The 144,179-nt window shown below is 37.4% G+C and overlaps 2 protein-coding genes and 1 pseudogene across 11 annotated transcripts; 2 read left to right on the top strand and 1 right to left on the bottom strand.

Moving 5' to 3' along the window:
• The first annotated feature begins 9,472 nt into the window (after positions 1-9,472).
• Positions 9,473-25,683, top strand: PRRG4 (proline rich and Gla domain 4). Of its 3 annotated transcripts, none has more exons than XM_057750798.1 (6): positions 9,473-9,556; positions 10,239-10,362; positions 15,645-15,808; positions 17,212-17,260; positions 18,110-18,242; positions 22,036-25,683. In XM_057750798.1, exons 2-6 carry the CDS (start codon positions 10,260-10,262, stop codon positions 22,268-22,270), a joined length of 684 nt encoding a protein of 227 aa, XP_057606781.1. In that variant the 5' UTR covers positions 9,473-9,556; positions 10,239-10,259; the 3' UTR covers positions 22,271-25,683. The 3 variants fall into 3 exon arrangements, with proteins under 3 accessions (XP_057606781.1, XP_057606780.1, XP_057606779.1); XM_057750797.1 differs by having other exon boundaries at positions 9,493-9,600; XM_057750796.1 differs by lacking the exon at positions 9,473-9,556 and adding an exon at positions 9,611-9,762.
• A 16,691-nt stretch (positions 25,684-42,374) lies between these two features.
• Positions 42,375-120,177, top strand: QSER1 (glutamine and serine rich 1). Of its 8 annotated transcripts, XM_057750792.1 has the most exons (14): positions 43,700-44,146; positions 44,831-44,932; positions 74,640-74,752; positions 75,136-75,297; positions 78,304-81,999; positions 99,257-99,585; positions 100,370-100,486; positions 101,083-101,216; positions 102,781-102,995; positions 108,791-108,928; positions 111,191-111,288; positions 116,299-116,451; positions 117,672-117,767; positions 119,013-120,177. In XM_057750792.1, exons 4-14 carry the CDS (start codon positions 75,201-75,203, stop codon positions 119,151-119,153), a joined length of 5,214 nt encoding a protein of 1,737 aa, XP_057606775.1. In that variant the 5' UTR covers positions 43,700-44,146; positions 44,831-44,932; positions 74,640-74,752; positions 75,136-75,200; the 3' UTR covers positions 119,154-120,177. The 8 variants fall into 8 exon arrangements, with proteins under 8 accessions (XP_057606772.1, XP_057606775.1, XP_057606774.1 ...); XM_057750789.1 differs by lacking the exons at positions 43,700-44,146; positions 44,831-44,932 and adding an exon at positions 42,375-43,093; XM_057750791.1 differs by lacking the exons at positions 43,700-44,146; positions 44,831-44,932 and adding an exon at positions 50,494-56,108.
• Positions 64,577-69,931, bottom strand: LOC130860131 (60S ribosomal protein L18a-like; annotated as a pseudogene).
• Positions 120,178-144,179: the final 24,002 nt, after the last annotated feature.

Raw genomic sequence — 144,179 nt, 5'->3', positions numbered from 1 at the left:
AGTCAGCCCTCCCCAACCTCTCTGGCACCAGGGACAGGTTTTGTGGAAGACAATTTTTCCACAGATGGGGTGGGGATGGTTCAGGCGGTAATGTGAGTGATGGGGAGTGATGGGGAGTGGCAGGTGAAGAGTTGCTCACTTGCCCGATGCTCATCTTCTGCTGTGCGGCCCAGCTGCTAATAGGCCGCAGACCGGTCCCAGGCCCAGAGATTGGGGACCCCTGTGGAAAGTGAAAGAAGTTAGTCACAAAGGACAACTAAATGAAATATCCAGAGTAAGTGAATCCATAGAGACAGGAGTAGATTAGTTGTTGCCAGGAGTGAGGGTGAGGGGGGATGGAGAGTGATTGATTAAGGGGTATGAGGCTTCTTTTTTGAGTGATGAAAATGTTCTAGAATTAGGCAGCGGTGATGGTTGCACAATATTGTGAATATATTAAAACCCACTGACTTGTGCATTTTAACATGGTTAAAATGATGAATTTTATGTTGGGCGAATATTATCTCAATTTTTAAAAATGTTATTTATGTTACTATTCATCTTTGTATCCCCTAGAGTGCCTAAAGAGACGTCATTAAGGAAGTGTGGTTTTTTTAAGGGAAAGATATTTAATATGACCTCAAATGCCAAGGTGAAATGATTTGAGCAACTTCTATAAATTTCACTGATCACAATTTGCATGCAGAACAAATCATAAATGAAAAGTAATTTATTTATCTGTAGAAATTCCAAGAATCGACTAGGCCCAACTAAAACAAAACAGTTCCAACAAGCTTGGGATTACACATGGCTAAAATGCAATCCAGCAAAAAATATTAACAGGAAACTCAAAAAAGAAGATCTGTAAATATCCACTGAGTATGTTAAAAAAATAAAAAATAAAAACCAAACAACTAATTGAAAGAAAAAAAATTTTAAACCATTTTTAAATCTTTTTTAAAAACATTAATACCTACTGTTGACAAGGGGAAATGATGATCTTTCTCGTCATTTCCCACTACATGTAGGTGGGCATATCCATTTATAAGATTTCTGTAGGTTAATTTGACAATATGTATACTACATACATATATTTATGGCTAGAAAAAGGTCTAAGAATGATGTCCTTCAAGTGGTACACCTGGAGGTGAAATGAGGCAACTTTCTCCCTTGTCCTTATCCCCTAAATTTTTCTACAATAAACATAAATACTGCTTTTGTAATGGAAAATAATAAAAGTATTTCTCAAATTTTTGAAAAGTAATGGAGGCAGGAGAAACCAGTTCACTTTGTTGAAGTTACCTTGTTAATTTTTTTAAACTTTTATGAATAAACTAGAACTTTATTGAGCTTGTTAGTGGTATACCTAGAGCATGATAAATAGGTAAAATGCAGAAATAACTGAGGAGACATTAGATCTACACTTAGATAGATGACCCATGAGATATTATCTTTACAAAGCAGCAATACAAAAGTGCAATAGTTAGGCCGATGAATATGGACAAGGCAATAATCTCTCATGATATTTAAGAGCAGAATCTCTACATTAATTGAAGTGAATTGCTAAATCGCCTTCTAAAATGGTTATTTCGGTAATGAACAGAAAATACCTTTTCACCACACCCTTCTCAGTATTGAATGTAACTAACAAAAAAAGGAATCTCATTTTACTTTTACCTCTTCAATTATTAGTGGAACTGATAGTATTTATTTATTGGTTAGTCACATTTCTTCTTTTATGAGTTGTCTGTTCACGTGTCATATCTGATTTTTTAAAGATTTTCTTAAAGTCTTTATTGAATTTGTTACAATATTACTTCTGTTTTATGTTTTTTGTTTGTTTGTGGGGTTTTTTGGCCGGGAGGCATGTGGGATCTTAGCTCCCCGACCAGAGATTGAACCTACACCCCATGCATTGGAAGACAAAGTCTTAACCACTGGACCGCTGGGAAAGTCCTGTCATCTCTGTTTTTAAGTGATCTTTTTTCTTGTTGATTTGTTACAGTACTTTGAAGGGTAAAGATCTTAACTCCTTGTCTGTCATGTATGTTTGAAGTATTTTTCCCAGTTTGTCACTTGCCTTTTAACTTTGATGGTGTCTTATAATGTCTCAAAATGTTTAATTTTTATGAGGTCAAATATATCAATCTTTTCCTTTATCATTTTTCCTTTGCTTTTATTATTAGAGAGTTCTTCACTCTAGGAGAAGATATTCTCCACCTGTATTTTCTTCCAAGTCTTTTATGGGGTCATTTTTTTTTTTCATTTTATTCTTAAAGCCATCTGGAGTTTATTTTGGAATAAGATGTGAGAGAGACAACTCTTAAAAACACATTTTTAAAACATTACGCATTCTAACAAGAGTCTGTGCAAAGAAAATATTTGCAATATTAAATGTGTCCAAGGAGTCATCACTTAACATAAAAAAATGTCCTATGACATAAGCATTTAAACAATTCTTCAGAGTTCACTGAAAAAGGATTGGGCTGTGTGGAAACTTACTTTAACAGTTTTCTTTTGGAGCAGTTGTCTTTTTACTAATTAACTTCTGTATTATTTGGATGTTTTACAAAGGGTACGTATTGCTTTGCCATTAAATAAACGGAAATTTATTTTTTAAAAAAGAAAGAAAAAGTACGCACTTCATAGCATGAGAGGTTGATGCCACATAGCAGAGACAGAGCTTGAATTTCATGTTTTCGTGACTAAAAGAAAACAAAAGAAACTCTTCATGATTCACAGGGCGTGAATCATAAACGAAATTACTGAATGATTAAGTAGAATTCTAATGACAATGAGGTGAAGTGGAAATCTTATTGGGAAGAAACCAGAAATCCTAGTTTCAATGCTCCCCCTGATTCACTTGCTAAATTTCCTTAGATAAATTTCTTAAAATACCTGCACCTGTTTGTCAGTGCATGAAACAAAGGTCTTAGTTATCAGAAAAGATGGGCTTATGAGTTAACATGTTAAAGTATTTAAAAGCATCTTGAACTAAATATCTTCATGAACTTGGTCAGCAATTCCAGTCATCAGCAACTCAGGAAACCTAAAATGTTTCCTTATTTAATGTTTCCTCTTGAAGGCTCAGCTGTTATTTCAGGGTGCATGACTTCTCAAAGGCTCACTGAAGGTAGAGAAATATCAGAGGTGAATATTTGGGGCATAACAGATATTTCACGTTACTGCTAACGAAACTGAAATAGTATTTTAAGAAATCTAACCTTCCTTTCAGTTTTTGCTGCTTCTCTTTTAACATATTTCAGCTTTTCAAGATGCTAATCACAGAGATGTCCACAAAAGCTCACAGAAAGACACATGCTCCAGAAATTTACACTTACGAACATTCATGCAAATATGTATATAATAACATTGATGTGGGTAACCACATGCTTGCACATAAGCATATCCTCAGGTTTATCTTTTGCACATTAATGAAAAGAACTAATAAAACCAGATAATGAGCCAATCAGTAAGATTACTGACGATTAAGAACTTCTGAATCCACAACTGGTGAACTCTTTTCTGCTTAACGTTATCCAGGCCCTCAGAGAAACCAGTGAAAAGGAGAATTTATTTATTAATTCATTCAACATATATTAATTGAGCATCTGCCAAACTATTAGGTTGAACCACCTGAAGTTGCTGATAGTCAAGCATTTTTTTTTACTCACAACAGTGGCAATTTCATGTAGTTCAACCTAAGAAAATTACAGAAATTCCTTAGAAAGGGAAAGAGGATAGAGTTGAAAGTCATGAGAAAAAACAAAATTTTCCAAAATAACAACTTAGAAGAAATAAGAGGGAATGAAAGGGAAAAGAAAAAAATAGAATCGGGAGGTGGGAAAAAGGGAACATACAAACAAAAATAGAATGATAAAAACATATGGCCATGAAAACTAATAAATTACTTTAGAATTTTTAAAAGTGAAGTATAATTGACATACATTATATTAGTTTCAGGTATACAACATAATAATTCAATATTTGTATATACTATTGTGAAATGATTACCATGATAAGTCTAGTTAATATCCATTGCCATACATATTTACAAAAAAAATTTTTTTTCTTATGATGAGGACTTTTAAGACCTACTCAGCAACTTTCAAATATGCAATACAGTATTATTAACTATAGTCTCCACGCTGTACATTACATCCCCATGACTTATTTATTTTAGAACTGGAAGTTTGCACCTTTTGACCCCCTTCACCCATTTCACCAACTCCCCATCCCCTACCTCTGGCAACCACCAATCTGTTCTCTGTATCTATGAGCCTGAGTTTCTGTTTGTTCATTAGTTTGTCTGTTTGTTGAAAAACTAATAAATTCTTAATAATTTAATTCATCCGCTATATATTGAGTGTCCAACACTATATAGATAGTCTCATGGTAGGCACAACGTGTACCTCAAAAGAAAGAGAAAACATTACTCTCCTTAGAGAATAAAGACAGACCAATGTGTCCCATATTTTTAAATTCTAAATTCTGTGGATAAAAGAGAAAATGAAAAAAATATTGAAGCAATTGGAAAGCTAAAACAGGGCAAATGGTGGTAGAAATACAAAAAAAAAAAAGATATAAATTCAATGCAGAGCCAAGAAGACAGCAAAGTTGGAAAGAAATAAAATAGGAGTCTTGATAATAGGAAAAAGATTGGGTAGCAATGTCACCTGATAATACAAGAATGAAAAGCATAAATCAAGTTATCAGAGAGGCCAATGAAAGTAAATTTTAAAGGGTTTTACTATCTCTTTTGCCATGGAGAAAATTATATTAACTTCCCATTTTGTACAATTAAGAGTGAACAAATAATAAATTAGATAATTCGTGTATGTAGATAAATTCCAAATATATTTTGATATAATGATTTCCTTCTAAATAACAAATTATATAAAAGGAAATAGTCCAAGACTATCCAGACAGGAAAGAATAAATTAGCAAATTACTTAAATAGAGCCCTCTTTACACTTTTATGGTTAAGAATGGTCAGTGACCCGTAAAAAATTTTTTTTAATTGGAGTATAATTGCTCAACAATGTTGTGTTAGTTTCTGCCACACAGGGAAGTAACTCAGCCATATGCATACAAGCATCCCTTCCCTCTGGGACCTCCCTCCCCACCCCCATCCCACCCAATGAGGCCATCACAGAGCACCAAGCTGAGCTCCCTGTGCTTTACAGCAGGTTTACACATTGACCCATAAAATTTTAGCATAGGAAGGAGTCTTAGAGGTCATTCAGACCAAACCCTCACTGTCTCAAAAGAGGCAGAGAGAGTGATGAGAAGTGATTTGTTCAAAGCTAGAGAGAAGCAGACTTAGGTCTGGAACTTCTTCCTTCTTTCATTCACTTAGCAGTCAGGAAATCCTGCTGTGTGCCCGACAAGGTACAAAAACTGGTGAACACTGTTCCTGGCTTTCAGGTTGCTGTCAGAGTGTTGAGGGTGGGTAAAGGAGACCCATAAACTCTACTAAAGCCATTAGTGTGCATCAGTAAAATAAACAGTGCTTAAAACCCCACATTTTATATGTCAAAACTCGGTCACTGGGAACTCTCATTTTGAGAGCTGGGTGGTACATAAAATAACAAAGGAGGATCCGTCCCCAAAGAAGGACACACAGGATCCTAGGCTGTAGATTTCCTAACTGGTCTTCCATATAATGTGTGTTTTTAATCAGTACCAGCAACATCAACACTTCGTTACTATCCTTCTTTGTTGCAGAATAAATGAATGATTCTTAAACACTGTCAGTTGTGTAGCTAAAAGTACATGATCTGTCTAAACTCTCTTTTCAGACATTATGCATGGAAGTATGGTTTTGCAATTGATGCCAAATAAACTTGTGTATGAAGAAAAATCTGTTTACTTAGAACATTATGATTACCTGAATATAGGTCTACAAAAAAGAGGCCAAAAAATTGTGCGGCAATCAGACGGTAAGATTATGATGATAAAATGAGTCTGATGAGTGAGAGAATTAATTATAGCTGTAAAAATGCCAAGGTCTGAACAAAGAGTGAGAGTTTTGTGACCAACTATGACACAAGTGCTTGTCACAGGCCCCAGAGGGCAGCTCAGAACCACATTGATTCAAGTTCCTCTGTGCCATGTAAGGACTCTAAGGATTACTACTTTTTTAACGTGACATGTATCAGTAGTTCCTGTTACTAATCACAGCATGACATAAAATCAGGTGACCAGGAAACCAGATAACCTCTCACACTGTTCTTTATTTTATTTAATTTTGTTATTAACAAGCAACTCAAATGTTGAGTTAAATGTGAGCTCTAGTCAAAAGTTCCTTTAGAGGGCTTTAAGCAAATGTTTAAAATATAACCCCTCTGCCTATTTGTTGAATCTGAAAATACTGCATGCAGATATATAATCAGCCTTGAACAGGAGGAGTCTTTCATTTTCCATCTAGTGATTTTACTGGGATGAATTAAAACAGCAAACAACCAACGCTGAAATGTCAAAGCTAAAATGTCACAGAAACGTAAGTTCAGTAAAGTAGCATCTTCTGTTCCGGGTAGTCTAATGACTCAGTTATCACTGTGTCTTTAAGGATGTGGATGTGACCTTAACATTGCTGAGCTTTGAGCTTCGTGGCTGCAATCTTAACATTTCCTGTCACAGTCTTTGAGTCAATCCTCATGCCCACACAATAGAGTGAGTTTCCATTTCATTCTTGAGTGCACCCAGGTAAGTGGGTGGGTCTGTGCTCAAACTCAGAGATGCATTATCACATTAATCCAAGTCCATTAATCTCATTGCTCTGATTTTTTTTATTTCTTTTGAAATTAAATAATTCTTTATCTCCTGCCCTCCACTGCTTGGTAATAACTCAAAAAAAGCACTGGAAAGAGTCAAGAGCTGGGCTGCTACTTGAACAATGACTCTTCAAGATCCCTTACTTCTTCATGCTCAGTATCCTTCTTTGTAAAATGAGAATGATTATATCTGGCCCAGTTCCACAGACGGCCAGAACAAAAGCACTTAAAATGTTTTGGGAGAAAAGCATAAGAATACTGTCACTTTAAATTTATTTATTTATTTATTTGTTTGTTTATTTATTTATTTATTTATTTTATTTTTACTGACTGTGTTGGGTCTTCAGTGCTGCACACAGGCTTTCTCTAGTTGCTGAGAGCGGTGGTGCGCGGGCTCCTCATTGCGGTGCTTTCTCTCGTTGCAGAGCACAGGCTCTAGGGTCATGGGCCTCAGGAGTTGTGGCACATCGGCTCAATGGTTGTGGCTCACAGGCTCCAGAGTGCAGGCTCAATAGCTGTGGCGCATGGGCTTAGTTGCTCCGCAGTATGTGGTATCTTCCTGGGGCAGAATTTGAACCCGTGTGCCCTACATTGGCAGGCAGATTCTTAACCACTGCACCACCTAGGAAGTCCTACTGTCACTTTAGAAAAAGCAAATGGTACAAAATAAGAAAATGAATAGAGCAAATAAATAACAGAAGATATCTACAATCTTGAACAGTGTTGTTACTGACTAGTCTGTTTTCTCTCTTCGCTACCTAATCTCAAAATATCTTGCAGCTCCATAGTGGCTGAAGTGTGTGTACATACTGCCAAATGCTACAATACTCTTTGGGATCCAATATGACAGGGAAACATGCAGGGATGTAATTCACCACTGAGAAACAGACTTTCATTTCTGTATCTGTCTCCCCTCTCAAACTATAAACTCTGATATTTGATGTGAACACAAAGCCTCATTTGTTTTTGCCCAAATATCCCGATATGTGGGTGGACGAATTCGACCAAGGAATGTCATCAAAGTTCGTACCTGCTTATTCCACAGCATGAGGCATCTGACTGTTTGCCTCTCCAAATACAGTGTAAAGCACTTTTTCTACCGAAAGTAAATTGCTTCCATTCCCCCCCCAAAATGTATTGAGCACGAACAACATAAAAGAACTCTGCCAGGTTCTATGGAGGATAAAGATGAGTAAGTCAGTTCTTTCCCTTGATGAGAACTGTGCAGGGTCCACATTCTTCTATACAGATCTTAGATTAAATTCTCTTCCAAAACAGAAACTGTGGTGTTTCTCTCTCTCTATCCTCAGGGCTAAATGAATGAATAGAAGAAAGTGTGTTCTAATGGACATATTTCCTGTTGTAGGATGTCAACCACAAGAAATCACTTCTAGCCTCTTCACAGTGTGATCTCTCAATTGCTTAAGAACAATAAAAGGACTGAAGAGAGATCTATCATAGAAACAGTTTAAAGAACAAGGTGGACAAATAGAAATTGAGGAGCATGAGACTGGGAGAAGGAAAAAGAAAACGCACTGTCTAGAAGGAATCAGTGAAAACAAAATTTCTGCAGAAAACTTAGGAAGAATTCAGTTGATTCTAAATATTTAGAATAAAGTAGGCAATAGCCTTTGTGGAGGAAAAAAAAAGAATTTGGTGGAAATTGAATTAAAGATTAGAAAGGGGAAAAAATGTTTCTTCTGGCTTCTAGGAAGTGCCAGGCCAGTTTGGCCAAAGCATGGAACCTTAAATAATGCTCTGAAGAGCTGTTAGGCGTGTTGTTTGCACAAGGAAGTATGTGAACATCACTTGGCACAGGTGCTCTGTCCACCTGTTCATTACTTGAGGCAGCAATTCTGACTTTTTGATCTCAGGACCTCTTTACACTCTTCAACATTACCCAGAACCCCAAAGAGCTTTCACTTATGTGAATGATATCTAATGGTATTTGTCACGTTACCTGTTAAACTGAGAAATTTTCAAAATATTATTGCGAATCAAGACAACAAAGTGTACTTACTTTTTGCTGTGGTCCTCCATAGGCTCAAAGAAAAGCTCAAGATTTCAGATGACTATTTATTTGAAAAAAAAAAAAAAAAGAGGTTATAGCTCTCCTGCCAGGCATGACTAAAGAGAGAATAAAAGTACAGAAAGCACTAAGAACAAGCAAATTTTATTAATCTCTCTGAATCTCTATAAAAATGGACATATTGATACTTAAACCTACTACCACGGAAAATACTGGAAAACACAACACACATGCAGGCATTCCGTTAGCTGAGTGATGACATCATAACATGTCAAATGGCCCTTGGAAATTTCTGCTTTACATTCATGAGAGAAGGATAGTGAGAAAGGCAAATCATGTCTTTGTACCATACAGGAAATCGTTTGGACCTCGGAGACCCCTTGAAGGGATCTTGGAGATGACCCAGACCTGGGGGACCAAGATTTGAGAACCAGTGCAATCGATTAATGTTTAAAGTCACTTCCCATTTCATATTACTTCTCTGATGACTATTTGGTTCCCCTTCACGGACCACCCTTTGAGACCTGAGATCTCCAGATAGAGCCCCCAGCCTAGTGGAACCCAAAGCGAAAAGCCCCGGACGGAACACGCTGCCCTGAGCCGCCGGAGGACGCGGGGTCTAGAAGCCAGTCCCAAAGCCGCCGGCCGCGCTCCGAGGCGGAGCCAGAACCGGCTGCGGGCGGCCCGGCGCGCCCAGGGCTCGGGGCAGGAGCGGCGGCGATAGCGAGGCGCGGCTCCCCGGAGACGCCTGCCAACTGCCCGCCTGCCGCAGGTGGGCCGGGCCCCGGGAGGAGGAGCGCGGCCAGGTGCTCCCAGGTAGCTGCTTCCTCCCTTTCCCACCGCTCCGCTCGGTGGGCTCCGGGGATCCAGGCGGCACCCGCGCCGCGCGCCCCGCGTCCTGCCAGGGCGCCCCTCCGCGGCCTCCAGGCGCTTCCTCGGCGCGAGCTTGGGGGCCACCCCGGCCCTGCGGAGAGCAAGGCGAGGATCCGGGGGGCGCCGAGACGGAGGGGGTGGCGGCCGCAGGGACGACCCCAGCACCGGGCTCCGGCCCGGAAGCTGCTGGAACATGCGCCCCGAGCTGCAGGGCCGGGGTCCGGCGGCTCGGCCCCGGCGGGGAACGGGTGACTCGGAGGGGGCCACCTCGGCGGAGCGAGCCCGATTCCAACGCCAAGGAGAGGGTCGCCGCAGCAACAGGTCCCCACCTGGCCGCGGGCAGAGTCCCGAGGGCGGGGGAGGGGGTAGAGTGGGGAGGCGGCATTTGTCCCCGGGCGCTCTCCGGCCCCTTTCCGGGGGCGGGTCGGACCCTGGAGACCGAAACCGGGCGCGGGGCGCAGTCGCGCGGTGGCTTGGAGCACAATAGGTCGGTGACTCAGTTCCCGCAGGGACTCAAAGGCTGAGCCAGGGGCTTTTTTGACGTGTTTTTGTTGGTTAATTGCTTATTTTGTTTGTTTCAGTTTGTTGCCAGTTGCCGGACTATGTGTACGCTCTTGGTGGTACTCAGCCAACTGCTCACAGCCACTTTCGCGTTTCCTCATTGCACAAGAAGTCCAGAGGAGTCTAGGCATGCGGGAGAAGAAGGTAAGCCTGGCTTCAGGTTCCAAGGAAACCTTCCTGGAAACCCGAGCCGGTATTGCAGAGCTCGAACGAGAGAGTGTAATCTTTGAAATTACATGCTCCCGTCAATCACAGAAGCACTAAGATGTCCTTTAATTTGTGGTTTATTTGGTAATGTTGTGGTTTGTTATGTTAAGTGCAACTTATACATATTTATTTCTGTGAGTTACTTTTGGTAAATATGTATTTAAAACCAGGTTGGTGGTTAACTGAATGGAAAACCTATTTCAACTTCTGAAAATCAGTGAGTGCCGTTTTTCTCGATGAGGCTATATGTTAATTATAATGTTCTTCCTAGAAAGACGGACAGGGAGTCCAGGATCTAGTGCGGATTTGTTAGGAGACTCTGGGCAAGTTACTTAACCCCTTTCAGCTTGTAAAATGATGTGGGGTGGGGAGTGAAATGATCTCTGAGGTCCTTTTTTTTTTTTTTTAACTTTTAAATGCCTGGTTATCTGGGTAAAGTCAGATGGTGTGAGGAGATTAGGTTTGGGGCTCGCTAACCTAAAATTCCACACCTTGTGGGCTCCAAGTCATAAACGGACGATTCCTGCCCACATTTTGAAAGCCTAACCCAGAAAAAACAAAAAACAAAAAAACAAAAACAGAAAAGAAAAAAAAATTGGCTTTCATTTCTCTCTGCCTAGTCATTGTGCTTCCCTACCCAGTGCCAGTGCTTTGAATCTACCTCCCCACACATTCCTGTCCCTTATTCATTCTGATCAGATCGTATTCTCATTTTCTTTTGGGAAGGATCTGTTACACTAATACTCCTGGATGACTTATTAATGATTAACACAGCTTAGTGTCTCAGACCTTCTAGGAGGATGTGTGTGTGTGTGTGTGTGTGTGTGTGTGTGTGTGTGTGTGTGTGTGTGTGTAAGATAGCGCAGTATCTTAACCTGAAGGAATCAAACACTGATGGCAGAATTCTAGGCAATTGGTTATGCTACTTAGTGGGATGGAGGAGATTTGGAAGGAAATCCTCCTTGGTGCCTCCCAAGTTGCACCATATATGTTAGTCCACTCATATCTAAGCTTAATGGTCTGTACTCAGCAGGGCCAGGTGCTGATCTCCAGAATACTTGTGAGTATATTCATTCATTCACATGATACAGGCATAAAAGACACTCTCAAGGACATCACAAACTATGGAAGGAATTTAGAGATCGTACTTGAGTGCAGAAGGCTGGAGATAGCTGTGGGAAATGTAAATGTAGAATCCTATATATCTTAAAAGACCATTTGTTCAGTTAATAACTACTTTATTAACACATACTATGTGTCAGGCCCTATGCTAGGCCCTGGAGATATAGAAATGAAAGTCTGTAATCCCTGCCTGGGAGGATTGCTTCATCCGATGGGGGAGGCAGGGTTTAAACTGATAATCTCCATAAACTTTTTGACAGAAGTAGAAACAAAGAGTTCAAGAGTGAGTTAGCGGTAAGTCTGTCTCAGGAGACTTGTATGGCACAGAAGCCAGTACTCTCTGTCTGCAAATGAGATATAGTAAATGGAGATATGAAAAATAATTAGGAAAAAAAAGGACCTTCAGCAACATTCTGATAAAGCCCAAAGGTGGGACTGAAATGACCCCAAAGGAAATTATTTAGAAAGCGTGGGGAAGACAGAAGAGGAGGAGAATAGAATATCTCGGTTGGTGGGTTTAAACTAGAGGAATGCACAGACAACCTCTTAGGATGATCCAAGACAGGAGGAAATAGAGATGGGAAGAGGATCTGAGGGAGCAGATACAAAAGTGCAAAGGCCAGGGCATCTTCCAGCAAGGGCCAGAGGGAACATAGGAACTCTCGCTGGAAGTTCAGGATGCTCCGAGGGCAAGGAAGTTTGCCTCTTTCAATTAAAAGCAAATCCAAAAAAAAAAAAAAAAAAAAGCAAATCCAGGGCTACTTAGAACCCAAATAACAAAGAACAGTATTTCTCCTAAGATCGCAAGGGAGGCAGGAAGAAGTTTGATAAGACACTGAAGGTCTATGGTCAACCACGGACTGAAACAGAACTTTCACACTCAGTGAAGACTTTCATTGGCATCAATATCATTTCAGGAACAATAAAAATGTTTATGACTCACTTTTTTATTTTCCTTTTAAGTTGAAGGCCCCATTTGGAGGGCAGGGTATTTTATATCTCAGATAACTGACTTGAATAGGAGACCGACAAGGAGAAATTTGGCACTGCTTTTCTAGTCAATAAAATGTAAAGATCTAGGCATATCTGAGAAGTAGCAATACAGAGGCAGATTTCTAATTCTCCATTCTGAAATTAGATTTCATGTTGTAAGTACAGTATAGCTAAGTGAGGCAGGCTGAGAGTTACTTCATCACTGGTTTAGTAATTTAAACCTGTGCCAAGCTGAGTAATGGACTATACCTCTGAATTACTTCAATTAGTAGAATTTAGGTCCAAGAGTTCCTTCCCGCTACAGGAAAGTCAAGTTCATTCATTTATTTTTGTAAGTAATTTTTTGGGCATCTCTCTGTGTCTCCATCTCTGCTTTTGTGGAACTTCCCTTCTAGCTAGGGGAACAGAGTGGTAACATGTAAGTAAGTAAAGCATATAGAACACCAGATGGTAATAAGTACTATGAAGAAAAACAAAGTATAGTAAAAGATGGGGATTGCCAGAGGTGGGTGAGTGGGGATGGGGTTCAAGGTAACCTTGAACAAAATCCTGCAGGAAACGAGAGAGCAGAGTGAAAGAAGAAAGTTCTATTCAGAGGAAACAGCAAGTTCAAAGGCAGGACAGAACCAGGCACATTGGAAAACAGTGTAGCTGTAGGGGACAAGGAGACCCCTTAGAGGCCCATTGCAAGAATCCCAATGAGAGATGATAGAGACTTGGAAAATTTTTCATTCTGTCTCCATTAGGTGGTAGCATAAAATCTATAAGAAGGCAAAGAAGAAGAAAAAAAATATTTTATCACACTGGACCACCTTTTAGAATATTTCTCAAAACAACAATTACCAGTGATCCCATTCTAGCTCCCTCCTTGGTTCAAACAGCTCATATATGTTATTTCTAACATAGATGTGAATACACTAGAATAGCACTGACCAATAGAATTAGATATGAACCACATAAATAATTTGAAATTTTCTAGTAGCGACATTTTAAAAAGTAAAAAGAAATAGGTGAAATTGATTTTCATAATTATTTAATTTAACCCAATATATCTAAAATATTTAACCCAATATTTCCAAATATAAGCAATAGAAAACATTGAGACATTTCACATCTTTTTAAACCATGTCTTTGAAGTTTCTTGTGCATTTTATTTTATTTTTAATATTTGGTTATTCATTTATTTATTTTATTTTTGGCTATGTTGGGTCTTCATTGCTGTGCACAGGCTTTCTCTAGTTGTGGCAAGCAGGGGCTACTCCTCATTGCGGTGCACGAGCTTCTCATTGAGGTGGCTTCTCTTGTTGCAGAGCAAGGGCTCTAGGTGCGCGGGCTTCAGTAGTTGCAGCACATGGGCTCAGTAGTTGTGGCTCACGGGCTCTACAGCACAGGCTCAGTAGTTGTGGCTCACAGCTTAGCTGCTCCATGGCATGTGGGATCTTCCCAGACCAGGGTACGAACCCATGTGCCCTGCATTGGCAGGCAGATTCTTAACCACTGTGCCACGAGGGAAGTCCCTTTGTGTGTTTTATACTTACAGCACATCTCAGTTCAGACTAGCCACATTTCAAGTGCTCAGTAGCCATATGTGGCTAGTGACTACTGTAGTGGACAAAACAGCTCTGTTAAGATTCAGAACTGCTTGGAAAACTGATTGATTAGTAGGGAAAATATCTCGGCCAAGGAGTGGCTATTCTCAAAGGCTACGTCTTCCAGGCCATGCACTGTCAGTCTTGATCCGTCTTTCAGTTGCCCACTTTAATATGTTCTTCCTTTAATAACGCTTAGCAGTTAGAAATACCAACACTTTTACATTCCTGTAAACATTTGGGGTAGTTCTCAGAGAGTTTCTGAATTCCAGTCTCAGCAATATGATTTGGAGCAAGATCACTTCAGCTTTGTTTGTGTGAGACCAGAAGTTTGAAATTTTCAGGTTTTGAAAATACTGCCTTGGTAGGATATTTTGGTTTCGTGTCAACCTGTACTTAGCTATCATGTTTACCATTTACCTTCCCAGGACATGTAGATGGAGTCTTATAAAGCTTTGTAGACACATGTTTAGGGGCTGGGTGGAAGGAGCTACTCCTTTGGGAGGGTTTTAATTAAGCATATAATTAACATGATTTTATTAACTTAGAAGTTTAAAATTCTTTAGTATAAACTTGATAGAATCGTTTTAATATAAATGTGTTCATTTATAATTTTAAAACATAAAGAGATCTTAGTGATTATTTAGCTCAAATTCCAATTTTACAAATGAGGAAATGGCAACCCAGAGATATAAGTGACTTATCCCAGGATATACAGCTGATAGTTAAGTCAAATCAAAAAGAACCGCAGTCTTCTGACTCTTAGTCCAATACTCTGTCCGTTACACAAGACTAATTTTTCTCAGTCAAGATAATAGGAAACCAGTGCTTTAGAAATAGAATCGTCTGGGACTTCCCTGGTGGCACAGTGGTTAAGAATCCACCTGCCAATGCAAGGGACACAGGTTCGAGCCCAGGTCGGGGAAGATCCCACATGCCACGGAGCAGTTAAGCCTGTGCACCGCAACTACTGAGTCTGTGCTCTAGAGCTCAGAAGCCACAACTACTGAGCCAACGTGCCACAACTACTGAAGCCCGCGCCTAGAGCCCATGCTCTACAGCAAGAGAAGCCAACACAATGAAAAGCCCGCGCACCACAATGAAGAGTAGCTCCCAACTCACCGCAACTGGAGAAAGCTGGCATGCAGCAACAAAGACCCAATGCAGCCAAAAGTAAAAAAAAAAAAAAAAAAACTTAGAATAGTCTGGCCTGTCATTTATTAGAAAAATAACTGTCTAGAGGGAAAAGTGATACTCAAATAATTTTCACTTATGCTGATAATTTTGTACATAATGTACTCAAGTGCGTTCTGGAATTTTGTTAATATCTGTACTTCACATTAGCAGGAATTATTTTTACTGATGATATTTCTTTTTGTCAGATTTTAAAACCACACAAGAAAGTTTGGCATAATTTAACCACATCAAAAGAACTATATGCTTTTCCCGTAATTACAACAAGAATTTTCTGCCTTATTTTTATCAATGTTTGAAATCTTTCTATTTCTTTGTTAGTCTTTACATCAAAAGAAGAAGCAAACTTGTTCATACGTAGACACCTGCTATATAATAGATTTGATTTGGAGCTCTTCACTCCCGGTGACCTAGAAAGAGAATGCAGAGAAGAACTTTGTAATTATGAGGAAGCCAGAGAGATTTTTGTGGATGAAGACAAAACGGTAATTTGGTTGATTATGTTAATTGGCTAGACATTTATTAAATTGTACTTAAGGAAGTGGCACTTTCAGTTATTAGAGATTATATGCTTTAAATAAAATTAGGATTATACACCTGTTATCTCTTTCTACTTTCTTAAAATGCTAATTAACCCATTTAGACTTAGGTGTATACTCAACTGGGCTTATAGTAATTAGCAGCTTATCAATTATGTTGTGATTTTGTGTGTTTAGCATTATGATATTCAAAGACAATCATGAAGCAGAGTGAATTAAACTTCAGGATATTATTTGAGTTAGTTCTCTGACTCGGGCTTCAATTATTCAAGACTCAGAGGAATTTTTCCTATCAGGACCTACCTTTTTTGATTACTATATTTATATTGCGAGTACTTATTGACAATCTGTGTGCCAAGTGCTCTCCTCAAGACTGAGGATAAGATATATCGTTTATTATATTTTATGCATTCAGGCATTTATTGCTTGGCAATAAACTTTTAGAAGTTCTCCCTTAAAATATAATTAAATCCTATTTGTTAATCCTGAAAAGGTAGAAAACAAACAGCCAGCACTGTCCCTGTTATAATCTGGCATATTCTTTAAGAACGTCAAGTGACCCAGATTCTTTACTTTCATAAATTAAATAACCGCAGTTCCTTTTCCCCTTTCTCAAGAATCCCATTTTACTCTTTGGTCAATAAGAACCTCTCCTAGGTATCCTTCAAATGCTGGTGTTATTGAAACTTAGTTCTTTTTTCTTCCAAAATTGTGCCCAGCCTTCCATTCCCTGCTATTATCTGCTGCACTTATTAGAGAAGGGAAACAAAGTCTATTCTACCTTGAAGTGGAACCTGTTGAAATTCTGTTCTATTTTTCACAAACCCATTTTCTAATTGTATCACAGTTTTTTAAAATCGGCTTCCATTCTCTCAAGTAACACTGAACTTAGTCTCAGAGATGTCTTTCCAAACCAATAAATACCTTTCAATAAAATCTCCTAGCAAATTGAGGGCTCACCTAGTGTAGAAAAAAATCAGACTCCTTTTCAAACATGATAAGGAGTCCCCTGCTTCAACTTCCACCTGTGCTACGTTCATTGACTCTCTGCTGCTACAGTTTCCCCGATGCCCGAGTGAGAGCTCTGGGCAGGTGAAGGGAGATTATCAGGGTACAGCGGCAGAGAGCTGGCAGTGGCAGTAATCCTCTGACCAATTCCAGAGTTGGAAGAAACAGTGGTGGGTTGGCAGTGCTTTAATTAGAGTGAGTCAAGGTCTCCAGCATGAATGCACTGGTATCCTACCTGTGGCACATGACAAGCATTTACCACCCCTAGTCTAGGTCATTGAGACCAAATGAAATGACATTAAAGAAATTAAATAAACTTGGAAATTTTACCTTTCTCTTAGATGGCATTTTGGCAAGAATATTCAATTAAAGGACCAGTCACAAAAGCGGGTAAGGCAAGAATGGATCAATTTTAATGTTTTTTCCCGCCCTCTGTCATGATACATTTTTAGTTTCATTGTTTGAGTTTGGTTGTTGCACAACATACATACCTTGTAAATCCAAGGAAGAGTTCTCAGTTATACACGGGGCTATCTAAGATGGAGAAGGCCACATTCCTCTGTTTACACACTGAAAATCAAGTCTGGTGAGATACTAGGGAAATGAGATAATAGGCTTAATGCTGTTTTAAACAGCTCAGCTAAGTCAAGACTTGCAAAGAATAAAAGTAGGACTCAGTTTCAAATAGTAAGCTATTTTAATTTTTTTTTTAATTTTACCATTGCAAGTGAATACCGATGCTACTAGGTAAAATAAGATTGTTAGATAGAATTAAGTAACTTCTAGAGAGGGGAGATCCTTTATTTTATCTGCATTGACCATCTCTGGCTGCTTTTCAGTGAGGTTTATTTTGTTTTATGTCATGTTTGCCAGCTATTTTTTCATTCCCTCTAGGTAGGGCCCCAGCTATAGGGAGATTATGTTACATAGCTACACTGAAGTTGCTTAGTGCGTTTAATTGAGGAGTTAATACCAAAATGTGTATAGTTGCACAAAGAATATGTTTATTCCACTTAGTCTTGACTTTTATCATTTAATATGACATTTAAAATAAATGAAGCCATAACTAGAGCTTTTAGGAAGTATATCTGAATTTTTTCTGGTCATGTCTGTAGCACAGACTCTTAAAAGTAATCAGTAAGAATTATTAGATGCTTGAACCCAGTGTTAAATTTTTTGAAATCATAGGTGGTGCTTTTCAGTTGTTCTAATTATGTTATTTTAATGATTTCTCTTAAGAGACTAACAGAGAGAAAATCGATGTTATGGGCCTTCTGACTGGATTAATTGCTGCTGGAGTATTTTTGGTTATTTTTGGATTACTTGGTTACTATCTTTGTATCACTAAGTGTAACAGGCAACGACATCTAGGGTAAGTACCAAGTAAAAATATTTAATTCGCCATTATACATTCTATACTGTTATTTTTAAATGGCTAAAAAAAAATGGGTGCCTATTTTTTAAAGTACACTTTTGATTTTTGAATAATTTTAGATATACAGGAAAGTTACAACGATAGCACAGAGAGTTCCCATATATCCTTCACCCAGTTCCCTCATTGTTAGCATCTTATGTTACCACAGTACATTTGCAAAACTAAACAAACCAACATGGGTACGTTACTATTAACTGACTTCCAGCACATTAGTAAAGCTACCTAAAGCTTCATAAAGGCCATAACTGTTTGCATAATAGAATCTCAACATCCTTATTGAATAAAGTTATTATCTTCTCTATTACCTTATCTGTAAGTATAGATGAGAAAGTATAAAACTAACCTTATTCAAGAAAAGCACCACATGCGAAACAGGCTGTCAAAATTAATGCTTATACATCCCTATTTACACTTTCAAATTCTCTGTCAAAGCTCATGATTGTGACCAGGTGATAAAAACATTATGGAAATAGATAGTTGCCATGGTTGTACAACATTGTGAATAGAATTAATACCATTGAATTGTACACTTGAAAATGGTTATAACGACAGATTTTGTTATATGTATTTTACCATAATAAAATGTTTTCTTTATGGTTAAGGTAAGAGTTTAGGGCAACAGACATGGAATTAGGAGAAATCCATTGGAGGATAAAAGCTGAAGCCATGAGAGTAGGCAAGTTCTCGGAGTGTGATGAAAGGACAGAAGGCAAGGGATGGAGTCTTAAAGGATGCCTGCAGTAAGGGTGCAGAGGAGGACATGCCAGCAAAGGGGGCAGAGGACAGGGGCAAAGTAAAGTGTAATTCTGTCCCCTGGAATAGAATGGAATAGCTGGAATTCCTGAACTCCCTGAGGCATTAATGTGATCATGGGCAGGGACTGAGGAGATTGTCTGAGACTTCTGTCAATCCTGTAATTTTGAAAAGTCAGAGAAAGTAAGGAAAATTTTGTGCAGTTTTTCTTAAGCCACTATATTTTAGACGGAGAGGTTTCTATTAATTTCCCTTACTTAACGGACAGGAAATGAGCAAGTTTTTCCCATTTTCTAGGGCTTTTGACTAAGATTTTATTCCATATGTCTTTCTCCACAAGCTGCAGGATACCTGGAAACTCACAGGTTAAGGAAAAATTTGGAAAATTTGTCTTTAAAGACTCTCCTTGCCTTTTATCTTTCCTTCTTTTCCACCCCATTTATAATATTTTCCTCAAAACGTCCCTGTATGCCCTCACGTTTAATAATTTCCGTCAAAGTCTGTGAGCACAACCATTGTTCAGTGTCCTCATGCCCGACGTTGTCTTCTCTCTTCTTTCCGGTTTTTCTTCATTTTTTTCTGCTTTTCTGCACCACTACACCTTCTTTCCTTATGCCTTTTTTCTCTAAAACCATCTAGCTTTTTTCCTGCATGAGATTAGAAGCAGAATTCAGACACAGGGAATAAAGGGTACCATTATTATGCATATTTTCCTATATGTTATTATAAAATTTTTAAAACCTGGTTATCTCTTATTTTAAAAGTAAGATCAGTTATACTTAATGTTAGTACACTATAATGCTATACTGTTTACAGGTCATTTTTACATCTACTGTCTCACTTTGATTCTCACAGAAACCCTTTATAGGGGACATTTCAACTAGGTTAACCAGACATTCATTTGTGTTAAGATTAACTTTTAAATACTTACTAAAGCGCCTTTCATCAGTTGTCCCAAGAAATTCTTCCAGCAGAGTTACACATTCTCTTTCTACATTTTGCAAGTCTGGAAGTGGGGGAAGGGTGAGGAATATTTGCAAAAAAAAAGAGTAAAAAATAAGATCATTGTTAGAATAGTTTGTCTCATTCTTCTGTAAAAACATGCCAAGAAATGGGAAACAAGATCTTTTCATTTCTTAGTCTCTATGTTTTATGGAGGAAAATAGGCATAATATAATGTCAGCTTATTTGAGATGTTCCTGGTGCATACTTTCTGATTTCAGTCATGTAAGATATGTAAGAAATCACTGTGGATAGTGTCTTTAATATAATTATACTGTTCATATAACTTAAGTTTTGAAGGTCATCATGGAAAAATTTATTTGTTCAAATAAAACATGTCTCTCTTGTTTCCTATAAGCAAACAAGTAGAACTTTTCGTCACAAGCTAATGAATGTGGCAAGTGACAAGCCTACCATGAATACATTCCAGATTTCTGACAGAGGAGGAATTGTGTTGAGTCCTCTAAATAAACTTCTGAGGCTCTCAGTCACCTCTCAACTACTGAAGGGCTGATTATCCAGTTCCTAGATTTACACAGATCTTTTTCTTTTCTCCTCCCTGCAATTTTCCTCCCTCCTTCCCTCCAATTTCAGATCTCATTATAACCTCCAAAGGAAAAGGTATTGTAAGGGGCGAATTGATTGATTTAGTTTGCAAAAGTTTGCAGTATTTTGGGTCTACTAAACTGTCTCTTATTGGGAAGAAAACTGTAAACATTGACCAGAGGTTGGGGATTACCTATATATTTTAATTATCTTATTAGTCATAACTGTAGGAGGTTAATTTATGCATAGATGCTTCATAGACAGCCAACTTCACAGTCTAAACAGATCAATTTACTAACGTTTAAATTACAATTTGTAATTCACATGTGAGAAGGGAAAGTGTAGTTTCGAAACACCAGACTGTGTTGCATTTCAGTTTTCATTGGCTGGTGTAGGTGACAGAGTTTTGTGAAAACGGTGGGACTTGAATGAAGTCCCTTTTTTTTTTTAATTAAGAAAAAACTTTTTTTTTTTTGTAATTGTTGGACTTAGATTAATGGAGATCAGTGAGGAAAAGACAATAATCTGAGAAAGGGGATAATACCAGTGAAAGCACAGAGATAGAACAGAGAACTCATTGCACATACAGAGGAGAGTAAAGAGGCAGAAAGCTACTAAAATAAAGTGAGGCCAGAATAAGGCAGGCTTTGAAAAGGAGGCACAGGAGTTAGAACTTGATTTAATAGAAAGTAGGCTGCAGGTTAGATTTTTGCAGAGAAGAGCGACGTGATGGGAATCCTGTTTAGGAGGGATGGACCAAGCACAGAGGAGAGAGACAGGTGTCTGCTGTTGTGATTATCTCTGTGGTGTCAATTTCCTAGGCTTGGAGTTGTGCTGCCTTTCAACAAAGCCTGGATTTGGTTTCACACCATACTTTGAACAAATTTTAATTCAGGAGCAGGAGAAAACGAGAATTCATGTGTTTTGAGTCCTTGTTACAGAGTTCCAGACACTGCTTAGATGCTTTACTTAAGACATCTTTCTCAATCCACACAAAACATCTCTGTTGAGGTAGCTATTATTATCCCCATTTTATAGAGGAGGAAAGCCGAGTTAGGTTACCACATAGCTATGAAATGACAGGATTCTGTTTCATATTTATGACTGACTTCAAAGTTCTTGATCTCTCCATTACACCAAGACTCTTTCAGAGTTTATAGGTAAAATAAAGCTGTTGTTATATTATAAGTCAGGTTCAGGGAGTTCCCTGGTGGTCTAGTGGTTCGGATTCAGTGCTTTCACTGCCGTAGCCCGGGTTCTATCCCTGGGGAACTGAGATCCCACAAAGCCCACAGCATGGCCAAAAAAATTTAAAAAATAAAAAAATAAATCGGGTTCAACTTTTATCAAAATAGTTGGATTTTTTCAATGTTGCCATCTTAACCTAAAAATGCTGCCTTTCCTAGACCTCAATGCTGTCTCTGTTTAGTTCTTCAGCCAGCTACATAAGAAGGGACAGACATACTCCCTCCATCATTTTCAGAAGACCTGAGGAGGCTGCCTTGTCTCCATTGCCACCTTCAGTGGAGGACTCAGGATTACCTTCTTATGAACAGGCAGTGGCACTGACCAGAAAACAAAGCGTTTCGCCGCCACCACCGTATCCTGGGCCAGCAAAAGGGTTTAGGGTATTTAAAAAGTCTATGTCACTCCCATCTCACTAAGCCCACCTTGTCTTGGTGATACAGGACATTCACATTATTTAAGTGGTTTGTTTTCCCTGAACCAAAAAGGACTTGTCAATTCAGCCCTTTATGACAAACTGCAGAGAGTAAAGGAGGAATAAGCATGTGTACTATGTCATTGGAGTTCTGTCAGCATCTGGGACCTGAACTTGATCATTATCAGCTGGATAAGGAACTTTGTATCCTTGCAATTAAGAAGACAGCACTTTTTGGTTCATTTTAATGATTCAGAAAATCTGTTACAGATGTCACAGCTAGAACTGGTGAACTATCTATATCCTTTGTACAGAAAAAGATTGTAGATTTCTTATATTGAATACTAAAAGAGTAAGAACTTTTAATTGTTAGATTATCCCAAGTCATAATATTTGAACTTACTCTTTTTTTAGGATTTCTTTTTGGTTGGAAATACTTCACAGAATTTGACATTTAAATGTAAATTGGTGACCTTAATATAATCACTTGGTTTTTTATTTTAAATTATTGCATAACATTCACCATATTTTGCACATTTTAATTGTGAACTCTTTCTATCAGTCATGTTTTATTATAGGGAGTGGGGTTAATAGTTTTCTTTAAAAAAAGAAACACTTGCTAGGGAGTTAGTTCTTCAGAGGGAACAGGGTTGCAATGGCAAGGATTTGCAAGGCTTGTTATACCACCAAATAAATATATAGGCCTCAAATCTAGGAGTGACTAGAACTTAAGTTGCATGTATTACTGATGAATAGACACACCCATTTTCGTTGCTAAGTTATCTGTATCTGACTATATATAAGTATTAATCTGAAAAATTTGTTGAAATTTATAAATAATAATTTGAGAACCAAGAAGAAGTAACTTACTTTTCTGCTATCAAAATGATATTGATTAAAGTTACCAGCAACCCCTTGTGTCTCTTAATGTCTGGACACAGAACACCACAGGTAATCATTTTGACTTATATTTTGTATCTTCTTTTAATTGTATATATGACCAATCTCCCCCTAAGAACATCTTAGCGTATAAGCTATAAACTTCTGGAATGAATGTGTGTGCACAGATTTATTTGAGTGGGTGTGGTGTATGTAGATGTGAATTTGTTTCCTTTTTGCAGGAACTCAAAAAATAACATACATTTATAAAATTGTATTTTGTTTTATAATTTTTACAGAGGTGAGATTAAAACTCACAGGCACTTGATAATTCCTTCCAACTTAAATGTTTAGAAAGTATAAATCATATCATACTGTGTGCGCGTAAGTCTTTCTTTTAAGACAGCATGGTCTTAATGCAGATAAAAGAAAACTCTTAATCATTACAGACTGCTAAAGACTTTACCTTTTATATTTTTAGCGTCTCTTTGGTTGCTTCTTGCAAAGAAATCATCTGGCAGCACTTATATATATTTAGATATAATTAGGAAAAATGGTCTTTTTAAAGCCACCTACATTGCCTATAAAAATTTTGCCCTTAGTCATATCTTGGCTTTATATAAGCAGTTTTCCTCATGTAACGTTGCACTTTGCCCTTATTTTAATCCTCTTTAAAAGGTCAGAGGCAAACTCTACTTTACTCACTTTAGCAATCACGCTAAGGCATAGAAGGATAACTTGCCCAAAATCTAACATGTTGGAAGAGCTAGGTTTAGAATGAGTGAGCACACTTATCTAGGCCTGTCTCATACCAATAGAATTATACTGTCTCAAGTTATAAAATTACAAAATAGAGAGAATTCTAAGTCTGCATGAAAAATGTATAAACATTTGTCATATGTACATAAATGTATAGAGAGATATATAGTACATATCTGTTAGCACACGTGTTTCCTAGGATGAATAAAAACATAAGATATATCTTTTATTGAATCACAATTTGAGATATTCCATGAACTTGTTTACTCTCTTTGACTCACAAGAATCTAACTGCAAATCTAGCCTCAGAGCCTGTGACAACCCCTGTTGCCCCAGCAGCGGCCTAAATTTGTCATATGTCATCATTTCGTGCAGGGGTCCCCAACCCTAACCCTAACCCTAACCGATGTCTGTCTGTGGCCTGTTAGGAGCTGGCCCTCACAGCAGGAGCTGAGAGGCGGGCCAGCGAGCGAAGCTGCATCTGCAGCTCCCCATCACTCGCGTTACTGCCTGAACCATCTTCCCTCCATGTTCATAGAAAAATTGTCTTCCACGACACCGATGCCTGGTGCCAAAAAGATTGGGGATTGCTGATTTAATGTAAAACTGTTTCTCTAACTTGAATAAATCTAGAATTCATCATTAAAATTACAAAATAACTGGTATTTGCAGAGCGTCCAATGTTGAGTTCATAATACGTTAAATATAAAAAAGAAAATGTGATAGAACCATAATCAACAAATACTTATGAAAATTAAAAGGAAGATCTCAAAATTGTTGACATATATTGTCTCATTCACCCTTTTCTATTCCTGTTGTACTTTTGGTGGTGGGTTTTTGGTTTCATTAATTTGTTTCATTTGTGCTTCTTCCCTGGGTAACTGATTAGAGTTAATCATTAAATCTATTTTGACACAAAGCTTTATAGTTAATTAGATCAGTTTTCCCCTCTATTACAATCAGGAAGTGAATGTAATATGGGTATGAAAGGGGAATAAGACTAGAAAAAGACAAATATACATTTTTAGGGTTATGCCTTCAGTAGGATAGATAATTACACAGAATAATCTCTTTTCAAGATGAAAAAAATCAAACAGAACACAAACTATGACTGTATCAAAGTTTTGCATCTGTTAATATTGTGTCCTTTGAGTGAATACACAGAGTTCAGTGAAAATTCTCAGAACAATTAAAAACTAGAGCACCAGTATCCTCTGTGTCTGATTTCCCATTTGCCTGTAAAATTCTTATCATTATTTCCTATCTTTCAGATAAGTTATGTGTGTGTGCACTTTTCCTATATGTGCAAGAGAATTTTTTAATGAGAAAAAGTTTGTTAGTGCTGTTTGAAAGTTTAATTTCATATTATTTTTATTCTAACTGTGAAATAAATTTGTATTAGTTACTAGTTTGATTTGAAATATTGCGTGTGGCATTTATACTACTAGAAGATTGGCTAGAATTTCTGTAATTTTTTTAAAAACTAGATTCTTTTGTAGATCCTGCCTGTGTGGCATTTTGGAACATGTATGACATATATTGATACCTTCAGTCTTCTGTATTGTGTGTTTTTTCGAACATTTTTTTGTTGTTTAAAAATGTTTCCCTGACAGTTCAAGAGTTTAAGGCAATTCAGTAGAAATTTATCAGCATTTTCATTACCTAGAAAAAACAATCTATTTTTTAATGCATATTTTTCCTACAGCCTTGATTATATTTTGGTTTTAATGGATTTCCTATTACAGACACTTTTTATACATGTGAATAAACTTTATGCTAAATAAATATTTGTTGCTCGTTTCAATTAAACATTCTTCCTCATATAATGGCATATAATTATATGAATTAAATGTGAACAACATATTGCATGTTTTCAAAACAATGTTTATAGCATGGTATTGCTGTCTGTATTTTTCCCCCAGTTGTGCTAGCTTTCTGTTTAAATAGTTTAGTCTCAGTTGTGCAAGTGCTATTTTCCTTAACACAGTTTTAATATTTAATATGTTGTTTGAGGCAAATTTATATTACTCCTTAAAACGGAATTTACTTCTGTGACCTATATCTGTACATAAATTAAAAATCAAAAGAAGGGACTTCCTTGGCAGTCCAGTGGTTGAGACTCCATGCTTCCAATGCAGGGGGTGTGGGTTCGATCTCTGGTTAGGGAACTAAGATCCCACATGCTGCATGGCACAGCCAAAAAAAAAGAAAAAGAAAATCAAAAGAAAATATAGTAATGTTATACTAAATTATAGGAGTAAAGTACCTTCAACTTAAGAGAAACACAGTAAGTAATACTATGTATCATACACATAAACTCTATTATTAAATATTATTTCATGTTCAAAATTTAGACCACCTTAAATTCTTTTTTCCAATTGGATCACTCCTTAAAATTACTTTAATCAAGAGAATGAGAAGACAAGCTAGTGACTAGGAGAAAACAATTGCAAGAGACATGTCTGAGAAAGGACTATTATCCAAATTATACAAAGAACTCTAAAAATTCGACAATAAGACAAGGAACAGGGACTTCCCTGGTGGTCCAGTGGGTGGAACTCTGCGCTCCCAATGCAGGGGACCCGGGTTTGATTTCTGGTTGGGGAACTGGATCCCGTATGCATGCCACAACTAAGAGCCTGCATGTAGCACAACTAAAAAAGATCCCACATGCTGCAACAAAGATCCGTTGTGCCTCAACTAGGACCTGGTGCAGCCAAAAATAAATAAGTATATAAATAAATAAATAAATATTAAAAAGAAAGAAAAAAGTGAACAACTGATTTAAAAAATGGGCAAATGGGCTTCCTAGGTGGCGCAGTGGTTAAGAATCCGCCTGCCAATGCAGAGGTCACGGGTTTGATCCCAGCTCCAGGAAGATCCCACATGCCGCGGAGCAACTAAGCCCGTGTGCCCAAAAAAAAAAAAAAAAAAAAAAAAAAATGGGCAAAAGAGGATTCCCTGGTGGTCCAGTGGTTAGGACTCTGACCTTCCACTACAGGGGGCATGGGTTCCATCCCTGGTTGGGGAACTGAGATCCCATATGCCCATTGGCGCGGCCCACAGTCAAAACCAAAGGAGCAAAAGACTTGAACAGATACCTCACCAAAAAAAGATATTTCAGGACTTCGCTGGTGGCACAATGGTTGAGAATCTACCTGCGCCTAGAACCTGTGCTCCGCAACAAGAGATGCCTTCACACCGCAAGGAAGAGTAGCCCCTGCTCACCGCAACTAGAGGAAGCCCGCGCACACCAACGAAGACCCAACACAGCCAATTAATTAATTAATTTTAAAAAAATTTAGGTGACAAGTAAGCATATGAAAACATGTCCAACAGCATGTCATTACAGAATTGCAAAACAAAACAACAAAAAGATACACACCTATTAAAATGACCAAAATCCAGAACACTGACAACATTAAATATTGGTGAGGATGTGGAGCAAAATGAATTCTCATTTATTGCTGGTTGGAATGCAAAATGGTACAGCCACTTTGGAAGACAGTTTGGCAGTTTCTTATAAAACCAAACATACTTTTCCCATTTGATCCAGCAATCATGCTTCCTGGTATTTACCCAAATGGTTTGAAAACTTATGTCCACACAGAAACCTGCATATGGATTTTTACAACAGCCTTACTTAGAATTGCCAGAACTTGAAAGCAATCAAGTTATCCTTCAGTAGGCGAACAGATAAACTGTCGTACACTCAGATAAAGGAATATTATTCAGCTCTAAAAAGAAATGTGCTATCAAGCCATGAAAAGACATAATGGAAATGAATATTACTAAGCAAAAAAAGCCAGTCTCAAAGGCTACAAACTGTATAATTCCAACACATGGCATTCTGAAAATGCCCAAACTATGGAGATATAAAAAGATCAGTGGTTGTCAGGGATTGGGCAAGGGGGTGGGTGTGGAGGATGAATAGGTGGAGAACAGAGGATTTTTAGGGCAGTGAAACTACTCTGTATGATACTATAATGGTGGGTACATGTCGTTGTACATCTGTCTAAACCCATAGAATGTACAACATGAAGAGGGAACCATAATGGACTACGGAATCTAGGTGATATGGTGTGTCAATGTATGTTCATCAGTTATAAAGGATGTACCACTATGATGTGGGCTATTAATAGTGGGTGAGATTGTTCATGTGTGGGGATGGGGTGTACGTGAACTCTCTATACTTCCTATTCAATTTTGCTCTGAACTGCTCTAAAAAGTAGTTTATTAATTTAAAAAACACTTTAAAAAACTGTTTATTTTTTGGCTGCGTTGGGTGTTAGTTGCTGCACGTGGGCTTTCTCTAGTTGCGCAGAGTAGAGGCTATTATTCCTTGTGGTTCACAGGCTTCTCATTGTGATGGCTGTTCCTGTGGAGGAGCACAGACTCTCAGCATGTGGGCTTCAGTAGTTGTAGCACACAGGCTCAGTAGATGCAGCTTGTGAGCTCTAGAGCATAGGCTCAGTAGTTGTGATGCACGGGCTTAGTTGCTCCTTGCCATGTGGGATCTTCCCGGACAGGGCCTTGAACCCGTGTACCCTGCATTGGTAGGTGGATTCTTAACCACTGCACCACCAGGGAAGTCCCCCCCCCCCCCCAAATACTTTTAAGTTTTCTTAGGGCCAAATGAAAGTTTTTTTTTTTTAATACTTCCTTATACTCTGTTGAAGAGTAGGGAAAAAGAGTGAATTGTTTCAGTTATGATTGTTATGTAACATTTAACTAGGTGAAGTCTATAAGTAAAATTTCAAGGCATTCAAAAATATATCCTAGATTTTGATTGTTGTGACAAGATAGTGAAACACAGACACAAACTGTAAAAAACTGGGTGGAATAGCCACATTTCACCTAAAGATAGAACCTGTCCTAACAACAACTTAGTAAATATGCTTAAGAAGGAGAACTTTGAAGGCTAAAACCATAGAGATTTGGAAGGTGAGGGTGATTAGAAATGCCCTTACAAAGTTAATGCAGGATCGACAAGTCCATTGCTGATGCAGCGTATTTTTCTCACCCAAGAACCAGAAGAAATGATGTCAGGGTCACTGGTAAATAGATTAGGAGGCAGAGTCTAAAAGACTATGTAAGTCTGAACTCTAGTTGAAAGTCACAAAAACTTAATTCAAACTGGGCTACAAAACTGGAAAGTCTGCGATTGGAACAGTCCTCAGGGACTTAACATCTCAAGTTCTAAAATCTGCTTCTTTATGTTAACACTGTCCTGCTGCCCACAGGCTTTCTCCATTTTCAGGGCAGGGCACAGCCAGAGGCTTACATCATATCTGCTCAGTGACTGCAGAGAAGCAATTTTCTCTCATCCAAATCCCACAGGTTACCGTCAAGGTTCTAATTGGCCAAGCTTGGGTCACAGGACCTTAACCGGGCCTATCAGTGGGCAGGCCTGGTTCCTGTGCTCACCCTGTATCCAGAAGATAGAATACCATGATTGGAAGTTGGAGAGAGTTCCCTAAAAGAAGATGATGTTGTTACTAAGTCAGGGGCAAACGGGTATTGGGCAGAAAAACTAGCAGCTCTGTACTTCAGACATCAAGAATCATCCCAAAACAGGCAAGATCAATCAGAATCTCTTGCCACAAACCAGACAAGGTGGGGCAGGGGTTAAACAATCCAGAACCAAGAGGATGGTCAGAAAGAAGGCGATTAGACAGTAGACCTAACCTCATTTACATTTCAAATCAATTAACATTTGTTGAGCACTGTAGTAGTTTTCTTTCGCTTCATAACAAATTACCACAAATCTAACGGCTTCAGACAAACATACATTTATTATCCCGCAGTTTCTATGAGTCAAGAGTTCAGGCACCACCTAGCAAGTCCTCTTCTCAGGGTCTGACAAAGCTGCACTCAAGGTGTTGGCCAGGTTGTGTTCTCATCTACAGGCTGTATCGTGGAGGAGTCCACTTTCAGGCTCACTTGGGTTGTTGGCAGAATTCATCTCCTTGTATCTGTAGAATTGAAGGCCTTTATGGGCTGGAGGCTAGAGGCCAACCTTAGCTCCAGAAGCCACTTGCAGTTCCTAGAAGCCACCTGCAGTTCCCAGCCACGTGGGATTCCTTAACACCGCCGCGTATTTCATAAAGCTAGCAGAGAGATCTCTAGAGTGCGTCTGCTAGCAAAATAAAGCCTTATATAACATAACATAATCACAAGAGAGGCATCCTATTATCTTTGCTATATTCTGTTGGTTAGAACAAAGTCAGTTTCCACCTGCACTCAAAGGAAGGAGATTCTACAGAGATGTTAATACCAGAGGTGAGAGATCACTGGGGATTGATCACCTTAGGGTCTGTCCACTATAAGCATCTATCATGTGCCAGTTCCTAGGCCAAATGCTTCCTCTACAGGATCTTTCATTTCTTCTGACCATGTCAAAAGTCTTTCAATTGTAAAATTTTATGTAAATGTGAGTTAACACCTAATAGTAGTATTGTTATTGCTTTTGAAAACTTTGTAATGTCTCATTATTTACCATTTTACTTTTATCTTGTTTATTTTCCAACAATTCCTAGCATTAAATAGCCTTAAACAGATTAAAGTACTTATATCAGAGATAATAATATTGAGAACGATTTGAGAAATTGGTCCTGTTCCTTAGCTGGCCAAGGCACACCCGAAGGAAAAGTAGTTGAAAAGAGTGGATCAAATCCCTCATCCTTGCACGCTCTAGAATGTTTTCTTTACTGTCACATTTGATGTATAATTTAGCTAAGTGTAGTGTTCTTGGTTAAAAAATCATTTTCCTTGGCATATGGTAGATATTGCTCTAACATCTTTTAGCATCTAATTGCTGTTAAGAATTCTAATAGTGATTCCATTTCTTGACGTGCTTATTTCCCTCTGCAAACTTTTTTTTCCCCTTAAACAATGGAAATTTATGTTCTTACAATTCTGCAAGCTAGAAGTCTGAGATTAAAGTGTCAGCAGGGTTGATTTCCTCTGAGGTCTCTCTAGCTAGCTTGTGGATTAGCCATCTTCTATTTTTACATGGTCTTCCCTCTGTTCGTCTATGTGCTAATCTCTTCTTGTAAGGATACCAGTCATATTGGATTAGGGCCCATCCTAAAGACTTCATTTTAACTTAATTACCTCTTTAAAGACTCTATTTGCAAAGTCAGTCACATCCTGAGATACTAAGGGTTAGGTCTTCGACATCTGAAATTTTAGGAGGACACAATTCAGCTCATAACACTGGTCTCCCTGTTTTTTTTCTTGTCTGCTGAGGTCTAGTTTTCATCCTCTGGAAATTTTCAAATTTTCTTATCCCTGGTGATCTCAAATTCACAATTCTAGGCCTTGAATTCATGGCATCCAATGTTTCCAATGTGAAGATCTGTGCCCCCAGTTCTAGAAAATTTTCTTTGTATAATTTTTTGCTACATTCTTCTCCTTTCTTTTCTCCACTTTTTGTGTGATTCCTAATGGTTGAATATTGGACTTTCTGCATGGATCCACTATTTTTCATTTCTTTCTCCAGCTAGTCTTTCTGCATAAGTTCTTTAACTTTTAACGCTATTAAATTAAAAAATTTGATTGTCACGTTTTTAATTTCCAAGAGCACTTTTGTATTCTCTGATTTTTTTTTTACACTTATAACAACTTCATTTGTGTATAATTTACATGCCCTGAAATGGAGCCATCTTCACCGAGCAGTTTCACATGTTTTAACAAATATAGACACCCAGACAGCAATCATCTCAACTGCAGAAGGTTCTTGGCTGCCCCTTTACTGTCAATTCCTTGATTCTCCAGCCTCAGGCTACCACCAACCTACTTTCTGTCACTATGGATTAAGATTGCCTATACTGAAATTTTATATACTGAATCAAATCACATGACATGTATTCTTTAGTGTCTGGTTTCTTTTACTCAGCAGGATATTGTTGCATATACCAGTATTTTATTCCTACTTATTGTTGAATAGGATTTCATCATATTGGTATGTCACAATTTGTTTATTTACCCGTTGATAAGTATTTGTGAATAAAGCTACTATGAACATTCATCCACAAGTCTTTGTGTGGACATAGTCCCACACAAGAGTTTCAGTTCTTTGGGGTAAATACCCTGGAGTAGTACTGTTGGTAATAGGTAGGTGTACGTTTAACTTTACAAGAAACTAGCAAGTTGTTTTTCAAAGTGGTTGAACCATTTCACATTCCCAATAGGAATGTATGAAGAAGGTTCTGGTGGCTCCACATCCTTGACAACATTGGCTGTTACCAGTCTTTTAATTTTATCCACTTTGGTGGGTATGTAGTGGTATCCCATTGTGGTTTTAATTTGCATTTTCCTGATGACCGATGATATTGAGTATCTTTAAAAAATTTTTTTTGTATCTTTTCATATGCGTATTAGCCATTCTTGTATCTTCTCTTCATCAAGTTTTCATTCAAATCTGTGGCCATTTTTAAATTTGTTTGTTTCTCCTCTTACTTTTGAGTTACAAGTGTTCTTTGTATAGCCTTCATAGAAGTCCGTTGTCAGATACGTGTTTGGCAAATATCTTCTCCTGGTCATAGCTTGTCTTTTCATTTTCTTAGCAGTGTCTTTCAAAAAGCAGAAGTTTTAAATTTTGATGGCGTCTAATTTATCTGCTTTTCTTTTATGTTCATTATTTTGTGTGTCCTGTTAAGAAATCATTGTCTGTCCCAAGATTGTATTTCCCTCTATTTTCTTCTAGACATTTTACAGTTTCATCTTTTACATGTATGTCTAATTTTTGTGTATATATGAAGTTAGTATATTGAGATTCACTTTCCTCCATTCAATTATGCAATTGTTTCAGCAAGATTTATTTAAAAGGCTGTCCTTTCCCCACCTAATTATCTGAATTATCTTGGAATCTTTGTTGAAAATCAGTTAGTGATATACCTGGGGCACTCTGCTGTGGTTCATTCATCTCTGCCTATCCTTATGCCAATACCGTACTGTTTTGCTCACTGTAGCTTTGTAGTAAGTCTTAAAAAGAAGTAGTATAAGTCCTCCAACTTTATTCTTTCCCCAAATTATTTTGGCTATTCAAAGCACTTTGCATTTCCATGTATATTTTAGAATTAGCTTGTCAACTTCTAAATCAAAATACTTCTGGGAATTTAGAATTGCATTAAATTTATAGAAAAATTTGAGGAGAATCACCCTCAACAATTGAGTCCTCCAATCAATAATATGTTTTTCAAGATATTGAAAATATCTCAGCAATGTTCATAGATTTCAGTATACAAAGGTTGCATGTATTTTGTTAAATTCATCCTTAAGCAGTATTTGTCTTTTTATGCTATTCAAAGTGCTATTTTTAAAATTTAATTTTCCAGGACTTCCCTAGTGGTGCAGTAGTTAAGACTCCATGCTCCCAATGCAGAGGGCCTGGATTTGATCCCTGGTCAGGGAACTAGATCCCACGTGCATGCTACAACTAAGAGCTCGCATGCTGCAACTGAGGAGCCCACCTGCTGCAACTAAGACCCGGTGCAACCAAATAAATAAATAAATAAAATATATATTAAAAAAAACATTTAAAAATTAATAAAATTTAATTTTCCAACTCAGGTATATACTCAACAGAATTAGAAACATCTGTTCACATAAAAACTTGTATACACATATTTATAGCAGCCTTATTCATAACAGCCAAAAAGTGGACACACCCAAATGTCTATCAACCTATGAATGAATACACAAAATGTGGTATATCCATGTAATGGATTATTATTCAGCTATAAAAAGGAAAGAAGTACTGATAAATGCTGCTGCATGGGTGAACCTTGAGAACATGATGCTAAGTGAAAGAAGTCAGACACAAAAGACCACAAATACTGTATTATTCCATTGATATGAAAAGTCCAGAATAGGCAAATCCATAAAGACTGAAAGTTAATGGTCGTCACAGGCTAGGGGGAGGAGGGAATGAGAAGTGTTTCCTAGTAGATGCGAGGTCTCTTCCTAGTAGATACGAGTAGATATAAATGTTCTAGAATTAGATAGTGGCAATAGTTGTACAATCTTAGGAATATACTAAAAGCCACTGAATTGAATACTTTGAAATTATGAATTTGTGAATCATATTTTAATTTTCAGAAATTGTATTTTCCAATTGTTTATTGTTACTATATAGAAATACAATTGTTTTTTACTTATTGACCTTGTATTCTGTGATCTTGCTAAATTCAATTATTAGTTCTACTTTTTTTTAATAGATTCCTTAGGATTTTCTATGACATAATCATGGCATTCAAAAATAGAGTTTTTTGTGTTTTTTTTTTTCTTTCTGTTTTTGTCACCTTATTGCACTGGCTGAACCTCCAGTATGATGTTGAGAAAAATAGTTTGTTTGAGAGTTTGAAAGCAAATGTAGTAAATGTTAGTATTTATGAAATGTTAATGAATGATATAGGGTATTCTCTGTACTATTTTTTAATCTACTTCATGTCAAAATAAAAAGTTTAAAAAAATGGAAAACTATGTGCCAAGCACTGTTCTAAGCATATATTGTTATTTAATCCTCTCAATACCTCTATGAGGCAGGTATTATTACTAAGCAATAATTTTACAGGCAGGTATTTTGCATAAGAGGAGACTGAGGCCCAGAAAGGTTAAGTAGCCTACCCAAGTTCACACAGTAAGCAGCAGAAGTGGTATTTGAGTGAATGCAGCCTGGTTCCAGAGTCTCTTAAGCATTTTGCTCTTCTGTCTATTCTGTCTCTCCAAAGAGCATATCTTTAGTCTTGATTTGGGGGTGGGGGTGGGGGAAGGCATATAAGCTTTTCTTTGTAAGGACTACAGTTTTTTGTTTTTTTTAAAGATCCCAGCCCACTTGTTTCACCCTTGTATCAATAACTTCTTTGGGATTGTCCCAGTTCTGACTTCTTGAACATGTTTTCAAGATGTAGCTTCTAGTACTTTCAGCAACATTCCTTCACTCTGCCTCGTCCCCTTAGCCAATCTATAGCTGATAGGAGAAGACTCAATAACTAAGACTTGAGGACAGCTACTTATAAAAAGACATACATACAAATTTAAAATACAACACTAAAATTAAGTAGTTATATCAAGCAATAGTATGACATGTTTCCCCCAAAGCAGAATGATTTGGGTGCAGGTAGTTTATTGGGAGACAGCAAGAATGACAGAGAAGGGAGAAACGCAGGACAGGAGGACAAACCAAAGGGCATATTATCAAAGTTGCTGTTGTTGGCAACAGGGGCTCCCTTCTATAAGGACCACTCTCTGAGAAGGATGAAAAATCCCTCCCATAACAGCCCACCTAGACGTTGGGAGGCTGGAGTATTTACCACTGACATCCATTCTCCATTGATTGAGGGTTTCTCCTGATGGAGAAATGCAAACTCCCCTGCATTCTGGGGAGCTCCAGTGATGCCCAAGAAAGCAGAATGCAGAAAGATGCACGGCAGGGTCTTGGGGTAGGCTGCGCATGCGAACTGTCAGCACTGTCTCAGAGGTGAGCCAGGGGATGTGATGTGGGCACCAGAGGAGTCTGCCACAGCATGTCATGACCAATGTTTCTCCTATGTTTTTAAAGTTGTGAGCAAGCAGCCATGTTACATAAGCCATGTTAACTGAGTATGCATAAATGTAATGAAACTAGTATAATTAACAGTCTGTACTCACTTTCAAAAATGTTCTCTATGAGTGCATTTGTGTGTGTGTGTGTGTGTGTGTGTGTGTATGCAACTCTGTAAAGAGACAATTTTGGTTTCTCCCTTAAACACAGAAACCACTTGTGGAAGCAAGAGAAACTTGAAGACATGTTGGGCAAGAGACTGTAAGTTTCCCCAGAATTTGCAGAAAATTGTTAGAGGATTTCAGACTTCCACATGATATCTGGATCTTAAGTAACAGAGAAATCCCATATGACAAAACTGAATCTGATGCCAGGTTCTGATATGCTTTGCAGTTAACATACATATACTAACATTAACACGCACGATTATTAGGTGAAGTCCAGAGCTCTCCCAACAAGCTTCCTTTACCACCTCCATATATCTAGGGCTTTGGGATACTGGGAAAAGAGAAGTAACAAGAGAAGGGAGAGGATATAAACCAGCTATGCAGGAAGATTTCTGCTCAGGCAGAGGGTGCTTTAGTGCCGTACTCCTGGACCGTAGATGAGAGAAACTGGAGGCTTGAGAACACATGCTCCACCACCTTTGGTTCGAGGTTCAATCTTCAAACAGCAAAACCTCTGAAGACATTTGCCTCAAGTTGTGTTTGCAAACAACCAGGACAACAGGTGTATAATAGGACCGTCCTAAGTAGTGTAATGGTTTTTTTTTTTCTTGTTGTTGTTATTGGTGGTGGTGGTGGTGGTGGTGGTGGTGTGTATGTGTATAAACCTATGAAGGGACTGTACTTCTAATGTTGATACACCCATATTCAATCCAGGCTGAAGATGTGGAATGGGGTTGGACTTTAGGAAGGGCAAGGGAATGTTTTCCACGGCTTTGATCATTTACTCCCTGTTTAAGAGATTCTCATGGCTCCTTATTGTGAGGAAGTATACTAAAAGAATTAAATGTTTGGATATTGGGCCAAATATGGGACTATTTGAGTATCAAAATAAATAAATATGGTAACGGACTATTATCTTGTGTTCAAGGACTCCCAAGACCACCCTGGCATTCAATGATTTGCTACAAGAACTCACAAGGCAGGCAAGTTGTTATACTGATGGTTACAATTTGTTACAACAAAAGGATACAGATTAAAATCAGTAAAGGAAAAAGGTGCAGAGTGCAGAGTCTAAGGGAGACCAGGTGCAGCTTGAAGTTATCTCCTAGTGGAGTTCTGTGGACATTCATCACATGAAGTGTTGCCAACCAGGGAAGCTGACTTGAGCCTTGGTATCCAGGGTGTTTGTTTGTTTGGAGGTTGATCACATAGGCATGGCTGACTCCCTAGCGGCTGACCTTAATTCTCTAACCCCTCCAGAGGTCAAGCTGATACTGTATGGTCCAAAGCCTCCACCATAAATCACACTGTTAGCATAGTTATCTAGTGTGATCCAAGGCCTCAGGGAAACAAAACCACTTTTAAAAGGCAGGATATGCCGAGTGCTTAGATGTTATGGCCCTGGAGCCTGGCAAGGGCCAAACCTTTCTTTGGCATATACAGGGTTTGGACAAGCTGAACCTGCTAAGTTAATTCTGTACTGCACAAATCCATTGAATAAAAAAGAATTCATGAATCTATACTGAAATAAATAAACAGATAGGTAAATAGGAGATAAAGTTCCTTCTTGTAGAACAATAACTAATGATTATAGAAGAAAGGATGGAGTAAGAAAAATTATAATTTGGTAACCATAGTAATAATTGCTTTAATCAAGAATCATCAGCGGATGCTGTAGTGAGCTGATTGGTGGTTCCCCAAAAGATGTGTCCATCTCCTAATCCACAGAACATGTGAAGACCTTATTTGGACAAAGGGTCTTTGCAGATGTCATTAAGTTAAGGATCTTGAGATGAGATCATCGTGGATTACCCAGGGAGGCTCTAAATCCTAGGACAAGTGTTGTTATAAAGGACAGACAAGAAAGATATACAGAGGAGAGGGCAGTGTGAAGATAGAGACACGAACTTCCTAGGTGGCGCAGTGGTGAAGAATCCACCTGCCAATGCAGGGGACACGGGTTCGAGCCCTGCCCTGGGAAGATTCCACCTGCCATGGCGCAACTAAGCCCGTGTGCCACAACTATTGAGCCTGTGCTCTAGAGCCCATGAGCCACAACTACTGGGCCCATGTGCCACAATTATTGAAGCCCATGTGCCTAGAGCCCGTGCTCCACAACAAGAGAAACCACTACAATGAGGAGCCTGCGCACCACAATGAAGAGTAGCCCCCACTCGCAGCAACTAGAGAAAGCCTGTGTGCAGCAACGAAGACCCAACACAGCCAATAAATAAATAAAATAAATTAATTAAAAAAAAAAAGATAGAGGCAGAAACTGGAGTGAGGTAGCCAATCCAAGGACTGCCACCAAAAGCTGAAAGAGGCAAGGAAAATTCTCCCCTGGAGCCTCCAGAGGGAGCACACAGCCCTGCCAACATCTTAATTTCAGGCTTCTGTCCTCCAAGAATTGTGAGACAATAAATTTCTATGGTTTTAAGCCACCCAGTTTGTGATAGTTTGTTGCAGCAGCCACAGGAAACTAATACAGATACTAAAACCAGTGGTGAAGGAATGGTGCTTCAGGAGTTTACAGTCTTAAAGTACCCATAAAATATCCATTAATTATATAAGAAAATATAGCAACTCTTTAGTGGAGATACCTGGCAGTAGCATTTTAACCAAGCCTATTGGGTTCTGGAGTCAAACATAGCTGCTTTGAAGCTACACTTGCACTATCACCATTTTGTATTAGTTTACATGATTTGAGCAGTTAATGTCATTAAGCCTCAATTTCCTAAAAAATGGAAATAATAGTGACCAACAGCCACACTGTAAGGATATTTTGAAAATTAAACCATGCAAAGCCCAAAGCACAGGACCTAGCACATATGTATTCAATACATATTGGTTATTCTCCCCTCCACACACCTCCCAGCAAAAGCAGCTGTACTCTATCGCAGGGAAGCTATAGAGGAGCAGGGCAAGTGAGGGTATCTTCAGGAACTCCCATCGCTGAGCAGAACTGCCAGGTCTTAGATCTGTCTGGAAGGCAGGAGAGGATCAGAATCATCCCTACTTTGGTTCATCCTGCAGGCCAGAGGCCCAGGCCCTCGCTACTTGGAACCAAGGTAGGAAAGCCTTTCCTGTTTTCCCCAGGGTCTCCAGCAGAGTGTCCACATTGTGATCAGAGTTGACGCAGACCTTCTTGTTGGCAGGTCAGTGTCAAACCAAACTCCTCCCAGTTCATTGAGACCCCAAGTGACCGCATTAGAGCAGCCTTCACAGGTCAAGTCCACGGAGGACTCGTGCTTCGACATGACTGTGGAAGTGATGGCAGTGGCATGGGTGACGCCTCCTCTGCTCTCCATATTGGTTATTCTGATGAGAATAGCTGTCGTCTACAGAATGAGGTTTAAATTTCCTGTAATCTATTTAGGGAGATAAAATATATCACTCAATGATAGATTTCATGATTAGAGCAAACCCCTGTCTTTCCAGCTCATACTTAAACTGTGCTTTATCCCCAGACCTCTGGGTCTCTAATCATTCAACCTGGCTTCTTCCAGACCCCTACCAGCTAAGCCTGTCACCAGAGTTCAAATTCATCCATAACCATAGCTCAGACCACGTCCTCTATATACAAAATTGTTGATCAAGTACCTCCTTGAAGTTCTGCTCCTTGGGAGGAATGTGACTCATCACTGTCTTCCAGTGACACCTGTGGCTACCAAAGAAGCAGGCTTAAGTGCAACTCTTCTGACTCCATTGCTGTCTCCCTGGAGGGTATGATAGGCAACAGAGAGAGCAGCCAAAGATGACTGATATGCTCAAGGCTCAGAGAAAATGATAGTGGGACTTATTTCTGATGTTTCAATTTAATTTCTGATGTGGACTTAAGAGACTGAAATTAGTTCTCCCCTGGCAAAGACAGGGCTTATAGTTCCCCTCCCAATGCCAGAAGAGAAAGGAAAAATGGAAAATTAAGACCCCCTCCCCTAATCAACCCGCTTCCCATAAAACTTGACCTTCTTGTATCTTTCTAATTAATGGTTGGTCTATTTGTAACACTGGAATATGTTGACTTACTGACTACATTTCTAATCAGTCAACGCTAAACTCTGCATTTCCCTGCAAGCTAATAAACAAGGCTGCCTCAGTGAAGATAGAGTTCCATTACTCCCTCCCCCAACTGATTGCCTCTCTCACCTTAAAACAAGCTAAACCCTGGGCTTCCGTTTCTTCAACAACAGAATGAGGGTGATGAACCACTCCAAGCTTCCCACCAGTTGAAACACTTAGTGCTTTTCTAACAGGATGGAAGGAAGGTTGGGAAATGTGGAACGAGCGTTCATGGACGTTTTCTAAGGCATCACTAACTTCCAGTCAATAAACTCAGAAGTCAGTGAAGGTGAGAATGGGGGAGGAGGAAAGACTTTTTTAAGTGTAGGATCTCAATTCATCTTGTGACCAAATTGCCTGTGTTTGTTTCTAGAAAGGTGTATGTAAATGATAAAACGGAATTTCTGAATGGGTATTTTAAAAATAGTATTTGTATTTATTCATTCAAGAAATATGTATTTAGAGCCTAATAAAATGTCAGGCGTAGCACTGAGTACTGAGGATACAAGGATGAATTAAACACAACTCCTGACTTTTAAGGAACTCATGATCTGTGAGGGAAAGGGGCAGATACACAACTGATTATAATGCAACAAGATGGTGTTAAATATAATAAGCACTATAGAGCAATTGAAAAGGAAGCAATTGATTTTGCCTTGGAAAGTTGGGGAAATGTCATGGAAGACATAACAGTTGACCTAGATCTTCAGTTCCACAGGCAAAGAATGGAATGAACATTTTTACTTAAAACAAGAACAGCACAGCTCATTGCAGACTAGATTAGACTTAAACAGCTTGGTTGGGGATTATTTGAAAGAGAACATGAAAAGTTTGCTGTGTTGGGAGTATATTTTCAGTAGGGAAGAAGACATTCTTCACATAATATCATCAATTTTACCAAAAAGATTTTATAATGTTATTTTGTAGACATGTAGTAACATTGGAAATATACTTGCATTGACTTAGGGTAAACTAAGGAAATTTCATTTAATGGGCAAAGGAACATCACATATGGTGACAGGGTAATATTATTTTTAAAATACTCACTAAAATTTTCCCTTAATATCTTTTCTCTGATTTATGTGACATAAACAAACTACATAACTGTGTGAGGGACTATAAAGGTTTTATTGCCACTTGTTTGGTATTGCCTACATAACTCATTCTTAGTACCAGTTGTGGGTATCAAACTAAGTGCCATAAAACATTTATAGCATGCCTCTCCACTTCCTACACTTTCCATACAGACAAAACTTTAGTGCTCACAAAAATACTTATAAACGAATAGTTAGTAGTGAAAAATATTTTTGTCTTATTTAGATTATAGATCTCCAGTTTGCAATAAGAAAAATAAATGTTGTACGGAAGTTCTGTTACTTCTCTGCAGGATCTCAGATTATCTGGCAAATTCCTTCCCCCAAGGAAAACCACTTTTCAAAGATACCCTCAGTAAATGCATACTGGGATTAACATAAAATTGGCAAAGTCACTTGTGTCCACACATTTGAATTCATTTGTAAATAACGACTACTCACTTCCTTGCTTCCCCACCCCGGGACCAGACTCCAAGCATCACAGGTGCCGAAAGACTTACAAAAAGGAATGAATAGGAACAAAAGGATGTAGGCGCCAGGAGGAAAACAGAATCTCCCAGAACAAAATTAATCTCAGAAGGAATAGCAGATCCAATACCAGGCATTGCCGAAGTTTAAACTGCTTTTTAAATGGTGATCAGAGATAATGTATCACATTTATTACTTCTACTATGCCTGTCTGATTTGCTTAACCTTTATGTCAGGCTTATCTTGAGGGATAGAGTTCTGTGCTAAGCACATAAATAGGTGTTAAACCTGTATCGATTTCTTTAAGGGTGGCGGTCAATAAACTTTACTGTTATTTTTAACTTTTACTTTATGCCTTAAGGACCAAATGATGATTTCTATGATCCCTAAGTTTCACGACTCGTGAGTTACTAGAAGAAACACAACTCTGACGTACACCCGAAGAACCGCAAATAATCTTTAATTTAGCCCCCCCCACCAAATAGCTTGGAGGTCCGACAGGAAGTGTTTGGGTAGAGTTCCAAGTCTCAAACAAAAAACTCCAACACAAAGTGTGCACAGAGAGTTTAAATTTATGGTCATTAAAGTCATCCTAATCAAGGAAGAGGCAGTATTTATCTTGGGATAGAAGATTCTGAAATCCAGAATGAGAAAATCCCCAAGGTGGGGGTGGGGACAGTTAATAAGAACCCCTGGGAAAGGTCCTTTCAGCGAGGATTGGAAAATAATACGTTTGAATTTGAATCTCTTTGAATAGAAATCTCCCCTAACAGCAGGAAAAGGGTCCTCCAGCCCAGCAAGCTTTGGGCAGGAAGGGAGTAAACCGAACTGTAAAACAGCCCGCTCAGCTGTTTCTGGTTTGGGACGAGGCGCAGAGAAAGGAATCGCGGTGTGGGAACTGAGTATTTGAGTCACTCAAAATAACTCGCAGGGTCAAGTAACGAACTCCAGGCAAAGCGCTGACAAGCCTCCCCCTGCGCAGCACCGTGCGCGGAGTTTCCGCTCAATTTCCCCTCCCTCGCGGAGGACGAACGGCGGGCGCGGCCCCGTCCCACGCGGGGCGAGGCGAGGCGAGCGCCCACAGCTCCCTTCGGCGCAGACGAGAGCGGGAAGTCCGCGGGCCCGTGCGCTGGGGCTGGCGGGCGCCCCTCCAGGTTCCTGGGGTCGGCTGGGCCGGACAGGCCTCAAGCCCTTCTCCGCGCCGGCTGGCCTTCCACAGGCGGCGGCGGCCGAGGCCTCGCGCGCCGCCCGCCTGGCCCGCGAGCCGCGAGCGCGGGGCGCCGAGGGGAGGCGGGGCGAGGCCGTCGGGCGGAGGGGGGCGGGAGGTGCATCCTGGGAAATCCAGCAACATGGGGCGCAGCGACCGCCGCCGCCGCCGCCGCCGCGAGTCCCGGCCGCCGATGCTGCCGCTTCCCTGACGCCCAGCTGGGGCCTCGCCGCGCTCCGCGGCCCGGGTTCCCCAAACGCAGACTGGCCGCCGCGCTCTCCTCCCGTCCGCCCGCCGGGGCCATGTGAGGGGGCAGCTCCCTCCGCCGCCGCCGCCGCCGCCTCCTCCTCCTCTTCCTCCCCCCGCCCCCTCCCTCCCCGGCCGCCCCCCTCTCTCCGGGCGCTGGAGGAGCCCCCACTGCTGCCCGCCCTCCCTCCGCAACCCCCATGATGGACAGGAACTACGCGACCTCCGGCTTCGCCGACCCGCCGCCGCCGCCGCCCGCGCCCCCCGCCGCCCCCGTCGCCCCCGCCGGCGCCGCCGCACAACCCCCCGCCCCCGCCTGGGCCTACGAACCCCGAGCCGCGGCCGCCGCCGCCTCCAGCAGCAGCTGCAGCAGCGGCAGCAGCCCCAGCCTCAAGGCCAGGTAGGGAGGGTGGGCGGCGGGGTCGCGGTGGGCCAGCGAAGGCCGGGGATGCGTTTGGGGCCTTCGCCCCGGTGCAGCACCGTCCAGGGGTCCGGGCCGGCGGGGAGCCCTGCGCTCGCCGCCTCGCCCTCGCCCCCGCCGGGAGAGGCGGCGGATGACTCCTGTGGGGTGGTCTCGGGGTGGGGGTGGGGGGGCGCCCAGGGCGGCATTCGCGGCTGGGGCTGGTCGGGGACCGTGGGTAAAAGGGAGGGGTGGGCGGGAGTCGTGGGTCCCCGTCACCTCCCGGGTCCTGGGCGCTCACATGGTGAAGTTTGGGTTCGTGGCTGAACTCGGTGATCGGGGAGGCTCGGGACTGGTTCCGGGGGGCCGAGGGGTGCGCCGAGGAGTCCGGGGCAGTGACATTCCATTGTACTGGAACCGACGGTGTGGTCTTCGGGGGCCCCGGCGGTGAGGGAGCGTGGGGGAGGAGGGAGAGGAAGAGGCGCGGAGCCGTGTCCCTGACATTGGGGGACCCGGGAGGGCTGTGCTGCGGGAGAATCCCAGGGGCGTGGGGCCTGGGGGGGAGGGGGGTGCGGTGGGGCGCGAACTCTGTGCCGGGGCCGGGTGACGTATGTTTGCAGCGGGGGCCAAGATTAAGCTATTTCTCTTTCACGCGTCCAAAGTTACTCTTGGGTGTCCTCCTCTTTCAACAACAGCAGGAAGTAAGGAATCTCTCTGTGCCTTGGGGTGACTAAGAGTTGGGGAGAAATTGGAGGTGAGGGGCGGTCAGTGAAGGCCGTAAAGGTTGAAGAACAGAAGCATGCTACTCCATCTCGGTTTCCGAAGCCCCGGTTCATTATGTAGCGCGGGGTTCAAGAGTTCATCTTTGCTCCAACATGACCAAGGGGATCTAAAATGTTGACTCTTACTAGATACTTAGGCTCGCGAGAAACGTGTAGTAGTGCCACACTGGGAAACGGTCTGTTTGAATGATAACTGGAAGGCGTGGTTTGGTTTGGACGATTCGGGAGCGGGGTGTTTTAAAGCCACCTCTGACGAACAATGCAGAATCTGGTAGGTGCAGCTTCTGATTACTAGGGCCAGGGAATCCTGGGTTGCTAATGACTTCATCCTCAGCTACCAACAGGAAGCTTCGTGGCTTTATGATCTCATCAGGTTTCTTTATTGTCACAACAGAAGTGAACTTTTTTTTTTTACTTTATATATTACAGTATTCTAGGTTATCTTTTTTGTTTTTATAAAAGTTTCACGTTCATGATTTGGAAAATATGTGCGAAGGGTAGCTGGTCTTTGTCTTAGATAGTACCTTGGGATGATTGTGAAAGAATGAGAAAAAATTCATTCAAGAAAAGGGAAATACGCTTTCTTAGAAAATTTTAGGTCCTTTGTTTAAAAGGGTTGGGGTTAAAAAAATAATAATGTGATGTGCCAATTTGGAGCTAAATAATTAAATGCTGATACCTTTCAGAAATAGTCATAACTTTGTATTATATACAGTTAAGACCTTTTAAGGAGTTTTATGAAAAATGTTTGGCACTTTTTTTTTTTGGTGGTAATTTGGCTATCAATTTTCAAATAGCTTTTGCATCACATACCATAATTTAGACATTAAAATTACTTTCTCTTCAGTGAACAACAGTGATAGGCATTTGTGCAGCATATTTTGTTTTAAATGACAAATGTTTTATTAGGTATATGAAACAAATGCTATCTAGTTATTTCTGTTATTTCTTTTAGCAGAATACTTCTGAGGCAAGAAACTAAAATCTACTTGTCATATTTTCCAAATGTTATTTATCAAAGTAACAAAGAATGACTTCCCAAACACATTTGAAAACAGTAAGTAGATTTATTTGGAACACATAATCTAAAAGGGATTTATTTTCTGTTTATTGGAAATTATTGATTCTTAAATGCTAAGCCCCTCCCCTCTTAAAATATATTTTTGGGGTGGAGTTAGCTAAATTATAGCATAGAAAATGCAGGCTCTCCCCCTCCCCCGCCAACTTGCTTTGTTAACATCTTGTGTTAGGATCAGGCCATCTGTACAGGGCTACACACACTTCTTAATTGTACCTCATTTTATTCCTCAAACTGTGTGATGTGCTCTCATTTCAGTTATATAAAAAATACTGAATGTGAAATATGCCCTGTAAGTCTTTAGGTATTCTGCATTTTCAGAAACCTATTCATATTCTTTTAACATTTAAATCGCTGTTTCATAAATCATGTATCAGTTGAATGTTTTTGTTCCCCCTTGTGGCAGTTTTTCTTGAAGGTGCAAATCAATATGAGTTGTGATGATGTAATGTGGATACTTATCCATGAGGAGTTAGCTTGTCTGTCACCTTGTTTCCAGTAACCTATTCAGAAGCTAACAGATGGTAATGATATTCAGTTGTTACTGACATGACCTATAACATTCCTACTTTATGTCTTTACTTGGTCCTGAAATGAAGCATTTTTATCAACTGATAGGAAACAGCATGGTAAACAATTTTTCATGAGTTCGAAATAACACTTTTTTGGCATAACAACGCTATAAGATATTAGGTATTTTCATTGTTTTAACAATTGAAAAATAAAGAACTGATGGGAAAACTCCAACATTTTATTGATACCTTAAATAAAGTATATAGGGAGATTTATGAATGTTTCTAAAATAGTGCTCGCTAGGTACATGGGGCATTCAAAGAGAAGACCTGGTCACATATTGATAAAACTCCATTTATTTGTGATCTCAGTTTCAGGGCCCAAATGGGCATATCTTTGCCTATCACCATGCGGTTGGAAATACTTCTTGTGGGGCTATTTTAGATACTATAAATACCTTTGCATGCTTTTGGAAACAAGATGATCATCAGGAAGCTACAGACCTGCGCCTTTTCTCTCCCTGACATTTATATCTTGTACAGAGCAGGAAGAGACAGGCTGTTTCATAAAGGTGATGATAGATGTTGTGTTTGTATTTGAGTATACACCAAAAAGTGACTAAATGGAAATATTTTGTTTTAAAATAGAATATTTGTTTTTTGCATTTTTGACTTGAAGCCAACTTTTTCTTGCCACCAGTTTTTAGAATTTCCTAATACATAAGTTCTTTCTGACTATAGTATGAATGTGTGGTAAGAGTGATAGGTACCCTTCCCAAAAAACAAAACAATGATTAGCTTCTCTAAAAATGGTCAGTGACTATATAAAGGACTTTTTGAGTAAGTTTTAAATCTAGGGTTTCCCTCAAGGCTTTTGGAACAAGACCTGTAAGATCACAGTTTATAAGGAGTAGAGACAATCATAAATTAGTGAAAGATTATTTTGAACAAATTTCTGTTCAGAAACTATTTTCCCATAGAAACAGTGTTGTAAGTAATAGTAGCTATCATTTACTTACAACTAATTTGTGCTAACTGCTGTTTTAAGCGATAAACATGCACACTAATTTATTTAATCCTCACAATAATCTTTTGAGGTAGGTATTATTTTTATCTTTTTTTTTAAGAATTGGAAACTGAGGCAGAGTGACATTAATAAACTTCAGCCACATAGCAGTAAGTAGTGGAGCTGGAATTTAAACCTGGGCATTGTGGATCTAGAGCCTACATGTTTCATTACTGTGCTGCACTACATCATGGTAAGATAGTCTGATGCTGTAATCTACCTATGTAATAGGTTAATGACCTTTTGTAGCTGGCCTGGAAACCTAACCATCATTAATATCCTTATTTCAGTGTTCTTTCTCACTGTTGTCCATTTTTTTCCTAATTGAAACGTGCTTCCTTTCACTTCCATAGCTCTGTACTTTCTGGTTTTCCTCCTTCCTTTCTGGCGCTGCTTTTTCCTGTTCTTCACTAGTTCTTACTCTTCTAATGTCCACATGTTGTTTCCTCGGGGCTTGGGATTGATAGGATTTCTTGTCCACTCTGGGCTTTCTCCTGAGGATATCACATGCATGCCCGTGACTTTAAGTACCATCTCTGGAGATGCCCATATAGGTATCTAAAAGCCCAGACCTCGGGACCGGGAGGGTGGGGGGGACTCGAGGGAGGGTGGGGGGGGAGTCAAGGGAGGGAGGGAATACGGGGATATGTGTATAAAAACAGATGATTGAACTTGGTGTACCCCCCAAAAAAATAATAAATAAATAAATAAAAGTTAAAAAAAAAGTTAAAAAAAAAAAAAGCCCAGACCTCTTCTGAGCACCTAATCACATATCCATCTACCTCTTTGAGCTTTTACTTGGGTAAAATCATTAGTGATGAACTCATACTTTCCCCATCCACCTCGCCTCTGCTTGTCTAGTGAACCTTTTCTCAGTAAGTCATGCCTCTGTCCACCTAGTTGCTCAGGCCAGAAACTGAGAGTTACGTGTTCTCAGTCACCAAGCCTTGCTTTTTTTTTTTTTTTTTTCCCCAAATCTCTTAAATATATCTTGAAATTATCCATTTTCTGTTTCTACTGCTCCACCCTGATCCAAGACACCAATATTTTTCACTTGGATAACTAAGTAATCTTAAACCTTTTCTTTCCTTCCTTCAATTCATTATTTATTTTTTATTTGTTTTTCTGTTGAAGTATAAGTTGATTTACAGTGTTGTGCCAATCTCTGCTGTACAACAGTGACTCAGTTTTACACATATATGTATTCTTTTTTTTAATATTCTTTTCTGTTATGGTTTATCCCATGAGATTGGATATAGTTCCCTGTGCTATATTGTAGGACCTTGTTGTTTATCCATTCTCAGCGTAATAGTTTGCATCTACCAACCCCACGTTCCCACTCCATCCCTCTCCCTCCCCTCCTTCACTTCTTTCTCTTCATAGCATTCAGAGTGATTTTTAAAAACACAAATCTGCCGGTTTGATCACGTTGCTCCTTTGCTTAAGACCTTTACATTGCTGCTCCTGCATCTTAAGACCAAGTTTCTAAAATCTGTAATGTGCTGTGTATGGCCCTGCATTTACTGGTCCATCTAAAATTCCTTGGATCATCCTTTATACCTTAAAACCCTCATACATACTATTACTTCCACCTAACTAATTCTCACCCTTTCCCTACCTCCCAACCTGTCTTTTTAAGATATTTCAGCGGTTTAGAAACCCTCTGCCTTCCAGCCTCTGCCCCCTGTTATTTTGTGCAATGGTATATGTTTACTGTGCTTCCACAAAATTCTCAGAAATATAATTACATACCTATATGCTGTTTATGTAATAAATACCTTCGTCTTTAGAATGGAAGTTCTTTGAGGGATACTATCTATTTAGCCTACTGCTGTTTACTGGTACTTACTCTAGTGCCTGGCACATAATTGGTGCTTAATACGTATTTATGACAAGAAAGCCAGAACTCTGCTTTAGTGTGGGAATTTGAAGCTCTTTTTTCCCTATGGCAGTCTCTAGTACCATTCCCCATCTTCCCCCTCTACCCCATAGTAGGGACCAGGATGAAGAAGGGTTTAGGGCATTTGAGATTGTCATTGGTTGGAAGTGTGGAGATGTGGACTGCTGTTTGCTTGTTACCTTTCCTTGCTCTGTTCTCTGGAACAATGTGAGTACTGAAATGTCTATAGCAAAACACAGTCCAGGATTTTTCTTTCATTCATTAAACAAATATTTGAGTGCCCACTACATGTGAGGCACTGTTGCCTTTATCAGGTATTATATTTCTTCCGTGAAAGCTTGAGAAATCAAATGGCAAACATTTGTTCACTCATTAAAATGTACTGAGCATCTCTGAGTTTCTGTTGCTAAATTCTACAGGGTGCTATAAAAAATGAAAGAGACACTGTCCTGCCTCTCAAAGAACTTGTGATCCAATGAATGGAGTGTAACCTGTGAAAACTGTGAATCACTATATTATACACCTGTAACTTACATAATATTGTACATTGGGACTTCCCTGGTGGCACAGTGGTTAAGAATCCACCTGCCAATGCAGGGGACATGGATTCGATCCCTGGTCCCGGAAGATTCCACATGCTGAGGAGCAACTAAGCCCGTGCGCCACAACTGCTGAGCCTGCACTCTAGAGCCTGCAAGCCACAACTACTGAAGCCTGCACGTCTAGAGCCCGTGCTCCACAACAAGAGAAGCCACCACAGTGAGAAGCCTGAGCACCACAATGAAGAGTAGCCCCCACTCACCATAACTAGAGAGAAAAGCTCGAGTGCAGCAACGAAGACCCAATGCAGCCAATAAATTAATTAATTAATTTTTAAAAATGTACATCAACTATACTTCAATTAAAACAAACAAAAAAACCGCTTGCAATCCAAAAGGGTGACAGGATGATATACTTGCTGCCTCTCTACTTGGCTTCTCAAAGTTGAAGTGCCCAGAACCTGGAGTTCCATCCTTTTTCTTCTCTTTCTACTCACGCTAAGTGAAGTTGCCATATATATCAAATGATTTTCAAATTTATACCTCTAGATTCATATCTAGCTGTCTCCCTGTCATCTCCATTTGGATGTTGAATAAATATTTCACACATAATATGTCCAAAACATGATTATCCTAACCCCCCGACTAGGTCTTCCCCACCTCAGTAAATAATAGCACCATTTACTTTGTAGCCCATGCCTGAGTGTGGCGCCACCTATGATTCATTTCTGTCCTCATATCCACCCCCTCAATAAATCCTGTTGTTTTGATCTCGATATATATAATTTCCCACATGGACAATTGCAGCTGCCTCCTTGTTTCTTGCTTTCCTTATTTCTACTGTAGCCTTTCTAGAGTTTATTAAACATGCAACAGCCAGAGTTCGCATTTCAAAATATAAATCAGGTACTGTTATTACCCTGCTTAAAACCTTCCCGTGTTACTCAGAGGAAAATAGGAAGTCCTTATCGTGGCCTACAAGGCCTTGGCTAATTCTCCAACCTCGTCGTCATTCCACTCCCACCACCATCCTTCAGCCACATGGGCCTTATTTCTCTTTGTGTCTTAGGAATTTTGCACTAGTTGTTCTTTTTATCTGAAGTTCCTTTACAGGTCTTTGCTTTGCTGCTGCTTCTGGATGCGTAGGTCTTCTCCCAGATGTTACCTCCTCAGAAAGGCCTATCTAGGGTAACTTCTCGTCACCGTATTATAGCACAGAATTTTATTTTCTTCATAGCATTATCACTCTCTGAAGTAATTCTATAATTTATATGTATCATTTATCACTACCCTTTCCTCATACCACTAACCACCACTAGTAGAATGCATGTTGCATGAGAAGAGGGAGCTGTCTTGTTCATATCTGTAAAAGGCAGTTTAGAGAAGTGGTTGATAGCATAAGCTCTCAAGTCAGAATTTGGGGGGGCGTTATATTTTAACTCCACCACTTGCAGTATTAAAACAGGTTTTTTGTTTTTTGGTTTTTTTTTTTAAAGAATTGTTTTATTTAATTAATTAATTAATTAATTTATTGCCTGCGTTGGGTCTTTGTTTCTGTGTGCAGGCTTTCTGTAGTTGTGGAGAGCGGGGCCTACTCTTCATTGCTGTGCGTGGGCTTCTTATGGCGGTGGCTTCTCTTGTTGGAGCCCAGGCTCTAGGCGCGTGGGCTCAGTAGTTGTGGTTTGTGGGCTCTAGAGCACAGGCTCAGTAGTTGTGGTGCATGGGCTTAGTTGCTCCGCAGGATGTGGAATCTTCCGGGACCAGGGATCGAACCCATGTCCCCTGCATTGGCAGGCGGATTCTTAACTACTGCGCCACCAGGGAAGCCCCTTAAACAAGTTTCTTAATTTCTCTGTGCCTCAAGTTCCCTGTGTGAAAGGAGGAAGCTCTTTTTATGAAATGAGAACATAGAAAAGTGTTTAGAATGATGTCTAATATGTAGAATAGTATATAGAATATTAGTGATATTGTCAGCACTTAGAACAGTGTCTGGCACATTGTAAGTGCCCATTAAACATTCAGTGAGTGAGTGAAATAACCGTAGTACTAGGTAGAATATTTGTTTCTTTTTAAGAGGTGTGAAAATGTTTGGAGGACTTGGAGGGAAAAATTATATCGAGTTCAAGGGGATCAAGGAAGCATTTTTTAGGTGTATTGCATACAAACTGATCCAAATTATTGTTAACATTGAGTAAATGGAATAAGGTATTAGCAGAAAGAGGGAGCTTCCAAGAGCAGGTGTTCCAAAGAGGGAGGAAGTGGAATCTGCTGGACTAGTTAAAGGCTGGTCCTTGAACTGGCACAGCATCACTTCTGTTGCAGTCTCTGATGGTCAGAGCAGCCCTGGGCCCAGTGCAGAGTTATGGGAGGGAAACTATACAAAGGTGTGTTCTGTCGGGGAAGTCACCAGAGTAATACTCTTCCACAGTGTATTAGTACTAGATTTTGGAGGGCTTTTGATGTCAAGCCATGGAGTTTAGTCTTTACAGCTCAGTAGGGAGCTTTGAAATTCAGGTTTTTGAGAAGAATGATGATGGTGGTGATATTAGAAAAAAAAAAAAGTGTTTTAATACGATTAATTTGGCAAACAAGTACAGAATGGATTAAAATTGGCAGAGGTAGAAAACAGGACTCTAAATGAGAGGCAATTCATCAAACCACACAGGAGAAAGATTGTATTAGGGTTCTCCAGAGAAACAGAACCAGTAGGGAATATATAATATAAATACATCTGCTATTTGCAGCCTTGAGACCAGGGAAGCCAGCAGTATAACTCAGTCTGAGTCCTAAGATTTGAGAACCAGGGGAAGCCATGATTTAAATCCTAGTCCAGGGGCAAGAGAAAATGAGGTGTCCCAGCTCAAACTGTGAGACCGGCAAAAGGGGATACATTCCTTCCTCCACCTTTTGTTGTATGCAGCCTCTCCATGGATTGGATGATGCTGGCCCACACGGGAGAGGGCGGTCTGCTAGTTCACTGATTCAAATGCTGATCTCATCCAGAAACACTTTAACAGACATGCCCAGCAACAATGGTTAATCTGGACTCCCCGTGGCCAGTGAAGGTGTGACACACAATATTAATCATCTCAGAGGGGATAGGAGACCGGTGGTGATATTGGGATGGAAAGGAAGGAATGGATGTGGAAGACATTAGAGGTCAAATTGCCTGAGATTGTTGACAAGGGTACCTGTTAAAAAGTAAGAAAAAGGGAAATGTTGTTGACCTTTTTCTGCTAACTGGAGAATGATGCAGTGAAGAAAAATACCTGAAATGTTCATTCATTTTAGTCAACAGATATTCTAAGTACCTCTTCTAGGCATTGGGGATTCAATGGTAATTAAGACAGGTAACATCTGTTGTTGTGGAGCTTACATTCTTGGGGAGCGTGGGAGTCAGAAAGTAGACAAACAAGAAAATTTCCTGCTTGAAGAAGTAACATTTCCCTGAGATGTGAGGAAAGAGCACATGCAAATGTCCTAAGGCTAAAACAAGTCTGATATTTCCCTTTTCTGACACAGTCTAACCCTAGATCTGTGGTTGTCAAGTTTGAGTCCTTCAGGGACTTCCCTGGTGGTGCAGTGGTTGGGAGTCTGTCTGCCAATGCAGAGGACATGGGTTAGGTTCCTGGGCTGGGAGGATCCCACATGCTGCGGAGCAACTGGGCCCTTGTGCACAACTACTGGGCCTGTACTCTGGAGCCCATGAGTCACAACTGCTGAGCCCATGTGCCTAAAACCCGTGCTCCACACCAAGAGAAGCCACTACAATGAGAAGCCTGCACACCTCGGCAAAGAGTAGCCCCCACTCGCCACAACTAGAGAAGGCCTGCACGCAACAACAAAGACCCAACACAGCCAATAAATAAATGAATAAATTAAAAAAAGAAAAAAAAGAGTCCTTCAGAATCACCCAGAGGACTTGTTGAAACACAGGTTGCTGGGTCTAACCCAGAGTTTCTGAATCTGTAGGTCTAAGGCGGAGCCCAATAATTTGCATTTCTAACTAGTTCCTAGGTGATGCTAATGCTGTTTGTCAGCTTATCACCCTCCTCTTGCCATTGGTCTTCCCCTTACCACCAAAGCAGCCCCACCAAGTTTTCTTTTACCAGATGTGTATTCTGTAAAGTTTTTGTCCTTTGCTGACAAGACTAGAAAGGCGAATTGAGGGAGTCTGAATAGACATTTGCATAGAGACAGTAGTGGAATCTCAGCAGTTAAGGTTTCTGGGAAGGAAGGGCAGAGGGCTGAGACCGGAGCCTTAGCTTTTAGTGATGACTCGCAGGTCCTGAGTGCCTGCCATGTGCCAGGCACTGCACCAGTATTACACGCATCACCTCACTTAAGTCTCACCGCTCTGTGAGGCGGGTGGTGTTAGTTCACAGACAAGGAAACAGAAGCAGAGAGCTGTTACTTGTTCAAGATCGCTGTTAGTGGCAGAGGCAGGATTTTAACCCATGAAGTGTGACTTCAGAGACTGTTGTTCATCAAGGTGTTTTGGCTCTCAGGGAAAACTTTCTGGGTGTGGAGGTTTAGAATGAAGTAGAGTTGGCAAATGAAAAAAGTCAGAGGCATTAGTGATGGGAGACTTTTAAGAAGGATGTTGGCGGGGGGAAAGATGTTGGGTCTCCTGGGCGTTAACGTTGGTGCTGGAAGGTTGTACCTTCTCAATTACTTTAAAAATTAGAATTATTTTCCCAGAGCATGCTTTGACTAAAAGTTTTCAGAGAAAACTTGGAAATATGGCCTTATACTAGTTTGAATGGTTGCCGTAAGGTATGGGAATTTTAGAGATGTTTACTGAGCACCTCTCATGTATTAAACATCGCTTTGGGAGCTTGGAATACATCAGTGAACAAAACCAAGATCCCTGCTCTGGTGGAATGTGGAGTGAGACAGATGACAAATGATAAACATTGTGAATTATCTAGTATGTTGGTAGGTGACATGAGAAAACACAGGGTTACAAAGAATGGAAGGTGGATGGGGGAAGCATTGTAGATTTAAATAGCAGACTAATTGAAATAGTGATGTTTGAACAAAGACTTGATGGTGGTAATCTTTTGAAAAGAGAAGTATTTTACATTGAGAAGCAGTACTTCAATAAGTTTTTCTTTCCCCAGTGATTCAAATGAGACTACAAGTTTTGTTTAAAAACATATTATCTGCTCTTTTGCTAAACTTGCTTACAAAAAATCTTATTTCTTTGTTAAATGTGTATCCTTTGTTGCTGCTACTGCTTTAAATTTTAGGACCGTGATAGATGACTTGTTACCAGGCTGCTACTAACAGTTTCTGAATTTTCACTTGGGCCAATCTAGCTAGGGCTTTTCCAGCCTAGGCCTTTTTGCAATCAATTTTTGTTTTGTTTTGTTTTGCTTTTTCATCAGTAGTAAGCATTTGTTAGTCATTGTGCCAGCTGTGTTAGAAAATGTGTGGAGATGTTATGTAAAGTGAAGAGGTAAATGGGAGGATGTGGACCTGGTTTTAGCATATCCACTCATTTTTCTTTCATTTTTTCTAGAATCATGACCTCAGATTCTCCCTTGCCCTCTGTTTCTTTTATCTCTGAACGAAACACACCATTTTCCCATTGTTCTTTGAACAGCAGCAGGAATGCTCTTATCTCGGGGTCTTTGGGCTATTTCCTCTACTGGGACCACTCTTCCCTCTGATTATCTACACAGCTTTCGCCCTCGCTTCATTCAGTTCAAAACGTCACATTGTTAGCGAGACTTGTCCTTAGTACCCCTTCCCCCATCAGTACCCTGCTTTATCATTGTGTTGCCTAATACCCTGGTTTAAGTTTCTTTATAACACGTGTCAGTCCTTGATATTAAGTGTTTCCTTAGTCTTGTTTATTGTTGGTCCCTGTCCGTTAACCCTTGGATGTTTCTTGACCAATCCAACTTGAGCTGCTTAGTCCTCCCCTCCCCCTTCCCCCTCCATAATGTATCTGTCTGATAATAGTCTTCAGTAGATACTGATTTTAATAAAGAATATTTTTAATGCTGGAGTATATTCTGCTTTTACTTATTATCTAATATTTCAGAGTTTAAATTTGCCTTCCGTAAGTTTAAGGTTCTTTAAGGATCCTAACCGTGTAGCTTATCCTATGTTGGTAGACCTGTAGGCATTTATGGGATATAACTAAACGTAAAATAATGAAATTTTCATGTGACTTAATGCCGTCATTCTCTTTACTGTGTGATCACTGATCCTATTTAAATTGACCAGATTTGTCTGACCCAATGAAGCATGGCAAAACCAAAACTGTGGATAAGCTAAAATACTTTTGCTTGGATCTGCTAAAATTGGATGGCTTAACATTTTAAAATATTTCTCATATTGCACAAACTGCAAAATGAATATTAATCTGGTTAAAACAGCTGGTACTATCCCCACTTAAACAGACATTAAACTATTAAAGTCAAAGTTTGATTTGGCCAGAGCCGCAAAAGGTCTAGTGGAACAGTGCCAGAGTAAAAGTGTGAGCCATTTGGAAGGATGGGATTTGAGTAGAACTGTGGCTATACAAAAAACAAAACTAGAGATGGTCTTTTGCCATTAATTAATATCTTTGTATTACTTTAAAAAAATTCTAACAAGAGCAAGTTTGGGCTCAGTCTGATCCTCTTTAACTTCCTGTATTTTAATATGGCATAGAAGACAATGGTTCCAAACTTCCTATTAAAAGCTAATCTAGTATACCAGCTAATTAATATTTATCTATTGTGCTCCTTTTTATGGACTAAAATTTTAGCATCATCCTCATAAAGTATGCTTTGGAATGAGTATGTCTGTTATTCACTCTTAACAGACATGTTTATTAAGAAATTTTAAGGTACTTCAGCTTGTAAATTATGACACTTGAATAATATTTTTTGAAATCTTTTTTAAGTGTTGTTTCAAAATATATACCATTTCTCTAATGTTCGTTATAATTTCTTCCTCTGCATTAACCTTTGTTGTGGACCAGAAATCTAGAACATGAATTAGCCACTTAGAAGTTGATTTCCCTACTACAAACAACAGCAGCATTTTTATTGTGGAAAATTTCAAAGGAAACACATTTAGAGAGACTGGTATAAAGAATCCCTATGTATCCAAGAGCCAGCTTCAACAGTTTCAGCACATGGTCAGTCTTGTTTCATATATGTCCCTACCAACTGTGTCTCCCTAATTTGTATTTGCTTTGTTTTATTTCAAAGCAAGTTTCATGCCATGTATGTGTCTTTTTCAACCATAGTTCGTCTCTGAAAGATAAAGGCCTAAATTTTTTTAACATAACCACAATATGTAGGCTAATTTTAAGGCAACCTATAAATATTCTACCTGCTTTGGTATATGAAGTCAATCTTAAAATAGTATAAATAATATAATACAATTATGATTGTATAAAATACTAGTGGTTTTATTATAAGTCTTTGGTTAATGGGTTTACAGTTTTCTGGAAATTTCCTTAGAAAAGCCTTTTGAGCATTTGGAAAATTTCTGATAATTTTTATTAAAATTTATGGGAAACACCTGAAACTAAACTAACACAACATTGTAAATCAACTATACTCCAATAAAAATTTTTAAAAATTTTATAGGGAAAGAAGAAAGTACAGTGAGTATCAAAATGAATATGAAACTTTGGATTTTGATTCTCCTGAAAGCCTTTTTCCCTCCTCTAAAATGTCATTAAGTTCTTATATTCAACCAAAGATGTATAAATGTTTGTCTGCAAAACTATTCACAAGTGTGAATTATTGTGATAAGTGTATATCTTCTGAAAGACTTTCCTTACTTAATGCCAGAAATCCTAGACCATGTTAATATTAGTGAACAAAATTGTGATGACTAAAAATTCAGCTTTACTAGTTTCTCAAACAAGAAATTTAATTTGGTAAGGGAAAGGCTAGGCCACAAACAGTAAGATACATTGAAGAAATTAAATATTTCACAGCACCTATACATTTGAATCATGGAAATATGGACTCTATTGTGTATTGTAAGAAGTAACCAGCTATGTATTAGTTCATTTTCAATAATCCCTTCATAGCCTGAAACGAGAGAGAATCATCTAGGACCCACATGACCATTTTTGTCTACCTCTTAAATGAATGTTAATATCTGGACATTACAGATAGTTAATACATTGCAGCAGTTCAAATCACAGAATAATTTGCTTTGACAGATATACTTCTTTTAAAAGAAAAATATTTGGTATGGGAAAAGTTGAACCTGAAGTGTTTTCTTTGTTCAACGGAAAGGTCAATAATACAGGTGATGACAGAAATCAAAAAGGAAGATGAGATGGAACTTTGGAATTGTGTCCAATCCAGGTGTTGGTGACTCTTGTTATCATGCATATAGCCAAGCATATGCCACATCACCAACATATTTCATTTGTTTCCCAACAGAACAACACATAGAAACGCTGAGTAGCCTTGACTTTGGCATTGTCTTTCTTGGGGGTCTGTTACAAATGCCAAAATCTGTCTCTCTTTGTTGTGGATAATGTTTGGAACTGGTAGATTGGTTTTTGAATATATTCTACTGCTCCACTAGGCAGGAAATACCATACTACGTATTTCACCTTCTTAGTGAAAACAGAAACACTTTTGTTTGATGAACTTAAATGTATCATTTTTACAAAATGAAGTAGGATTTTTTGGTAAAGATCATTAATGATGCATATAAAATTAAAATAAATTTACATATCTCCAGATATCATACTTGATTTAACAATAACTTTTTGGTACAAAGTACCAGTTGTACCTCCTTTATACCAATTATCAGCTGGGGGCCTGCATGAAACATAATTTTTCTTAGATGATTCATTTGAGGTTATTTTGGTGAAGGGATCAGTATTATGGTTGGGAGCGGGGTTAAGGGAACCAAAAAGGGATATTGAGACACTGAGTGAGTACCAGCAGTGTAAAGCCACTTCTAGGCACTAGTTATTGGAGCCCAGAAGAAATTGTAGTTGTGGAGAAATGCAGCATGGCTAGAACCATGGTTGTGATACAGTGAGGGAATGGACAAATAATACTCAGGCTCCTCTCTTCTGCCTTCTGATCTCCTGCAGAACCTACCCCAAATGGCCCCTGAAGTGCCAAGGTGATGCAGTACAGTATATAGACGTTACCCGTGCTGTGAGGTAGGCTTTAAAAAAAAGTTAAGCTCCAAAGAAGTTGTAAGTTGCTGAGGTCCCATTAGAGATAGTGATTCCAGGCCATTTGACTCCTCCAGCACTTTTGTTTGTTTGTTTTAATGAACAGCATTTTTGAGATTTAATTTATATACCATAAAATTCTCCCATATTAAGTGTACAATTCAGTAATTTTTAGTATATTTATAATCACCACAGTGTCACCACAGTCTAATCGTCAAACATTTTCATTACCCCCAATAGAAACCTCACTCCCCGTTCTCTCTAGGCAACCATTAATCCATTTTCTGTCTCTATAGATTTGCCTTTCTTGGATATTTACTATAAATGGAATCATAAAATGTGTTCTTTTGTGTTTGGCTTCTTTGCCTAAGCATAATGTTTTTGAGATTCATCCATGTTGTAGCATGTATCAGTACTTATAAATACTTATAATGGAATAATATTCCATTGTTTATAAATCATTATTTATTTATTTTTATTTGGTTGCACTGGGTCTTAGTTGCAGCAGGTGGGCTCCTTAGTTGCGGCATGCATGTGGGATCTAGTTCCCTGACTTGGGATCTAGTTCCCTGACTTGATCAAACCCGGGCCCCCTGCATTGGGAGTGTGGAGGCTTAACCACTGCGCCGCCAGGGAAGTCCCCCGTTGTTTAGATATAGCTCATTTGTTTATTTGTTCACTAGTTGATGGGCATTTGGGTGTTTTCACTTTTGGGATCGTGTGAATAATGCTGCTGTGAACATTTGCGTAAAAGTAAAGAAAAACGTTTCATTTTCCTTGTGCAGGTACCTAGGAGTAGAATTGTTGGGTCATATGATAATGGTGTTTAACATTTTGAGGAACTGCCAGACTTTTCCAAAGTGACTGTACCATTTTACATTCCCACCAGCAATATATGAGGATTCTAGTTTCTCCACATCCTGGTCAGCACTTGTGATTATATCCATTTTTTTTTTTTTCTATAGCCATTAATCTCCTGAAAGGTTCACTGTTTTTAACAGAGTTGTCTCTTCTCACGTGATATTCTGCAAAGTTGGGTTCAAGGGAAGGGAGGTATCTTTTACCATCAATAACTTTATTATTTTCACTGATTTTTAAACTAAGGGACATCACAGTAGAATTAGTCAGCAGTTGGTAGCCAAGTTCATTAAACTCTACATCCCTTAACACTTGCTTTTAAAGCAATTTTTAGTGAAACTTGGAGCTACTTATATAGTACTGTTTGTACGAAAGGGCTGTTTGAGTTTAAGGTTCCCTTCACTGTCAATTTTAGTTTGCAAACTGAGGGAAGTTTCGTAACACATAGCAACTAGTCACCTTTTAAAAACATATTTAGTCACTCCCTTGCCTAAAAATCCTTCAGTTGTTTTCCATTACACAGGGAATAGAATCCAAACTCCTTATTGTTTTTCATATTTGCCCCCGGCCTACTACCTCTCCAGGTGATTGGGTCTCCTGCCACTCTCCCCATCCCTCAGTGCACCTGGAGCCTGTTGGTCTTCTTTCAGCTGCTCTATGTAGCAAGCTTTCCCACCTCAGGCGATGCGTAACTCTTTCCTGTTCTCTTCCTGTGTTTTGGCACAGGACTAGCTTAATACCCGCTTTCTGTGGAGACTTTCGCTGATTGCTGTGTCCTCCAAAAGTAATGTCCCAGTCACTTCTGTCCTCAGCCTATTTCTCGACACTCTTTGGGCAATTTCATCCACTTTCATGACTTCAAAAATACCCAGCTGATAACGATACCCAATTTTTAATTTCCAGCTGTTTTCTTTCCTGAGTTCTAAGTGGGAATATTCACTAGCCCTCTTTAGAATATTTCCCACTTTGTCTCTTATGAACACCGTACCTCAAATTTAATGCATCCAAAATCAAACTCTTTCACATTTGTTCAGCCTTATGAATGGTTCCTTGTCATTCATAATTCCTTTGTCTTCTCTCCCCAGATCGTTGTTGGACAGGCCTTGTCAGTTCTCTTTTTTGAGTTCTCAAATGTCTAACTATTGCCAGTGTTCTGTCCTTATAATTTTTTACCTGGATTTCTGCGGTAGGATCTTGCCCTTCCTACTTCTAGGCTTGCTCTTCTTCACAACGCTTATCAGATTATCCTTCTAAGAGTGAGTCTCTCCTCTTGGTATATGACAGAATTGCTTTATGAGCTTTTTCAAAGTGATTTACAGGGTCCCATCTTAGAACTGCTAATAAAGAACTTATGAAAGTGAGAACTGGGAGTGTATAGTTTGGAAGAAACCCACCAGATAATGCTGATGAGCACCCTCGTTAAAAACCATGTTTTAAAATATAAATTTAAAAAAAAAATTATTTATTTTATTGGCTGTGTTGGGTCTTTTTTTGCTGTGAGTGGGCTTTCTTTTTAGTTGTGGTGAGCGGGGGCTACTCTTTGTTGTGGTGCACGGGCTCCTCATTGCCGTGGCTTCTATTGTTCTGGAGCACAAGCTCTAGGCGCATGGGCTTCAGTAGTTGCAGTACGTGGGCTCAGTAGTTGTGGCTCACGGGCTCTAAAGCGCAGGCTCAGTAGTTGTGGTGCAAGGGCTTAGTTGCTCCGCGGCATGTGGGATCTTCCTGGAGCAGGGCTGGAACCTGTGTCCCCTGCATTGGCAGGTAGATTCTCAACCACTGCGCCACCTAGGAAGCCCTTAAAATATAAATTTAATCATTTAACGCTGATTAAAATTCTTTAGAGCTCGTGATTCCCTTTTAGATAAATGTGATTTTGGCATATTGGCTGCTGTCTGACTCACCCCCATCCCTAGTACACCCATGCAGAGCTACTGAAGGGTCTACTCATGTACCATCTTATTTTCATTTCCAGGTCTTGATATATGGTATTATCTCTTCCTGAAATAATCTTCTTTTTCTTTCTTTGAATAATTTCTCCTCTTTCAGTACTGAGCTGTCATTTCCTAGAGGTAAGCCTTCTTATACTATGTAATGTTTATTTATTTACTTATGCATTTTTATTTCTGTACCTTTTAGTGCCTAGCATAATGCTTGGCAGTCAGTGAATGTTGGTTGTATAAATGCAGACCTCACCTTCAGGTGCAGTAATAATCGCATTAATTGAACATTCTGTGCCAAACATAGTACTGCGCTAAATGCTATATATACGCTTTATCATTTACTCCCACAGCAACCTTATAAATGTGCATCTTATTATTCACCATATTTTACAGTAGAGGAACTGAGACATAGACTGTGTGGTTAGCCTCAAGTTGCAGAATGTGTAAAGTACAGAGCTGGATTTGAATCCTGTGGCTGATTTGCAAAGCTTGTGTTTTTTTTGTTGTTGTTGTTTTCTACAGCTATTACCTAGTTGTTTCATGGTTCATTAGTTTATTTTTTCAAACTCGCAATAAATAATTCTATATTAAGGGCTGATTCTTCTTACGCTTCAGGGTTTCTTTGGCTTTTAATTCCCAGACTACAATTAGCTAAAATGAAATAAAGATTTACATTACTTGACATTTAGGTTATGAGTGGGACAGGTGCTAGACAGAGTTCTACAGGCAAAGTCAGTTCAGTGAGCTTGGTGTTATCACTGTACTCAATTTTGAAGACAGATTTTATATTACAGAATATGGTGTGATGAAGTAAAAATATTTAGCTTAACTCAGAATATTAGAACTATACAGAACATTAGGCTTCATAAATAGGAAAACTAGGACTCGAAGTGCTTTGCTGAACGTCTCAAAGTGTGTTATTTGCAGAATCAGGATTGGAATCTGGGCCTCCTAACTTCCAATCCAGGGTTCTTGTCTTTCTCCACTGTGGAAAGTTAATAATACCCTAAGACTAAACAATATTTTCCAAATTTAAAGAAAATTCTGTTTTTATTATATTAGAATATATATATTTTCAGTGACCAAGTTCTTTAACAGAGAAGAAAATAATATGACTACTTAAGGCAAAAATCATTCATTCAGTCTTAAGTAACTTATTACTTGTGTGCAAGTACTGGCTTGTTTACCTGGGATTTAACATATTTCATGGAACTTTTGCTAATTGATTTTAAAACTTGGAATGTGTTTTATTTCTTAAGTATATGGACATAAGTGTATGCTACCCAAGGAGAAGATTCGTACATGTTATTAATATCTGGATATAAACCATAAGACAGCTTGTTCTCAGTGATACTCAAAGTATTTTTTCTTATCATACGCCATCTTCACTGCACAAATTGCCACTTTAGATGAGATTTTTGTCACAGCTTTCTCATCTGCCTTAAAACAAATTAGATTAAAATTAGGAAAGAAGCTTAGGAAAAGAATGTCATACTTACAGTAAACAAGGTAGAGAGTGGTAACTGAATAATCTCTTTTGGTTAGTTTTAATTTTGAGGAAAACGTCAGCCTTTAAATTTGGAATTTAAGTAACAGCAACTGAAGGAAAATGTTATTTCCCTCTGCAAAATTCTGACCCTTTTTATCCTCAGGATTGTTTATACCCCACTTTGAAAGTGTGGGGAGGGGATGGAAGTTGGAAGTTTTATGCTCCGTTGAGAATCTAAAGATCTACACAACTGTGACTCTTAACCCTTGGCTCCTTCCTCTTCCCAAAACTCCTGTAGTGCTTGGAGTATGTAGGGGTAGTGAAAGTCCTCTCTCACCCTACCACCCATCCAGGCCTGGGGGGCTAGAAAGGGCTATACCATGGTAGGTCCTATATTAAATAAATGTACATGTATTCAAAGGAGATTATATTCAGGTATAGGAATTAGAAACAAGGACCATGTTTGAGGCATTTTTTTTTCCCCGGATTAAATTTTTTTGTTTTAAATCTGGCTTTTGTTTAAAAATAAATTAAAAACAACAGCAAAAACTTCAACAAGTCAGTGACCATCAGATTATTTTTAAACTTATTTTAAAATGAAAAAATTGGGCACTGCCGTGGTGGTCCAGTGTAAGAATCCACCTTGCAATGCAGAGGACACCGGTTCGAATCCTGGTTGGGGAACTAAGACCCCACATGCTGCAGGCAACTAAGCCCAAGCACCACAACTACAGAGCCCACATACTCTGAAGCCAGCATGCCACAAGGAAAGATCCCACATGCTGCAACTAAAACCTGACACAGCCAAAAATTAAAAATAAATAAGTAAACAAACAAGTAAAAAAGTAACTAAATAAAAATATTACATTTTTTGAAACTTGTTTTAAAACCATAAAAATATTATATACAGATTAACCAAAAAAATCCTTATTATGTGGTATATGGAGATGGGCCAGCCGCAGGAGGGAGGTTGAATAAGTGCTTGACAGCAAGCCTGTCTGTAATCACCTTGTTTGATGCTGCTGCACATGCTTCGTGAAAAATTACCCATAATTACTAAGCTTGGATGATTATAACTTTTATCGAGATATGATTCACAAATCACATAATTCACTATTTTTAATTGTTTAAAATTATGTTGTGGATAAAGACTTTTTTGTTTTTGGCTGTGCCACATGGCTTATGGGATTTTAGTTCCCAGACCAGGGATCTAACCCAGGCCCTCAGCAGTGAGAGCACGGAATCCTAACCACTGGACCATCAGGGAATTACCATAATTCACTGCTTTAAAATGTCCAGCTCAATAGTAGTTACATGAGACCATTATCTATTTCTAGAACATTTTCCATTACCCCAGAAGAAGACACATGCTCATTAGCAGTTTCTTCCTATTCTCCCCCTCTCCCTAGCCCCTGGCAACCAAATATCTACTTTGTGCCTCCAGGGATTTGCTTATTTAGTACATTTCATAGAAATGGAATCATACTATATGTGGCCTTTTGTATTTGGCTTCTTTCACTTAGTGTAGTATTTTCCAGGTTCATCCATGTTGTAGCATATATTAGTATTTCATTTCTTTTTATGGCTGAGTAATACTGCATTGCATGGCTGTATCACATTTTACTTATCCAATTATTTTTGGAGATTTGGATTATTTCTACCTTTTGACCGTCATGAATAATGCTGCTGTGAACATTTATGTACAAGTTTTTGTGTGAACATATACGTATTTTCAGTTCTCTTGAGTATATATACCTAGAAGTGGGACTGCTAGGCCATATGGTGGCTATGTTTAATTTTTTGAGGGACTTGCCCGGTGGTGCAGTGGTTAAGAATCTGGCTGCCAATTCAGGGGACACAGGTTCAGTCCCTGGGCCGTGAAGATCCCACATGCCGCAGAGCAGCTGAGCCCACGTGCCACAACTACTGAGCCAGTGTGCTACAACTGCTGAAGCCCATGTGCCTAGAGCCCGTGCTCTGCAACAGGAGAAGCCAGTGCAAGGAAGAGTAGCTCCCCTCCCTGCCACTAGAGAAAAAACTGCACACAGTGATGAAGACCCAAAGCAGCCAATAAATAAATAAATAAATAAAATTGAAAAAAAAAATTTGAGGGAAGCATGGAATTTTTCTTCTTCTTCTGGTTTTCCCAGTGAGTTTTATTTGAGCAGACCTGGGGGTGGGGAGGGCCTGTTTCTTTTAGATACAGGCCTTTTGATGTCGAAGTATGGCTTGTGCTGGTGACAGAGGACCCAGTGGGGGCAGCAGGAACTGGATCTTGGCGTCGTGGAACTTGCTAACTGCGATCTCCTCTGCTTTCCTGATCTGGATCAAGTGGGCCCAGGCGCGGTGCCGAGCGCCTGTGTCGCGGTGATACTGGATGACGGCTCTGGCTGTGGTCAGGTACTCCCGGGACATGTGGGTGCAGCTGCGGGAGTCATAGCGCAGCCAGATGCCGAAGTTCTTCACTCACAGGGGAGATTTCTCCAACGCCTGTCCACAGTAGACAATTTCCCCTGAAGACTTCTTCATCTTCTTCAGCTGAGACACAAAGTACCAGAAGCGGGACTTGGCAACAACATGGTTAGGTGCAAAGATTCGCATGCGGTAGAGGGGTGGCATGCGGCACTTGGGGGTCGGAGCAGCGCCCCACCACCATGTACTCTGCAAGTGTGTCTGGCCCTTCATGGCGCTCCGTCCGTGCTCGCTGCTGCACTTGAAAAGGCAGGAAGCATGGAATTTTAACTGCTTTTTTTTTTTTTTCCTCCCTTTGTGTTTTTTTTAAATTTTTATTTATTTATTTATTATTTTTGGGGGGGTACACCAAGTTCAATCATCTGTTTTTATACACATATCCCCGTATTCCCTCCCTCCCTCGACTCCCCCCCCACCCTCCCCGTCCCAGTCCTCTAAGGCATCTTCCATCCTCGAGTTGAACTCCCTTTGTTATACAACAACAGGAGACCTGTGTGGCTGGAGTGGAAAATAGATAAAATTGGAGGTTTAAGGGGACAGCAGTTACATCACTTAGTGCATTGAGAATTATTGTAAGAACTTCAGCTTTTACAAGGGTGAGATGGGAAGTCATTGGAAGGATTTGAGCCATTGGAAGCATTTGAGCTTCATGATTTGGCTTTACTTTTTTTTTTTTAAACTGTTTGACCTTACAACACTGTTATATCTGGGTGCACAACATAGTGATTAAGTATTTCTGTACATTACAAAATAGTTACCATCTGTCACCATACAAAATTATTATAGCATTATTGACTGTTTTCCTCCTGCTCTACATTTCATCCCTGTGACTCATTTATTTTGTAACTGGGAGTTTGTACTTTTTAATTTTTTTTAAGAATTTTTTTGACTGATATATTTTTATTTATTTTTACAAACCGTCTTTTATTTTATTCTATTCTATTCTATTTTCTTTTCTTTTGGTTTTTGGGGCTACGCTGCACAGCATGTGGGATCCTAGTTCCCTGACCAGGGTTTGGACACGTGCCCTCCGCATTGGGAGCACAGAGTCTTAACCACTGGCCCAGGGAAGTCCCGGAAGTTTTACTTCTAAATTTATCTCCCTCACTTATTATGCTCACCTACCCCTCCCACCTACCACCTGTTTATTCTCTGTATCTATGAGTCTGTTTCTGTTTTGTTATGTTTGTTTATTTTGTCTTTTAGACTCCACATAGAAGTGAAATCATACAGTATTAGTCTCTCTGACTTAATTCAGTTAGCATAGTGCCCTCTAGGTCCATCTATCTTGTTGTAAATGGCAAGGTTTCATTTCTTTTTAAATGGCTGAGTGATATTTTATTTATATATGTGTGTTATGTATATATACATACCACATCTTCTTTATTAATTCATTTATTGATGGACATTTAGGTTGCTTCTGTATCTTGACTATTGTAAATAATGCTGCAGTGAACATTGGGGTACATAGATCTTCTAGAATTAGTGTTTTTGTTTTTCAGAAAAATACCCAGAAGTGGAATTGCCAGAGTGTATGGTAGTTCAGTTTTTTAAAGTTAATTTTTAATTTTAATTCTATTGATAAGGGAAGGGGTTAAAAATTCACAATATACAAAGACCTCATAAACTCAATATTTTGAAAAAATCAGCCTGATTTTTAATATGGGCAGAGGACCTAATAGACATTTTTCCAAAGAAGACATACAGGAACTTCCCTGGCAGTCCACTGGTTGGGACTTTGCCTTCCACTGCAGGGGGTGAGGTTCTATCCTTGGTTGGGGATGAGATCCTACATGCCTTGGGCTAAAAATCCAAAACATAAAACTGAAGCAATATTGTAACAAGTTCAGTGAAGACTTAAAAACAAAAAACAAAAAGCCAACACATACAGATGGCCAACAGACACATGAAAAGATGTTCAGTGTCACTCATTATCAGGGAAATGCAAATAAGAAGCACAATAAGATATCATCTCACACCTGTCAGAATGGCTATTATCAGAAAGATAACAAATAACAAGTGTTGGAGAGGATGTGGAGGAAAGGGAGCCCTTGTGCACTGTTGGTGGGAGTGTAAATTGGTGCAGCCACTATGGAAAACAGTATGGAGAGTCCTCAAAATGTTAAAAATAGAACTATCATATGACTTCACTTTTTAAGGGAGTGACTCAGGCTGGGAATGGGGGGTGGAAGGGGTTAGGGCAGAAGCAGAGAGACCAGTTAGGAGGTTATGATTATTCCTTGCCTGTTAAAGAAATGATTGGAGTTAGCATAGATTTATAAGAAACAAGGCAAAACTAAAAACCAGATCCTCCTGGTATTTACAGATTATTTTGATCATTATTCTTACTTTTAAACAGGTTTCCAGATTTGACATGGCTTACAGATTTTTCTTAGACTGTATTTTTGAGAGCAGTTTGTTTGTTTTGTTTTGACCATGCCCTGTGGGTTGTGGGATTTTAGTTCCCTGAACAGGGATTGAACCCTGGCCCTTGGCAGTGAAACCATAGAGTCCTAACCATTGGACAACCAGGGAATTCCCTGAATGCTGTTTTAGATTTACAGATAGTACAGGGTTCCCATATACCCCCTCACCCAGTTTCCCCTATTATTAACTTCTTATATTCTTAGGGTACATTTGTTACAAGTAATGAACTGATACACTGTTATCAACTAAAGTCCATAGTTTATTGAAGTTTCCTTAGTTTTTACTTAATGTCTTTTTTGGTCTCTCCAGGGGTACCCCTTTATATTTGTTTAGCTTGTCTCAGTAGATTACTCTTTGCTGTCACAGTTTCTCAGACATAACTTGTTTCTGCTGACCTTTATTGTTTTGAGCAGTACTGGTCATGTATCCTGTAGAATGCTCTTCTCTTGGAGTTTGCCTGATGTTTTCCTCTCAAATTCAGACTGGAGTTATGGGTTTTCCGGAGGGAGATCACAGAGGTAGTGTTATTTTTCATTATGTCATATTAAGGGTACATCTTAGCAATGTGATTTATCACTGTTGATATTGATCTTTACCACCTGGCTGAGGTAGTGTTTGTCAGGTTTCTACACTGTACAGTTATTCCCCCCCCCCCCTTCATTATCATCTTTGGAAGAACTTTGCTATGTGCAGCCCATTAAGGAGTGGGGAGTTATGGTCCACCTTCTTGAATGTAGAGTTGCTACGTAAATTATTTAGAATTCTTCAAGGGAGATTTGTATTTTCTCCTCCATTTATTTATTTAATCATTCAATTTTATGAGTATGGACTCATAGATATGTACTATTTATTTATTTATTTATTTATTTTCTCAAAATGTTCCAGCTTTTGTCATTGGGAGCTCTTTCAGTTTGCCTCTTTGTCCCTTTGACATATCCCTGTAAATGTAAATTTTTCCCCCTCTTTCTGTTTGATCTGGAAGGAGATGCAAAGATGCTTAACATCATTAGGTAAATGAAAATAAAAACCAAAATGAGATAACACTTTACATCTACTAAGATAGGTATTATAATTAAAAATAAAAACACAAGCAATAACAAGTATCAGCAAAGATGTTGAGAAATTGTAACCCATTAAACGTGGTTGGTGGGAAGGTAAAATGGTACAGCCAGTCTGGTTGGACATTCCTCAAAATGTGAAACATGGAGTTTTCATAAGATCCAGCAATTCCACACCTAGGTATATACTCAAGAGAATTAAAAATTTATATCCACACAAAGATTGTACATGAATGGTCATCACAGCACAACTCATAATAGCCCAAAACTAGAAACAACCCCATGTCCATCAGTTGATGAATGGCTAAACAAACTGTGGTATACCTATACAGTGGAATATTATTCAGACATTAAATGAAGTACTGATATATATATCCATGTTGTAACACAGATGAACCTGGAAAATATTACGCTAAGGGAAAGAAGCCAGTCACAAAAGACCGCATATAAAATAATATGATTCCATTTATATGAAATGTTATGAGTGGGCAAATGCATAGAGACATAAAAATTACTAATTGCCAGGGGCTGGGTAGAGGAGGAAGTATGGGGAGTGATGCTAATGGGTACAGATTTATTTTTGAGGCAGTGAAGTGTTCTAAAATTAGGTTATGGTGATGGTTGCACAACCCTGAGTATTCTAAAAGAGCTCTGATTTGTACATTTTAAAAGGGTGACCTTTGGGACTTCCCTGGTAGTATAGTGGTTAAGAATCCGCCTGCCAGTGCAGGGGACACAGGTTCAAGCCCTAGTCTAGGAAGATCCCACATGCCTGGAGCAACTAAACCCATGCACTACAACTACTGAAGCCCATGCGCCTAGAGCCTGTGTTCCGCAACAAGAGAAGCCACCTCAATGAGAAGCCCGCACACCACAATGAAGAGTAGCTCCCACTTACTGCAACTAGAGAAAGCCTGCACGCAGCAACAAGGACCCAATAAATAAATAAATAAATTTATTTATTTTAAAAAAGGGTGACCTTTATGGTATGTGAATTATATCAATAAAGCTGTCATTTTAAAAAATTTAGAACAAAATAACAAAAATGAGATACTTAGGGATTTATACTTGCAAGAATTATACACTAAATACTACAAAAGATTGCTGAAAGGAATTGAAGACCAAAGTAAATAGATATACTCATGGATTAGAGGACTCAGTACTCTGAAGGTGGTAGTTTTCCCCAGTTGGTATATAGAGTCAGTGCAGTTGTTTCTTGTAGAAATTGACAAGCTGACTCTAAAATTTATATGGGAATACCTGGCATAGCCAAAATAATTTTGAAAACAGAATTAGAAGATTTGTACAACCTGAATCATTTATCAGACTGTGTATTATTGGCCTGAGAACAGACATTGATCAATGTAACACAGTAGTTAAGAATAGAACCACAGATATATGGCTAGTTGACTTTTTTGGATATAGGTTCAAATAGATGCAACAGGTAAAGAATTCAGTAGGTAAAGAATACTCTTTTTTATATGTGGTACTGGGACAGTTGCATATCCAAATTAAAAAAAAAAATGAATCCCAAGCCTTACCTCGTACCACCATGTACAAAAAATGAACTCCAATTGAATCATAGACCTAAATGGAAAAATTAATGCTATAAAACTTCTAGAAGAGGGACTTCTTAGGTGGCACAGTGGTTAAGAATCCACCTGCCAATACAGGGGACACGGGTTTGAGCCCTGCTCTGGGAAGATTCCACATGCCATGGAGCAGCTAAGCCCATGCGCCACAACTATTGAGCCTGTGCTCTAGAGCCTGTGAGCCACAACTATTGAGCCCATGTGCCGCAACTGTTGAAGCCCACGCGCCTAGAGCCGGTGCTCCACAACAAGAGAAGCCACTACAATGAGCCCCACAAAAAAAAAAAAAAGAGTAGCCCCGCTTGCAGCAACTAGAGAAAGCCCGTGTGCAGCAACGAAGACCCAACACAGCCAATAAATAAATAAAATAAATATATTAAAAAAAGCAAAACTTCTAGAAGAAAAACAAGAAGAAATCTTTGAGATACTGAATTAGGCAAAGATTTCTTAGCTATAACATCAAAAGTGTAATTCGCAAGATAAAAAATTATGCTGCTCTTCTACATACGTTAAGAGAATGAAAGTCACAGATTGGGAGCAAATGTTTACAAAGTATGTCTGACTGAGGATTTGGTTCCAGAATATATAGACAACTCCTAAAACTCATTAAAAAGAAAGCAAACAACCCAGTAAAATACAGACAAAAGATCTGAGTAGATACTTCACCCAAGAAGATTTCTGCATGGTAGATAAACAGATGATGTTCAACATTGTATTAAGGAAATGCAAATTAAAACCACAATGAGGTACTACTGCACATCAATTGGAAGAGCAAAAAAAAATTTTTTTTTCTTTTTTAAAGAAAAGGAAAAGAAACAACTTACAAACGTATAATACTTAGTGCCAGTGAGGATGCAGAGTGACTATACCAGACATACGTTATTGGTGGGAATGCAAAAAGGTATAGCCACTTTAGAAAGCAAGTGGTTTCTCTGAAGTTAGCATATTACCATATAACTCAGCCACCTCCCTCCTATGTTATTTACTCAAGTGAAATGGAAACTTATGTTTAGGCTAAAACTTAGGTGCATGTTTATAGCAGCTTTATTCATAATTACCAAAACAGGAAAGAACCCAAAGGTCCTTTAACTGATAAATGGATTTAAAACAACCACCAACCTTTGGTATATCTAGATAATGGAGTGCTGCTCCACAATAAAAAATAATAAATTACTGGAAGTGGGCACGCTTTGCGCCTTGAGGACATCGGCCTTTTCCCGCCTACCACCTTGCGCCACTGTGGGAGATTCTGAGAGTCAAGAGGAAGTCATCCCGGACATCGCCAGGCAGCTCACCCAAGTAGTGCACAGGGTGAAGTGCGGCATCTGCCCAGGGCTGGTGGACAGGTTGGCTGCACAGTTTATGAACGGGAGCCTGCAGAGGAGGACAAGGCGTATCTACTTGTTCAACAGGTACAAAGGTTTAATTATGTGAGATAAGTTCTTCATAGTTCATGAGCAGATCTGCTGCGCAATGTGCACATGGTCAATAATATTATACAATTTAAGTGGATGGGTCTCATGTTAAGTGCTCTTATCACAATAAAATTAATTGGTTAGAACTTCAGCCTGGAAGAAAACATTCACAATACATACATCTGACAAAAAAATGCAGATCCAGACTATATTTTAAAAACCTCTTACAACCCAAGAAGATGGCCAACAACCCAGTTTTTTTTAAAGGGCAAAAAATTTGAACAGACTTCATAAGAGGAGCTAAGAGAATAGTCTATAAGCAGATAAGAAGATGCTCCTCATCATTTGTTACTAGGGAAATGCAAATTAAACCACATTGAGATACCACGTTACCTACCTAGAATGGCTAAAATTTAGAAGACAGAAAAGATCATGTGGTGACAAGGACGTAAAGCAAAAATGGAATGTTGATTAATTATTGACACTAATGTAAAATGGTACATGCATCTACCTTATCACCCAGTAATTCCATTCCTAGATATGTACCTTAGAGAAATGAAAACAAAAGACTTGTATACAAATGTTTGTAGCAAATTTATTCATAGTAGCCTCTAACTAGAAACAATCCAAATGTTCATCAGTAAGTGAATGGATAAACGTAATTTTGATATACTCATACAATTCTTTGAAAAGGAATGAACTACTTACGTATGCAACAACATGGATGTATCTCAGAGACATTATGCTGAAATGAAAAAAAAAGCCAAACACAAAAGAGTACAGACTGCGTGATTCCATTTATCTGAAATTCTGGGACAAGCAAGCCTAAATTTTAGTAACAATAGGCTTCTCAGTGGTTGTGGAGCCAAGGGTGAGAGGAAAAAGATACTGACTGCAAAGGGGCATGAGAAGCCCTCTCTTGTAATGGAAGCGTTCTGCAGGTGGGTTGGAATTATGGTTATACTGATGTATACATTTATCGAAAAATGTGTACACATTGAACTGTACTCATTGTGTGCACTTTATTAAATTATACCACAATTAACTGATTTATAAAGTTTAAAATAGATTCTAAATTAATCTTAAAATTGACTCTTCTAACTAAAATAAAATCTTAACTCCTGTATCTAATTAATAACATTCTCATACAAATAATTCACTTAACTTTTGAATCAGTATTCTAACTGTATATATTTAATGGAACGTAATCTTGAGACAAAAAGTACTGTGAAGTACTTTACTTGGTGGGTTTGTTTCTGGTAGAGGTTTTGTCCTAGAGCTAATGAGTAAATGTATTGATGTAGTTGTGAACTGGGATTCTGACTGTAGGAAGAGGGAAACACATGTGAAATGGAGGATGATAAAAAATACTGTATTGGATTTGAATTAGAGTTGTCCTTATGAACACATGTTTTTGAAAGGACATGTATGTCCTAGGTTTGTCCGCTTTAAGGGCCTGGAGGCAGTGACACCTCAGGCATTGAATACACCTGACACCCAGATCTTGGTTTCAAAATGCCATTGCCCACTAAGAGACTCCTAGTAGAAATGGTTGATTTCAGGTCTGGTACAGGATTAAAAAAAAAAGGTGAACCTGAAACATCTTGTGCTAGAAGGTAAGAATGTGTATGAGCATCAATGAGGACACGTCAGAGGAAACAGGATTGAAGGGACAATATAAATTGAACGTGAAGAGTCCACAGTGGTATATTTTTTAAGTATAATGTATACTCATTAAAAAATAAGCATAAATTTCATATATTTAAGTATATATAAAGATAAGAGAAAGAAGAAGGGGGAAAAAGCTCATTTTTATTTTATAGAAGAATGGTAACTTTTAAATATTGGAGGTAGTGTAATCAGAACACTACTGTTTCTAATCTCCAGAGCAATCATTGAAATAAAGATCATGAATGGGAGGTGTCTGAAACCATTAGCTGTTGGGGCAAGATATTGATACTCTTAAGTAACACCTCACAATTGCACACTGATTTCAAAGAGAAGAAATAACTACAATGAGAGATAGTACCTGGCAGATAGTACCTTAATCACTTCAAGTTTAGCATCACCAGTAATGAGACAAACTGACATTGTGTGTGTCCGCATGAGATGCAGTAAGAATTACAAAGCATCATCATGTACTTCTCATGAAGTAGCAATCAGACACATCCAGAATTTGGGATTACCTACATTCTAACTGACTCGGATTCCTCAAAATAAAAAGTTCATGTTGTGAAGTCAAGGCAAAAGGAGTCTGGGATTAGGGGCAGAGTGGAGGCACTGTTCTAAATGTAAAGAGACATAACCAAATATAATTGTTGAATTTTGATTGCATCCTACAAAGAAAGAGCTTTAAGATCTCAATCATTTTGACAATTAAGGGAAATTGGAGTATGACCTGTGTATTACATGATATAATGACTTAATGTTAAATTTCTTCAAGTCTAATAATGATATTTGGTTATATAGCTGAATGTCCTATTCCTAGGAGATACAACTGAATTATGTAAGGATGCAGTTTCATGATGTCTGCAAGTTATGTTCAAGTAGATTAAAAGAAAGGAGTATGTATGTCTGTGTATAAAGATAAAACAAATATAATAAAATTGTTGAATCTTAAGTGACAGGTATATAGGTTATTCATTCATTGTATTGTTTTAGTTTTTCTGTGGGTTTAAAATATTCAAGATAAAAATCAAGGGGAGAAAGTACCTTGTTCTGAATTACTCTCAAGGTGTATAAGCTTGGTATTTTCTAGGAGAGTTATTAAGAAACAGTGTTATCAATTCAGTTGAACTATCTGATATTCCAGAGAATGTTAGAATTAGAGGGACTTTAGAGATTATCTTGTCTGGGTCCCTTATTCATTCAGGTAAGGAAATGAGTCCAGCAGTAGTAGAGTCACTTACTGAAATCACATGGTAAGCCAGTAATAGCACTTGAACAGTGAATTCAGCTCTATTTTCCAGGATATTGCTCTTCCCAATGTACCATGTTACTTCTCCCAATAAAAGGACTTTGTTGGAGGTGAAGTTGAATTAAGAAAAATACTGTGTATCCATTTTTCTTCCTAGTGTATCTTCAATATTTCCCCACATTTTGACAGTATTGTTAGACTGTGTTTGATCTCTTGATCTATAGGTCAGAAATTTAGTCAAAGACTTATGCTCTTTTTGATAATTGCTCTTTGAGAAATTTTTTGATCATCTGGCTTGAGCTCTGTGTTTTTTGTCGTTTATTTTTATTATCCTCTAGTTTAAGCTATGAAGAAGGACATCCCTCTCACTCTGAAACAGATCTCCTTCAGAGACAGACTTTTGCAGCCTCTCATCAGCTTCCTGGATATGCTACCACACCTCAGCCAACCGGTAAAAATTCCCTTATGAAATACACCATGAATCTGGTTACAGTTAGTGAATAAGAAGAAAAATCAGTGTTCACATGTTGGATTATGAAAGTGTACAGGACATAACAGTTCCATGGGAAATGTTAAAATGAAAATGAGATTAAAAGTTTTGTCTTTTACTGATGGAGAATATCTGTGTAATCAGTAGGGAAATCTTTTTTCATGTATCTGTAGATTTTAAATTGTAACTGCTTGAGCAAATTAATATCTGCTATTCAGAATAAAATAGGGGTGTAGAACTTTTGGCCTCAAATTTCAGAGATTCCTTTTTAAAAAAGGATCAGGAATATCATTTTATTTTAATATATGTTTTTACTTTGGGATACATTTTATCTTCAAATGTAGGTCTTTCTGGAATATTTGATACTAGTGTGAACAATGCCAGCACTAACACTAAAGAATCTTCAGTGATGAATTTTCTCTCTGCTGTTGAATCCCGAACTGCTCAGGCTGCTTCTTCAGGAACTACTCTTTTACCACAATTCAGGGCCCCATCCTGGCAGACAGGTGATTCTTTGTTTTCAGAATTTTTAAGTCTTGTAAAAATACTGATAAAAATTCACTTTTTATAGTCTTGTCATTATGGTAGTGTGGCTGAGAGTGATGTTAATTATTGATTTTCCAGTGAACTTTAAAACCTGGAATTTTTCACTATTTTAAGGTGGACAAAATTCAAGAAATTGTTACTAGCAGAAATTCGGTTTTAGCACTCTGATGAAAACTAACAAGCTGAAGAAGGTAGGTAATTGTTAAAGATAAATCCTAGATATAAAGTTCTTATCTGGCAATTTAAGTAGTTACTTGTTTACTTTAGAGGAGGAAAGATTAAAATTCTTTTTCTTTTTTTCTCCCCCATTTCCCCTATAGAGGTATAATTGATGTATAAAATTATATCATATTTAGAGTGTACACTGTGGTGATTTGATATACATTTACATAGTGAAAGAATCCCCCATCTGGTTAATTAACACACCTATCACTTCACATATTTATCTTTGGGGGGGGGTTGGTGAAAGATTAATTTTCATTTATTTTAGTGACTTCAGGCTGGAGAGGTGGTATAGAAAAAACAACTTGGAACTGATTTCATCATTAGAGTTATGTAAAGTTATCCTTAACTGAACAGAGTAAGTCACTCTTTAATAAAAGCCATTACAAGTTGATATTATTATATAATGTACTTTTCTGTTTTATTTTTCTTTTTTCATTTTTCAACTCTTTCCCCCCCCAAATTGTTTGTATATATTTTTATTTTTTACAGATGACAGAAAGGTTAGGTTTTTTTTTTTTAAGGTTTCATTTTAAAGAATATACTTTTGAGTACTAGCTATAGGAAATAATATTTTATCATTCTAATGTGAACTTAATTAATAGAGCTTCTCAGTATGTCTTAGAAACATTCTTTTCTAGGATTTTCCTGGTGGTCCAGTAGTTAAGACTTTGCCTTCCAATGCAGGGGGTGCGGGTTTGATACCTGATTGGGGAGGTAAGATCCCACATGCCTCTTGGCCAAAAAATCCAAAAATATAAAACAGAAGCAACATGGTAACAAATTCAATGACGACTTCAGGAATGGTCCACATCAAAAAAAAATGTTTAAAAAAAAAAAGAAACATTTTTCTGCTGCCAAAGAAACAAGTAATGTGTTAGTGTGAAATAAAACAATATTAAAAAACACAATAGCTCAGGACTTCCCCTGTGGTCCAGTGGTTAAGACACCTTGCTTCCACTGCAGGGGGTGCGGGTTCTATCCCTGGTCGGCAACTAAGATCCCACATGATGCATGGCGTGGCCAAATAAATAAATAAAAAGAACTTTAAAAAGAAATGATAGCTTTATTTTTTGCTTCCTGGAATAATTTTACATTACATGTATTTAGACTTTCTATTCCAGTTTCTATAATTATATTGTTTTAAACATTCTAAGTTCTAAGTGTTATTTATTCTTTTAAGAGTAATTAGATATTTTCTGTCCTTGTAGTGGTAATACTTTTTTGACTTTTTTTTTTTTTTTTTTTGGTCTGCGCTGCACGGCTTGTGGGATCTCAGTTCCCTGACCAGGGATTGAACCTGGGCCCCAGCAGTTCTAACCACCGGAATGCCAGAGAATTTCCACTTTTTAATGGAAAGACAAGAAAGAAGAATGTTTTTGAAAAGGGCCAGAGAATCTTTTTCCCCTATTCTTCCAAAATGAAAAATAATTTTTTTAATGGAAGCTCACTGAAAAATATGCAAACAGGCTTAGAGAACGAACTTATGGTTACCAGGAGGGAAGGGTAGAGGGGAGGAGGAATAGATTGGGAGTTTGGGATTGACATGTACACACTGCTAAATTTATAATACGTAACCAGAAAGGACCTACTGTATAGCATGGGAATGCTGTTCAATGTCCTGTAATAACCTAAATGGGAAAAGAATTCAAAAAAGAATAGATACATGTATATGTATAACTGAATCACTTTGCCGTACACCTGAAACTAATACAACATTGTTAATCAACTATGCTTCAATATAAAATAAACATTTTTTTTAAAATGTAAATAATAAAATGGTGTATAAAGTGGAAAGTGATAGTTCCTAACTACAGTTCCACTTTTTAGAGAAAAGTTAACAGTTTGGTATTTCCTCTTCTTTGATATCTTTGTACATCAAAAGTTTTTTTGTATATCCACCTGAGCAGTGTTTATAGTAACAGTATTATTAGGATATGCCGTAGTTATTTTACCAGTATCCTGTTGATGGACATTTAGGTTGTTTCTACCTGTTATTCACAATAACTGTAATGCATACCTTGTTTGAATCTTTGTGTCCACTTATTTCCATAGGGTAAATTTCTGGAAGCGGAACTTTTGGATTGTAAGGGTATACATGTTTTACTTTTGCTATTTGTGTCTAGAATTCTGTCCTAAAATGTTAACAGTCTCTTCTTGATTGTACTTTATTAATTTCTGAGCAGCTTTTTTTTGATAAACATGCATCTATTGTTATTGGAAGTTGTTCATAGGAAGTCAAAACTTGAAATGCAAGGGATTTTTAAAATGCATATATTTTGATAACAAGAAACTGCACTGTTAACCTCACTATTATTTTTTTGATTTATTTATTATGTTAAATGTAGGCAATTTAGTTTCAGTTGTAATGTTATGAACATTTTAGTTTGTCCCATTGGTATTTTTGCATTGGGATTTCAGGGTAAATTAATCACTATAGATTGCATACATAGTGTTTTCTTAATTTTCAAATGACCTCATCTGACTATGTATATAATCTCATATTTATATAGCAGTCATAGGTATGAATTGCTGATACGTTTGTAATTTTGTTTTTGCCTTCGAAAGCTAGCTATTTTGAAATGTATTTTTTACAATTTATATGCAGAACTAATTTGTCAGGCTCTTCAGTTTTAAAGAGATTCTGATGGATTGAAGATTATATAAGTTTTATAAGTCTGTATCATGAAAACAAATATAAGCGTTTGTGCTGTAACCACATAAGCGTATTTTTCTTTTCATAGGTATGCATTCCTCAGCAGCAACTGAGCTGTTTGTTACTGGACCTTTGCCGACCACTGGAACACTTCCGCCCTCTGCCCTCTCTGCTTATCAGCATCCCACCACCTTCAGCAATAGAAACTTTGCTACCACCTCACCTTTGGTGCTTCAGGATTCAACTTTTAACACTACATCAAATGGAATTTTAAGTCCTCATGACCCTTTGCTGCAAATCAAGACTTCCCAGGGAACTGTTCCAGCCGCTTTGGCATTTGAGCGCTTGGGAAGTTCTGCGATAAGTAACAGCATACCACCTCAGTCTTCAACGTACCGCTCAGCTCAAGAGTCTGCACCCCATCTTTTACAACCTCAATTTAGTTTATTGCCTTCAGCACTTGGAGGAGCCCAGCAAACTCCTCAAGCCTACGGTTCAACTCTCTTTACTAGTTCTACTGCTTCCATTGAAAGAGCTCTTCGAGAATGTAGTGTTATTAAACACCATCAGCGGCCTTCAGGTACCCAGTCTATTCAGGCACAACTGACTGGTTCACAGCATTCCTTACACAGTTATCTGTCAAATGCAAGTGTGGTTAATTTTCAGGAAACAAGCAGGCAGTCATCTTTATCCTGTAGCCCAATTGGAGATTCTACTCAGGTGAGCAATGGAGGATTGCAACAGAAGACCTCCCAGGTCTCAGTGGAACTTGCCCAGTCCTATTCATCTGCAGTTCCATCATCAGGGTATCCTCCTTCTACTACAAAAGTAAAAAGCTGTTCTACAAAACAACCACTAGCATCAGCCAAGACCCCCAAACCTCAGAGTATAATTCCTCCTGTGCAAACACTAAGCTATTCCAAACCTTTACATAACCAGAGTTCTGTAATATCAGGCCAAGCACAAATTTATTCTACAGCGCAGCTACCAAGCCTTTTGTCAGTTAGTCAGTCTCAAAATTATGGTTTAGTGCAGCCACATAATGTGCCATCTATTGTTCATTCACAGGTTTATAGGTCCAGCAAAGTCGAGAAGTTGCCATCCTTATATAAAACATTGGCTTTTTCTGGGTCATCTCAGACTATAACTGCTGAAAATCCGACACTTAATTATTCTTCTAATCAGCAAGAGGTATTATCTTCAGTTACAAATGAGAATTACCCTGCTCAGACAAGAGATCTATCTTCAGTTAGCCAGTCTCAGAGTTACTCATCTGGTCATTCTCAGGGTTTATCACCAGTTAGCCAGACACAGGTTAGTTATTCATCTCAGTCACAGGTTTTGTCAGTTGTTAGTCCTTCAGAAAGCTATGCTTCAGGGCAGCCCCTGACATTAACAGCCCCTTCTCTTTCTTACTCTTCTGCCTCTCGGGCTCAGAATATGCCAGATTCTAGCCCAACTCAGAATTATATTTCTATGCATTCTTCCCAAAATGCTCAGACTCAAGGGTCATCATCTCCCCAGTCCCAAAAGTTTTTGCCAGCTGTCCAGTCATCTTTTGCATCCTCTACTCATTGTCAGACGTTACAGGATAACATACCTTCCCCTGATCCAAAGTCTTACGCTGAAAGAAAACTTGACTCAAATGTGTATACGTCGTCAAAGCAAGAGGATGATTTTCCAATGCAAGGGTTACAGGTATTACAGCCACAAGTATCTCTTGAGTCATCAACCCAAAGGCTATCTGATGGGGAAATTAATGTTCCAGAGGCAGCTTATAAGGTGTCAAAGGCAGACGACAGATATTCTCAGAGCATAATCAGAAGTAATTCCCGTCTTGAAGATCAGGTTGTTGGGATTGCTCTACAAGGATCGAAAAAAGAAGAAAACATAGTTGGTTCAGTGACACAACTTAACCAACAAATTGGCCAAGTCAGTAATGCAGCAACCCTTGATATTAAGAAGACAACTAATTTAATACAAACTCCACAAATAAGGTTGAATACTAAAGACCTAAACCAGCAGCATTCTCTTATACAGAAGGTACATGAAGCCAAGGTCCAGGAGCAACATGGTCAAATAATTAATGCCTCATCTCAGATTCAGATTCCAAATAATGCTTTAGGGCATGGCCATCAGGTATCTCTTCCTAACACACAAGTCCTTTTAGATTCTGCCTGTGATTTACAGATTCTTCAGCAGTCAATACTGCAGGCAGGTTTAGGACAAGTAAAGGCATCTTTACAAGTACAGCGTGTTCAAAGTCCTCAACAAATAGTACATCCTTTCCTTCAAATGGATGGCCATATTATTCAGAGCAATGGCGATCATTCTCAGCAGCAACTCCCTCCTCAAAGTTCTGAAATTATGAAAATGGACCTCTCGGAGTCTTCAAAACCATTACAACAACATCTAACAACAAAGGGCCATTTTAGTGAAACAAATCAACATGATTCAAAGAATCATTTTGTTTCTCTTGGATCAATATGTTTCCCAGAGGCAATGCTTCTCAGTGATGAGAGAAATATTTTATCAAATGTTGATGATATCTTAGCAGCAACAGCAGCAGCTTGTGGGGTCACACCTTCTGATTTTTCCAAGTCAACTTCAAACGAAACCATTCCTGCCGTTGAAGATGGTGATTCTAAATCTCATTTTCAGCAGTCATTAGATATCGGGCATGTGACGTCAGATTTTAACTCCATAGCAGCTACGGTAGGAAAGCCACCGAATATAAATGATATTTCCTTAAATGGAAATCAAGTTACTGTAAACCTTTCACCAGTACCTACTCTTCAGTCAAAGATGACTCTTGATCAGCAGCACATTGAAACACCTGGTCAAAATAAAGCTTCTAAAGTAACTTCACCTGTGGTTGGACCAGGTCATGAAGTCCAGGAGCAAAGTTCTGGCCCGTTCAAGAAACAGTCTGCTACCAATCATGAACCTGAAGAAGACAGCGAAGTTCCTGTTGATAGTACATTAAGTAATAACAGAAATCAAGAGTTTGTTTCTAGTAGTAGAAGTATCAGTGGAGAGAGTGCTGCATCGGAGAGTGAATTCACTTTAGGGGGTGATGACAGTGGTGTGTCAATGAACCCAACCAGGAGTACACTTGCACTGCTGGCCATGGCCCAACCTGGGGAGCCAGTCAGCGTCAAGACTGAAGAGGAAAACCAAGACTTGATGCATTTTAACCTTCAGAAGAAGAAAACTAAAGGAAAAGGGCAAGCTAGAGAGGAAGACAGTAGTAATCAGAAACAGCTGAAAAGACCTGCCCAAGGCAAACGCCAGAATCCAAGAGGAACAGATCTCTATTTGCCATATACTTCCCCTTCCTCAGAAAGCTGCCATGAGGGTTATCAGCATCAAGAAAAAATGAGACAGAAGATCAAAGAAGTTGAGGAAAAGCAGCCAGAAGTCAAAACGGGATTTATTGCCTCTTTCTTAGATTTTCTGAAATCTGGGCCCAAGCAGCAGTTTTCCACCCTTGCTGTACGAATGCCTAACAGGACTAGACGACCAGGAACCCAGACTATTCGTACATTTTGTCCCCCACCACTTCCAAAGACTGCATCTGCAACACCCACACCTTTAGTGTCTGAACCTGGGGGTAACAACAGTCCATCAGAAAAAACTGATAATGAACTTAAAAGCTCGGAACATTTATCTTCGCTTTCTTCTGATGAAGATGATCCTGGAGTGTGCGGCCGTGATATTTATAAAAGCGCCTCTACTACCTTAAATACTTTGGATGCTACTTCTGATAAAAAGAAGAAAACAGGTAAAGTTTTAAAATTTAGATTCATAATTATGGCTTTCCACTTTTTTTTTCTGGCTCTCGACCAAGTTTTAAGCTTTCTTAGGTTGAAGCAAGTCTGCAAATTTTCAGGACAAAATGCACAGGTAGGTATCTTAGAGACTTGTTTTTAAAAATGTTCCTTGCTTGTAGGAAACTTCCGGGTTTTAGGCTGAGTAGTTCTGGTTTTTCTCAGCTTTTGACCACATGCAGCGTAACGTACATAGTGCACTATCTAGACTTTTCTAACCTGAGACATCTTGAGGTGGCTTGTGTGGATATGAGGCGTCGTGTTGAGGGTCATGATGTTATATAAATTGGCGTATTTTCTTGGTACGCTAATTTTACATAAAGGTTAACCTTTTACTATTAAATATGGTTATTTTGTGTGCAGCATGCAGATTAATATAATCAAGTTAAAACTTAAAATTTTGTGCTGGTTCTAGACCATATGTCCAAATCCTTGGGTGTGTGTTTCACTTTACTCTGTAGTTAAGGGAACATTTCGAGGAACTGTTTTGAGAAGCATTGCCTTACGTAAACAATTGACAGGTAGTATAAAAGTTACTCTTTTAGAGAACATGCTAAGGAAAAAATACCACAGTCAAATAGCTACCACCTCTGTGCCAGGAACTGTTAGCAGTGTTGTGAGATGTGCTTTATCTCCAGTGTACATGTGATGAAACAGTAAATGAATTGAAGAGTGACAGAGCTGGAATCCAAACTCAGGTTTATCTGGTTCTAGAACTGTATTCCTGCCTACCTCTTTTGTATGAATAGAGTGGTGCGTTATGAGTGAAACCTTGTTTTGTGATGTACTTTTCTGCTTCTCTCTGGACCTGAGACTACCTTTTTCACTACTAAAGTGATGTGAAACAGCTGGTATCCCAAATAATCTATTAGCATAAATGTCTGCTAAAATATTTTTAAAGAATTCTCATTTTGTTATGCAGGGAAATTAGCATAATGGAAAGTCATCGTTAGAGTCAAGACATAGATGTGGCTAATACTAGTGAGGTTTTACATTCTTCTCCTCCAATTTAGTGCTTTGCAACTACTGTTATATTCCCTCTTATGTTCCTAGAGCAAACCTTCTATAATCTCTGTTATAAAATGTGAATCTAGAACTAGTTTCTTTCAGACAGCTATTATCTCATTTTTAGTTAAAATCACCACCATCAACCCAATCCTTACTAATAGATCTCTGAAGTTCTCCCTTACCATCCCCATTGCCTCCTCATCTGTGAGAACTTATCATCTCTTGCTTGGACTATTGCAACAGACTTCTCATTAGAATCCTTCCCACCCGTCTCCACACCAGTCTGTCCCTCCACATTGTCATCACACTTACCTTTATAAAAGAAGGAAAACCAATTGTTACTTTGCTGCTTTGAAATACTTCTTGCTGCTCCATGGGAAAAAGTTAAAATAATGTGTAAAAATTCTCCCTTTCCATGTTTCACTCTTGCTCCACTCTTCCCGCTTCCCCTGTTCTGTGACAACTGAATCTCTCGTTGTTGCTTGGACCCGTGAGCCCCTTTCACGATTGTGCTCCTTTTGAACAGGTTTTTCTCTTCCTAGGTCCTCCTCTGGATTTTGTAGCCCAGAGAACACTTAGTTATCTTTGAAGACCATCTTCAAAGTCACTTTGTGGAAGTTACTTCTGGCAGAATTAGTGCTCATATCCTCTAAATTCCCACAGCCTTTAAATATTTCTGAAGGCAAAAGTTTTAAATTGTAACAAGCTCTAATTTATCCATTTTTCCTTTTATGATTTGTACTTTTTATATCCTAAGAAATCTTTGCCGAGCCCATAGTCACAAAATTTTTCTCCTGTTTTCTTCTAGGAATTTTAAAGTTTTACATTTCACATTTAGGTCTAGGATCCCTTTTGATTTTTTTTTTTCTTTGGTGTAAAATATGACGTATGGGTAAGTTAATTTTTTTGCACATAGAAGTCTAGCTTTTCCAACAAATTTGTTAAAAAGACAATCCTTTCTCCATTGATTACTTTTTGCACCTTTGTCAGAAATCAGTTGACCATATTTGTATGAATCTGTTTCTGGACTTAGTTCTGTCACATTGATCTATGTGTTTATACTTTCACCAGTACCACACTGTTTTAATTGCCATAGCTTTACAGTAAATCTTGAATGAAATAAGGCAGTGTGAGCCTTCCAAATTTGTTTTTTCAAAATTGTTTTGCCTGTTCTAGTTCCTTTTCCATTTAAATGTTCAAATCGGCTGTTGGTATCTACAAAAAAAATCTTGCTGGAATTTTGATTTCCTTAAATCTATACCAACTTGAGGAAAACTAAACTGTTAACAAGGTATTGAGCCTTAATTCATGAACACATGATTTCTCTCACTAGTCTTATGTAGTTTTTGGCATATAGATCCTGCACAGGTTTTGTTAGGTTTATTCCTAAGTTTTTTTGGATGGTACTTATTGTGATACTTTAAAAATTTTCCAATTCTGATTATTCATTAGTAGATTATAAAAATACAGTTAATTTTTATATGTTGATCTTAAATCTGCACAACTGATTTATTTTAAGATTTTTATTTTTAATGGGAATTCCCTGGTGGTCCAGTAAGTAGGACTCTGTGCTTCCACTGCAGGGAGCATGAGTTCAATCCCTGGTTGGGAGCTAAGATCCCAAAAGCCAAGCGGCGTGGCCAAAAAAAAAAAAAAAAAATCTTAAAATTAGATTCCATAGGATTTTCTATATAGAAAATGATGTCATCCGCAAATAAGGATAGTTTTATTTCTTCTTTTCCAGTCTAATGCCTTTTTCATTCCTGTCTTAATATACAGGCTAGGACTTCCTATACAGTGTTAATAAGAGTGCTGAGTGTGGACATCCGGAACATGTTCTTGATCTTTGGGAGAAAGAAATCAAGATTTCACCATTAAGTGTGATGTTAACTGTAGGTTTTTTTGTTTGTTTGTTTGTTTTAAGAATATTTCAGTTATATATTATTTTTATTGTTCTGTATTTTATAAAATCCATGAAAATTCTTTCCTCATTTCCACACCAGTAAGGAGTTGGGTTTTTGGGAGGGTTTTTTGTTTTTTAAGCTCTTTATTGGAATATAATTGCTTTACACCCTTGTACCAGTTTTTGAGGTACACCAAAGTGAATCAGCTGTATTTATACATATATCGCCATATCCCCTCCCTCTCTCGACTCCCTCCCGCTCTCCCTGTCCAGGCCCTCTAAGGCATCACCCATCATCGAGTTGATCTCCCTTTGTTATACAGCAACTTCCCACTAGCTATCTATTTTACAGTTAGTAGTGTATATATGTCTGTGCTACTCTCTCACTTCGTCCCAGCTTCCCCTTCGCCCAGTAAGGAGTTTTTAATTGTGATCTGAGGGTTGTCTATTATTTGATTTTTTTAAAAAAAATTGGATTACATCATGCTGTTGCGTAAAATACTTTTAAGTTCTTAATTTGAAGTTGGAATAGCTTGTTCGCAAACATTTTTTTATTATCCTGCATGTATTTTTAAAAAATCTTTTTTGTATTTATTTATTTATTTATTTATTTATTTATTTATTTATTTATTGGAGTATAGTTGCTTTACAGAATTGGGTTAGGGTTAGGGTTGTGGGTTTTTTTGTCTTTTAATTAAAAAAATTTTTTTTTATTTTTTATTTTTTGGCTGTGCTGTGTGGCATGTGGGATCTTAGTTCCCTGACCAGGGATTGAACATGTGTCCCCTGCATTGGAAGTACAGAGTCTTAACCACTGGAGTGCCAGGGAAGTCCCTGTAGGTTTTTGTAGATGCCTTTTATTGCATTAAAGAAGTTCCTTATATTTTATAGCTTGCCAACAGTTTTTATAATGTACGGAGGTTGAATTTTGTCCAGTGCTTTTTCTTCATCTGTTTGAATGATCATGTAGTTTTCTTCTGTAATCTGTCAGTATGGTGAATTACATTGATTGATTTTTAAATGTATCTGTGGCCTTGCATTCTCAGGATAAAGTCCACTGACTATAATATATTATCTTATTTGTACATTGATGGATTCAGTTTTCTAATATTTTTGCATCTGTGTTCACAATGAATATTGGTCTGTACTATTCTTCTTGTAATGCCTTTGTCTGGTTTTGGTATCTGGTTATTGCTGACCTCATAAATGAGTTGGAGACTGTTCCCTCCTGTTTTCTGCAAGAGATTGGGTAGTATTGTTTCTTTCGCAAATGTTTGGTTGAATTTGCTAGTGAAACTATCTGGACCTGGAGTTTTCTTTGTCAGAAAATGTTTAACTGTGGATTAAATTTCTTTGATACAGAACTATTCAACTTGTTTATTTCTTGAGTGTGTTCTGGTAGTTTGTATCTTTGAAGGACTTGGTCAATTTCATTAAGTTGTCAAATTTATGGCTACTATTTGTTAGTAGTTTATTATCTTTTTTAAAAAAATGTTTATTTATTTATTTATTTTGGCTGTGCCATGTCTTAGTTGCGGCATGCGGGATCTTCGTTGTGGCATGCATGCGGGATTTAGTTCCCTGACCAGGGATAGAACCTGGGCCCCCCGACATTAGGAGCATGGAGTTTTACCCACTGGACCACCAGGAAAGTCGCTTCATTATCTTTTTAATTTCTGTAGGTTCTGTAGTGATTCCCATTCTTACGGTCTTGACGTTGGTAGTTTGTGTCTTTTCTCTTTGTCTTGGTTAGTCTGGATAGAAGTTTTGTTAATTTTATTGATCTCTTCAAAAGACCAGATTTTAGTTTCATTGATTTTTCTCCTTTGTTGACAATTTCATTGATTTCTGCTGTCTTCATTGATTCCTTTTCCTGTTTGATTTTGGTTTATTATGCTCTATTTTTTTTTCTGGTTTCATATGGTGGAAGCCTAAATTGTTGATTTGAGACCTCTATTCTTTTCAGCTCTAAGAATTTAATGTTACGAACTTCTTTCTAATCCCTGCTTTAGCTATATCCCACAAATTTTATTTTTATTATTTGTTATTTTTATTTTCTTTAATTTCAGAAGTTTTTAAAATTATTTTTGGTGCTTTCCTTTTGATCCATGAGTTATTTAAATTCATATTTTAAAGTTTTCAAATATTTGGGAATTTTCCAGACATCTGTCCTTTATTGATTTCTACTTTGTGTAATTTTAGTTCTTTTAAATCTATTAAGGTTAGTTTTATTGCCCAGAATATGGTTGATCTTGATAAATATCCCAGTGCACCTTAAAAGAACGTGTATTCTGCTGTTGTGTGGATTGTTGTATAAATGTCAATTAGATTAAGCTGGTTGTTAGTGTTGTTCAGAATTTCTGTCTCCTTGCTAATTATCTGTTTACTTGTTCTGTCAGTTACTGAGAGAGGATTTCCAGTGTTTCCAAATATATTTGTAGATTTGTCTGTTTTGCTTTTCATTTCTATCAGTTATTGCTTTGTGTGTTTTGACCTCTGTTTTTAGATGTGTACACATTTAAGATTGCATAGTCTTAGCGAACTGACCCTTTTATCAGTATAATTTCCTTCTTTATCCTTGGTAATACTTATTCTGAAGTCTACTTTGTCTGTTATCAGTGTAGCCTCTCCAAGTTTCTTTTGATGAATTGCATGTATATCTTTTTCCATCCTTTACCTTTAACCAATCTGACATTGCATTTAATGTGGGTAGTTTGTAGAAAGTATGTAGTTCAGTTTGTGTTTTTTTTTTTTTAAACTCTAATCCCATAATCTCTGTCTTTCAACTGGTATGTTTAGACCATTTACATTTAATGTAATTATTGATATAGTTCAAACTTCCACTTTATTGTTTTCTGTTTCCCTCCTCTGTTTTTGTTCCTGTCTCGTCTTTCCTGTCTTTAAAAAATTTTTTTTGAACTTTTTACTATTTTATTTTAAAATTTATCTCCTTTTTTTTTTGGCTGTATCTTTTTGCATTATGTTTTTAGTGGTCAACCTAGCGATTACAATCCACTTAGTTAATATTTTTACTACTTAAAGTAAAATATAGAAACCTAAACACCATAGAGATCTTTTTACCCTTGCCCTTATGTTATATATATTTGTCCTATATGTTACCTCTACATGTATTGAAAACTCTGATAGAGAAGTAATTTTTGCTTTCAATGGTAATGTATATTCCAAATAACTTAACAGGAGAAAAATAGTCTATTATATTTACTCAGATATTTATAGTTGTTTTTGCACTTCCTTTATTCCTGATGTTCCAGGTTTCCCTCTTGTATCATTTCCTTTCAGCCCAAAGAAGTTTTCCATTTTTAAGACTTTTTCATTTTCTTTGATTTTCAGCAGTGTAATTATTTGTTTGGATAAGGTTTATCCTGTTTGGAGTTCATTGAGTTTCTTATATCTGTAAAATGTGTGTCTTTTCCCAAATTTGAGAAGTTTGGGGGCATTATTTTTTCTGCACCAGTCTCTTTCTCTCCTTATGGGACTCCAATGACATGAATGTAAAATATTTTGATACTGTCCCTCAGGTTCCTGAGGTTCTGTTTGTTCGTTTGTTTTTTCCAATCTTTTTTTCCCCACTGTTCTTCAGATTGTATAATTTCTATTGGTCTGTCTTCAAGTTCATTGATGTTTTTGCCTTGTCAATTCTGCTACTGAGCTTATCCAGTAAATTTACTTCAGATATTTTTTTCAATTCTAAAATCTGTATTTGGTTCTTTTTTCTAGTTCCATTTCTTTGCAGAGAACTTACATATTTCTGTTCACTTCAAAAGTATGTTTACCTTACCTCAGGGAGCATAGTTATGATAGTTGCCTTCAACTCTTTGTCTGATAATTTCAACATCTGAGTCACCTTAGAGTGGCATCTACTGATTATCTTTTGCCTTTGAAAATTGGTCACATTTTTCTGATTCTTTATATATTGAGCAATCTTTGATAGTATCCTGGACATTTTGAGTACAATACTGTAAGACTCTGGGTTCTGTTAAAATCCTCTGGAGAATGTTGATTTGTTTTGTTTTAGCAAGCAGTCAGACCATAACTTCTGTCTCACCTTTGAGTGGGTGATCTGATGTTAGTTCAGTTTTCAAAGCCTTTGCTCTGCTGCTTTGGATCTGTCTCAAAAGTTAGTGTGGAGGGCTTCCTAGGTGGCGCAGTGGTTAAGAATCCGCCTGCCAATGCAGAGGTCACGGGTTCGATCCTAGCTCCAGGAAGATCCCACATGCCGCGGAGCAACTAAGCCCATGTGCCAAGAAAAAAAAAAAAAAAGTTAGTCTGGAGCTTGGGTAGATGGTAGACTTTGTTATAGTTTAGGTCTCAAAGACTTTGCTAGTTTAGGTCTATTCTGCATATATGCAGTTTAGGCATGAAACTAGAATTTGTGTGGGTTCGTACACAGAATTAGAGGATATTCTCGTTCTCTCTTCCCTGGGAATTACCCTACATGCCCAGCTCCCAGGGTTCCCTTTTCCAGTCAGTTGGCTAGAAAGCTGGCATTTTCCTTGGAGTTTTTTTAGCTGGCCATGCTTTAATTCTGTGCAACTGGGAGTGCCCTTGGGACAGGGCATTTAGAGAAGAGGAAAAAAAGGACAAGGAATCCTCCTACACATTTTCCACCAGCTTTCTTGAGATACAATTGACATACAACATTTTCTACTCTCTTCATGCCGTAGGGGCTCATGGCCCATCCAGGTTCCTCTGGTACACCAAAAAGACAGGTGTTCTGTCTGTGTTTAAGATGTCAGGTTTACCGCCTTTGCATTGTAGCTCTGTGACTTGGGTTGCCCTCAGGGCAGGGCTGGGAGAGAGAAAGAAAAGAAAAAAGAAATGACAGTGACTGCCCACACTCTCAGCTTGCTTCAGTCTCCTTTCCCCACTCCTCTATCCAGAAAGACAGATTTTCTTGGAGTTTTTGTGTAGTTCCTGTGTAGTTCTACATAGAGGCCACCCTCTAGTCAATGCCAGGTGATAAGAGAGGAAAAAGTGAGGAAACATCTCTATATATAGAGATTGTTATTTCAGTTTGGGCTTCCCTCCCCAATCTGCCTGAAGTTACTGACTTTTCAGAGTCTTCAGGTAGTTGCATTTTATGTTTTGTCCAGAGTTTTTATTTGTAATAAGTTGGTCTAGAGGACTTACTTCATCTTGATTTGCACCAGAAGCCTTCCATAATTTTAAAAAATTTATTGTCTTACAAATTACAGTTGTTATTTCTGATGCTCAAACTGTACTGAACGGGCCAGTAGGAGTCCCTTCAGTGTTTTGAGATTTTGATTGTGATTGCATTGAATTCATACATTAATTTTAAGGGAGAATTGTTATGTTTACAGTATTGTCTTCTCATCCACTTATGGAATATAATGTTTTCCTACTTATTCAGATCTTATTTTATGTCTTTTAATATCTTATTTTTTCCATATAGATATTCTATATTATAGTTTTAATAGTAATTTAAATATAATTTTCCCCTAAATATTCTCTCATTAGTTACGATAATATATGGCAGTGATTGACTTTCATGTCTCCCTCGTGTGTTTGGCAATTTTGTTGAATTTTTTTTTCTTAAGAACTTTTATTGAGGTATAACTGACATACAATAGACTGCATATATTTGAAGTGTACCGTTTGATATTTTTTTCTTATTAGTAATGTATATTGTTGAATTTTTTATTTTAACAATTTTTCTACCTGATTTTCTTGCATTTTTAAGTAGACGATTATATCTTCTAAAAATAATGGTAGTTTATCTTTCTCTTATTTATTTATTTGTTTATTTATTTATTTATGGTAACTTACCTTATTGGCTCAGGCCTCTGTTGTTGGGGGTTTTTTTGGAAGAAAAACCAAAACACTTTAATTTTTAAGATGACTGCTAGCACCTCAAGCAATGGATTATTGTTACAACACTTGTTATGTTTTCACAATCTAGTTATTGCAGAGGCATATGGATAAATGTTAATGGACAAAAGTCAAGAAAAACGAGGGACCTTGAGGAATGTAAAATTTAAAAAAAATGGATGATGACTTAGAGGGCTGGGATAGGGAAGGTGAGAAGGAGTCACGGGAGGGAGGGGATATGGGGCTATATGTATAAATACAGCTGATTCACTTTGTTGTACAGCAAAAACTGGCACAACAGTGTAAAGCAATTATATTCCAATAAAGAGCTTAAAAAAAAAGATTCAATCCACTGATTTCTAAAAGAGGCTAAATGTACCTCTATATATTACATTCTAAAATTGTATTGCCTACTGTGGTTTGTGTTCTGAATTCTACAATTTTAAGGAAAAGCATAAGCAAAATTGTGTGCAGCCTGGAAGGGGAAGATCATTTCTCAACCTCAATGCATGGAAAGACAATAAAAAAGCTAGTAAAATGTGATGTAGCCACACACAAAACTCTCTCTGGAATGAATGCAGTCCCTGTTACCTCTGAGATGTTAGTATTCTGTCCACTGCACTGCAGGTGGTCCATACCATAGCTTGGTTCTAGACAAACACCAGCAAGCTTTTCCGAAAAATACATGTATATTTTTTCATCCCACACACTGAACATGTTTCTCTTGTTCAATTTAATCTAGAGTTTAACTTACAGTGCTTGGAGGAGGCAGCACCATGTGGTACCAGGCCACCACATTTTTAAAGGGAAATTGTTCTTTTTCCTTAAAAGTACTTTTAATTAAAAATATGCAAAAATACGAATGGGAGTGCTAAACTATAATACATATTTTAGAATGAGAAGCATGTCTTTTCTTTCTTTAACGTGCCATATGGGGAATGATATAACCCAGAGCCAGCTGTTTAAAATCCAATGCAGAAGGACTGTCATGGAGTGAAAAGAAAAGTTTGCACGCCTCTGTTGTTTAATAGCAGCAATGGTAACAAGCATCCTGGCCTCCTCCTTGCTAGTTAGTAAAATATGTAGTATTTGACTATGAAATATATTTGTTGTCAGCTTCTAGTATACCATACTCTGTAAGAAAATGTCCTGTTTTGAAGTTCTTAGGATTTCTTTTTAATTAACAATGAGCACTGAATTTTTGTCAGGTGCTCTTTTGAGCTGCTTTTGATAAATCTGCTTTCTTTTTTCCCACATTCATCTGTTACTTGATTAGCTAATGCTGAACCTCTTTTTAAAAATTTCTGCCATGAACTCTGCTTGGTCATGATGAATTGTTTTAGTGCATTCATTGCAAGACTTAAGTGGCTAGTGTTTTATTTGGGATTTTTATACCTAGATTCATACATGAAATTAGTATATACTGTTTTTTTGTCTTAATCTTGTTCACTTTTGTATTCAGGAATATGCTGGCCTTATAAAGTGAATGAGGAAAGGTTTTATATTTATTTAAATTTGAAAAAGTTTACTATATATAATTGGGATTTGGTAGAACGTTCTAAGAATATATCTGGGACTTGCCGTTTTTTTCCTGATAGTTTGAGCTATCTGGGTCAATTTAAGAAAGGCCTATTTTCTAGTAAACTAATCTCTTTCATTTAGATTTTAAAATTTGTTGTTACAAAATTGTACATAGTATTTCCTTGTAAGTTTTTAGTCTTCTCTGTTTCTGTGTTGTTTTCTTTCTTGTTCCAAACGATTATTTGGATCTATGGAAGGTTTGCCTCTTTAATGGTTCTTTTCAAAGAACCAATGTACTTTTTTTTTTTTTTTTTGCTCCTATCATTTTTACTCACTTTCTCTTAATTTCTGCTTTCATCAGTTCTTTTCCTCTCTCTTCCCTGAGTTGAATATTCTCTCACTGGCTGATTTATTCTATGTTTGTCTGTTTTCTACTGCGTGGCATTAAAGCTGTGGGGTCCCTCTCTCAGCGCGCTCTGGCTCTGCCCTTCTGGCTCAGCTGTAACGTCCTCACTGTCTTTTCTAAATGGTTTCTCCTTCAGCTTTGATCCCCTTCTTAACCCAAGTGTTATTAAGAAGAGTGGGGTTTTGCCTGTTTCCTCGTGGGTTTTTTTGTTTGTTTCTGGTATTCCTTTATTACTAATTTATGGCCCTGTTGTATTGTGGTCAAAGGAATATGGCTTAAGTAATGTCTACATTTTGAAATTTATGGAAATTTTGTTAGTAGCTTGGTAAATAGTCAATTTTTATAAATATCCCATGAGTACCAAGTGCTAATAGCTTTTATTGGTGATATTGTTCAGATCTTTTATATCTTTTTATTTTTTGTTTAATGTAATGACATTAGGTTATTTAAGAAAATGTATATGTTGCACGTAAATGATAGGTCTAGAATTTGCCTTAAACTATCCTAGAGAATATAAAAGAAGCGATGGAAAGATAAAAGAAGAGTATATCAAAATGTTTGTGGTTGTTACAGTTGGGTTATGGTATATGAGGGTTTGTTTTCTCTACTTTTATGTATGTTTGAAATTTTTAATAAAAAGATTTTCTTAAAATCCTCCCTATCCTTATTTGTTTTTAGATTGCTTGATCTGTTGACTCCTGAAAAAGGTGTGTTAAAATATCCAGCTGTTTTATTGTTTTTCTAATACTGTTTACTTGATGTTTTGAACCCATGTAATTGGGTGTATAAAATTTTACTATAGTTAAATTTCCTTTTATCATAATAAAATCTGTTTCATATTTAATTTCCCATTTCTGTTTTTAAAGTTGCTCTACTAATCTTATTGCTAGCACTTTTAGTATATTTTCCATATCTTTTCTTACTGAGCATTTTTTGTTAGATATAACTCACATATAGAAATATAATACACATAAGGAAAACACACAGAAAATTTCCATAAATTTGAAAATGCAGATATTAGTTAAAACATATTCCCTGACCACAGTGCAGTAACTTGATAAAAGAGTAGCAGAGAAAAAGGGACAAAGAAATAAAAGTAAGTTTTGCTTTCTAAAACTTCTAAATAACTTCTGATAACTTCTAAATAACTCATGGCTTTAAAAGGAAACCAAAACTGAGAAGACAAACGACTTAGGACAATAGAGCATTATATTTTAAAGCCAGTGGGAGGGGCTTCCCTGGTGGCACAGTGGTTAAGAATCTGCCTGCCAATGCAGGGGATATGGGATTGAGCCCTGGTCCGGGAATATCCCAGATGTGGAGCAACTAAGCCCATGCACCACAACTACTGAGCCTGTGCACCTAGAGCCCGTGCTCCACAAGAGAAGCCAGCACAATGAGAAGCCCACGCGCTGCAGTGAAGAGTAGCCCCTGCTCACCACAACTATAGAAAGCCCCTATGCAGGAACGAAGATCCAATGAAGCCAATAAATAAAAAATAAAATAAATAAACCTAAAAAATAAAACCAGTGGGATATGCCAAGAGTGTGTGGGGCAAAGAAGAAAACTTACAGTGTTAAACGCTACTCCTTAGAAAGCAAGAAACTTCAAAAATAAATTGAGTATTAAAGTAAGTTCAGCTCATAATCTATAGAACTGACCACTGTCTGAATTGGATGGTAATCCCTCCCTTGCTTTTCTTTTATAAATTTTACCACCTGTGTATGTATCCTGATACTTTCATTTGGCTCCTTTTAAAACTTCTTATATAGGGCATCATACAGTATTGATAAGTTTTTCTTTCCACTAATTTGGAAGCTATTCTTTTTATAAAATATTTCCTTAACTTTTTATTATGGAAATTTCAAACAAACAAAGTCACAAAGATTGGTATAATGAAACCAATGTATGCATCACTCAGTTTCAATAATGATCAATACATAGTCAGTCTTATTATTTCATTCCTATCTTTACCTACCCTCTCACCCCCTGATGATTTTGATGAAATATTTCTGTTCTTTTCCTGGTTATAATAGGGGTTACAATATGCATTTTCACCTTCTCAAAATCTATTAGTATAGTACTCTCCTCCTGAATAATATGAAAAGTCTATTTTACCCCCTCCTAACTTTAATGTTATTGTTACCATGTATTTTAATATTTGTGTTTTCTTTTTTCTTTTTTCTTTTTTGGCCACAACGCATGGCTTGCGGGATCTTAGTTCCCTGACCAGGAGTCCAGCCTGGTCCCTTGGCCGTAGAAGTGCAGAGTCCTAACCGCTGGACTACCAGGGAATTACCCCACGTATTTTAATTCCATCCTGTTTTCTAATACTCAGCAAGAAATAGTGTTGTAGTCAGTGTTTGCTTAGGTTTATTTATATGTTTATCATAATGGCCTCCTTTCTTTCTTATACCTCACATCTTCTCTTTGGGATGACATTCCTTATGACTAAAGCATATCCCTTAGTTTCCTTTTCTGAGGGGCAGAATTTATGTTTTTGTTCATAGATAGCTATGTGATTCGTTTTGCCACGTAACTTAGAAGAGTATATTTTCAAAATTCAGTGACATTGCTATAATAATATCCCTTTTATTCCTTTATTCATCCATTATTTATAAGAACAATGTTTCCCAGTTTTTATATCAATAAAAATGGACAGAAATAAAATTGGTTGTAAAACCTATCTCAATAAGTAATATTCACCCATGAGTCCATAAATGAATAATTTTTAAATGCCACATCCACTCAAAAGCATTCTTTTTACATTTACATTTGTTTTACATTAAATTTGAAAAAATTAATTTGGATCTACTGTAAAGTATTATAATGTTAGAAGTGTTTATAGAGCCTTCTGGTCACAAGACAAAAAATTGATTTTCATTTATATATATTTATTTTTGAGGCAGAAAGTATGATATATAGTTATAGTAGAATAAAAATATGTTACATTAGGATGAAAGTCTGTAGTATGGGCTCCCTGCATGATTAGATTATCTTCCCATTGTTACTGAGATATAACTGACATACAAACTGTGTAAGTTCAGGATGTACAGCATAGTGACTTGATAATTAGATTTTTCATCTGTATTTCCTCAACAGGCCTCTCCCTTTGATTGGGAGAAATCGTATAAATGTATGAGGATAGTTTTAATTTGGGATACAGAACAGGTAGGCTGGCTGATGACAGCTACTAGACACCACCCCACCCCACCCCCAGCCCCTCCTCTCCATAGTTAGCTAGAGTAAGGGAGAGATTTACTCTAGTTGCCAAGCACTGTAGTTCACTTACTTCCCTTGCCAATCTGCTTTTCCATTTTTTTGTTTGTTTCATAGGTCTGAATTTGTCTTGGGGTCTGCTTTGATTCCCTCTCAACCCCTCCTTGTAGACAGATAGAGTTCACTTCCTTCAGGGAACAGTTTTTGCGTTTTGGCCTGTGATCAAACCACCCCTGCTGCTTGGAGCTCAGCATAAGCAAGGGGATCACTGGCTTTCCTGTGTTATTTAATTTATTATATGTATCATTATTTTAGTTCATCACCACTGCTCAAAGTTACCACTGCAGTGCTACATGCTCTTTATGTTTGTTTCTCAACCTGGAGTTTCTCTATCAGCTCTAGCTTTCAAAATCCTTTTTTAACAGCTTTGTTAAATTATAATTCACATACCATAACATCCACCCATTTAAAGTGTACAATTCAGTGGTTTTGTAGAGTTGTGTAACCATGACCACAATCTAATTTTAGAATATTTTCATCATCCAAAAAGAAACCCATTACCAGTCAATCCCCACATCCATACTCGCACCCAACTATAGGCAACCACTAATCTATTTTCTCTATAGATTTGCCCTTTTTTGGACATTTCACGTAAAAGAAAACATATAATATTGACCTTTTGTGACCAGCTTCTTTCTTTTAGCATGTTTTCAGTGTTTATCCATGTTGCAGCATTTATCAGTACTTCATTCCTTTTTATTCCCTAATAATGTGGATATACCACATTTTGCGTATCTGTTCATCAGCTGATGGGCATTTGGGTTTTTTCCACTTTTTGGCTATTGTGAATAATACTGCTATCACTATTCATATACAAGTATTTGTGTGGAGGGTTTTTTTTTTGTTTTTTTGTTTTTTTGTTTTCTCTAGAAAGTGGAATTTAAAAGTGGAATTCCTTGCTAACTCCATGCTTAACATTTTGAGGAATGGCCGAACAGTTTTCCAGAGTGGCTATACCATTTTACATTCTCTCCAGTAAGGTACAATGGTTCTAGTTTCTCTACATGCCTGCTAGCATGTTATTGTCCATATTTTTTATAGCCATCCTAGTAGGTGTGAGATTACAGATATCTACTGAAGTTGCATTGATTTAACGACTTAGAGTGTTGAATGGTCTTTTATGTGCTTGTTGACAATTTTTATATCTTCTTTGCACAAATAGGTCCCTTGCTCACTTTTTAAATTGGGTTATTTGTCTTTTTATTATTGAAATATAAGAGTTCTTTATTCTGGATACAAACCTCTGGCAAATATATGGGTTGTAAACATTGTTTCCCATTCTGTAGGTTATCTTTCCATTTTTGTGATGGCACCAGTTGCAGCACAAGTTTTAAGTTTTGATGAAGTCTAACTTATTTTTCCTTTTGTTACTTGTAAGGTCATGAAAATTTACACCTATTTTTCTTGTAAGAGTTTTATAATTTTAGCTTTCACATTTATGACTATGATCCACTTTCAGTTAATTTTTGTATATGGTGTGAGGTAGGCATCCAGCTTCATTCTTCATTCCTATCTAGTTTTCCCAACACCATTTATTAAAAAGTCTGTTCATTCTTCCCCCATTGAATGCTTTTGGCACCCTTGCTGAAAATCATTTGATCGTAAGTATAGAGTTTATTTCTGGACCTTAATTCTAGTCTTTTGATCTATATGTCTATCCTTATGCTACCATCACACTGTCTTAATTACTAACGTTTTGTGGTAAAGTTTTGAAATTTTTGAAATGTAAGTCCTCCAACTTTGTTCTTTGTTTGCAGGATTATTTTGGCTGTTCTGGCTCCCTTGCATTTCCATATAAATTTTAGGAATAATTTGTCAGTTTCTGCAAAAAACGCAGCTAGGATTTTTATAGAGATTGTGCTGATTCTTTTTTTGGCCATGCTCTGTGGCATGTGGGATCTTAGCTTCCTAACTGGGGATCAAACCTGCACTCCCTGCAGTGGAAGTCCAGAGTCTTAACACTGGACCACCAGGGAAGCCCATGATTATTTTAATCAGTTTGGGGAGTATTGCCATCTTTACAGCATTAAGTCTTCTGATCCATGAGCTTAGGATGTTTTGCCACTTATTTAGACCTTTAATTCTTCTAACAGTGTTTATAGGTTTCAGAATATAAACGTTGCACTTCTTTTGTCAAGTTTATTCCTAAATAGTTTCTTCTTTTTGATGATGTTATAAATGGAATTTTGTGCTGAATTCATTTTTGGATGGCTTATTGCAAGCATATAGAAATACAGTTGATTTTTATATGTTAATTTTGTACCTGCAAACTTGCTAAACTTATTTATTAGTTCTAATAGTTTTTTTTGTGGATTCCTTAGGATTTTCTGTATACAAGATCATCTGCAGTTAGAGATAGTTTTGTTTCTTCAGACATCCTTCTTAGGGGGAAGCATCTCATTTTTTATCAAGTTTGATGTTAGCTGAGGGTTTTTTACAGATGACCTTTATCAGGTTAAAGAAATTCCCTTCTGTTTTTAGGTTGTTGAGTGTTTTTATCATGAAAGTGGTTAATTCATGATACTGAGTTTTGCCAAATGCTTTTTGTGTACCTATTATGATGATCCTATGGTTTTGTCCTTTATTATTTTAATATGATGATTGATTGATTTTCAGTTGTTAAACCAAGCATGCATTCCTAGGATAAAACCCACTTGGTCATGATGTGTATAATTCTTTTATATTTGGTATATTTGCTCATATTTTGCTCGATGTTTTTGTGCTTATAGTCATAAGGAATACTGGGCTATAGTTTTTTCATGATGTTTTTGTCTGGTTTAGGTATTGGAATAATACTGGCCTTGAATGAGTTGGAAAGTGTTTCCTCTTATTTTTTGGAGTTCATGATGGATTGGTGTTAATTCTTACTTAACTGTTGATAGAACCCACCTATGTACCCATTTGGACCTGTGCTTATCTTTGTGGGATGTTTTTAATTTCTTTTATTCTCTAGTTATTGGTCTATTCAGATGTTCTCTTTCTCTTTGAGTTCTTTTGGTAGTTTGTGTCTTTCTAGGAATTTGTCCATTTCATCTAAGTTATTTGTTAGCATACAGTTTAGGTCAACGGAGGTTCTCTAATTGTCATCCGGATGTAATTCTCACCACTTTGATTTTAATTTCATTGTTTGAAACGATTTGATGGCAAAAATAGTAAAGTGTTTCTTTGTAAACTGTTCATATTTTACTCAAAACAAGTAAATGTTTATTAATTTGTAATACTAATTTGCTTTTGCTTGATCTAGTTTCAGAAGCCCTACAGGTGGCAACTACTAGCCCAACAGCCAATACTACTGGTACTGCTGCTACTTCCTCCACCACTGTGGGTGCAGTTAAGCAAGAACCTCTCTACTCTACTTCATCTGCAGTAAATATCCTGGAAAATATAAACTCTGCAGAACCCTCAAAGTCCATTGAACTTGATGGTCTTCCTTCAGACCAGTTTGCAAAAGGACAGGACGCTGTTGCCATAGAAGGCTTTACAGATGAGGAGAACACAGAAAGTGGAGGAGAAGGCCAATACAGAGAGCGTGATGAATTTGTGGTAAAGATAGAAGACATAGAGACTTTTAAGGTGATGTGAACGTTCACGGGTATAAAGGTCGTAGTTTAGCGGGCATGCCCTATGATAGCCTTCATGATAACTTATGATACCATGCATCTAGCTTGAATTGCGAAGTTATATTTTTGTAATTATTCTGTTATCGTAGTTGTTAAATAATAAAACTAGTAGATGCCAGATATTTTGAAAAGGAAAATAGCTTAAAATAATTTTAACTCATGTCTGAGTTTTGTTTATTTCTGACTGGTCAATATGTTGCATTTAGGGACTAGTAATTAGAGCAGTTTTGAAATGTTAATTTTTTTCAAAGCTCCCAAGTCATTGTATTATTAGAAGCTTGGAGAAAATGGTTATTTATCTAATTTAAAAGTTTAAAGAAAATAACAGGAATATAATATAAAAGTAGAATTAGACATTTTTCATAATTTCATTTAAATTATCCTTATTCCTTCCATTCACAATTAACTGTTAATATTCTAGCATATTTGTTCTGGTCTTTTCGAATATGTACGTACTGTTAATAAAGTTGCATAGATAATGTATGACAATATCATTAGTGGAAAACTTTCCAATAGCTATACAAAAGGATAATGGGTCACTTTGCATGTCTGTGCTCCCTGTTTCTGAAAGAATTTAAGCAGAGACTGAATTACAGGAATTACTGCAAAAGTTCAGCTAGTTAAAAGATAAAAGGTTGAGCTAGGTAGGTCTTTAAGATTCTTTTCAGCTCTAAGATTCTATAAATCTAAAATATGTTGCTAGTTTTTATAAATGTCATTAATTCTTCTTATTACAGGAGGCTTTAAAAACAGGAAAAGAACCCCCAGCTATTTGGAAAGTACAAAAAGCTTTATTACAGAAGTTTGTTCCTGAAATTCGAGATGGGCAAAGAGAATTTGCTGCTACAAATAGTGTGAGTAAATTGCTTGTTTACATTACTGTCCTATTTTTTGACAGTGATCTTGGGTAAAATATAGAATGATGTAAATTTAAATGTATTGTATAGTGTATTCTGAGCATTTCTGATATAAAATAGCGTAAAATTTGAACTACAAAGTATTTGATGCTCTGATTTTAAAAAAAAAATTAATGTCTAAATACCAGCTACTTAAATTGCTTAACTTTTGTTTTTTAAATAAAGGAAAGGAATTAGTGTTAGTCTGTGAAGAATTCAGATGGACTCAGAGACTCTTATGCTGATTATTTTGCCAGTCAAATATCCTGATTTACCAAGAAGACTTACAGAATTATTCTTTTCTACTTAAGTAGTTGTTTAATAGCATTGAGTAAGTAAGCATCTAATGATTAGCCAAATAAGATGCATCTATGTATGGGCTTACAGTTAAGAGTGAGGCTGGGATCAGTTTTATTGGGGGTGCAGTTAGCCTGGCCAGAGCTGCCTTTTGAAAAACTTGAAGGGTGGCTCTGTGACAGTCTGTCAAGACAACAACAGTAATATGTGATGTGCAGAATGTATAATTATGTAATTCAAAGTGTTTCTTTCCTTAGTACCTTGGATATTTTGGAGATGCAAAGAGTAAATACAAAAGGATATATGTGAAGTTCATTGAAAACACTAACAAAAAGGAGTATGTCAGAGTGTGTTCCAAAAAGCCAAAAAATAAGCCTTCACAAACCATCAGGTATTTATTATTTTATGTAATATGTTTGTAGTAATCATTGAAAGGCTTATTGTTGGTGAAGTCTTGTGCAAAGAATGACATCAGTTAAAGAGACTGATTTTTTTTTTCCATTATATGCAAGTCTGAAAATTCAGTGCCTGATGTAATAAGTGATTCTTTTTGAAGTAATGAGACAGGAACTGTTAAAGCTCATGGCTATCATGGTGGGATAGGTACCCTTTTCTTCCCTGAGTCCTTTTGGTGTCACCCTAGTATAGTGAAAAAAATTGGATTTACAGTCTAAAGGTTTGAATCCATCTTTTTGTGACCTAGATTAAGATAACCTTTCTAGGGACCTACCTGGTGGTCCATTAGTTAAGACTCCATGCACAGGGGGCACAGGTTTGATCCCTGGTTGGGGAGCTAAGACGTCATATGCAGTGAGGCAAAAGAAAGGAAGGGAGGGAGGGAGGGAGGGAGGAAGGAAGGAAGGAAGGAAGGAAGGAAGATTTTTAAAAAAGATAACCTTTCTAAGCCCCCTTTTTTATCCATAAAGTGAAAATAATAATGGAATGTCAAATTTAAAATGAAAAAAAAATTTGAGAAAATTTTGTAAAGCCTGTACATTGCAAGTACAGTAGAATTGTCATCATATATAATGTGACTCTGGGTTTTCTGGAACATGAATTTGGAAAACAGATGACCCAGCCACATGTCCTTTGATCTATATGAGAAAGAGGGTGTGAAACTAGACATTCTCAACCTAGTGCTAGGAAGATCTAGTTTAATGGAGATTCCAACTTATTGGATGCAGCCGACCTTATTTTTATGTTGGAATTTTATCCATTCTCTCAAATCTCCAGAACTAGTGTATAGCAGATCTTATTGAGGGACTTTAGGACTGGTGCAGCTGGGACTCCGCATCAAAACCTGGCACCACCAGAGCCTGTGAAAGTTTCTGGCGTTCAGCACTAGATGTGACTAGAAATCCATTGATCATCTGCTGTACAGCCTCACAGTCAGGAAAATGAGTTTATAAAGAGAAAGGAGGAATAGAGGGAGAGAGAGAAATAGGGATTGAATTAATATAGTCCCTTAATAAATGAATATTGAATGTCAATGGCTAAGGAGTGTGTTTCAAGAGAATTTTGGAGGATTTACCATTGGAGATGTATAAGACTTAGACTTTATTTTAGAGGTATTGGTGAGGTAATTAAGTAAACTTTTCTTTACCAGTGTTTGTCAGGGGTTTTTTTTTTGGTCTTTCTTTCTTTCTTTCTTTCTTTCTTTCTTTCTTTCTTTCTTTCTTTCTTTCTTTCTTTCTTTCTTTCTTTCCTTCCTTCCTTCCTTCCTTCCTTCTTTGCTTCTTTCCTTCTTTCTTTCTTTCTATTTGAATTTTTATTTATTTTTTTGACCAAGTGTGTGGTATGTGGGTTCTTAGTTCTCTGACCAGGGACCGAACCCACACCCCCTGCAGTGGAAGCACAGAGTGTTAACCAGGGCTTGCAGGGGAAGTCCCTTGTCTAGTTTATTTTAATTTGACAAGATTTCACTGTGTTAATGAAGTCTGTTTGTAACATTGCAGAACTGTTCAGCCTAAGCCAAGTAATAGCAGTAAAACTTCTGATCCTCCAACACCAAAAACTACAACAAAAGCCCCTTCCATGAAACCCAAAGTTAAACAGCTAAAAGTAAAGGCTGAGCCACCACCAAAGAAAAGGAAGAAATGGAAAGAAGAATTTTCATCATCCCAATCTGACTCATCTCCTGAGATCCACTCTAGTAGTAGTGATGATGAGGGTGAGTTCTCCATCAAATGAAAACCTTGATAACTTTAGATTACCCACATTAATGGAAAGGAGCAATGATGCTGACAATTCAAAATGTATTTCTTTTTCCTTAAATAGGGAATTTAGCTACCTAATTAAGTTCTGCTTAGGCATATATTTGCCCTTGACTAAGCTAGGTAACTGTGCCTTAGTTTTTCTTTTATAAAGTGAAAAGGTTGAAAGAGGCAGCAGTTATTATACTTTTTGACCTTAGAACCCTTCTGCAATGTTCAAAACTGTTGAAGACACCAAAGAGCATTTATGTAAGCTACATATATTAAAATTTACTTCATTAGAAATTAAACCTGAGATAGTTGTAAAACACAGGAATATACCAGGGAACATTCCATCAGCCATCAAACTTGTGTAATATATGCAAGAAGTTTCCAGCAGTTCAGTGGTGTAGAGCATAGGTAGGCAAACTACTACTAGTGGGCCAGGTTAGATCAGCAGCCTATTCTTATAAATAAAGTTTTATTGGAACACTGGGATTCACTTACATATTTTCATACAGTTACTTTCCCATTACAGTGACAGATTGGAGTAGTTACTACAGAGAGCATATGACTGTTAAAGCCCCAAATATTTACTGTCTGGCCCTTTGCAGAAGAAGTTTGCTGATCCTTCTTCAAGAGCATACATTTGAAAGGTAGTCAGGAAAAGGCTACAGGAGGATGGAAGGCTGCATATGCTATGCTAAAGCGAAAAAGCTTGGGATCCTGTAAGCAAAGGGGAGTCGGAGGAATTTAAGTAAAGGAGCAACATGGTAAAATCTGAATTTGAAGTATGAGACATCCTAGTTCAGGTATAAATTGAAAATCTGAACCTAAGTTTTGGCAGCAGGGATGGTGGAGAGGTACTGTTGAGGTTGACGTCCAGGATGGTTTCTGATATTAAAGGTATCATTGCTTGGGAGCTGATCTTAGAAATTACTTGAATAGAAATAGAATCATAATAAAAATTCTTCAGTACAGAAGTTTACTTTAGCTGTATTGTTTTTTTGTTTGTTTCTTTTGATGTTCTTTATTTTTGTTAATATTTTTTAATTTATCTTTTAAGAACTTTTATCGAGATATAATTGACATACAATAATCTGCATGTATTTTTTTTCTTTAAGAACTTTTATTGAGCTACATTTGACATACAATAAACTGCATACATTTAAAGTGTACAACTTGATATTTTTTTTCTTATTAGTAATGTATATACGACGATCCCAATCTCCCAATCCATCCCACTACTTTAGCTGTATTGTTTTTAAAAGCTACTTATGAACTGTTGTTTAGAACTATGCACATTAGAGTTTATAAAGAAATTTCGTGCTTTAAGTATGTGTGGAAGGCATTATATGTAATTTTGCAGTTAGCATTCCTGCCTACTGTTTAAGATAGAGAAGTTTGGGTTCTGAATTTACACTCAGTTATTTATATATTCCTCAAATGACAGTCAAGGTGAAAATTTTCTTTCATTGGTAACTTGAGTTACCACTAGGTGTCACTAGCAGTTAAGCATTTTTAGTGCTTCTTAAGAAGAAGGCAAATATTGATAATAAACATAGATTTAATTTTCAAACTATTTGTTTCAAGACTTCTTTATAATCTTCAAATTTATTGAGGATTCCAAAACACTTTTTTTTTTTTTTTGGTGGCCTGTTTCTGTGTATATCACCACTATCAGTTAAAACAATTTTAAAATATTTTAAATAAACACATTACATATTAACATAAGTTTTTTTAAACAATTGCATTTAGTTACAAGAATAGCATTTTCATATTTGCTTCTGTATTCAGTTTGTTATTCTATATTTTGGTTAAAATATATGAAGAAAACCCAGCCTCACATTAGATAGGTAGTTGGGAAAGAGAGGAGTATTCTGACTACCTTTTCAGATAATTCTAGATATTTTTCTTTGATACTCAAAGGATTTTATTTGATAAACTTGAGAAGCGGTAGTTTCTTCCGCTTTTCATGCTTGTTACATTAAAATCTGTTAGTTTGTTTTATCCTTTGAAGTATCTTTCATCCATGATTTCATAACATCATTTTTTGGTCACGTGAAAATATTTGTTAGCTCATTGATGTACATAGTCTATTTCATTTTTTTCCACATTTTAAAATGTGGTAAAATATATATAACATAAAACCTGCCACTTTTAACCATTTTTAAGTGTACGATTCAGCAGCGTGAATTATATTCACACTGTTGGTCAACTATCACCGCTATTTCCAAAACTTCTTAATCACCTCAAACAGAAACTTTGTTACCACTAGGCAATAACTCCCCATTCTCCCTTTCCCCCAGCTGCTGGTAATCTCTAATCTATTTTCTTTCTCCATGAGTTTGCCTACTCTACATATCTCATAGAAGCATGGCTTATTTCACTTAGCATAATGTTTTTAAGGTTCATCCATGTTACATAGCATATATTAGAACTTACTAGTTTTTATGACTAAGTGCAATTCATTATAGGTTTACCGGTTGTATGTCCTTGTTTATCTTTTTATCTATTGTTGGACACTTGGGTTGCTTCCACATTTTGGCTGTTGTAAATAATGCTGCAATGAACATTGACATACAAATATCTGTTTGTGTCCTTGTTTTCAATTATTTATATACCAAGAGTGAAATTGCTGAGTCATATAGTTATATGTTTAGCTTTTTGAGGAACTGCTAAACTGTTTTTCCACAGTGATTGCACCATTTAACATTCCCACTAGGAATGCCTAGGGTTCCAATTTCTTCACATCCTCACCAACACTTGTTGTATTTTGTTTTTCAGTTATAACTATTCTAGTAGGTGTGAAGTAGTTTCTCATTGTGGTTTTGATTTGTATTTCCCCTAATGACTAATGATGTTGAAACGTCTTTTCAGTTGCTTACTAGCTATTTGCTTATCTTCTTTGGAGGAATGTCTGTTCAGATTCTTTGCCCAGTTCATTTCTCCTTTTGTTCTTTTTTGTTTGTTTGTTTATTTTTTTATTTTTTAATTTTTTTGGCTGTGTTGGGTCTTAGTTGCGGCACACAGGATCTTTGTTATGGCATTCAGGACCTTTCTTTGAGGCGTTTGGGCTCCTCTCTAGTTGTGGCGCATGGGCTCTGTAGTTGTGATGTGTGGGCTTAGTTTCCCCATGGCATGTAGGATCTTAGTTCCCCGACCAGGGATCAAACCCACATCCACTGCATTGGAAGGTGGATTCTTTACCTCTGGATCACCAGGGAATCCCCTCCCTTTGTTCTTAAGTTGTAGGAGTTCTTTATATATTGTAGGTATTAAACCCTTATTAGACATATGATTTGAAAATATTTTCTCCCATTCTGTAGATTATTTCACTTTTTATTTTTAGTATATATGCTGCTGAAGCAAGCACAGTATTTCACTTTCTTGATAATGTCCTTTGATGCACAAAAGTTTGAAATTCTAATGAAGCCAAATTTATTTTTTTTCATTGCTCATGTTTTTGGTGTCATATTTAGAATCCATTGCCAAATCCAAGGTGATGAAGATTTATCCCTGTATTTTCTCCTAAGAGTCTTATGGTTTTAGTTCTTACGTTTATATTATACATTTTTGCAGTATCAAAGAAATAACTTTTTTTTAAATTATTTATTTTATTGGCTGTGTTGGGTCTTTTTTTGCTGTGTGCGGGCTTTCTTTAGTTGCAATGAGTGGGGACTACTCTTCGTTGTGATGCACGGGCTCCTCATTGCCGTGGCTTCTCTTGTTGTGGAGCACGGGCTCTAGGCGCATGGGCTTCAGTAGTTGCAGCACATGGGCTCAATAGTTGTGGCTCATGGGCTCTAAAGCGCAGGCTCAGTAGTTGTGGCCCATGGGCTTAGTTCCTCCGCGGCATGTGGGATCTTCCTGGGGCAGGGATTGAACCTGTGTTCCCTGCATTGGCAGGTGGAATCTTACCCACTGTGCCACCTAGGAAGCCCAAAGAAATAACATTTTTAATACTGATTTCATCAATGGAGTCTTTAAGTATTGGAATGTTGTCAGGCTCACAGTGATGGAAACAGGTTTTCCAGAATTCTGATTTTTCACTTGAAACCTGAAATTTTATCATTGGCTACAAATATTGTCAGTTGTTTTCCTTGCAGTGACAGGTTCACTTCATTAAGATAATGTCTGCCAAATCCCAAGTCTGAATAGGCGTAGTGTATCTGTCAGTCATTTTTTTCAAATAAAAATGGTATTCCAGTGGGGGGAAAGGTGGCTGGTTCATCTTGTAATTCACACAATTGCATGGATGCTCTTCCTGGAGAGAACTGTCATACTTCATAGCAGAAGTGCTTTGTATGTACCTTTCATTTCATCACACAGTATTTTAAGATGTTTACTCAAGAGTAGAGGTTTAATACAATTAATAATTTTTACTGTTTCATCAAGGATTATTCTTAAGTGAAATTGTTTGTTTTTTTTTTCCTTCAAATTCATGGCAGTTAGATGACAGTCATGGCAAAGTATATGGCCACTAGTACAGTTTGATGTCACTGCCTCAGTTCATGCTAGGTAAGGCCACAGCAGTTTTACCCAACATTACTTTTACAAATATCAACAGAGTGAAAAAGGTATATAACATCTTGATATTATTAGGAAAACAGTTTGGCATCAGAGACCTCTGAAAGTGTTGTGTGGGAGACCCCAAGGGGTCCTTGGATCAAACTCTAAGAACTGCTGTTAAAGGCTGTGATAACAGTTCTATATTTGAATTAAAAAAGTCAGAATTGAAACACATCTGATCTTGCAGTTGTTGCCATTAAATTTGAGTGAAATTTTCTTTATGCACAGGCTGTATTTACAATTAAAAATTTTTTTTTAAATATCTTAACTCTAGACCGGCATTTCAGAGTAATTTAAGTGTAGAAGTAAAAAGAAGAGATATGTACATATTAACTCATACATTAGGTATTTTATGGTTTCTTTACTAATTAAACACTATAGAGAAACCATCAGTTTTTTTTTTAATTACAAAAAAAATTTTTTTTAAACTTTATTTATTGGCTGCATTGGGTCTTCGTTGCTGCGCACGGGCTTTCTGTAGTTGCAGAGAGCGGGGGCTACTCTGCATTGCAGTGTGTGGGCTTCTTATTGGGGTGGCTTCTCTTGCTGCGGAGCATGGGCTCTAGGTGTGGAGGCTTCAGTAGTTGCAGCACGTGGGCTCAATAGTTGTGGCTCGAAGGCTCTAGAGTGCAGGCTCAGTAGTTGTGGTGCACGGGCTTAGTTGTTTCACGGAATGCGGGATCTTCCTGGACCAGGCCTCCAGCCCATGCCCCCTGCGTTGGCAGGTGGATTCTTAACTACTGCGCCAGCAGGGAAGCGTGAAAACATCAGTTTTGAAGTAGCATGACCTAGCAGCAGATGTCTGGTAGGGCCAGGGGAGGAAAAACAGGTTCCCATGGGGCAGATGTTCCCAAATGCTGGGCTGGTGTTGGGCTTCAGAGGCACCTGGGGACTTTTTTAAAAGTATCACATTTAAGCTTCATCACTACTACCACCATTACCACCCCAGATTCTGTTTTAATACGTCCAGCAATCTGGTTTTTTGGTTTGATTTTGAAAGCTCTCCAATGATTGTGATGTGCAAAATCACCTTTGATAATCTCTCACACAGGATGTTTTTAAAGGCAGAGTGGGAGAACCTTGAATTTGAAGAAATTTTATCTACAACCTTTTATCTGCTTATAGGCACTTGCTGTAGAGCAAAGTGTTTTTAAAGTTGTCAGGAAGGAATATTTAATATTTCGTCTTTTCTCCCTCCCAGAATTTAATCCTCCAGCTCCCTTTGTCACTCGTTTTTTGAACACAAGAGCAATGAAGGAAACCTTTAAGAGTTACATGGAATTGCTTGTTAGCATTGCTTTGGATCCTGACACAATGCAAGCCTTAGAGAAGAGCAATGGTACAGTCTGCTAAGTAGTACTTTCTTGGTAGTACTTTCTGGATCTTCTTTATTCTTCTGTTAGTTACATGTTTAATATGTGGTTTTTGTCATATATAACTATATGTTGTCAGTTAACAAACTGTTGATATATTGATTCTATAAAATGGGGTCATAGCTTTTCATGAATTGTTTGAATATTTGAACAATTTTATATTGAATATATTTTTATTGATTTCTACTCATGAGAGTATTATGTAATTACCCACTAGTTTCTTTCAATTCTAGAATCTTTATCATCCTCATAACATTTCACTAAGTGTCTGTGCTACATGAAAGGTCCAGATGTCAATATATTCTCTTTTCTAATAATTGGAAAGATGAACGAGATAATAATGGTGTAAAGATTAAAACTGTATATTCATGTCCAGTAAAAGATACATCACAGAGTAATTATCTTCTAATCACTTAGTAGAAAACAATAAATGCCTTGGGTTATATTTATTAATATTATTCCTTTTTTACTCTTAATAACTTTTTCTAACAGTAAAATAGGGATGAAATTAACATATGAAATAAACTGGTAATTTATATATATATAACATTGCCTGCTAATATTTACCCTTCAGCTATTGTAGCATTCACCAGGGACAACTAGAAGAGAGAATGAAAGGATTAATGAGCCAGTTACCATTATCCTTCTATCAAAATGAGTTGAACCAAGTGCAAGATCAAAAAGACAGTAATAATGAATAACAGCACTATACTTCTGCAGCAGTGCCTGATAATATATTTTGTTTTATTATTTCCATGTATCAATCCCAGAACAACTTAGCCATTTTTGGGGTGAAGATAATGAGGCTCAAAAAGGTTAAGTGACTTGCTTAGGAGCCCACAACTTGCAAGTAGCAGAGAAAGGATTAAATCCAAGGTCTAATTTCTAGTCTTGCTTTTTTGATCATATAATCAGAAACAGTAATTGATACATCAACCATTATAAAGCTGGAAGAGTCATTAGAGATTATCTAACCTAAAACATTTACTTTGTAGGCTAAATTTCAAAGATATTAAATGTATTTCCTAAAGTTATAGAGCAAGTTAGTGATAGAAGAGCCACAATCAAAACCCAAAATTAATTCCCCAGGTCAGCATTTTTGCCAGTAAATGTTTTCTCTCTCAATAAAAACTCCTTGCCTCATAAAATATATGTTTCTTAGTAGTGGTCATTTCTGGGTGGTTGTATTTTAAATGACTTTTTTTCTATTGCTTATCATTGTTTTGTTGGGTTTTTTCCTCCATTTAAAATGAGGGATAAAAATTTTAATGGTTTAAAAATAATCCGCAAATGTTTAAAACTTCTTTTTGTGAAATGTAGATTTGTATAGTATTCGAATAGATTTAATCACTCCTAGAAAGATAAAAAGAAAGCTATGAGATGTGTTGTGGTGACCTTAGAAAGCATTCCTTACTGAGGACTTTTACTTCAATTCGAGGAAAGTGTTCTTTGAAGGGTCTCTGTGCTTGTGTTTATTCTCCAAATATAAAGAGTCATTTTATTTAGCTATGAAATTAGTAATCAGATTCTGAGGGTTATATATATATATTTTCAGAAAGGTCATTAAAGGTAATTAGTATTATAAAATGTTATGCAGATAAATTAAGAAATAGTTTAGTAACCTAAAATATTTAATACAGCACCAAAAGTCATTAATGCAAAAGAGCTTAAAGTTTCAGACGGATGAAAAAGAAAGCAAAATCTTTGGGTAGGAAATCTTCATCACACTTTTACTCTCCCCTTTTCTCAAATAACTATTTTGACTCTTCCCTTCTGTATTTGAAACTGGGTTTTGACTATTTTTCTTGCCCTACATTTTCTTTGTCCCAAACTGTAGTGAATTAAGAATATCTTACTCAGTATTTTATAAAAAATTTTAATGTTAAATTTATATTTTGGAATACTGTTATTGTTCACATGGTAGATGAGATCTGAAGAGACTAGGCAGTTTGTCCACTGGTTGATCAATTATGGTGGCATAGATGGGGTTAAAACTGAGAACTTCTGATTGTCATAATATGCTGCTTCTGTCTCACTTAGCTTTTGTAAACCTATTTTTCAAGCTAACGTTAGTTCAAAAAGCTTCCTGTGCAATATTTTAAAATCAATACTTTACATAATCAATGAACTTAATGTCAGTCTATTAATGTTCTAGAGGAAAGCTGTATTTCTAACAAGGTTTTTGTTGATAGTTTATCCTGTTACAATAAATTTTTATCTTGTTTTAGATGAGCTACTTTTGCCTCATATGAAAAAAATAGATAGCATGCTGAATGATAACCGTAAGAGACTTCTTTTGAATCTTCATTTGGATCAGTCATTCAAGGTATTTCCTTCAGATGGTTTATTAGCAAACTTAGTGGCAATCATAGTCTTAGCTGTAATAGGAAAGAAAATTTTTGAAAGTCATTCTCAGCTGTATAAAATTTTCCACCCAACAAAAATTTGATTTTTCATGATTATGAGTCTTATCTGAGCTTGTGATTTTATTTTATTAAGTACATTCTTAGTGTTAATCATTTGCTTTTCTCTGCTTAAAATTTTTTTAATTTATTTATTTATTTTATTGGCTGTGCTGGGTCTGCTTTTGCTGTGCGTGGGCTTTCTTTAGTTGCAGCGAGTGGGGGCTACTCTTCGTTGTGGTGCACAGGCTCCTCATTGCCGTGGCTTTTCTTGTTGCAGTGCATGGGCTCTAGGCGTGTGGGCTTCAGTAGTTGCAGCACATGGGCTGAATAGTTGTGGCTCACGGGCTTAGTTGCTCTGTGGCACGTGGGATCTTCCTGGAGCAGGGATCGAACCCGTGTCCCCTGTATTGGCAGGTGGATTCTTAATCACTGTGCCACCTAGGAAGCCCTCTCTGCTTAAATTTATTTTTCAGGTTTTTATATTTATCTAGTATTCCGCATATATAATAATTTCCAGATGTTTTCAAAAGTACTTCCTTAACTGTACTCTGATCTTGTTTTTTCTTTTAAACTTCTTTAAAATTTTCACATTTTATCTATACTTAAAATTGGCCTTAGCACAGTTATCAAAATTCCCTTTACTTGCCTGATTTACTCAATATCTGAGGAAAACTTGATCCATACATAATGGTAGGAGATATATACATCTGTTAACATATCTTGGCACTATAAATTGGTTTTTGGTGTTACCAAAAATAGAGAACAACAAAAAGCTAATCTAAACTCAGAAAATTTATCATAGAAGCTACTTAGTAGTCAAAATTTTTCCGACTTTTCTTATTCAAAGTATAACGTATAATGTCTGGGATCATTTGATTATATCTTATCTCAAGAGAAGTTTTTTAATATATTTATATTGCTTTTTTTTTACTTTGTACTTTACAAATTTTATTAAATAATGAGCATTACTAACTTTCATTATCATATATACAGTATTTAAACTAAGTTTTCCTAGATGCATTTTTTTTTTTTGCACAAAGAATAGAGTAGGTGAAAAGTGAACTTATTAAAAAAAATGGAACCTTCAGTACAGAGACCTAATAAGAACTTGACATCCATTTACATATAACTCTTTTCTCCTAATTATATACATCCCTACCCCACCTCCCAAAGAAACTATTTTAAACAAAAGCACTCAGTGGATAACTTTGAGGGAAGATACGAACTTGATTATATATATACACATAGATCTCAGAATCTGTATCCTGGCTGACAGAAGGGATGTATAGAACTACAGATTTGTCCTAGAACCTAAAGACAACCATACAGACATTTTATACAGTAAGGAAGCAGCCTTCGTGCAGTGGGGTATATTCCTATAAGTGACAGCAAAGTCGTGCAACAGGACATTGGTGTGGAGAATTAATAATTTCTGAGAGTAAGATGCCACAGTAATATGGATAATATAGAATTTGGGTCTTACAAACAAAAAAGCAGAGAAGTGGGGAACTGCATTCCTGGGGCGAGAAAAGTCAGGTAACTGTTTTGTAAACGCACTTAAGGAATACCTCTAGCAAGTCTGAGAATCTATACTCTGTTATAGTGCTTCTCTTTTCTGATGCTGCTTAATCTTGAAAACTCACACCATGTTTAAAGAAAGGCAGTGAAAGAAGGAATGTTTCCAGAGCAACGCTCGTCAATATGGACTTTGTTTTATAAGCTACAAGAAGAAAGTACAGTATAGAGAAAGAAGAAACTTAGGTTATTTTTTGTTACTTAAAAAGGAAAATGAATGGCTTAGGTACCTGTTTTATAAAATAAGGATGGTCACATTTTATGTTTTTCAGCTAAGAAAAAGAGGCATAGCACTTAAAGGGAGAAAAAGAATTATGATAGATGTCACTGATTCAAATCGATATCATTGCTTATCTTTAAATGAAAAGCCCGAATCCCCTTTCCCTACACAGATTATCATATCTTTTAAGATGAAAACTGAGAGGGTGGGGAAGGGGCCACAGAAGGTAAACATGGCTTAAAGTGAGAATGCAAAGGCCACTGTTCGAGAAAAACATTTTTGTTGCATTGATTGGAGTCTTCAGTAAAATAGAATATTTTTATAAAGTGGCAACAAATCTGCCGACATTTTTCTCTTTAACTTCTTTAATTTTGCATTTTACTCACAAGGTCTTGCTTTTGTTTTTCTGTTTCCTTCCATAAAGAGTTGTTTTAGTACATAATATCACAATGGAACTGCTATTTAAAGACCATAACTACAACATAAAAGTAAGATGTGATTAGTAAGAACTTAGTAACCAAAGATTCCGTTCTTCTGTATGCCCCCAAACAATGAAAAAAGACCCCTATGTTATGTCTGGATTAGAAAATTTCATTGCAGTCAATAAAATTCTCAAGGCTGGGATCAGGTCATTGGACTGAGTACAAGATTTATGAAAGGACACCTGAAAAACTGCTCTGGGAACAGCAGCTTTAAAGCGCTTTGTTTTAGTTTAGCTTATGGTTTACTTCGTGTTGATTAGAAACAGGCACAAAAACTAATGAAGGGTTCTATCTGCTCCCCATTATATACCTATATCCCCAGCTGTCATATAATGAGATAATCAAGTTGTATCCAGATATCCACCCATCTTTTCTAATAAGTCAATTTGCGTTTTCTTGTATTTGGTTTTAAACCATTATATTGCTTTTTTAAAATAGACTTCATTTTTTGAGCAGTTTCCGTGTATCTCCTGCCCCCACACCTGAATAACCTCCCCCATTACCAACACCTCCCACCAGAATGTCACAATTGATGAATCTACATTGACACATCATTATGACCCAAAGTCCGTAGTTTATTTTACAGTTCACTCTTGTACATTCCATCAATTTGGACAAACATATCCACTATCATAGTATTATACAGAGTAGTTTCACTGCCCCCAAAATCCTCTGTACTCTGTCAGTTCATCCCTTTCTCTCCCCCAGCCTCTAGCAACCACTGATCTTTTTTCTTTTACTTTATAATTTTACCTTTTCCAGAATGTCGTATAGTTGAAATCATACAATATGTAGCTTTTTCAGATTGGCTTCTTTAATTTACTAATATACATTTAAGGTTCCGCCATGTCTTTTCAGGGCTTAATAGCTTATTTCTTTTTAGCCTGAATAATATTCCATTGTCTGAATGCACCACAGTTTATCCATGAACCTACTGAAGGACTGGTTGCTTCTTAGTCCTGGCAATTGCTGCTGTACAAATCTGTGAACTTATGTGTGGCCAAAACTTTTCAACTCCTTTGGGCAAATTATATAGCTTTTTCACATCCCTATTTTATCTGAAATCCATATAAAAGTGAAAATCAACTTCATTTTAGCTAGGTGAAAATTAAGGCTCAGAGATTGATTCAGAGGTTAAGTGACACCAAATGCTACTAGTAGTCCTGTATTCTTCACTGACGTGTGTTAATACTTGCAGAGGAAAAAAAAGGGTCAGAAGCTAGTAATTCAAGAATTTGTTCTGCTAAGAATTTGTTCTGCTCACTCCTAGTCCAGTATTTTTTGTTTAACTGCTAACTTGATATTTGGGGATGGGGCGGGGAGGAGAATACTATGTTTTCTGCAGACAGTGGAATGTTGTTAGATTATGTTTTCTGAATATTTACTACATCTTAAAAATGACCGGTTTTGGCTAACCATTTTAGAAATGTCAAACCAGTTCTCTAATAACTTGTATTAAAATAAAGCCACCACTTGGAATTTAATAGACTCAGTAGATATTTAAATCTTATGCAGTAGTTTATGGTGAACAACTGAAAAATTCATTTTCATATTCTTGTTTTCCAAGAAGAAACAAAATTTCTAATTTTGAAATTATAGTCATCTAACTATGAATGATAGTGATGTCAGTGATAATTTTCATTTATAGCAATTTTCATTTCAAGGCCAAAAGATGTACACAGTATAAAAAGTTAGAATGATTTGATGTAAAATATTACAAACAGATTATAAAAGATTTTTTATTTTTTAGAAACATTTAGTGCCATTTCTCATGATGATCTTGGTAATTTTAGGAATCCTAAAGCCTTTTGAAGTTAATGATGTTTTGTTTTCCTTTACAATCCATGTACTTCCAACCATCTTGAGCATCTTATGGTTGTTAGAAAAATCATTAAATTTTCAGCTTTCGTCTCCATTGGATTGTTTCTAAATTTAGAATCCATTTTTTGTCTTTAAATTCCATTTGTTGTAAAGAGTAATTCTGGGTCCAAAATTGTCAAGCACCATAGTATATAAAAAAAGCACAAATAATCTAAGAAAGAGAATGGAGCTAGAAACTAATAGCTCACTCTGGCAGCAAATGCCAAAAATTCTGTTATTTCTATTAAATGAAAAAGTTCACTCCTACCCCATTATTTAAAAAATTATTTGTTTAAAAATGTACTGTTTGAGGGGTCACAATAACAGGTGCTTGGGAACCTAAACAGAGTTTGGGAAAGAGTGGGCTTGAGGATTAAAACTATTTATAAACACTTGAAGCTTATAGGTGTCCTTCTTTCCCCTGCCTTGAAGCCAGAGAGTCGTTACTAGAAGGAACGCTCTGCCTCGTTGGGGAGTCCCCACGGTGTCACATGCTGTTGCTTAAATCCAGTCATAAGGTTGGCCCAGATCCAAGGGATGGGGAAATAGGTTCCACATCTTGATGGGAGGAGCTGCAGAGAATTTGTGGCCCTGCTTAACACCCTACGTATGTTTGTGTATGTATGTATAGATTGTATATTTACCACATCCCATCAGTACCCCCACATATATTTTTTGTGTGTATGTACAGGTGTGAATATATTTCTGTATTTTTAAAAAACAAATTTTGAATAGCTGGAAGTAGTTGAGATCACTTTTCTTCTGATGTTAGTTATTTTTGCTTTATTTTAAAGAATGCCTTAGAAAGTTTTCCTGAACTAACAATAATTACTCGAGACTCTAAAGCAAAAAGTGGAGGATCTGCTATTTCTAAAATCAAAATGAATGGCAAAGCTTATAATAAAAAAACTCTAAGAACTTCTAAAACAACTACTAAATCTGCACAAGTAAGTATATATTTATTGATGTAATTACACCTTTTCCAGTTATTAATATAAAATCCTACTTAAAACATTGAAACAAGCAAATATTTTCCTCTGTTGTTAAATGTGCAGTGTTTGCAGGTGGGAATGAGCAGCTCTGGCCTAGGGAACAGGGACTCATTCTTATTCTTTGTTTTTCTCCATTACTAGCACAGTGGTGAGTGCTCACAAATTTTCTAAGTAAGACTGATAATCATCCCATGGTTATGTTTGTAGTTTTAATATTTCTGTGTGTCACTGGATACCAATGCATAGAGATAGTTGAGTGCACACATTCCATAAGATTGAGTATTCCGTATCCTTAAAATTATCAAAATTGGAATTCACTTATTTTCAAACATAATTTAAATTACTGCCTTTTCAGAAAGCAGTTTAGCAGCATATCAATTCCCCGTCAGAAATGTGTTCTGTAGAAACATTCACAAATGCATAAAACTGTATGCCTTTGCTCATTGTAGAATCATTTGTAAGAACAATTCCAGTTATATGTAACCAGTGTGAGACTAAATAAATAAAGAGCCACCCAGATAACGTAATAGTATGTGCTTTTTAAAAAGAAGAGATAGATTCATTCATTCTTTCAGTAGAAAAATTTTAGTACCTCTAGCATACCAAATACAGTTCTAAGTACTAGGAATACAGCAGTGAAAAATGGTCCAAAATCCCTGCCCTCATGTAATTTCTGCTGGTGTTGGGAGTGCTTAATAAATAGAAAGATATCCTAGTTTTACTTTGGTTAAAAAAAAAAGAGTTTTAAAAAATAAAATTGCAGAACACTCTGTATAGTATGATTCCCTTCCCATTACAAAATTAGTGTTGTTAATATGTTATACACATGGAAGAATATGTGACATGCTGTTAAGCTTGTTTACTTCTGAAACGAGATGATAGAATTCTTTTACCTTATAAGTCATCTTCTATGTTTACTGTTTAAACTTTTCTATAATGTTTAACTTTTTTTGAAATAGTGTATATTTATATTCAGGAAAAAGAATAAAGATTTAAAAATACAATTTAAATTCTTATTTTGAATAAGCTCTTTGACCATATTAATACGTATTAATATCTAGCCATATAAGTCACTTTTAAGATTTCCATCGAGACTTTTAGTATTTCCCTAAAAGTATTCTTAGTTCACATGCTCCATGAAATAAATATATCTATAAACTCTTTTCTTTTTATAGGAGTTTGCTGTTGATCCAGAGAAAATACAGTTGTATTCTTTGTATCATTCACTCCATCATTATAAATACCATGTTTATCTCATATGTAAAGATGAGGTAATTACTTTTTCATTTATTTAAAAAAGAAATTATGTTTTTCTGAACTTTAAGAAGACTGTAGCTGCAGCATTTTTTATATACAACTTTTAAAGGTTACACCCCGTTTAGAGTTATTACAGACTATTGGCTGTATTCCCTGTGCTGTGCAGTACATCCTTGTAGCCTGTCTCACACCTGCTGGTTGGCACCTCCCACTCCCAACCCCTGTGTGCCCCCCCCCCCCCCGCCCGTAACCACTGGTTTGTTCTCTATATCTGTGAGTCCGCTTCTTTTTTTTATATGCGCTAGTTAGCTACAGTTTTTTTTTTTTTAATGTTTTAAAGAGAATTGTTAAAAATTGTTTTAAAAATTGTGTCTCTACTAAGTGTTGTACTCAGGTTAATCTGAGGCTCACCACCTCTCATAGGAAATACAAGCGGTAATGTTTTTAAGCTGTTATACTTGCTGTACGTTGCCGTAATTGGCACTTTACTGCATTGTCTTCTCTCATAATGTATAATGATCCTGCTTTAATTAATTCACGTCATCACTGCTTTGAATATCTTGCTGTCCTCCTTATGACTAGAATGGCCTTATCCCCGTTAATTGCAGGGAAATGGGGGTTTGTTCCTTGACCTGAAGAAATGATAAGTTAAATTTTAATTGTAACTTTTAAGTATCATAATTTAAATTGCTCAGAAATTATGTATGACCATAATACAACTTGGTGAATGGGATGTAAGGTTTAATCTCAGGTTAAATGGTTCTAGAATAACCTTTTTTTGACAAGCATTATCAGTTTTTTAATTAAAAAGGGTTAAGTTGGCTCAAGGCTGTAGAGTCACGTATCTGCTAATGGTGTGGTGTGGAAAGATGTTCAGGCATCTGACCTTTATCTAGCGAAGGACAAGGTAAACATGGCTATGCAAAGCATGCTTGCTATTTTTACAGTGCTCTGAAAACGCAAAACTTACACCAGAATTTGTCATTTGGCTTTTAATACAATTGGAAGGAATTGAGAAAGTTTGAACCACTTTTCCTAGCCTTTCTCCCTGCCCCCAGGGAGCCAAAAATGATAGGATGAGACCACCCAAATTTATAGGAAAGAGTCATTCTCCATGGATGGAATTTTTTTTAAACAAACGGTACTTGTAGGTGAATTTATAAATCCTCTTTTCATTCAGGGTATAGAAACAGTAAGCCCTGGTGAAGAGCTTATAAAGTGATAGGTATAAACTAATTTGGTGTTTCTTTTTATTTTAGATTTCTTCTGTGCAGAAAAAAAATGAAGATTTAGGACAGGAAGAAATTGTTCAACTTTGTATGAAAAATGTAAAATGGGTGGAAGACCTATTTGAAAAATTTGGAGAACTTCTAAATCATGTACAGCAGAAGTGTTCCTAACATTTTCACAAAAATTCCATCTGTTTTCTAGCACTAATGAGATGGCGGAGGCGGGTGGTCAGAAGGGGTCTAGGGGCCTCAGATAACTGAATGTCAAGCAGTGGTCTCCAGCAGGCACATCTGCTTTGATCATGAACTTGCATCGTGGCCTCTGCTTAAAGGACAGTGGTGCTGCCAAGGAAGTCAGTCCTTTGGAAATGGACCTAAATCCTACCACATTTTTATCCTAATGAATGATTTTTCTATTTTGTAAACCATCGGGTAACTGAGTTTTATTTTCAGAAATGTTTTTTGACAAATGATGAAGCATGCACTAAATATAATTTTTCTTTATTGCTAGAGAGGTAACACTTAAGTAACATGATTATTTTTTCCTGAGTCTGACTAAACACCAGAATGAAAGAGAGGTGGCAGAAAGCATATGTTAATATTCATGTCTGACCACAAAGCGGAAAGTATTGTACATTATGTAAACAGATCTGGTGTGATGTGACATTCTGTATGAGGAAATCATCAGTTTAAAATGTAAAATTCAGAAACTGCATTCTGCTTTATGAACTCCTTTTACTCTTAACATGTTCAGGAAACTGGATGTGGAATTGGTGCAATTCTATGACTGCTTTTTGTGTCAAATTATATGGTGATGAAAAAACAATGACATACTATTTTCCCTATCTCAAAGAAAAGTATTTTCCTTTATACTGTTTTTCCTTTGGAAAAATTTTCAATTGTACATTTTATTTCACTAATAGTTGTATTTTTCACAAGGAAAATGTTGTGGTTATAATTATGTTTGATGTATCTGTACTACACTTTTCGTTATTTTCAGTAAATCTTATTTAGTTATATGTTGAATTTCTATTGTGAATTCTATCTTGAGGTAACCATTTTTGTTTATACAGATTTGCTTCAGTGTTATCCAGAATATGCATTCAGTACTGAATTAGTTTAGCTTTATAAATGGGGTTGTGTTAGACACTGCAGTAATTTTCTAATTCATGAAAATAAATTTCTTAGTAAACTAGCACTTGGTTAACTGATTTGTTGAAGTAATAATTAGCCACATTATACATTTTGAAGAATAAAATTTATAATTAGACTACATGCAGTGTTAAACACAGCTTACCTAACTCTTAGAACTGGAAGTGGTAGAGCCCTCCTTTTGGTGCCTTTCCAAACTTTATACATGCTATTGTAGCTCTCTTTAGTTTGATAGCTAGTGTTTCTTCAAGTAGTTTAGCTGAGACCGTGAATGTATTAGGTTCAACATGACCTTGTGTTTTATTTGTGTTTGCCAACAGGATGCCTTATTTGTTTGAGAAAAAGATTTACTAGTGTCCTTCTAAACGATCTCCTTTTTTAGGATTCTAAAGAAGTTGTTAATCATCATACTTTTGTTTATTTTACCACCATTTAGTGCCTTAAGTCCTATCAAAAAAGCAGTGTTACTGCTCAATGCCCAAATAAGATGTGCTTATGTGGATATTGCTATTGTCTTGATTTTGAGTTAACAGGCCAACTTCTTATACTTAAAATCTTGGTAAACTGGCAAAGAATTAAAGGTAACATGTGACTTGAGAATAAAACATTGTAGCATTGGGTGAAAATGAGTATTTGAGTTAAGCTTACATATTTATTTCTGATGGTTATCTTATTGAAAGCAATAATCCTTAATCCAACAATCCTTGTACCTGCCATTAGACAAGATAATCATGGAAATTTCTCTCAAGGATTAAATGTTCCATTTCTGAAAGTTTTGTTAGAAACCTGTTTAGGCAGCTTATTTTGAAAACAAAAGTAACCTATGAGATTCATTTTGCCTAACTCAAATGAGAGAATATCAGCAGTGAGAGCATCATAAAATTAATTTTGCAAAGTGGAGAAGAGTAGGAAGCAGCCATATTTCTTTCTGATACTGACTCTGGACAGAATTGGTTTCTTTCATTTCTAAAGTGCGGAGTAGATAACTACACCTCCTCATGTGGTGCTGTAAGTATACGTCTATACATCACTTCCCCCAGCTTACTTCCCTGAATCATTGATGGTTTAAACATTTTTAAAAGCCATCCTGCATTTAGGTAACTCTTGAAGTACATGTTTGAAATCACTAGCCACATTTCCTTCATGATAAGGCCCATGGAAAAACAGAGACATTTCTTTGTTTCCTATAGAAAATAACCCGTTTCCTTTTCAATTACAATTGCCCTTCAGCTGTTTGCAGTTGTACTCATATTAGTAAAACAAGTGTTTTCATTAAATCAGAGGCCAAGTCTATGATACTGCCTGGAGGAGACCCAGTTGCTTTGCACCGTCTTCTCTCATTTGATCCATCTAGCATAGGCAAAGGCATCAAACTCAGGCCTTAGCGAAGTAGGAGTGTTATTATGACATCCTTACATGAGTCCTTTCTTTGTATGAAGTTGAATAAAAACCTAGCTGGTTAGCATTCACATTCCTTGCCAGGGAGTTTGAAATGTATAATATAGAAATAACCTTAGGTTGTAGATAGAGTTCAAGAGATAAAGCACATGTTGCCACAACCCAGGAAAACATTTTTAAGAAAGATTGGATTTTCCTACCTACAGAAACCTAGAAACAATTTACTATTTAAAAAAAAAATCATTTTGTATTGGTATTTACTTCTAGTTCAGATGAGTGGTTAGACAAGGGACCTCCTTATTCCCATTTTCATTATGACCCAGTTTCTACTTAATTGCTCTTCAAATGAAGTCATAAATTTATAATGACATGAATTATCATAGTAAACAATAGATACTGCCCATTTTTCTATTATACTATCAAATAGAAAACGATGAGATGGAAAAACCTAAATTTAAAATGTCTTAGAAAATATTCAGATTACCTTTGAATTTCTAAATTTCTTTTAATTTCTAAAACTGAAAATTATAAGTGACTCATACATCATTACTGTTTTCAACGTCTCACCTTCCTTTTAATGTACATATTTATTTTTGTTAAAGCAGCTATTTTCCAACCTGTGACTTTGGAGATATACCCATAAAATTAATATGTCAGCAGGGTTATTGAATCAGCTTTGGGTCCCAGAGGTTGTTTCAGATGTGCACGTTGTGAATTTTATTGTATCTGTGGAATACAATTTTTGTTTTAAACTGTAGTTCATCTGTTTCTCAGAAATACTTTTCAAAGAGTGAAACATCCCAGGATAACTGCTTCTAACCGTGTCAATTACACTTGACACCTAACTGCACAAATGAACAATGTACGCTATTGGTTGTACACTAACTTACACGTACGACTTTTGGCATCTGTGTTCACAAATGCATGTTTTCGCAACTCACCGTTATTTATAAGTGACAGTAATTGAAGTTGAGGATACAAAGAAACCTGCATCTGTAGTCCAGAGTTTTAAGTGGTCCATAATACAATGTATGGAAATGTGAAAGACAATTTTGTATATTTGTTTGTTACTAACTCAGATCATTAAAATGAAAACAGTTTTTTAAACAACAAAATCAGAATGTTTTGAGGTTTGGTTCTTTTACTTTTAAGAGTTGAAAACAGGTGTTGTATTATCTATGCATCATCATGTATGGATCCAGCATACGTTATAGAGTCCTAAATGAAGTTACTAAGTACAAACGGTCAAGGGCCCACCCATTGTTTTCTCAAATGATTAAGTCAATATTTGATGAATTATTCAGCTTCAGCTGACAATATCAGAAAGTACTTAGGAGTTTCTGTGTTAAGGTATAACTCTTTTAGCCCTTCTCCTATAAAGAAGTATAAATTCTATAATTTCTAATTTTTATTTGAAAATAATGCAGAGCTAGAAGTAATTGCTGCTTATCCAGATTTTTTAATCTATATAAACTGATGAATAGGGAAAAAAGGATTTTGTCTTCACTGATCCTTTAATTTTCAGAATAAGATTCTGCCTTTACTTTTATATATTTTAAAATGTTAAGTATGTCAAGTAAAAATATTGTCAGCATATTTGCTAGGTTTTTTCATTTTGATTAAAAAAGTACTTACTTTCCATTCCTTGATTTATTTTACACAGTACAAAAATCTTTAATCAGTGACATCTATCAAAAAGCCTTGAAATTCCGTAATATCCCTGTTTTATTCCCCACTGGCTGCTGAAACTGCTGTTCATTTTAGAAAATAGTCATTATTCAGATTATACATATTGCAAACCTAAATAATAATACTTATCCTACATTGCTTTGTTAATGTCATTACTATATGGTTCTTTTTGTTAGCATTGTTTTAAAAATATACTTTGTATCTCAGAGAAGCTCTCTAAACTCAATTATTTAACATCAAGGAAGATGTGAAAGAGGATACTTCTACTCTTTGCTCTCCATGTGGAAATGTTTTTATTACCAGAAAAATAATAAAGCTATTCATTCTTCTTGAACAAAAAAAAAAAGTCAAAAAATATGAAAAATGTATTTTAAAAGGGTATAAATTACTTTCTACTAAGCCTTGACATCAGCCTACAACATACTCTTAGTTCCCAGTAGGGGATGGGTCACAAGAGTTAAGCCTTTATGGATGGGCCCTTTCCTATGGTATAGCTTTAAGTAAATTCCTAAATTTTAGAGACACCCGTGTTTAAATGAAAATTGAAAAGCACAAAGTGAAATAGAAATTATCTGGATTATTGATCATTTTAAGTCACAGATGTATCTGTTCTTCAGTTGGCATGAATAATTTAGAACTGACTGGTTTCAAATAAAAGGAAGATACAATTAGCTGTTAGTCTATTGTTAAGCCTTATGTATTTTGTGATGTCAATCAGGAGTCAGGAAACTGCTTTATAAGAATAGCTTATATTTGATGTAATTTACCTATGATGTATAGTTTATTGTTTTCTCTCAAATCAAATACAGATTTTCTTTTAATTTACCTCGTCACAGTATTTAGAATAAGACAACAATGAAAATCATTTAAGACATAGAGTTCAAAATAATGAACATGGGGACACGGCGGTCCAGTGGTTAAGATTCTGTGCTTCCAACGCAGGGGGATCAGGTTTGATCCCTGGTCGGGGAACTAAGATCCCACGTGCCACGTGGCCAAAAAAAAAAGAAAGAAAAAGAAAAAAAAATGGACATGGCAGAAATGTTTTCCTTATGTTGCAGCCCAAATTACCTTTCTCTTGTCCTTCCCCTCTCCACAGCCTTTCCATGATTTTTCATTGCCTTTAGCCCAGACTCTCACAGTTTACAAAGCCCTTTATGGAATGTTCCCTTGTGGCCCAGGCTTAAGGAATGTGCATGATTTTTCTTGGCTTTATGTTCCCTCTGCTGAACTATTCTTCATCTCTTAACCTTCAGATTTCACTTTAACATCACTTCTGTTTAATCAGGCTAGAGTTTTTTTGTTTGTTTTGTTTTTGTTCATTTGTTTTTGTTTTTTTTGAAGTATAATTGATTTACAATGTGTTAATTTCTGCTGTACAGTAAAGTGACTCAGTTATACATGTATATATGTATTACATTCTTTTTAATATTCTTTTCCATGTGGTTTATCCGAGGGCACTGAATATAGTTCCCTGTGCTATACAGTAGGACCTTGTCCATCCATTCTGTAATAGTTTGCATCTACTAATCCCAAACTCCCAGCCTCTCTGTCCCCCACAGCCCTCCCCATAGGCAACCACGAGTCTGTTCTCTATGTCTGTGAGTCTGTTTCTGTTTCATAGATAGGTTCATTTCATATTTTAGATTCCACATGTAAATGATATCATATGGTAATTGTCTTTCTTTTTCTGAGTTACTTAATTTAGTGTGATAATCTCTAGTTGCATCCATGTTGCTGCAAATGGCCTTTCATTCTTTTTTATGGCTGAGTAGTATTCCATTGTATATATGTACAATATCTTCTTTATCCACTCATCTGTCAGTGGACATTTAGGTTGCTTCCATGTCCTGGCTATTGTAAATAGTGCTGCAATGAACACTGGGGTGCATATATCTTTTCGAATTATGGTTTTCTCCAGATATATGCCCAGGAGTGGGATTGCAGGATCATAGGGTAACTCTATTTTTAGTGTTTTAAGGAGCCTCCATACTGTTCTCCATAGTGGCTGTACCAGTTTACATTCCCACCAACAGTGTAGGAGGGTTCCCTTTTCTCCACACCCTCTCCAGCATTTATTGTTTGTATATTTTTTGATGGTGTCCATTCTGACCAGTGTGAGGTGATATACTCATTGTAGTTTTGATTTGCACTTCTCTAATAATAAGTGATGTTGAGCATCTTTTCATGTGCCTTTTGGCCATCTGTGTGTCTTCTTTGGAGACATGTAAACAGACTAGGTTCTAAAGCTCTGGACCAGGTCATGTGCCCTGTGATTCCTCCAATGTAGGATTTACCACACTGTGTTGTGGTTGCTTGATCCTGTCATTGATGATAGGACCATGTGTGTTTTCCTCACCACTGCATTCCCAGCACCTAGCGCAGTATCTGTTCTCATTAAATATTTGATGAATGAATGTATATGTGAAAGGAAAGTTACAGGGAACATTAAAAAGGCAAAAACAGAAAAGTATATCTACACTGAATTTTGCAATAAAGGTGTTCATGATCTTAATGAGCAACAGTAACTGCACCATCAGGTGAAAATCACAATACCAGGAGTTTGTATAATAGGAAAGTTGCTGGTATTTTATGAAAAAGTGAAACAGCAGCCATCATTTTCTTCATTTTGCCCTCATGCAGAGAGAGCCCAGGGATGAGGACTTCATGTTCCTCTGTCTTTTGGGCTTGAGACTCTCCAAATAGAATAACTAGGCAACAAAGTCCTGGTAAAAAATGAATATTTCTGTATTGGGAGATTGGGATTACCATATATACATTACTACTAAGAAAAAAAAAAAACCAAATTGTACACTCTAAATATATGCAGTTTATTGTATGTCAACTGTATCTCAATGAAAATTCTTAAAAAAATAAATAAAAAGAAAAATTAATAAAGAGGTTAAAAAAATAAATGAATATTTCTGTTAGATGTACTTACTGTGAGCAAAATGCTCTTGGGAGGGGGGTTCATTACTTGGGGTGGGTCAGGGAAAGCTTCCCGGAAGCAGTAACGATTAAGTGGAGGCTCAGAATTTGGAAAGACTTTTAAACAGAGCTGGATGAAGGAGGCATAATACTTAGTTTGTATTCAGGAGAATGGTTTTGTTTCAGTTCTGCCGCTAAACTAGCTCTATTGTCAGGCATATCATGTGAAGCCTAATCTGGATGTTTTCTCATCCTGAAAGTAAGGTAAGAAAGTCTTCTAAAGATGTTCATTTTCTTTGATTCTGGATAGAGACACTGGAATGTTGAGAGAAATGCAAAGTGTTTCAGTTTGGCACCACCAAAAGAGAGACAGCAGAATAGTAAGAATTACCCTACTACATTATTTACAGTCTTTTACTAACTTGCAAGACATATCACAATCATTAAGTAGATCCCTTACACACACACACCCCCGGCAGCGCTTAACTCACCTTGTGGCACTAGCATAAGATTGAGTAGAATCATGTCTGATGTCATCATTCAGTTGTGGTCTGTGTCCACATAGTCTTCATCTTGCTATCTCCACAGCATGGAGACTTTTACACAATAGGCCCGTAATAGGTATGTGTTTAGTAGATGAGTGAATGTACAAATGAGGGTTTCTTTGGAATCAGTTTAAAGAGTTTTCAAGTTGACCTCTAAGTAGTTCAAAATGCTATATTGTCAGTGGTCCAGTTCCTGCTTTCTCTTTCTCTCTCTCTTTTTTTTTTTTTTTTAGTTAATTTTTTGTTGGATGTGTTGGATATTCATTGCTGTGTGGGGGCTTTCTCTAGTTGCAACGAGTGGGCTACTTTTCATTGCAGTGCATGGGCTCCTCAGTGTGGTGGCTTCTCTTGTTGCAGATGGAGCATGGGCTCTAGGCATGCAGGCTTCAGTAGTTGTGGCACATGGGCTCCATAGTTGTGGCTCACGGACTCTAGAGCGCAGGCTCAGTAGTTGTGGCACACAGGTTTAGTTGCTCCATGGCATGTGGGATCTTCCTGGAGCAGGGATTGAACCCGTGTCCCCTGCATTGGCAGGCAGGTTCTTAACCACTGTGCCACTAGGAAAGTCCCCTGCTTTCTCTTTCTATCTTTAAATGAAAACATCTCCTATAGAACATATCTTTTGCATGTCACTCTGAGTTCTCACTCTGTGCTTGCTTCTCAACAGACCAGAGTCCATTCTCTTAATTCTTATATTTAACTTCCATTTAATCTATGAAAGTGAATGGGCTATCATCAGAGAGCAGCTGTCTTTAAGCAGTGAAGCAAGAGAAATTCAAAACACTAGCAACAAGCCTAACAGAAAGAACCTGGCTTCAGAATGATTTTTTTAAATTAGCCTTGTTTACATAGACTCTTTATCAATAACTTAAAAACTGTTAATGGGCCAATCAGCAGACGGTCTTTCTCATGCCAGTCCTTCATTGAGTTTATTATAAGATAATGTTATTTGACTAAAGAAGTCAGGAAGTTAAGGTTTTTCACCGCCGACACTAATGCAAATACATTAACATTACCACAGGAGTTTGCAAACAATTCACTATCAAAAAGATTATGTATTAAAGCACCATTCACAAAGCATTGCAAAGCAAAAATTTGCCTTTTTAAAATATGCCCATACTGCTCGTGAACAAACATGCTGCCATCCAAATGAGAATGATGAGAAGTTGTCAGTGACGAGGCTGAGCACCACTGCATTAGTCTTCTTGGGCTGCTATCACAAAATACCATAGACTTTATGGCTTAAACAATGGAAACTTATTTTTTCCCAGTTCTGGAGGCTAGAACTCCAAGATCAAGGTTCAGCAGAGCCAGTTGCTAGTGAGAGCTCTCTTCCTGGCTTGCAAATGGCTGCCTTCTCACCACGTCCTCAAATGGCAGTGAGAGCAGGCTTTGTGATGTCTTTTACACAGGCACTGATCCCAATATGAGTGCCCTTCACTTATGACCTCGCTTAACTCTAACTACCTCTCAAAGGCCCCATCTCCAAATCCTACCACATCGAGGGTTAGGATTTCAACATATGAATTTAGAGGGACAAATAACATTCAATCCATAACAACCAATGATGTATCAACTATGGCATTGAAAAGGTGAAAGTTGGCCCTGCAAATAGTCATCGTTGATTGTCTTAATTTAAAATTATCTCTCTGGTCTAAGAGGAAGGAAAAACATAGTTCATATACACCGCTCTCTTCTGCTATAGGATTTTCAGTGGTTCACAGTGAGACTCCCTTATCACAGAGGTCAAAGAGTTTCATCACTGAGTCATATTCTTTGAAATTCACACAGGCAATAATATCCTGTCAGTTCCTAAATAAACCTTACCTTTCCCCAGTTCTCGTCTTCCACTGTCATTTTATTGGTCCAAACCACCATCAACAGTCAGGACTACTATGGTAATCTATGAATTGCTGTTCCCCCCTCTTCCCACCTTGCTGTCCTTCCATCCATTCTCCACAGAGCAGTCAGTGACTTTAAACACCACTGGAGGACTTCCTAGGTGGCGCAGTGGTTAAGAATCTGCCTGCCAATGCAAGGAAGACAGGTTTGATCCCTGCTCCAGGAAGATCCCACATGCTGCAGAGCAACTAAGCCCATGCGCTACAACTACTGAGCCTGCACTCTAGAGCCCATGAGTCACAACTGTTGAACCCACATGCTGTAACCACAGAAACCCGTGTGCCTAGAGCCCATGCCCTGCAACAAGAGAAGCCACCAAAATGAGACTGTGCACCACAATGAAGAGTAGCCCCCACTTGCTGCAACTAGAGAAAGACTGTGTGCAGCAATGAAGACCCAATGCAGCCAATAAATAAATAGAGTAAATAAAGTTTAAAAAATACAAATAAAAATAAACACCACTGGAAACCCTTCAATGTTGTCTATTGCTCTTAGGATAAAGGCCAAAACTTTACTGGCAGCCTCCACTTTCAGCCATGATGGAGTAACAGGGACCAGACATAACTCTGCCTTATAAAGGAGGACAAAATTATGAAAGTAGTTTTCAAACATTAAACAATAGGCAACACAGGATAGTAATCCTGAGAGAAGGGAAACAAAGGAGCCCTCCAATTGTCCTAGCTTACTCTCTGGAAAGTCTCTAGGACACAGTACAGGAACAGTGAACCCAGAGCCTGTAGGTCTTGCTAAGTTAAAGAGACAAACTTCAGACTTTGGGGAGGCCTAGGTGGCTAGAATTTGCAAAGTAGAGTACCAAAGAGAAGAAAGCTGCACAAAAATTGAGTTCTGCAGATCTGCAGAGGGTTCCCCTCAAGACTCCAAGTACTGACTGACCAGCTTACATGTGGCAGGAAACTACCAAGGTCAAGTAAAGAACCACAAGAAAGAGTCAGGTAGGACAATCTTCTGAGCTCACACGGGAACTAGCAGGGCTCATGTTCCCATTGGGCAGATTGGAAAGACTTCCTAACACTGGGTGTTAGTAGAATCCTCAGGAGATTTTTGTCTCACTAGTGCAACAAAATTGGCCTTGGAATAAAGGCTGTTCTGGACCCACCTAACAGAACTTAAAAGCAATCCTGAAAAAGATTCGATTGTTTTCAAGTCACTTAATTGCATCCCAGAACAAAGCCCAAAAATATATAAAGAAATACAAAAAATTTTCCAATATCCAACAATGGAAAATTAACATTGTCAGCAAATCAAAAATTACCAGGATAAAAAAAAAATTACCAGGATATATCTTATTTGAGAAGAAAAATCAATCCAGAGAAACAGAACCAGAAAAGACAAATGATAAAATTAGTCAACAAGGATAACAAAACAGCTATTCTAAATATATACATTCAAAAAGTTAGAGACATAAGCATAATAAGAGACATGAAAGCTATAAAAAAGGACATAAATTGAACTTTTAGAGATGAAAGCTATAATTTCTGAGATAAAAAATGTACTGCATGGAAGTAACTACAGATTAGATATTTTAGAAGAAATGATTAGTGAACTTAAAGACACTGCAATAAAAATTATCCAAAATTGGACTTCCTAGGTGGTGTAGTAGTTAAGAATCTGCCTGCCAATGTAGGGAACACGGGTTTGAGCCCTGCTCTGGGAAGATACCACATGCCATGGAGCAACTAAGCCCGTGCACCACAACTATTGAGCTTGTGCTCTAGAGCCCATGAGCCACAACTATTGAGCCCATGTGCTGCAACTATTGAAGCCCATGTGCCTAGGACCTGTGCTCCGCAACAAGAGAAGCCACTACAATGAGGAGACTGCGCACCACAATGAAGAGTAGCCCCCGCTCGCAGCAACTGGAGAAAGCCCATGTGCAACAACGAAGACCCAATGCAGCCAATAAACAAATAAATAAATAAATAAATAAATAAATTTATTTAAAAAATTATCCAAAATGAAACAAAATAGACTAAAAAAATTAACAATGTTTCAATGAGCACTGGAGTAATTTTAAACAACCTAATATAAGCATAATTAGAGTCCCTAAAAGGGAAAAGGAAACAGAACAAAAAACTAATAATGGCTAAATTTTTTCTTTATTTAATAAAAAATACAAGCCAAAGAACCACAGCATAAGAAAAATGGAAAAAACAAAAACAAAAACAAAAGCCTACATTAAAGCACAATATAATCAAATTTCTTAAAGCCAATGATAAATAGACCATCTTAAAAGCAGCCAGAAGAAAAAGACACATTACATAAGAGAAAGATTGGTAGGACAGCAAAAATTTTGTTAGGAACAGTGAAGTCAGAAAACTGGAATATTTCTAAAGTACTGAATGTATTGTCAACACACAATCCTATACCTAGGAAAAACATCTTTCAAAAATGAAAGTAAAAGCTTTTTAGATATACAAAAGCTAAAAGAATTCAACAACAGAAGATCATCACCACAAGAAATGTTAAAGGCAGAGGGATAATGATACAAGATGGAAATCTGGAACTATACAAAGGATTGAAGAACGTTGGAAGTGGTAGCTATGTGGGGAAAAAACATGGGATTTTATTATTTTTTAAGCCCCTTTAAAAGAAAATTGTTCAAAGCAAAAATGATTACAATGTATTATGACATTTTATAACATATAGAAATAAAATATATGGTAACAATAGCCTAAAGGCTGGGGAGAACAGGAAAATTAAGTATACTGTTGGACAGTTCTTATACTATACATGAAGAGATATAATATTTTGAAGTTAGGCTGTGATAAGTTAAGGATGCATAGTATAAATCCTAAAGAAACCCCACTCACACAGACCAGGTATAACTAGTAAGCCAATAAAAGAGGAGAGAGAGAGAGAGGTGGTGGGGGGAGGAAGTATAAAGAACAAGTGGGAAAAATAGAAAATAATGGCAAATGGTATGTTCATTCTCTGACTACAATGAAATTAAACTATAAAATAATATCAGAAAAATTGCTGGAAAATCCCCAAAATTTGTAAGTTAAACAACAAACTTCTAAATAACCCCTAGTCAAAGAAGTGATAAAGAAAAAAGAAAAAATTTTCAACTGAATTAAAAAGATAACATCAAAATATGTTGAATGTAGCTAATGCAGTGCTTCCAGGAAAATTTATAGCATTTAACACTTAATTAGAAAAGTAGGAAACTCTGAAATTGATAACCTAAGCCTCCACCTTAGGAAATTAGAAAGAGAAGAACAAATCAATCCCAAAATAAATAGAAGAAAGAAAAAAAAATTAGAGCAGAAATTATGAAATAGAAAATGAATAATAAATCAAGGAAGCCAAAATTGAGTTATTTGAAAAATAAAATTGATGAACCTCATGCTGGTATAATCAGAGGAGAAAGAGAGCTATTACCAATAATGGGAATGAGAGTGCAGGCAACACTACATATCCTAAAGACATTAAAAAGATAGTAAGGAAAGTATCATGAATAACTTTATGTCAACAAATTTGGGGGAGATTAGCTCAAGATGGTGGAATAAAGGATGTGCACTCACCCCTTCTTGCAAGATCACTGGAATCACAACTAACTACTGAGCAACCATTGATGGAAAAATGCTGGAACCTACCAAAAAGGATACCCTACATCCAAAGACACAGAAAGGCCACATCAAGATGGTAGGAGGGGCACAATCATGATAGAATCAAATCCCAAACCTGCTGGGTGGGCCACCCACAAACTGGAAAGAAATTATACCACAGAAGTTCTCCCACTGGAGTGAAGGTTCTAAGCCCTGTGTTGGGCTTACAAGCCTGAGGGTCCAGCAACAGGAGAAGGAGTCCACAGAGAGTTTGGCTTTAAAACCCAGCAGGATTTGATTGTAGAACTAAGGCAAACAGAAACTCCACTCTTGGAGGGCACACACAAAGTCTTGTGTGCAGCAGGACCCAGGGGAAAAAAAGCAGTGACTCCCATAAGAGACTGGGCTAGACCTACTTGCTAGTATTGGAGGGTCTCCTGCAGAGGTGGAGGGCAGCTGTGGCTCACTGTAGGGACAAAGACAGCAGCAATTCTGGGAAGTACTTATTGGTGTGAGGCAATCATTAGTCCCACCAAATGGCCTGTAGTCTCCAGTGTTGGGTCACCTCAGGCCAAACAACCAACAGGGAGGGAACACAGGCCTACCCATCAGCAGAAAGCAGATTAAAGTGTTACTGAGCACAGCCCTGCCCACCAGAAGGACAAGACACAGCTCTACCCACCACCAGTCCCTCCCACCAAGAAGCTTGCACAAGCTTCTTAGATAGCCTCATCCAGAAGAGGACAGACAGCAGAAGCAAGAAGAACTACAATCCTGCAGCCTGCAGAATGAAAATCACAATCACAGAAATTCAGACAAAATGAAATGGCAGAGGATTACGTCCCAGATGAAGGAACAAGATAAAACCCCAGAAGAACAACTGAGTGAAGTGGAGATATTCAACCTCTGGAAAAAGAATTCAGAATAATGATAGTTAAGATGACCTAGGATCTCAGAGAAAGAATGCAGGCAAGGATCAGGAAGATGCAAGAAATGTTCAACAGACACCTAGAAGAACTAAAGAACAACAGAGATGAACAATATAATAACTGAAATGAAAAATACACTGGAAGGAAACCATAGCAGAATAAATGAGGCAGAGGAACAGATAACTGACCTGAAGACAGAATGGTGGAAATCACTGATGTGGAAAAGAATAAAGAAAAAAGAATGAAAAGAAATGAAGACAGTCTAAGAGACCTCTGGGACAACATTAAATGCACTAACATTTGCATTATAGGGGTCCCAGATGGAGAAGAGAGAGAGAAAGAACCTGAGAAAATATTTGGAGAGATAATAGCTGAAAACTTCCCTAACATGGGAAAGGAAACCACCACCCAAGTCCAGGAGGTGCATAGAGTCCCAGGTAGGATAAACCAAAGGAGGAACATGCTGAGACACACAGTAATCAAACTGACAAAAATTAAAGACAAAGAGAAAACATTAAAAGCAACAAGGGAAAAATGACAACATACAAGGGAATTCCCATAAGGTTATCAGCTGATTTCTCAGCAGAAACTCTGCAGGCCAGAAGAGAGTGGCATGATATATTTAAAGTGATGAAAGGGAAGAAGCTACAACCAAGAATACTCTACCCAGCAAGGCTCTCATTCAGATTTGACAGAGAAATCAAAACCTTTACAGACAAGCAAAAGCTAAGAGAATTCAGCACCACCAGACCAGCTTTGCAACAAATGCTAAAGGAAATCCTCTAGGTGGGGAAGAGGCTAGCAACTTAAAACAAACTTGTACACATATAGACTACTCTATCAAAACCTCATGGGAACAGCAAATCCAAAAACTCCAATAGATACACACACACAAAAAAGAAAAAACAACCCAAACACAGTACTAAAGATGGTCATCAGAACACAAGAGAAAAGAACAAAAGAGGAAGAGAAGAAAAAGCACCCACAAAAATAATCCCAAAACAATTAAGAAAATGGCAAAAGGAATGTACATGTTGATAATTACCATAAATGGACATGGATTAAATGCTCCAACCAAAAGACACAGACTGGCTGAATGGACACAAAAACAAGACCCGTAAATATGCTGTCTACAAGAGACACACTTCAGACCCAGCAATACATACAGACTGAAAGTGAGGGGATGGAAGAAGTATTGCAAATGGAAATCAAAAGAAAGCTGGAGTAGCAATACTCATATCAGACAAAACAGACTTTAAAATAAAGATTCTTATAAGAGACAAAGAAGGACGCTACATAATGATCAGGGGATCAATCCAAGAAGAAGATATAACAGTTATAAATATATATGCACCCAACATAGGAGTACCTCAATATATAAGGCAAATACTAACAGCCATAAAGGGAGAAATTGACAGTAATACAATAAACGTGGGGGACTTTAACACCCCACTTTCATCAATGGACAGATCATCCAGACAGAAAAATCAACAAGGAAACACAAGCCGTAAATGACATACTAGACGAGATAGAATTAACTGATATTTATAGAGCATTCCATCCAAAAGCAGCAGGATATACATTCTTCTCAAGTACACATGGAACATTCTCCAGGATTGACCACATGCTGGTCCACAAAGTGAGACTTGATAAATTTAAGGCTCTTTTCCGACCACAATGCTATGAGATTAGAAATCAATTACAGGAAAAAAAGTGTAAAAAACAAAAACCAAAACAACACAAACAAGTGGAGGCTAAACAATATGCTACTAAACAACGAATGGATCCCTGAAGAAATCAAAGAGGAAATCAAAAAATACCTAGAGACAAATAACAATGAAAGCACAACAATCCAAAACCTGCAGGATGCAGCAAAAGCAGTTCTCAGAGGGAAGTTTATAGCAATACAATAATACCTCAGGGAACAAGAAAAATCTCAAATAAACCGCCTAACATTACACCTAAAGAAACTAGAGAAAGAAGAACAAACAAAACCTAAAGTTAGTAGAAGGAAAGAAATCATAAAGATCAGAGCAGAAATCAATGAATAGAAACAAAGAAAACAATAGCAGAGATCAATGGAACTAACAGCTGGTTCTTTGAAAAGATAAACAAAATTGATAAATCTTTAGCCAGGCTCATCAAGACAAAGAAGGAGAGGACTCAAATCAATAAAGTGAGAAATGAGAAAGAAGTTACAACTGACATCACAGAAATATAAAGGATTGTAAGGGACTGTTACAAACAACTATCCAATAAAATGGACAACCTGGAAGAAATGGACAAATTCTTAGAAAGGTACAATCTCCCAAGACTGTACGTGGAAGAACTAGAGAATATGAACAGATCAATCACTGAAATTGAAACTGTGATTAAAAACCTCCCAACAAACAAAAGTCCAGGACTTAAGGCTTCACAGGTGAATTCTACCAAAAGTTTAGAGAAGAGCCAAGACCTTCTGAAACTGTTCCAAAAAATTTCAGAGGAGGGAAAACTCCCAAACTCATTCTATGAAGCCACCATCACCTTGATATCAAAACCAAAGATGCTACAAAAAAAGAAAATTATAGGCCAATAACACTGATGAACATAGATGCAAAAATCCTCAACAAAACACTAGCAATCCAAATCCAACAATACATTAAAAGGATCATAAACCATGATCAAGTGGGATTTATCCCAGGAATGCAATGATTTTTCAATATCTGCAAATCAATCAGTATGATACACCGCATCAACATATTGAAGAATAAAACCCATATGATCATCTCAACAGATGCAGAGAAAACTTTTGACAAAATTCAGCACCCATTTATGATAAAAAAGTCTCCAGAAAGTGGGCATAGAGAGAACATATCTCAACATAATAAAGGCCATATACAAAAACCTACAGCTAACATCATACTCAATGGTGAAAAGCTGAAGGAATTTCTTCTAAGATCAGGAACAAGACAAGAATATCCGCTCTTGCCACTTTTATTTAACATAGTTTTGGAAGTCCTAGCTACAGCTATCAGAGAAGAAAAAGAAATAAAAGAAATGTAAATTGGAAAAGAAGTTAAACTGTCACTGTTTGCAGATGACATGATACTACACATAAAAAATCCTAAATGCTACTGGAAAACTACTAGAGCTCATCAATGAATTTGGTAAAGCTGCAGATTACAAAGTTAATACACAGAAATCTGTTGCAAGATCAGAAAGAAAAATTCAAGAAACAATCCTGGGGAACTTCCCTGGTGGCATAGTGGATAAGAATCTGCTTGCCAGTTCAGGGGACGCAGGTTCAAGCCCTGGTCCAAGAAGATCCCACATGCCTCAAAGCAACTAAGCCCGTGTGCCACAACTACTGAGCATGTGCTCTAGAGCCTGCGAGCCACAACTACAGAGCCCACGTACCACAGCAACCAAAGCCCGCATGCCTAGAGCCCGTGCTCCACAACATGAGAAACACTGCAGTAAGAAGCCCATGCACAGCAATGAAGAGTAGCCCCCACTCACCACAACTAGAGAAAGCATGCAGCAACGAAGACCCAATGCAGCGAAACATACATACATACATACATACATAGATAAAACAAAAAGAAATGATACAAATGAACTTATTTACAAAACAGAAACAGACTCACAATTTACAAAACAGAAACAGACTCATAGACTTAGAGAATGAACTTATGGTTACCGGGGGGAGAGGTGGGGGGAAGGCATAGTTAGGGAGTTTGGAATTGACATGTACACACTGCTATATTTAGAATGGATAGCCAACAAAGACCTCTATAGCACAAGAAACTCTGCTCAATATTATGTAACAACCTAAATGGGAAAAGAATTTGAAAAAGAATAGATACATGTATATGTAAAAAACAAAAGTAAATCAAAAAAGGCAAAAAAAAACCCCAAATTTGACAAATTAGATAGTGGACAAATTCCTCGAATAAAAACTATCAGAGCTCATTCAAGAAAAAATAGGTACCTTGAATTTTTTTTTTTTTGTATATTGGGTTTATACCCTGTAAACTTGGTGAACATTTTTATTAGTTCTAATCATTTTTTAATGGGTTCCTTGAAATTTTCTATATAAAAGATCATATCATTCACAAATACAGTGTTGCTGCAGTATTAGAACACCTAATACAATGCTTAAAAGCATTCTTTTCCTCTTTCTGATCTTAGGAGGAAGAAACCAGTCTTTCACCTTTTTAAAAAAAAATATTTTATTTATTTATTCATTTGGTTGTACCGGGTCTTAGTTGCAGCAGGTGGGCTCCTGAGTTGTGGCATTTGAACTTTTAGTTGTGGCATGCATGTGGGATCTAGTTCCTTGACCAGGGATCAAACCCAAGCCCTCTGTATTGGGAATGCAGTGTCTTAACCACTGCACCACCAGGGAAGTCCCTAGTCTTTCAGCTTTTAGTATTCCATCAGCTGTGGGGCTGCTCCTCAGGGAAGTGGTTTGGGGTATGGCCACAGTCAGGCTGAAATGACAGTGGTTTTGGTAGAGCTGTCTTCCTGTCTTTCCTTGAACACACTCAGGTGTTAAACTTCACTAATTTCCAGCTGATTGCTCTCTTGTTTTAATTTACCCCTGGGCAAAAACTACTGTCCAAATTACTCTAACCGAGGCTCATTTGAAGGGATAGTTTCTGAGGTCAGTTTGATATTTGTTTGATATTTGTTCAGACTTCAGGAGGATTCCTTGTGCTGTCTTGTTTCTAGTTCTCTTCTGAAAATTAGCCAGCCTACAGTCTAGCATATATCTTGAATCTCCTTTCAAATGTTTTTCACCAAAACCTGCACTGTCCTTGTGAGTGTTCTTAGGCTTGGTCTTCTCCATGCTCTGCTGCAAATGAAGTCAGTTTCTTTTGAAAGAGATGAATAGTTATCTTTTTTATATGACTTGCTTCTACTGCCAGACATAATCTCTGAGCCAGGGCTCTGAAGCTGGGTGGGGCATGATGGCAAGCTTCTCTCTAAATAACACACCCATTCTAGGAGCTGGGTGCTTGTGGGGGTGTGGGGGGCAACTGCGTGGGGTCCTCTTGGCTTGCCTCTCCTGGCATGCAGCCACTGCTTTACGAACCAGGGCAAGGATGCTCAAGATCCCAGTGTTCTCAGCATGTCACACACAAGATAGAGCCTACATTCCATGAGTGGGAGCTGGGCAGAAGGGAGTCCGCACCTCTCAACCATACTCAACAAGGACTTAGTCTCAAAAGAGGTAGCTGGGGACAGGTTGAGAAATGCTGATGTTTTGCTCCACCCAGAAAGTCCTCCCACTGGAAGCTGGGGGAGTAGGGAGCCCTGCAGCTGCCTGGAATGCAGTCTCTACCTTGCTTGAGTTGGGAAGAAGGAGGGAGTGGTCTTGGTTCAATACCAGACTCTTGCCTTTCTTACTCAGTTTTCATACATTTTCTTGAATAGATGTGTCACGTTTGTTGTTTGTGCTTAGCACCACTCCTAGAGGCTTTAAATGGTTGAATTTTTAAAAATAATTTTCACCAGTTTTACTGGTGTGTGGATCAATGAAGCTCCTCACACTATCACGGAATCTCCAGCTGTTTAAATTTTCAAATGTAACATTTGTGCAGAAATGCAATTGTCTATATTTAATATAAGTGTAAGAGTCTCTGTACCATGTTTGCATTTGATAAAAATAATAATTAAATGGGAATTCCCTGGCGGTCCAGTGGTTAGGACTCTGTGCTCTCACTGCTGTGGTCCTGGGTTCGATCCCTAGTCACAGAACTAAGATCCTGTAAGCCATGCTGCTCAGCCAAAAGTAAATAAATAAATAAATAAATAAATAAATAAACGTAATAAATTTTTTAAAATATAAATTACATACAACATGTATATAATAAGAATAATTTTTCTAATTTAGATTAGGGTTTTTGAAGGCATTATATGCATGAAGTAATAGGAAATATATTTTTCTTTTATCTCCTGTTGTTTCTTAGTCCTTTTTTTATGTTCCATTTTTTCTTATTACGTGTATTTACAAATATTAATCTTAATAGAAAAAGGGTTTGTATTTTTTTTAATCAGAGAACATCAAAACCTTCCTTCAACTGGGAATTAAGCATTACTCCAAATACACGTTGGCATGATTAGTTTTTTATTACATATTAAGACTACAGGAAAGTGATTTGCTAACTACATTGTATCCAGTTCTTTAAATAAAAGAAACTGTCATTGGATTTAGAACTGCTTGTTCTGAACTTTGAAGTCACAACTTAATTATCATCCCACTCGTTGTTTATCTAGCTATGTCTGTTATTAAGATTGATGTACTGTGTGTGGATGTGTTTCATTAAAGTGGATTAATTTAGTAGGCATACCCAAATCCCATTCTTCATAAACAATTTTTTTTTTGTCTAACTGGAAATTAATATTTATAATTCATTACCTAGTTTATTAAGCACCTACTATGTGTTAGGCGCTCTGCTTTTGAGATTTACACAGCAACAAAAATTAAGATGAAGATAAGCCAAGATTCCACTAGTTGTGGAAGTACAAATTATTTATTCTGGATACTTGGGTCATTCATCCTCTGCCCTTTAAAAAACTTGGCCACGTCATATAATAGGAAGAAGCATGACATTTATTAAATACACACTATATGCTAACCAATTAATTTATTTTTAATTAATTTTTATTGGAGTACAGTTGCTTTACAATGTTGTGTTAGTTTCTACTGTACAGCAAAATGAATCAGCTATGTGTATACATATAGCCCCTCTTTTTTGGATTTCCTTCCCATTTAGGTCATCACAGAGCACTGAGTAGAGTTCCCTGTGCTATACAGTAGGTTCTCATTAGTTATCTATTTTATACACAGTATCAATAGTGTATATATGTCAGTCCCCCCCCACTTCATCCCACCCCCTAAACAATTAATTTAATCAATATATATTTTAATAATGCTTAACTATCTAACATTTCAATCTTTATAACAGAGCTATGAGGCAGACACTGTTATCCTATTTTGTAGGCAAGGAAACTAGAGAAATTAAGTAAATAACCCAAAGCTATGTGGGGGAGCTAGTATGTAAATGCAAGTCTTAACTCCAAAGCTCATTGTCTTAACCGTAAAATCAAGGTCCTAATTCAATAGTACACACAATCGGACAAACCCTTGAATAACTTTTTTTCAAATAATAAGTACCTAGCATTGAGTGAATTTGAAAATCAGGAAATGTCAACAATAACACAGACATATCCTTGGAGATATTGTTACACTAATAATTATCAAACTCTTCATATTAGAAATATTATGTAACAAAACACAGGTGATCAAAATATAGCAATAAATATTTCCTAAAGTCATCTCTTACATATATCACATATATCAAGCACATGTATTTCAAAGTTTTCACTATGCAATGATGTTGATATGCTTTTGAGATAAGAGTTTGTCTTGTAAAGCAACTATAATTCAATAAAAATTAAATAAATAAATGAATATATTTTTTAAAAAAGAGTCTTACAGGGAATTTCCTGTGGTCCAGTGGTTAGGGGGAAAAAATAAAAGTCTTGCAAAGTTTTATTTATTTATTTTTTCAGCCACGCCATGTGGCTTGTGGGATCTTAGTTCCCCAACCATAGTCGAACCTGGAGTCCCAGCAGTGAGAGTGATGAGTTTTAACCACTGGACTGCCAGGGAATTCCTGGTATTTTTTTTTATTAAGATGTAATTCACATTCAAAAAAGTTTACCCTTAAAACATACAATTCAACAGTTTTTAGTACATTCTCAAGGTTGTGCAACCATCACAACTATGTAATTTTAGAACATTTTCATCCCCTTAGAAATAAACCACATATCAGTTCCCCTCTCCTCCCATCCCCTGGATAATCTACTTTCTATCTTTATGGATTTGCCTATTTCAAACATTTCATGTAAACGGAATTGAAACAGGAGCAAAGGGGGCAGCACACAATCTTTACAAGAATGACATAGCCCAAGGACATGACGTAAACTGATTAGAACCAAGTCCAAGATGGCAGACGAGTCGACTTCCACTAGATCTTGAGCCTTAGTATACCCTCATTGTAACACATTGGCAAGCTAATTGACACACCAACAGGCGTCATGACAGTTCCAAGGCTAACCATAAAAAGGTCAAAAAGTAGATAGTGGCCCAATTCCTGGAAATCCCTGCCCCTTCCCCCAAATAGCTGGAATACTCCTCCCACTCATTACCCTGTGAAATTACCCACCCCTATAAAAACTGACCCCATACCCTGGGGCTGCTCTCGCCCTCTGAGATGGCCCACACTCTGTCTGTGGAGTGTGTTTCTCTCTAAATAAATCCACTTCTTCCCTATCACTTTGTCTCTCACTGAATTCTTTCTGCCATGAGACATCAGGGATCTGATCATTAAGTCCTGAGACTAGGTGTGTGACCTCAGTGGGTTCAGTTCCTATCTGGGTTTTGGCTGGGTTCTGAGTCCCAGCATGTGGGTTCAAGTCCCAATCTGAGTTACATGGTTTCAGAATCATATGATGCATATGACCTTTTGCATCTGGCTTCTTTCACTCAGCATAATGTTTTCCAAATTCATCCATGTTGCAGCATGTATCAGTGCTTTGTTCCTTTTTTTGGCTGAATAATATTCCACTGTATCAATATATCACATTTAGTTTGTCCATTCATCACTGTATGGATATTTGAGTTGATTCCCCTTTTTAGCTATTATAAATAACACTTCTATGAACATTTGTATACAAGTTTTTGGTGGACGTGTGCTCTCAATTCTCTTGGGTATATTTTTGGACTGAAATTGCTGAGTCATGTAGTAACTCTTATGTTTAACTCTTTGAGGAACTGACAAATTGTTTTCCAAAGTGATTGCACTATTTCATGTTCCCACTGGAAACACATAAGGGTAAGTTTCTCCACATCCTCACCAACAAGTATTGTTTTAAATATTATTTTCAATTAGCATATTTTTCTTAACATAGGGAGAAACATTAGTCCAATATTCTGTAAATGACAACAGTACCCCCTGATGGATTTCTACTAAATCATTTGCTAAATACCAGAAGTAATGACCCTATCAAAACAACAGTCAGTTCAAACCATATTACAAAGCTACAGTAATCAAAGAGAGTGGTATTGGCAAAAAAAAAAAAAAAAAAAAGACACGTAGACAAATAGAATAGAATAGAAAGCCAAGAATTAAACCCTATGTGTACAGTCAAATGATCTTTGACAAGGGTGCCAAGACTATACAATGGGGAAGGATTTATCTTCAATAAATCACGCTGGGAAAACTGGATATCCACATGTGAAATAATGAAATTGGACCCTTCCCTTACACTATATACAAAAAGTAACTCAAATGAGTTAAAGACCTAAACAGAAGACCCAGAACTATAAAAATTCTGGAAGAAAACATACAGGAAGTGTTTCGTGACATTGGATGTGACAATGATATCTTAAATATGATGCCAAAAGTACAGGCAAAAAAATAGACAAATGGGACTCTATCAAACTTAAATTTTTATGCAAATAAAAGGAAACAATCAAGTGAAAAGGCAATCTATGGAACCAGGAAAATAATTGCAAATTACGTATCTAATAAGGGGTTAATATACAGGCTATATAAAGAACTCCTACAACTCAACAACAACAAGCAACCCAATTAAAAAATAGTCAAAGGACTTGAATAGCCATTTCTCCATATACAAATGGCCAACAAGCACATGAAAAGATGCTCAACATCATTGATTAACAGGCAAATGCAAATCAAAACCACAAGGTATCATTTCATACTCATTAGGATGGCCAATATTTAACAACAACAACAAAAAAATAGCAAATAACACCTGTTGATGAGGATCTAGAGAAACTGCAACACTTGCAAGCTGGAATGTAAGATGGTGTAGCCATTATGAGAAACAGTATGGAAGTTCTTCAAAAACTTAGAATTGCCATATGATACAGTAATCCCACTTCTTAGTTCATAGCCAAAGAATTGAAAGCAGGATTTCAAAGAGGTCATTGCAGTATACTTACAGCAGCCAAGAAGTGGAAGTAGCCCAAATGTCCGTTGACAGATCAATGGATGATGAAAATATACATACAATGTAATATTATTCCGCCTTAAAAAAGGAGGAAATCCTGTCACATGCTTCAACATGGTGGAAACTTGAGAACATTTTGCTGAATGAAATAAGCCAGTTGTAAAAGAAAATATTGTGTGATTCCACTTACATGAGATGTCTAAAATAGTCAAACTTCTGGAAATGGAAAGCAGAATGGTGGTTGCCAGGGGCTGCAATTAGAGAGAAATGAGGAGCAGTTGTTTGATGGGTATATGGTTTTAGTTTTGCGAGATTAAAATGTTCTATAGATCTGTTATACAACAGTATAAATATAGTTAACACTACAATACTGCATACTTAAAAATGGTTGAGGGTAAATTAATATTGTGGTTTTTGCCAGACTTAAAAAAATTTTTTTTAGAACTTTTATTGAGATACAGTTAACATACAATAAACTGCATATATTTAGAGTGTACAATTTAGTATCCCAATCTCCCAATTCATTCCCCCCCAACCCTCCCCGCTTTCCCCACTTGGTGTCCATATGGTTGTTCTCTACATCTGCGTCTCTATTTCTGCCTTGCAAACTGATTGATTTGTACCATTTTTCTATAGTCTGCATATGTGTTAATATATTGTATTTGTTTTTCTCTTCCTGACTCACTTCACTCTGTACAACAGTCTCCAAGTCCATCCATGTCTCTAGAAATGTCCCAGTTTCCTTGCTTTTTACAGCTGAGTAATATTCCATTGTATATATGTACCACATCTTTTTTATCCCTGCATCTGTTGATGGACATTTAGGTTGCTTCCATGTCCTGGCTATTGTAAACAGCACTGCAATGAACATGGGAGTGCATGTGTCTTTCTGAATTATGGTGTTCTCTGGGTATATGCCCAGCAGTGGGATTGCTGGGTCATATGGCAACTCTATTTTTAGTTTTGCAAGGAACCTCCATACTGTTCTCCATAGTGGCTGTGTCAATTTACATTCGCACCAACAGTGGAAGAGGGTTCCCTTTTCTCCACACCCTC

Source organism: Hippopotamus amphibius, chromosome 9, assembly GCF_030028045.1.
Source record: "Hippopotamus amphibius kiboko isolate mHipAmp2 chromosome 9, mHipAmp2.hap2, whole genome shotgun sequence".
Lineage (NCBI taxonomy): Eukaryota > Metazoa > Chordata > Mammalia > Artiodactyla > Hippopotamidae > Hippopotamus > Hippopotamus amphibius.
The sequence above is the reverse complement of the archived record's forward strand: the minus strand, read 5'-3'. Positions and strand labels throughout refer to the sequence as shown.

What these genes read in the sequence shown, in the direction of transcription:
- PRRG4 (XM_057750798.1), top strand. Translation starts at nt 10,260, where the DNA reads ATGTGTACGCTCTTGGTGGTACTCAGCCAACTGCTCACAGCCACTTTC. An exon ending in TAGGCATGCGGGAGAAGAAG is followed by an intron (nt 10,363 to 15,644) that starts GTAAGCCTGGCT and finishes TTTCTTTGTTAG; the next exon opens with TCTTTACATCAAAAGAAGAA. An exon ending in TTGTGGATGAAGACAAAACG is followed by an intron (nt 15,809 to 17,211) that starts GTAATTTGGTTG and finishes CCTTTCTCTTAG; the next exon opens with ATGGCATTTTGGCAAGAATA.
- QSER1 (XM_057750788.1), top strand. Translation starts at nt 71,107, where the DNA reads ATGGAGTGCTGCTCCACAATAAAAAATAATAAATTACTGGAAGTGGGC. An exon ending in TAGTAGTAGTGATGATGAGG is followed by an intron (nt 102,996 to 108,790) that starts GTGAGTTCTCCA and finishes TCTCCCTCCCAG; the next exon opens with AATTTAATCCTCCAGCTCCC. An exon ending in ATTTGGATCAGTCATTCAAG is followed by an intron (nt 111,289 to 116,298) that starts GTATTTCCTTCA and finishes TTTATTTTAAAG; the next exon opens with AATGCCTTAGAAAGTTTTCC.